Source organism: Rhinolophus hipposideros (assembly GCF_964194185.1).
Source record: "Rhinolophus hipposideros genome assembly, chromosome: 2".
NCBI classification, from domain to species: domain Eukaryota; kingdom Metazoa; phylum Chordata; class Mammalia; order Chiroptera; family Rhinolophidae; genus Rhinolophus; species Rhinolophus hipposideros.
In genome coordinates, this window is record NC_138048.1 from 31,183,175 (window position 1) to 31,305,070 (window position 121,896).

Consider the following 121,896-nt stretch of genomic DNA (forward strand, 5'->3'; position numbering starts at 1 on the left):
AGAGAAAAATCTTACCTATTTGAATAGAATATTGCTTTTGAGGATGGTGAAATAAGTTCTCCAAGCTCCTTCCAGCTACACAGATTTGGGTCATTAAGCTATTTCATTCAGCCCTTCAAGGAGTAAGAAATGTCTCATCTTCAGGAGTCTTTTCTTAGAGGTATTTCTCTCTGTTTTAGAGCAAAGAGTTTGACTGAACTAGTGAGTTCATCATTTCTCAATCAGTATCAATTCTAGGCATTCCAGGAAATCTAGTTTGATTTCTTAAAGAAAGAGAAAATAATTCATTCTTCTTTGAGTGGAGGTAAATAAGAGCAGAGAGGTTTCTCCTTGTCAGGCACACAACTCCTCTATGGACGGTTCTCTGATGATTTGTAATAATCAGAGTAGAAGTAATGGCTTCTCCTCATTTTGTTCCATCACAATTTGGCCACATAGTAATGAATAATTCTACGAAGCTTGAAACAGTCTGGCTCAGTGGTTCTTAAACTTAGCAAGCATCAGAATTACCTGGAGGGCTTGTTAAAACACAGAGTGACTGACCCCATTTTCCTAGTTTCCAGTTCAGGTAGTCTCGGGTGAGAGTCTGAGAATTTGCATTTCTGACATGTTCCTATGCAATATTAATGCTGCTGGGCCAGGGATCACACCTTGAGAATCACTGAGATAGATACAGATTACTCCAATAAAGAAGTGCAGAGACAAACACGAGACAGAGTTGATTTTCCAGAATTCAGATTGAGTTCTCCCCTCTGAAAATCTTTTCAAACAGCATATTGAGGTCGTTTTTCAAAATATTAAACCTAAGCATCAAAATATGGTTCAGAAAGATGGTTTTTCTATGCTTGATTAAATAAACAATTTGCAACTGTGGAGCAGAACATTTGATTTTAACTATAGCCATTTTTCCAGGCTGGTCATTTCTACCAGAGAAAGCCCTGGAAAAATGAACTGTCATCCTCAAATTTAAAGTCGTGTAAAAAAAAAAAAAATTCCCATTTCATCATTTCATGACTGTTTTTGTTGTTGTTATATACTCATAATATATACTTTTGTGCTATATATCTCATAATATATACTTTTGTGCTTAAATCCACTCAGCTTTAAGTAACAATAAAAAAATAATTTGAAATAATATCAAATGAACCTAGGCTTTATATTCAAAATCTGGTTCACCTTGAAAATCGAATGATTCTCTAAATTATCTAAACCTGGCAGTGGCACTTCAGGATTACCAGGGGCCTTGCAACTTTTGGGTGTTCATGTTTTCAAATCTTAATTACCACTGGAATATTTATACAGGCCACTAATGAATATTAAGATGACTGGTATTACCAAGTCAAGCTCTAATTCATGTTTAAGCAATCTTTCTAACATGATATTTGGGACAGGTTATTCAGAACACTGGCCAAGTAGTTCCTGCCAGAAGAACACCCTCCCTCATCCGCCAGCTCCCCTATTCTGACAGAGCTTCAAGACGATGAGATCAAATGGAACACGGTGACGAGCCTGAGCCACATGCCTGGGGAGAGCATAGCCTGTCCTCTCTGATGACCTAACCTCTCATCAGGAGTTGACTGCATGCCGTTGGGAATGTGAGAAAAACTTACGAGGCTGAGGGGTGAAAGAATGCCCCTGGAAACTCTGCTTAGCCACCTGCTTCTTTGGAGTGCATCTACCTAGCTCCTAGCTCTATGGAAATGAAGTATTTCTGACTCCATCTCTTTTAAGGTATGACTTAATCATTGTGTGAATGAACACATTAGGAAAAAAAAGCTGCAAAGAAGATGTGGTTATACATAAATAAATTTAATTAAGGCCCAAAAAGGGGGGAAGAAATTAACCTATGAACTTTATTGACAACAAACTAAGACAGAGCCATAAAAGCAATGTAGCTGCTGCAAAAATGAGTACTTTTCAGGTAAGGAGATGCCATGTCTACTATATTCAGCAGAAGACAGACTACTTCTGGAACACCGTGGTAACTCTGCAGACTCCATTCTAGGACCGTCATCAACACATAGGAGAGCCCCCAGAGGGGACCAGGACAGTAACTGGTCGGAAAAGTGTGTCTTTGGGGAAACATTTGAAAAAATGTGAGTGACTGGAGAAGAGTTGGACATAGGCAAGGAGGGCACAGGGACACATGAATGTTCTCTTGAAATACTTGAAAAGCTGTCACAAGGAAGGGAAATTAAACGTGTTCTTTTTCTCTGCAGATGGAATAAGAACCTATGAAAATATCAGGTAGACCAAGAACACAGTATTGAAGTCATGCTGTGGATTTAAACCTTGATTCCAGCCATTGGTGGATATGTAAACTTGAACAAACTATTTAACCTCTGCGAGCCTCAGCGGTTCATCTAAAAAGTGGGATATTAGAAGGACCTACTCTTGGTAAGGCAAGGATTAAATAAGCAAACAGATATTAAATAAATAAGCAAAGTAAATAAATAAAATAAATAAATAAATAAGCAGGCAGCACAATTCCTGACAAGTATTCACATAAATATTAATTTGAATTAATTAAACAGAGATGCCTGAAAATGCAATGAATTGCCTCTAGAGGGGGGTTTTAGTACAGGCTAAATGACCGCCTGCCAAGGACACTGGTGAGCATCCATATTGTAGAACCAGATAACCGTAAGGACTGTTTCAATGCAAAAATTCTTCACTGCTGTTACCGTGCTTCCCCGAAAATAAGACCTAGCCGGATAATCAGCACTAATGCGTCTTTTTGAAGCAAAAATTAATATAAGACCCAGTCTTATTTTACTATAAGACCCACTTTTATATAATATAATATAATACCTGTTCTTATATTAATTCTTGCTCCAAACGATGCATTAGAGCTGGGTCTTATTTTTGGGGAAACATTAGAGCTAGGTCTTATTTTTGGGGAAACACGGTAGCTAGCACTTAACTTTCTCTCTCCACAGCACTCTGTTCATACCCTTATTGCAGGATTTATCACTATTTCTTGTCACTAATTATGAATATGTATGTCTCCCACCTAGTCTGTGAGCGACTCAAGGTCAGACTATGTTTCGTCCATCTTTGTTCCCAGTGCATCTTTTCCAGAGCCTGGCATATAGCAATATTGCAGGCACTCAGTGAAGATACTTATTGAATGAAGATACTCAGGACTAAACCTGATGTTCGTTCATGGCTGCTTCTCTACCTGTGTGGCAATTCCTTCAGGAAAGGACCCTGCTAATATTTAGTCCAGGAAGTCTGAGAATTCTCGCAAGGAGCTAGAAACATAACTCAGTGGACCTTAATTTTCTGGATGAACAAAGCATTCTAATTGCATGATATTGAGTACATATTGTGAATTTATAAAGTTTGGGCAATATATTCCCAACGTGTGAATGCTCCTCCTAGACTAGACTCATGGGCCACATGTTCCAACTGATAAAGTATTTCAATTTGCACCCAGGGAAATCCTTATGTACAGCTTCGTTTTTCTGTACCAGAAGTTTCTAAAAGTGGCAAGAGGCATAATATTGCAATACAGTCATGGTATGTCAAAACTAATAACATCTGTTCATTTACCAGAAAAGTGTGTTTGCATAATTACAAACTCTGATTTTTCTAGTGCTGAAGCTCTTCTCTGGATAAAACTGAGACATCTTTCAGGTCCCCAGACTTATTAACCTTTAATATGTTTGTCCAAGTACTTACCAAAATATTAGTGTTCCTTTGGTGACCAATAAAAACTTGATGAGTAAATAAATAGTATCCTGATGGCATGACAGAGGTAATAAGACAGACAAATTTGCTTAAAGTAAGCCATGGGGTAGCTTAGGCAATTAGAGAAAGTACTTCAACTATCATTCATTGCAGAAGAAAAGTTTTAATATTTTATACTCTGAGTAAAACCTGTTTTTAAAGAACAAAAATTCTCAAAACTACCTAAAAACTCAGAATGGGATATAAATAAAAGTCTCACAGGAAAAGCCAGTCCTGCTAACCAACAACATACTGCTATGTTACCCTAAACATCCTGACAGTGGTTTGCTTTTAATACCACACACTCTTTCTGCTCTGGAATGCAGTGAAGGGAAAGTCTGAAAGGAAAGCCAATCTTGGCAAAATCTCTTTTGTTCTTTCACATATTCCAAAATGTGAGGCTCAGAGAACACTCAGCTCTCCAACGCTGGGCATGACTAAATTTGACTTTTACAAACTTCAGAACAACAATTTCCCTTCTGCTTCAAACAGTACATGCAGCAATAAGAGCACAGAACCTACCCAAATTACAAAAACAGAAAGCGTATGTTTTCCATCACGACTATTTTCCTCAGTAATAATCTCTTATTTCTTTATGATATTCATATTCTTTTCTATAAATTGTGTATGAGGTTCTTGGTGAGGAGAATAAAGAAAGTTTTTTGCTAGATGCCGTTCGTCTAGATCTCTATGTAACTTTCAAATTCTTTATGTAATTTGTTGTAATTCTTGGCAAGGACATTTATATCCTTGCTGAGGAATTATCTACCCCAGTAGGAGTACCTATATACAGTCTATTACATTTGGCCAATGATGATCAAAAAGACTCTTATACACTTTTCCAACAACTATTGAAAGAATAAGTCAGGAAACGAGACAATGGTACCCACCTGGTACTACTGACTCTGTCGATGTATACTACTTAGTATTACTGTGATGTAAGTTGTGAATCACTAGTAGGCTTAATAGTGTTGTGTTCCTGTGACTCAGTGCAGTGAATTTAGGATTGTGTGGGTTCAGAGTAGTTTTTGCAAAATGAAAAGACTTTCTTAGACAACGCTGTTAAGAGTATCTTGCATGAAGAGGTCATTGGTCAGAACCACTTGGCTAAATCAATTTGACATTTGTAATGACCCCAGAAAAAGCCTGCAAAATCATTACACCTCAAAGAAAATAAAGAAGAAGGAGCTAACATAAACATTGTCTGCAAAAGCCAGTGGGGTGAGCAAAACAGAAGAACTGCAGGATATCTGTAGATCAACTAAGAAACACCAACACTTGTTCAGACTTAGCAAAGTCTACAGTGCTCTGCTGACATATGCAAGAAGTTTAAACCGGGAAGGAAAGGCCACCCTGACAGAGTATGCTTTTTACAGTCATCAGAATAATGTCAAGAATTTTCACAGCCATTCACCTTGCAGTGAGGGCTCTTGCATGTAGCTAAGCAGACTGCCCAGCATAAGCTGAATTTGTAACAGTACTCATAAATGTCCATGAGTCAAGTGGAAGTCATGCCATCAGTGACGGAACCATACTCAATAAAGACAACTTTCACAGTAATTTTTCATAAGAACCTGTATATCAAAGACATTAAGATCACTAGCCATTCTTTTTGTAAGAAGAGATGACAGAGCTCTTAACTGTCCATGTGCCTAAATCTGAGGTGAGATTATACAGTATGGCTCCTCCAGACGGAAGAGACCCCTACCAGAGGTGTTTCCAAAACCCCCTTAAGAAGGAACAATTTCACAATACGAGTAATTAGTGCCACTCTGTGCATATTGGAGAACTAACCTCGCTACAAAAACCGATAAATCCCCAAGGTATTCTAGAAGTAATTCCAAACATACAAAAGAAGGAAATGGTGTCAGCCCATCTGGATCAAGTCTTTCTTCAATTCATTTAATCTTCTCTAAAAAGAAAAACAGGGAAAGGAAAAAAGAAAGATTGAAGCAGAGTCTGGACATCGATTTTATGTACCTAGAGGATCACCCTGGTTACACTATCAACAATACAAGCAAGACTGAGGGGGAGATGAGCCATGCCTTAGGATGAGGCCCTTTACTAGTAGACATTTCCAATGCATTAACTCTGGATTATTTTTGAGATCTTTGCGAAGTCTGACCATGCCCTAGTAGAACAACAAATATAGAACACTATAGTGAACACTAATATTTCTAATTCTGTGAGGAGCATTCCCAGTGAAGCAATGCTTCACTTAGCAATTAATTCTTTTTGCTCCTTATGTATGCCATTGCTTTATAGAGACCTTGCTTTCTAAGATTCCAGATCTGCTAATGATGTAAGCAACAATTATTATTGTTACATAGTATTTGCATTTTGTGATGTAATTTTTCATAAATATTATCTCATTTAATGCCTGTGAGGTTGGTCTTATCATTATTCCCAATTAACAGGTAAGGACATTGAGGCTCAGAGGGGTAAATTATCTTCCCCAGTATCAATCTACAAACAAGTCAGGACTTGAACATGTACCTTTTAAGTATGAATTCTTTGACCTTTTTTCTATATCTTGTTCATGAACAATTACGAGATGATCAAAAGGTTTGAAAATTTAGAAGCAGTCATATAATCATACAATATTTCAAAACACAGGTGAAAGCAAGAGATATATAAAACTGTAACTATGCAACTTGTACTCATCTTTCAAAACAAAACTGGTTTTTAGGCTTCCTGCTACTACTTTATTTCTACCATATTTTCCTTTCACAAAAGGCAGGTACTGCCAAGTCATGATTACTTAATGGGAAAGGCTCTCCTTGGCAGGTGTCTGCCTCAGGATGATTTCCAAAATGACAAGAGCCTTTTAACTTCAAATTCTGGCTAGCATATTAGCATGAATATAAATTTCTGTTTCTTACCACTGACATTTCATCTAATAATGTTGGAACTAGGCTTAGCTACAAAATACCAGCTGTCACGGCATGCTGCTCATAACAACATCCCATACAGAAAAGAACTGCTCTCAAGCTGACAAAGAAGCTTTTGTGGTTATCGTGGAAGGCAAGACTTTCCAAAGTAATCCTAACATCAAGCCTTGACAATTTGTTCTATCATCAAGTTGTTGATAGGCTTTTCTCTTAAAATAAGCCGTTTCTTTCACTTCTGTTACTATGTAGGCTACTGTACAGTTTTTTCCTTAGTGCCCATGACTTCCTGTTTAAATATACAGTAGTCCCTCTTAGCCACAGAGATACATTCCAACACCCCCAATAGATGCCTGAAGCCATGGGTAGTACCAAACCATATATATACTGTTTTTTCCTATATATACATATCAATGATATAGTTTAATTTATAAACTAGGCACAGTAAGAGATTAACAACAATAACTAATAATAAAATAGAACAATTATAACAATATACTATAATACAAGTTATGTGAATGTGGTCTCTATCTCTCTCAAAATACCTTATTGTACTGAACTCATCTTTCCACTTAAAGAAAGCACTTTATGGCTTCTCTTTGGCATATCCAAATTGCCGACATTACTTCTCTTGTGCTTTGGGGCCATTATTAAGTAAAATAAGGGTTACTCGAACACAAGCACTACAATACCAAAACAGTCGATGTGATAACCAAGATGGCAACCCAATAACTAATGGGTGGGGGAACTTATACATGTGGATACACTAGACAATGGGATGATTCACATGCTGAGTGGGATGGAGCAGGACAGGTGAGATTTCATCACCCTAGTCAGAACGCTGCATAATTCAAACATATATTATTTATTTCTGGAATTTTCCATTTAATATTTTCAGACCACAGCAGACAATATGGGTAACTGAAACAGTGGAAAGTGAAACCACAGATAAGAGGGGACTACTGTAAAACTGAAGAGATAGGATTGCTTGCTGATGCCACTGACATTGTCATATTAAGTGCAGCCCTTTGTTGCAAGTTCTTGTGTAAGAAAACCTACCCAACACACATTTGCAAGCTGACCAAATCATTGGCCAATTGTCTCATATCTTAAGCTGGGTGTGGATAGAGGGGTCCAGTAGAAACACTGGTGGAGAAATTTAAATTTTCACAAAAAAACTGAGCAGGAATCACCTGTCCACAAAGCATGCCTCCTATGGGAAATTACATGGTTATCCAAAAGCTGTTGTTTCCAGCCCATTTTGGAAGTGTTCACATGAATATATAAGCTTTAAATTACATCTGGAGACCTGACATTGATTTTTATATGAAAAGACTATAAATCATTGTAAAACATGCCAGGCCATTCAGTATAATGCATGAAATACATATACATTTTCATGTAAATTGACCAAGGAAGCATGATCAAGAATATTGATTTGGAAAAATCACTCCAGGGGAAGAAAATTTTGATTTCCTGTGTAAGACTCCTTCTCAAAACAGCTTGAAACAATCCTGGCTCTGTGTTTTAGAATTACAAAACGAATCACAGAACTTTAGAATAAAAGCAATCATGTTATCTCATTCAACCTCTTCATTTTAGGTGGATGGGAAGAAGGCTGGATGAAACTTTTATTTGTGTTTTTTTTAAAATACATTCCAATTTTTTTTTTTTACTTTTTATTATGAACATTTTTAAACATATGTAAAGGAGACAAGAACAATAAACCCCACTTGTGACTACCAATCACACCAATTAGTCGCTAATCTTTTAACCTCCTTACTTTTCACATGAGGAATTCAAACCCAAAGAAGTAACTGGGCCAAGGTCACTTAGTTATTTTGTGACTAATCCATGACTCTGCAGACTAAAAGTTGTCCTAACCCATTCTCAAAATAGTGCTTTTCCCACTCTGTCTCACAGCTTTTGCCATTTGTTATACATGCATTAGTCAGATACTTTCATTTCTAATAAAAGTCTATATTTATCAACACACACACACACACACACACACACACACTTGTATTAAAAGGATTTGTGACTAGAAAACTGATCTGAATTGTCACTATGTACCTCTGTATCATCAAGATAAGAGCCAGTATGAATGATTGGTGCAGAAGACTAAGGACAACTGGTCTGGTCTGTGAGAATACCCCGGCCAATTAAGCTGTTCAAAATGTCTCTCTATGCTCAGTAACAGAAAGTAGTTCTATTGACTTATAATGAAGTAGTTTCTCAACAGCTGCCTTAACTGTCTTCTTGCAGGTCTGTCTGAGAATGTTTAACACAAACAAAAATACATTGTCCTGTTGGTTTTTGTTGTTTCTTTTTTGCTACATCTATTTACTTGTTTTTAACATAGAAGACCAGAAATGATGGAATCAAATCAAAGTAAAGCAATATTATATGTAAGTTTTCAGTCTTGTGTTTTCCAGCCCATTCTTTAAACCAAAACCAAACTACCCATGCAACATTCAGCAGGCAGCCAATAAAAGTTAAGTCGCGGGCAATTCTGCTCTGTAAACCTAGAAACCCTTTGTTTTGCTCCTAATCTTGCTCTTGGTCCATTCTATCCCAGTTTGGTCCAGTTTTCAACCCATCTGCACTCTATGACCAACTTTGTCTTCACCAATTTGGTATCTTTGCTGCTCTTTAAAGTTTCAATTTACTGCTTGGTTTCTCTTGGCCCTAAGTGCCTAAACTCACCCTTTCTCTTGCCATTCTTTTAGAATCCAAACCCTACAGAGAGGGATTTAGGAATGTCATATGAGGTCAAGGCAGCAAACAGGTCAATGTATGACAATGTCATGTTTATGGGCTTGGAAGTCATTACTCTCTCCCAGGAAAACTTGGCTACCATTGCCAATGGATGATGCTTTTCCACTTAAACCAACCAAGCGTTCATCTCATCCACAAACCTGAAGAAAAAACATATTGTTTTCTGCCTTTTAAAACTGTTGAATGTAATAAAAATACTTGATGTCTCTTTATATTCATCTTGGTAACCTAGGAACAACATTAAAAATAGATTCCAACATGCTTTTTAAAAATTTTATTAATTTCCTTGACAAGGCATTCAAAATTAGTTTTGTTTCTTTTTATTAATTAAAGTTTATTGGGGTGACAATGATAAAAAGAGAACTCACTCTGGATGGTGAACACACAGTGTGATATATAGATGACATACTACAGAATTGTACACCTGAAATCTATGTAACTTTACTAACAATTTTGTTTCTCTTAAGTGTATGTAATCATATGTTATAGTGATTTAAGGTAAAATTACCCAGAGTAATATCTGCAGTAAAGGAAGATCTGCTTACCTCTATCCCTTATTCTATGACCCAAACTAAACATTTAAACATTAAGATACACTAATCTATTCAATATTAGTCATTTTTTATTCCTTCTTTAACATCTATTATTAAAGAGTAAATAAGTCAATAAAAAATATATGGTTGGGGTCAGCCCAGTGGCTCAGGCGATTGGAGCTCCACGCTCCTAACTCTGAAGGCTGCCGGTTCGACTCCTGCAAGGGATGGTGGGCTGCACCCCCTGCAACTAGCAATGGCAACTGGACCTGGAGCTGAGCTGCACCCTCCACAACTAAGACTGAAAGGACAACATCTTGGTTTGGAAAAAAAGGCCTGGAAGTATACACTGTTCCCCCAATAAACTCCTGTTCCCCTTCCCCAATAAAATCTTTTTAAAAAAATTTTTAAAAAAAAATATATATATGGTCAAGGGTTCTAAAAAAATACACTAACCCACTCAATTCCTTTTCTCAAACTCCCAAACTCCCTGGTGCCAACTACATGAATTTGTAGATTGGTGAGTTCATGATTAAGAGCAACATCTGTTGCCAAAGAGCAGAACAAAGTTACTATCCATATGGGGACTAAAGGAAACAAAACTCATGATCTTTATTCTGGTAACATTATGCTAATTAGCTAATTAGGCTGCAACACGAATAGCTCATTAATCTTAGAAGAGAACTTTGCATCTTTAAAGATTAAAATGTTAACCCACCATTCAATTCTCTTCTCACCTTCAAACTCACCATCTAGCATTCAAATATCAACAAAACCAAACCTCAGAGAAGACAGGGCTGATGAGGCAGAAATCATTTCTAGGATGAGCCCGGTGGCTCACACAGTTGTAGCTCCATGCTCCTAATGCTGACAGCTGCCGGTCCCATTCCCACATGGGCCAGTGGTCTCTCAACCACAAGGTTGCCGGTTTGACTCCTCGACTCCCGCAGGAGATGGTGGGCTGCACCCCCTGCAACTAAGATTGAACATGGCACCTTGAGCTGAGCTGCCACTGTGCTCCCAGATGGCTCAGTTGTTTGGAGCATGTCCTCTCAAACCACAAGGTTGCCTGTTCGGCTCCCGCAAGGGATGGTGGACTGTGCCCCCTGCAACTAACAACCGCAACTAGACCTGGAGCTGAGCTGCGCCCTTCACAACTAAGATTGAAAGGACAACAACTTGACTTGGACAAAGTCCTTGAAATACACACTGTTCCCCAATAAAGTCCTGTTCCCCTTCCCCAATAAAATCTTTTTTAAAAAAAATCATTTCTAAAGGTGGACATGTAAGCCTTTCTGTCATAAAGCAATACCCAATATAAACATCTTTGTTTCTATTTAAAGATTCCATAATGTTCCTAGTGCATAGAATTTAAAATTTTAGAGTTATCTGAGTTTTTTCCCTCTATTCAATATCTAACTAGTCTTGAAATCTTGTCAACTTTTCCCATATAAAATTTCTTCAGGTCTGGGTAAGATGGCAAGTAGGCAAACGCTTTACTTGCCTTCTCCCATGACCACATTAAATTTACAACTAAATTATAGAAAAATCAACCTAGAGAACCATCTGAAGACTGACTGAACAGAAGTCCTATAACTAAGAATATAAAGGACAAGCCCTATCAAGAGAAACAAGCTGGCCCCACACCCACATTTGGCAGTTGAAAATTGGGAGGGATATATTGGCCATGTACAAACTCACTTGCTCACAGGCACTCACCCTGTGCTCCTAAAGAGCACTGTGACTTGAGCAGTGCTAGAGACATACAGGGAAAGACTGAGCTGTGGGGCTTCAGAGTGAGGCTTGGAGGGACAGCCCCATTGTCCCTCCTCCTGTGCAGCTGGTGGACAGGCACCATCTTACCCGTGTTGAAGCCTCCTCCCACATGGCCAATCTAAATTTATATTGGCCTGGTGAAATCTGCTTGCTCCACCCTGGTGAAACCCTGGGACCCTGCTCTACCCAACTCAAGGACAACCAGAGGCACTTTCCACAGAGGGAAGCCAGCCCTGACCCATGACACAGTCTTTCTTGGACAATTCTCAGGGGTCTGCAGCCCCCAAGCAGACAGCAGTTGGACTTGGTGTGCTCTGAGCCTTTTGCAGAGTGGCCCTAGGCTCAGTACTGGTGTCACACCTTAAACTGCATTGACCTGGTGAACAACACTCGCCCCACCCTGGTGAATCCCTGAGACCTCACCTTACCCAATTTATGTACCACAAAAGGCATTTTCAGTGGCTGAGACTTATGGGAAGCTAGAAGGCAGCAGCAGGCTTCGGGGTAAACTGGACCTTTTGCTGAGCTACCTCAGGCCTTGTACTAGTGGTAGCTGGCTTTGATTCACAAGGTGGCTCCTCCCATGTGCCTCCAGGTCCAGCATGAGCAGCAACCAATTGTGGATTGCTTTGTAGCTCCTAACAGGTAGCTCTGAACCTGTCACCGGCAGCAGCTGAACTTGGCCTGCATGGAAGCCCCTCCCAAGAGGCCCTAGAACCAACACACCCAAAGGCCAGCTTCAGACCACAACAGAGCATCACATGATTAGGCCCAGAAGCAGCACACCCAAAAGATGGTCTCAGCAGGCACCAGAACCTGCTGAGGTGAATCCCACTCTGTGGAGTGAGCCCCTACACAGCAAATCATATGCTATGGGCATGGTCAGTCATAACATCCAGTCAGTCTGATGGACAATTCACCCAGTGACATGCCAACAGCAATCAAGTTTCAACAACAACAGGAAGGCACACACAACCTACACAAGGAACACTCCTGGAGCACCCAGCTGTGCAGGGAGACTGCACCACTGAGCCTCACAGGGCACCTACTATAGAATGCCACCCTTCCAAGACTAAGAGATATAGCAGGTCTACCTAATACATAGAAAAATAATACAGAGAGGCAGGCAAATGACAAAACAAAGAAACATGTCCTAAAAGAAAGCATAGGAGAAAACTAGAGAAAAAGAATTAAATGAAGTGGAGGCAAGCAACCTACCTGATACAGAGTTCAAAACACTGGTTATAAAGATGCTCAAGGAATTTAGTGAGAACTTCAAAAAAACAGCTAGTAAGCATAAAGAAGGATATAGAAACCATAAAAGAGAACAACTCAGATATGAAGAATACAATAACTGAAATGAAGAATACACTAAAAAGAATCAACATCAGATTAAGTGAATCAGAGAATCAGATCAGCGATTTGGAAAACAAGGTAGAAGAAAACATCCAATCAGAATAGGAAAAAGGAAAAAGATTTAAAATATGAGGATAGATTAAGGGATCTCTGGGGTACCAGAAGGAGAAGAGAGAAGGCAAGAGATTGAGAGCTCATTTGGAAAAATAATGACTGAAAAATTTCCTAACCTGGGGAAGGAAATAGACATTCCAGTTCAGGAAGCTCAGAAAGTCCCAAATAAGATGAACCCAAACAGACCCACACCAAGATATATCATAATTAAAATGCCAAAGGTTAAAGACAAAGAGAGAATCCAAAAAGCAGGAAGAGAAAGACAGCTAGTTACCTACAAGAGAGCTCCCATAAGATTGTCAGCTGATTTCTCAACAGAAATTTCACAGGCCAGAAGGGACTGGCACAAAATCTTCAAAGTGATGAAAAGCAATGAGCTATAACCAAGACTACTCTACCCAACAAGGCTATCATTTAAAATTGAAAGAGACATAAAGAGCTTCACAGACAAGTGCTTCACCACCAAATCAGTATTACAAGAATTGTTAAAAGTACTTCTTTAAGAAGAAGGGGGGGAGGGGAAGAAAATAAATATAAATAACAAAATTGCAATTACTATGTACCTATCAGTAATCACGTTTAATGTAAATGGATTAAATGTTCCAATCAAAAGACACACGGTGGCTGAATGTATGAGAAAACAAAACCCTTACATATGCTGTCTATAAGAGACTCACTTCATATTGAAAGACACACAGACTGAAAGTAAAGGGATGTCTCCTGGGTATCTACCCAAAAAATTTGAAATCATTTATACATAAAGACACGTGTGCTCCAATGTTCATTGCAGCTTTGTTTACGGTGGCCAACACATGGAAACAACCAAAATGTCCTTCGATAGATGAATGGATAAAGAAGTTGTGGTATATATACACAATGGAAAACTATTCGGCGTTAAGGAAAGATGATGTAGGAACATTTGTGACAACATGGATGGATCTTGAGAGTATAATGTTAAGCGAAATAAGTCAGACAGAAAAAGCAGAGAACCCTATGATTTCACTGATATGTGGTATATAAACCAAAAACAACAAAAGAACAAGACAAACAAATGAGAAACAAAAACTCATAGACACAGACAATAATTTAGTGGTTACCAGAGGGTAAGGGAGTTGGGGGGTGGGAGATGAGGGTAAGGGGGATCAAATATATGGTGATGGAAGGAGAACTGACTCTGGGTGGTGAACACACAATGGGATTTATAGATGATGTAATACAGAATTGTACACCTAAAATTATGTAATTTCATTAACAACTCTCACCCCAATAAATTAATTAAAAAAATAAAAATAATGTAAGAAAAAAAAAGAAAGTAAAAGGATGAAAATATATATTTTATGAAAATGGAAATGAAATAAAACTGTGGTAACAATGTTTATATCAGACATAATAGACTTTAAAACAAAGGCTATAACAAGAGGCAAAGGATCCAGTAATCCTGCTTTTGGGTATTTATTCAAAGGAACCCAAAACACTATTTTGAAGGGACAAGAGCATCAATATGTTCACTGCAGCATTGTTTACAATAGCCAAGATATGAAGGCAACCTAGATGTCCATCAATGGATGAATAAAGAAGAGTTGTTACATATTTACAATAGAATATTATTCAGTCATTAAAAAAAGAGTAAAATCATGCCATCCGCAACAATATGGGTGGACCTAGAGGGTACTGTGCTGAGTGTAATAAGTCAAATAGAGAAAGACAAATGCCATATGATTTCATTTATATGTGGAATCTAAAGAACAAAACAAACAAACAAAACAGAAACAAACTCATAGATACAGAGAACATTTTGATGGTTGTCACATGAAGGGGAGTTGAGGGTGGATGAAAGAGGGGAAGAGATTAAGAAGTACAAATTAGTAGTTACAAAACAGTCGTAGGGATGCAAAGTGTAGCACAATACATATAGTCAACAATATTGTAATAAGTATGTATTTTGTCAGATAGTTACTATACTTTTCAGGGTGATTGCTTCATAAGTATGTAAATGTCTAATCAGTATGTTATACACCTGAAACTAATATAATATTGCATGTTAACTGTAATTGAAAAATAAAAATATATATATACTTAAGAAAAAGAAGTTTGCCAAACAAGAAGTGTTCTATTTAAAACAAAACAAAAAATTATATGATCACATGTCCTATCTTCCTAACTAGATTGCAAACTCTTTAAGAGCAAGGATTATGCTTCAAACATCTTTGACTTTTCCACAACAAGATGCTGAGTGTATAGCAGGTATTTAATAAGTAGTTGCTTTTCAAAATATCTTCTTAAAGCAATAAGTTGGAAAAAAATCTCTAAAGAAAGAGCAGTCTTGAGGTGTAAACTAAAGTAATGAAGATGGACTGGGAAAGAGATAAATACAAAGATTTTCTTTTTTAATAAAAGTATCAAGATTAAAATGAGTGTTATTCATCATTATATATTGGCATTTTATATAATAATTATAGTCTTCTTATTTTGTTAGAGTGTTTATGAATCTTAGTCCAATATAGATTTTTATCAAATAAAACAAATATTTTTCTAAATATTATAGTATAGTCATATACTGAAATAACACTCAAAAGTTTATAGCTCTGAATAAAGTCAAGAATATTTTTAAATAAAGTAAAAATTCATTCTTTAACAGTGATCTTATATTCAAATAAAAAGTAAATAAATATCACAAAACTGATTTGCACTAATTCACCTTGATTTAAAAAATAATAAATTGAAAAACACCCTGACCAAATTAACTTGAGCCAAGATCTTAGCCAAGAGGTAAGTGGAAAATCAGGCCTGGACATGCTCTCATGCTGGCCGCTGAGAACCCTCCACACCAGGCCAACAGGAGGTCTTGTCTGGTTAACACCCATGCAGTCCATCCAAAACCCTGTTTTGCAGACATTAGCAAATTGGCCAAATGGAAAGAAGGTTCTGTGTCTTCTTTGCCAAGAAAGTGTGATAAGAAAAACTTTGAAAACTTAATGAAATAAATCTCCTTCTAGAAGTCTTTCTTAAATAGAAAGTCATTCAGAAATACAGAAAATACAGAGGTATTCTTTATGTTATTCATTCTACATTATTCATTGTGCCAATTAAAAATTTCAGAAGTAATCTGAAAATTATCACAATATGGAAATGAATGGCTAATAAAAGTTTTGGTAGAGCCATCCCAGAACTCTCAAAGCACATGCTGAAAGTGACCAGATAGGTCACCTAGACAAGTGAAGTAGTCTAGGTGATGTGAAATTTTCTGACATTAAAATATATTGGCAACTAATTAAAATACTCAGTAATATTACAATAGCCAAACAAAATATGTCTACAGACCAGACTTGGCTGACACAGCACCAGTTTGCTACCTCTGATCTACCTCTGGTATGTTTTTGAAAATTATGTCATTAAAGAATTTTTAATGAAAATGCTCCTTGTATAGTATCAGGTTAAAGGGGGAAAGGGTGTATTGTCCTCATTACCTTTTAAAATTACTCAAAAATGTTCTTCGTGTAGGAAAAAAGACCAGCAGGAAAGTCATTAAAATCATAATCTCTATGTCTAGGGGGAAAGGATGTATGATTTGTTTTCTTTACACTTTTCTGTATTTTCAATATTCTCTCCAAATGAGGATTTATTACTTTAGAATATTTGTAAAACTATCTTGAAGAAGGAAAAATGCATTTACTCAGCCCTTTCTTTGGGTTCAACATTAATGTTGGAACATTAATTGAGAAATGTCCCTAAAAAGGGAAAACTCAGCAAGGTTCACATCTCTTCTTTCTTCCAATCAGTCATGTTAAATTTTGTGTATAAATGGCTGTTTATGAGGTCCAACAATTTTGAATTGCTGTAAAACTTACTAATTTAAGAAGACAGTTATAAAAATAATGCAAAGGAACCCTGTATATGAAGCACTTAGCCCATCGACACACTACATAAATGGTAACTTTAAAAATAAGGCATTCAGGGCGGAAATTTAAGATGGTGGAGTAGATAAATATTTTGCCTGTCTCCTTCCACGAACACATTAAAATTACAGCTAAATTATAGAACAATCAACCTGGAAAACCATCTGAAGTCTAGCTGAACAAAAGTTTTATAACTAAGAATATAAAGAAGAACCACACTGAGACTGGTAGGAAGGATAGAGACGCAAAATGGGCTGACCCCAAAACTCCCTGTGGCTGTTGAGAATCAGGAGGGATATCTTGGCCACAGATGCTCCCCCTGGAAGAGCGACAGCGGGTGTTCACTTTTCAATACTATGCCCAGAAGTTATTACTGTAAGGCAGAATTATGTGCATATATGCAATGTTCTCCATTGCATTACAAAGGCTGCATTTGGTATGATTTTACTTAAACTCATTTATAAGAAGAACCCTTAAACTAAGTCTACACAACTAATTTAAATTTTAGAGTTGAGAAACTAGCTGAGTAACTCAGTGGCCAGCACCGCAGGGCTACTCCTTGGAAATCAGGCACCCCCAGGTCATTCTCACGCTACTATTCCTTGCCCTCACATCCCAGCCTAAACCAGGCTCTTCCAATTGCCTATTCCTGCCACAGAGCTCAGGCAGCACCAGGGGAGAGATTGTTGTCTCCAGGGAGCCATTTAAACCTGGAAGCAAGAATAAGAACTTTCCTCAGGATGAAGGCACCCCTGCTAGAGTGTCCCTTTGTTCTCTGATGTCTTTTCCACTCACTTCCCATGAAGAACTCCATCCTGGACCTTGAGTTGAATCTCAGGGCTCTTGTGTTGGACTTCTGCATTCTGCAGCAGCTTTATGCTCTCACTGACTTGACTTTAGAAATACCTGCCACAGTCTTGCCTGGCCTGCTGTTGACCTCAGTCCACCCTGATTAGTGAAACCAGTGTCTATGGCTTAGATACTAGCTTTTCTGAGCCCTCTCCCTACCTCCTCCTCACCACCACCACCATCTGTATCTCAGCTTCTGATCTGTATGGTTAACCGGAGACCATGTCCCTGATCCCTTCCGGGTCCTCTTTGCCCAAACCCCCAACCCCTGGTTATCATAATCCAGCAACGAAACATGATTGTAACTCTTCTGGGGAAGCTACTTCAAATACTGGCCAGACGTTTTTTGCTTGTTTGTTTGTTGTTTGTTTTTTTTTTTGTTGCTGTTGTTTTAGTTTCAGGTGTAGAAAACAATGCAATAGTTAAACATTTCACCCCTCACGAAGTGATAACCCCCTATCTATTGCCCCTCTGACATCATATATATTACAATTCCATTGACTCTATTCCCTATGCTATACTCCACATCCCATGACTATATAAATTAAATTACAGTTGACATACAATATTATTCAACTTCAGGTGTACAATGCAGTGGTCAAGCATCTACACCATCCATGAAGTGGTCTCCCTAATAAGACATGTGCCCATCTGACACCTTAGAAAATCTTTACATTATTGATAATATTCCCCAAACTGTTTTTCATATCCCCGTGGCAATATTGTAGTTACCAATTTATGCTGACTAATCCCTTCCCTTTCTTCCTCATTTCCACCTTCCTCCCTTCTAGCAACCATCAGTTTTTCCTCTACATCTCTGAGACTATTTCTGTTTACCTTGTTCATTTATTCAGTTCTTTATATTCCACATATAAGTGAGATCATACGATATTTATCTTTCTCTGACTTATTTCACTTAGCATAATGTTCTCTAGGTCCATCCATATCATTGCAAATGGTAAGATTTCCTTCTTCTTTATAGCCAAGTAATACTCCGTTGTATAAATGTACCACAGTTTCCTAATCCAGTCACCTACCGATGGGCATTTCGGTTGTTTCCAAGTTTTGGCTATTGTAAATAGCACTGTAACAAACGTAGGGGTGCATATATTTTTTTCAAATTAGCGTCTTGGATTTCTCTGAGTGGAATTGCTAGGTCATAAGGTAGTTCCATTTCCAGTTTTTTTAGATACCTCCATACTGATTTCCATAGTGGCTGCTGGCCAGATGTTTTTAAAGTATGTGTTCACCATAGCCTGCTTTCTCTTCCTCTCTTTTGCTCCCTATTTAGCCAATGCTTATGACTTATTCCAGTCTTTATCTTCCATCCTGCACCATTCTAGAGTTCTTTGTAGAAAATGTGTTTGGAGACTTAGAAGAGCATGTTATTCATGTCACCATATCCAGGAATCAAAGAAAAGATTATCGCAAGGAAAATCCTGTGATAATCAGGTGACTTTTTATGAAGCAAATTCACCCATATTTACTTTTGTTTTGATGAGTCAAATATGGAAGTTATTTTGCATTTTTCAAACCCAGATTAAATACGAGTGGGAGGAAACCTACCTACTGGTCATGAAGATATAAAATTTTACCATGGGTAAAATGAGAGTTGCCTGTTGGTATATTTTTTAATAATTCTTGAATCACATAAGACATCCAAACAAGTAGCAGACGAAATGCAGGCATATGAAAGAGAACATCTTTATAGAAAAGTTATTCCTTTGGAAATGTAAATTTGATAATATTCATATGTGGACCAGCTGATTGTATTCAGTGTTCATCTTAACAAGAGAGTCTAGTTTGAGGGCTAGGAGGAAAAATGTATTCTTTATCTGTCACTTCTCTACTAGCCACTTTAACAACAGATTGTCCTTGCAGCCTCTGTCCACAGCCACTCAGCCCAACATGCCCTCTCATCCATTCGGCACTCTGTTGCACAGCCTCAGACACAAGCTCTCTGTGAAAATGATGACTCTGAAGCCCAGACACTGAGCTCACATAGTAACCATGAGTACACACAGGTCACTAACGCCAGGGGAAAAGAGGATGCCCGTGCTAGAAGCCATCAGCAACTCAAAACATGCAAAAGGACAAGGAGCCACATCAAGGGAAGGGGCGAGGTAGAGACGTTACATGGACCCAGCAAAACAAAAACACCTCCCTCCCAACCGGTGCCTGAAACAGGAGTGAGGTTGCCAGGCCCATTTGGCTTGTTAGTTCTGTACTACAAGGTCTAGGTTTGAGCAAGTAGATTAACACTACAAAATCAAGTCTCATGACCACCTCTCTTGGCTAGAATTACTGTATTCTCCTAGATAATAAAAGGAAACTTGAAGTGGGAAAGTTCTCAAGATATTTTACTTCCTGTTTCTGCTTCTGAGAAAGTTTTATGACCTGGGAATGGGAACATTATCTCCCTTAAATCAGTATAAAAGTCGAGAGGTTAAAAAAATTGTTTTGCAGTTGTTCGTACATTCTGGCTGTTGTCTGGGTGGCACATTTATATTGAGGAAACATTAGGTTTTGATACAGATGCACCAGAATTGTAGTTCACTTTTATCCTTTTTAAATTACATAATTTTATTAAGTACTCAACTCTTTAAGCCTCAGTTTATCCTCCTACATATAGAGAATAATCACATACCACTTATGGAGCTTTGGCCCAATAAGATTCTGCATACAAATCGCCTAATAGAGATCATAATGTATGGTAGGTCTTCAATAAATATGCTCCCTTAATGGAAAAAAAATTATGTTTTGGTTCACATAATTTGACAATAAAAGAGCCTCAACAGTGAACACTTTTGGGTAATACAGCAAGCCCTTGATTAACATCATTTTGTTATAGTGTTGATAAGATGCTGTGGAAACATAACTCTTGTTTATATCAGTTAGCCTATGGTAAAATTGGTTGCGTTATACATCATTTTGCTTAAAATCACAGAACCTTTCAACAATGTTAAGGACACCGTAATTTTTTAAAATAATTATTTATTTTTCAATTACAGTTGACATACAATATTATAATAGTTTCAGGTGTACAACAGTGATTAGACATTTATGTAACTTACAAAGTAAGCACTCCAATAAATCTAATACCCAGCTGACGCACATAGTTATTAAATACTACTGACTATATTTCCCATGCTATAGTCTACAACCCTGTGACTATTTTGTAACTACAAATTAGTACTTCTTAATCCCTTCCCATTTTTCACTCATCCCCTAACACTCCTCTTATCTGGCAACCATCAAAATATTCTCTGTATCTATGAGTTTGTTTCTGTTTTGTTTATTTTGTTCTTTAGGTTCCACATATAAGTGAAATCATATGGCATTTGTCTTTTTCTACATGACTTATTCTTTTCAGCACAATACCCCCTAGGTCTGTCTATGTTGCAAATGGAAAGATTTCATTCTTTTTTATGGCTCAGTGATATTCCATTGTATATATGTACTACCTCTTCTTTATTCATTTTTCCATTGATGGACATCTAGGTTGCCTCCATATCTTGGCTACTGTAAATAACGCTGCAATGAACATATGAATGCACACGTCCCTTTGAAACACTGTTTTCGGTTTCTTCAGATACATACCCAAAAGTAGGATTACTGAGTCCTTCTTTGTCTCTTGTTATAGCCTTTATTTTGAAGTCTATTTTGTCTTGTATAACTATTACTACCCCAGCTTTTTGTTTTTATTTCCATTTTCATAAAATATCTTTTTCTATCACTTTATTTTCAGTCTGAAGTAAATCTCTTACAGGCAACATATGTAAGGGTCTTGTTTTCTATCCATTCAGCCACTCTATGTCATTTGATTAGAATATTTAATCCATTTAAATGGATTATATTTAAAGTAATTGTTGATAAAAATATAGTTATTGCCATTTTATTATTCATTTTTTTAATCTTTTTTCTTCTTCTTCTTCTTAAAGAAGTCCCTTTAACATGACTTGTAATGCTAGTTTGGTGGTGATCAACTCCTTTAGCTTTTTCTTGTCTGTGAAACTCTTTATCTCTCTTTTAAATGATAGCCTTACTGGGTAGATTAGTCTTGGTTATAGGTCCCAGCTTTTCATCACTTTGAATATTTCATGCGAGTCCCTTCTGGCCTGCAAAGTTAATGTTGAGTAATCAACTGACAGTCTTATGGGTGCTCCCTTGTAGGTAACTACCCACCTTTCTCTTGCTGCTTTTAGGATTCTCTCTTTGTCTTTAACCTTTTGACCTTTTAATTATGATGTGTCTTGGTGTGGGCCCATTTGGGTTCATCTTGTTGGGACTTTCTGTGCTTCCTGGACTTTCATGTCTATTTCCTCCACCAGGTTAGGTAAATTTTCCATCATTATTCTTTCAAATATCTTTTTCCAATTCCTTGCTCTCTCTCTTCTTCTTCTGCTCCACTTATGATGTAAATGTTTTTAGGCTAGATGTCCCAGAGGTTCCTTAATATCCTTTTTTTTATTATTTCTTTTTTCTTTTTGCTGTCTGATTAGGTGTTTTCTGCTACTTTATCTTCCAAATTGCTGATTTGATCCTCTGCCTCATCTACTATTGATTCCCTCTAATGTATTTTTTATTTCAGTTTTTGTATTCTTCATTTCTGACTGGTTCTTTTTTATGTTTTCTATTTCCATTTTTATGTTCCTATCTCTTTGTTAACATTCTCACTGAGATCTTGCTCATCCTTATAATTAGTGTTTTGAACTCTGCATCTAATAGATTGCTAGTCTCCATTTTGTTTAGTTCTATTTCTGGAGCTTTGTTCTATTCTCTTATTGGGGACATATTTCTTTGTCTCCCCATTTTGGCTGCCTCCCTGTGTTTGTTTCTATGTATTAAGTAGAGCTGCGACATCTCCCAGTCTTAGTAGAATGGCTTTATATAGTAGGTGTCCTGTGTGGTCCAGTGGCACAGTCTCTCTGGTCACCTGAGGCAGGTGTTCCAGGTGTATCCTTAGTGTGTGCCCTCTTATCATAGTGGAGCCTTGGTTTCTGTTGGTACATCAATGAGAGGGATTGACCCTCAGGCTGATTTGTTGTAAGCACTGTCCATCACTATAGTGGAGGAGCTATTATGCAGGGGCTATCCCTATGGAGCAGGATTTGATTTAGCAGGGATCTTGTGCCAGCCAAGTTTTCCCTTTTGTGTGCTATTTTTGAAGTTGATTGGGGTTTCTCTAGTGTGGTCTGAAGCTGGCCACTGAGTATGTTCATTCTGGGGCCTCCTGGGAGTGGCTGTGTTGCAGGCTAAGGTCAGCTGCAGCCTGTGCACTGCCCAGGGCCACTTGGTATGAGCTATAAAGTGATCTGCAGATGGCCACTTGTGCTGGGCTTGGAGGTGCTTGGGAGAGGCTAAGCTGTGAATTGAAGCCAGTTACTACTAGTGCTGGGCTTGGGTCTGTTTAACAAGATGTATGGGGCACACTGAGGCCAGATGCTGCTTGTTTGGGGTTTGTGAGCCTTTGAGAGACTTTAGCAAAGTCTTTAGCATGGGCCAAAACAGGCTGTTTGTATAAAAAAAAACACTGGAAGGGGTTTGGGTGGGCCCACAAGTTGAGGGAAGGAGGGGGTCAGGTTCTCAGGGAATCACCACAGCAGGGCAAATTGTGCTAGCCAGGTTGATGAAGACTCAGATATGGTGGCCACCTGTGTGCACACTGGGTAGGGGGAAGGTTCAACAAAGGAGCAATGGTTTCTGCCAGCACTTCTCTTTGGGAAAAAGCTGCCCCTCCAACCCTCATCTTGAAGCCAGACAATACAGTTCCACCCTGTATGTCCCTGGCACCTTTTGAGGTGCTGCCCCAGTGCTGGAGCTCAAAGCAGTGAGTTCCTCAGCAAGTAAGTCTATGTGTGGGTCCTTTAAGAGGAGCATGTGGCACTGCAGCAGCCCTCTGTCTCACTCAACCACAATCTCTGCTGGTTTTCAGCCAGAAGGGGTACTTATGGGGACTTCTCTCCTTGACTATAGAATACTGGGCTGAGTCTGGTGTGGGACTGGGACCCCTCTCTCTTCAGGTGGAATACCCACAGTTGAGATTTCCCTCCTGATTTTTATCTGTTGCATGTGGTTGTGGGATAAGCCCATTTCTTGTCTCTGCCCCTAGTATCCCTCACAGCACGGCTTCTTCTGTATATCCTTAGTGTAGCACTTCAATTAAGCTAGACTTCAGACAATTCTCAATGATGGCTGTTCTATAGTTTAGTTGTAATTTTGATGTGGTCATGAGAGGAGGCAAGCACAGCATTTACCTACTGCACCATCTCGACTGGAAGTTCCAGGACTTACTGTAATTCAATCCAACCCTCTGCTTTAAATTGAACAGTATTAGGGACAAAGTTTTATAAGACAATTAGAAAGAAACCTGGAGCAACTTAATTGCAAGTTAACATGTTTACCTCTGCAGGTTAGGTTGCCATGTAACTCTCATTTTTCCCCAGTGAGTTCTAAAACAAAGAGCAAGGATCTGGCCCTCACTTTGTGCACTGCTGAGCCCTTCCAAGTGAGGGTCACCATGAGGTGCTGATATAAATGTGTACACGAAGAGCAGTAGTCTATCACAGGGCAGGGACAAGAAGAAATGATTAAATGCCATCAATCAATGTGGCTCCCACCTGGGCACTGAAGAAATACTGGCAAAGCCAGTGTTTTTATAACATGTTCACTAACATCAGATTCCTACTCTCTCCATCTTGGTTTAATAAAACTGAAAAGAATCACCTGATTTTATAGATCTTTCCAAACTATCAATTTTATATTTTTAAGTCAAAATTAATTTAAGACTGCCCTCAAAATAGAATCCTGTCTAAACTGGTTCATTAATGGAAAGTCTATTTAAACTTGCAGCTTTGCAATTCCAAGTTAAATTCTGATTTTGAAACATCACTGACAAATCTAAAAGTAAAATAAGAAAAAGTGAAGCAATGGAAAACTCTCCCCTGACTCACAGTGTTGAACAGAAGGTATTTCTAATTCTAAACATGTGTTTTAGAGCTTTCTTTTATGAAGAAGAAAGATCATTCCACTACTGTCATGGAGAGCACTTTATAAGGAAAATAAATTTCTCTAGAAATAAGTTATGTTTATATTTACATTTTTAAAGAAACAGGCAGCATTGTAAGGGGAAATCCAAACTAACATTCTCCTTATCTAGATATTTTGAAGAGTACCACCTGCCCTGGAAATAAGCCGTTAAATCCATTTTCCCAGTGGAAACTGCAACATGAATTATTGGTTGATTATTCATCTCAAGTGAAATTGTCACTAAATGGTAGAAAGAGATCTAGATGCTCATTTTATCTATGGTATTCCAAATCCAAATAGTTTTTTTAAGTTAAAGAATGATTTTTTTCTTAATTTTGATCATTAAACTTCTCTCATTACAGTAAATAAGGTATTAAGTTATCAGAAAGCACAAATTCTTTGAGGAAAAACAATTATTTCATAAAAAAATTTTAAGTGGAAAAGTGGTGTTGTCATGCAGGGTGTCAGACCAGGTCTCTAGTCCCGCTCCATGCATAAGAACGCAGGACATGGTGAAGCCAAAAAGGAACACCCACAGAGCCATAGATAGGAGAGTCATACCACTATAGCCTCACTGGTGGCTGGGTTGGAGACACAGGAAGCAAGAGCCACACGATCTGCAACCCACGGTCCGCTTCTCTGCCAACCAACCAACCCCACTTGCTAACCGCAATCCGCTCTTGCTAGCTCAGCCACCATCTTCTTTCTAGCCCCCATTTTTCTGCTAGCAAAGCCATGGCACTTACATTAGTGGCCAATGGCTCACTGGTTACAGCTGACGGCCAACTAGCCACAGCTGATGGCCATCTACTACCTGAGCCAGCACCCCTCCACGTGAGGCCGAGAGCTGGAAAATGCTCTCTGGGGCTCTGTCCCCACAGCAGGAAAAGAAGTATTTAACATTTGTTTGGGTACCACACATACCTTTGATGGTCTCACAGCAGTAGCAGCAGCAGCAGCAATATCTTCCTTGTTGAGTATTTGCGAATTATCTGACACTGAGCAAAACTAATACCCACCCCCTAAGAGCATGGAGCCAAATAGATGCTTCCAGGTACAAGCATGCCTCATTGCACTCTGCTTTAATGTGGGTCACAGATGTTGTGATTTTTACAAATTGAAGGCAAGGCCCTCTACCAGCAAAAAGATATTAAATCACTTTAGTGTGAGACTTGCTTTATTGCAGTGGTCAGGAAGCCAACCCACAGTATCTCTAAGGTATTCCTATGCCTACATCATGTTAGGGGAAATCTGTCAATTGCAGGGGGTGGCCAGTTAGCTCAGTTGGTTAGAGCGCAGTGCTCTTACAACAAGGTTGCCGGTTCCATCCCCATATGGACCACTGTGAGCTGCGCCCTCCACAACTAGACTGAAACAACTACTTGACTTAGAGCTGATGGGTTCTGGAAAAACACACTTAAAATAAATAAAACCTAAAAAAAAAAAAGACAATTTCAGGAACTTAACTAAAACTGACAGGTTTAACCAACTACTCATCCCTCTTTATGGTAGTTTTTGTTTAAGAAAGGGAAGAACTGGGTGCCTTTATTGTCCTACACAATAAAGAAATAAACAAGGAATAAAATTATTTTTTAAAAAACTGTTTTTTAAATTAAACAATGGCTTCTGTATACATCATACTCCCATCTGTCAACAGAAAGTCAAATTTTTGTTCCTACAAACCCACCTGTTTCCACAAGCTTCCCAATCTTGACCGCTCCCATAGCCATAACACCTGAAATCTGTTTCAACTATCCTAGCACCATCCCCACATTCTTCATCTTTATCTCACCTTCCTCCTTGAGTCTGTGGATAAGAAACTCAGATAGGTTACTACATCTGGATGTAGCAGTCCATATGTTCTCATAGATTTTAGTAAAATGCTTACTATGTTATGATCCCTGAATTACTCAAAGAGAATAAGATAGATAGAAATGTATGGATATCTGATGTCTTGAAACACTTAGGGTTATTTTTTAAATCTCTGTAAACCAGTTCTTTCAAAAACGTTTTTAAACCACTCATAGGTCCACCTAATTTGTTCCAGGAATACGAAATAATCATTTGCTTGCTAGTCATAAAATAGATACGTACATATGACCCATTATCTCCAGCCAAGTAATAATTATTGTAGACAAACTCTGCATCAAGCATCCTTTGGCTTCATTAATAAAAATGAACAAGACATGGCCCCAACATCAAAGAACTCAGCCTAGTGGAACGTCTGTGACATAAATAAAAAATTACAACAAAGCCTTGGTGAAGAACGAAATGGAACTGTGTACATGGTACAGAAAAAGCATGAAAAGAGAAGTTTGTGTGGGTTTTCTGAGGCTCCTTCAAAGGCTCACCTGCCAAAAACACGCACATTCTTCTCCAACCTGCCATGGTGTGTGCAATATTAAAAATGAGAGTTATTCATTTGGAAAAATGAGTTATTTCCAGACAGCCCACACACCATGGTGGTGTTACTTAGAAAAGCATGATTTCTTAACAACTATTATTATATTAGCATAGACTCATTTGTACTTTTAAAACTGGGACACAAAATATTTGTGTGTTTTGGTGAGAAGATAATTTAAAGGTTAGCTCATGAAACACAGCCCATCGAGGATAGCTCAGATGGGACACACATCCAGAAGGACCTAGACAGTGGATCTGCATCATGAGGGCATGACCTAATAGTGACTAGGGCTTGTCCTGAGTAGATTTGCTAAAAACAGTATTATTTACTCACTGTTTCTACTAAAACTAAGGCACTAATTAATCAATCAACAGGTATTTATTAGACACATTTCTCCCACTTTGTGTTTTTATAATACAGTCTTTGGAGTCAAATCAAGACTCTCTCCTCTTTTCGAAGACTGCCTTAGGATTTCCTCACGCCCTGTTGCCAGCAAGATGTCACACAAATGCAGGAAGGGAAAAAACTGAAAGTTGAGGTTTCTGATGCTGATGCTTAGGTAAGTGGCAGCTGATTTTCCTCCTGCCTTTTCCATGCAAGGTTCTTTTTAGATTGCTGTGAGCATATTTATGTCTCCTCTGTTCTCTTTAGACAGTCACCAATTCCTTCTCTCATCAGAGGACAGCTGGTGCTAGCTACCCCACTAACCTTTCTTTAATCAACTCCATCAGTTTTCTTTCCATCCCTGTCTTAAGCAGATGAGGAAAAAAAGAAAGTCTCTAAAAGTTTAAACGAGTAAAGTTCAGGAGAGGCTAAATAATGACTCAGCATCATTAACTATCAACAAAATTTGAGGCAACCATGGGGGCAACAATAGATTTGAGGCAAAGTTTTTGAGGCAACAACAGATTTGTCTCCAATTCCCTTACATCCTCACTACACAAAGATTAATCAAAGCCAAGTAGGAGGGAGGTTGGGGAGCTGGGTGGAAAAGGGAAAGGGTTTAAGCAGTACAAATTGGTAGTTACAAAATAGTCGTGGGGATGTAAAATAAAGCACAGGGAATATAGTCACTAACATGGTAATAACTATGTATAGTGCCAGGTGGATACTAGACTTATAGACGTGATCACTTCGTAAGTTATATAAACGTCAAATCATTATGCTGTACACCTGAAACTAATATGATATTGTATGTCAACTGTAATTTTTTAAATTTTTAAAATTTTTTGAAAATCAAGTAAATAAAATAAAAAATTTAAAAAGGTTAATCAAAGAATGATTTTCATTTCCACATCCCGCTCACACTGTATTTTTGAATGGTAATTACAACTCAACTGTTGCCACAATCTACAGTGTTTTCCTCTAACTGACAAAAAAAGAAAAAACAAGAAGGGGAGGTTCTTGAAAGAGAAGTCTATTAATAATGAAAATGGCACAATTATATATACGAGAAAGACTTTGAAATTTTTATACATAAACACTTAAATTTTTATTTCTAATTAGCTGGCATTGAAACTAGAGCATTTCAAAAACAATACTACAGTAGCATAAACTTATCTGAGCCATACTTTAGGTAAAATGTCATTATAAACAAGGTAAAAAAGAAAAATCTTTCATTATCTACACTCCATATTGAACACCTGGTATGTACACAACCACTTCAGAAACATCACAGTCCTGATACATAAATAATCATACTTTTATTCTCTGATATAATGGTTAATTTTTTTTCCTATTTATGCCTTTCATCTCTACTCTAAAGAAATAACTAAATATTAGTGAGGGGGCAAAAGCCAGGGTGATATAATCTAGTCTTTAGCTTTAATCTAAAGCTAAAATCTAGTTTAATCTAGTCTATAGCTCTAAATTGTGTGGCTGAGGAGAGCTGTTTAACCTGTGTTTTATTAACTCATAGGAGTAGTGTAAGGTTTTACAAAATTCATGAGTCAAGGAAATTTCCAGGCAGATTCTTCACATCATCAATTACTTTCTGGTACCCTCCCACCTTCCCATCTTCAGCCAGATATGTTGTAGAACACAATGCAATTGATTTGAGGATTGTGACTTGTACATCTTTTTTTCTTCATTTATTATATACTTGGGAATAGAATGAGCTAGAATCCATGACTCATTGCAGCTGGATTGTAAATGAGGAAGGTTGGTTCCACCCATTCCTACTGGGAATTGTTAAAAACATTTTAGGAAAAAAAAGATTGACCCATATTTTTCTTGGCTAAAACATCTCAATTTAGTAATGATCAGTTATTCTCCTAAATCAGCTATTTCCTTATGAAACAAATATGTTGCCTTCTCTTCCCACTTCAAAATGAAAATTCAATTCACAAGCGGATAGATGTCAAAATATCTATTACTGAAAACACGGAAATGACACAAAGATACCAGCTGCCTAAAAATCATGAAATGGAAGGCAAACTTATGAAGCAAGCATGCAAATGAATAATTAGATCAGGTTTCATATTTGAGCCAACATAGTTTTAGAGCCAACAAAGAATATTTGTACAGGTTCCATCTCTTTGTCAGAAGTAATATTAAGTCAGGGTTTTTCAACTACATTACAATTGACTATGTTTTTAAAAAGGGGGTGGGGAAGATGGGGGGCAGCCAACCCATTGTGACCAGATACTGCAGAAGAAAAAAGAAGGAGGTGGGAATAAAATCAAGTAAAACATGTACTTGTTTTATTATGTAAAGTCAGTGGGACTGTCATGCAGGGTGTCATGCAGGGTCGCTGGTCCCGCTCCCCACATAAGAATGCAGGATATGGTGAGGCCAAAAAGGAACACCCACAGAGCTATCCATAAGGGGTTCATACCACTATATTCTCACTGGCGACTGGTTTGGAGACACAGGAAGCAGGAGCTACATGATCCGCAATCTGCCTTCCACTTCTCTGCCAACCAACCAACCCCACTTGCTAGCTGCAATCCACGCTTGCTAGCTCAGCCACAGCAGTTATATCAGTGGCCAATGGCTAACTGGTTAGAGCTGATGGCCAACGAGTAACAGCTGATGGCCATTTACTGCCCGAGCCAGCACCTTTCCACGTGAGGCTGAGAGCCTGGAAACTGCTCTCTGGGACTCCACAGGGACTTTAGGGCACAAAATGTGAAAAAATACCCTTCAAACATTGCTATGGTGGAAATGGAGTCCTTTTTACCAAATAGATTCCCCTTTATCTAGCGCCACTATAATTAAGGATCGCGTTTGTACACTCAGTTATAAAGACTATCCATACCTACAAAACTCCAAAGCACCTTATGAATCAAAAAAAAAAAAAAGTCTGAGTTATTTACCACACACTTTTAGGGCAAACTGCATTTTATTATTTTCGAATATGGTGATAGTCTTCTTCGGTGTTATATTGTTAGGTTAATGAGAATGTTCTAATAATCAGAACATTTCATTCCTCAATCACACAGCCTAAAAAGAGAGTTTAGCCAAATACTTTTAAATAACTACATGCCATTAATTACCCTGGGGAAAGCTCTTTTAAAGAGAAGCCTTTTCTGTTTCTATGAATCTGTTTGTTTTGTTTGTTCATTTGTTTTGTTATTTTAGGCTCCATATATAAGTGAAACCACATTGTATTTGACTTTCTCTGTCTGACTTATTTCACTTAGCATCATACCCTCTAAAACAGAACATAGTCAATAATATTTTGATAAATTTGCACAGTGACAAATAATTACTAGAATTAGTGGGCTGATCACACATATGTCAAATCACTAGACTGTACACCTGAAACTAATATAACTAATATTATATTGTACACCAACTATACTTAAATGAAAAAGAAGAAGCTCTTTCTGGGTAATCTGTCCTGTCAGACTAATAGGTCCATTACGCATTTACTTTGAGAATCAGAGGATCTTCAGAGTGGAAACGCATTCTCCGATCTTCCCCGCTGTGGTTCAGCTACACAAAGGTAGTAGGGTGACAGTCTTTTTCCTGCACTGAGACCTCCAGGTCTCTTCCTGAATTTAGGATTTCCTTTACTCTTCCATTTAATAAGTGTGGAGGAGACACGCATGTAGAACTAAGTGATTTGCTCTTGCATGAAAAGGTCACACAAAAGAAAATCAGAGGCAAAGACACGTCAGAATTCTCAAATTCCCACTTCACCGCTTGGCTTCTGGAAAACAACAATCCTCCTTTAGCTCAGTTTGTGCTTCTCCTAAGCGTTTCACAGGGTCACGTGCTCTAGATCCCTTTATGTTTATCTAGAATGCTGCCAGCACACAGATATTCAAAAGGTCACACATTCTAGGGTTGATTTGTGATAAAACAAATTTTCTTTTTCATCTAACACAATAAGCTTAGGAAAAATGTTTAAATGCTAAACAGAAATCTTTGGAGGTTTTACAAGTAAAATTAAGCATTTAGTAGTGACAAATGTCAGTAACATTTATCATATTTTAAAGATAATTATCAATGACCTTTCAAATGGGTCCATTAAAAAATGTCCCAACAGTAGCATGTACCTATGCTGAAGTTATAGAGAATCCATTATGTGAGTAGGGGACGAAAAGAAATACTGAGATAAGGGAACTGCTTTCACACACACACACATACACACACACACACACACACACACAAACACACACACAAGCTGTTACCCATACATGCTTCGCAAAATATCTGGATATCTTCAAAGCTTTCAATAGCTTTACGGTAGCATGTACTCAGCCTAGATTTTAGTTTCTGGTGTCCTCTTAATGAGTGAAATTGGCAGTTATCAAGTTAAGAAAGAAAGAAAAAATGAACCAAGTATTTTATCTTATGGTCACTCTATCCCTGCTCAGAAAGAAATCAAACTATTCCAGATTGTTTTTGGCAAATATGAAGACACGTTAACAGCTTAAAAAATAAGATATTGACATATTTAACAATAATATGATCTTGAAAAATATGCTCAGGAAATCCGAAACTCTCATAGAAGCATCAAGTACAAGCCTAACTCTATACTGAAGCAAAAGGTTCTGCTTCAGTAGTTTGATCCCCCCAAAAAACTTCATGTTTTATTTGGATGGATATCTGACTATAAACTATATTAAAACTACTTCAAAGGCTTCTCATTCCATCTGACAACAACAAACACATGATAAAATAGTCACTTCCTAAGCTTGCCTTCTCCTGTAACAGTCTCACCTTCTCTTCCTCCTGGGAAACCTGAGGCATAGTTATTAATAGACACACTTGGCGAGTCAGAAGCAGATGTAATGCACCCCCAACTCCCAGGCCTGACTGTGTTCCTGTAGAATGCTTTCCAGAACTCATACAGTTTTGAATTTCTTTAAATACAGCTTAGGTATAAACATTTTTTATAAGTATAAACATTGTCACATCTGTTATTACATTCTGAAATTTTAAACTGAAAAAAAAATGTTGTCCCCCAAATTTAATGATTTTTAATAGAATACTCTTCTTCCGACAGACTTCAAAATCCAGGTTAATTATATGATAAAAGTAGCAAGTGATTTCCATCTTCTCTAGGCTTCTAATCAATTCCAAAATAAGAGTTTTGATTAAAGCTCTTCCCTGCCATGAAAAACAAAGCACAATTAATTGAGAAAGGAAAAATGTACTGAAATGCACTGCCAAGCTATGTTCCTAAAATCACTAATACTTTCTGTTTTCTTTCTTTGCAGGAAAGTTGTTCCTGTGCTTTGCTAAGTTTAAAAAAGTTCTGCTCTACAAAGACCATGTAAAGCTCTTAACTGAATCCTAAATCAAGTCCTTTAACATTTTCTGGGGCTACTGGTATATGAAAATGCTGAGATTAAGTGAAACTGAAAATGTTGTATGGATTATGTGCCTAACATGTTTTCAATGCCATCTTCCTCAGTGAACACCACTGTTAAGATTATAGGGTCTGTGTGGACTTCCTTTTGTTTCACTGATCTTCTTGTTTAAATCTTATAGTATGTTACATGGATTTTTTTGTGTGTGTATATTTTAACACGAGACAATTTACTTGAAGAAAGTGAAGCATGTAGTCAATCTGTCTCTCCCTAATTAGGCTCTCCTGAACCCTTTCTTTGGATATCTTAGCCTAGATGAGGTGTTTTTAATTCAGGAAACACATTCAGGCAGGTGAGTCTGAGGGGCTTATAAAAAGTCTTGGGGGAGACAAAAATGTCAGTCATGTTCTTTCTATTGGATACCAGTGGAATGGAGCCATTGGCAATTTTCTGGCTGGAGTTGCCAGGATGAGTGGGCATCCTGGTTTCAAAGGCAGACTCCTGATAATACTGTTCTGGCAAGGTTGGCAGCACCTTCCAGGGACCAAGTCAGATGTTCACAGATTTTTTAAAGGAGTCTCCATCATGCATGCAGAATTAGAAAAGTATCTTCCTCAATTTCATGAGGTGTCAATTTATCTCTTCCTATCAGAGCGGAACCATGAGTAAGGGGCTGCCTATCAGAAAAAAGGGGCAGAAGCTCCAATCAGGGCCATGAGTATTATCCTGACCCTTCATCAATTTCTTCTACATATAAGCATGCATGAATGCTCTGGGTTTTCTCTTTTAAAAGCCAGGTAAAGACATTTGGCCTTTGTGGAAGCCACCCCATGAGGAAGGACCTTTGTGAGGGCAGCAGTAGGACCAAATATCAAAGGCAAATTATAATTCCAAGCACAGTGAAAAAAGTACCTATAGAAATAGAAAAGGATTGGTATGTTAGAAGAATGTGAGGATTTATAGTTACTCAAATTCTTTTCATAGACACTAACTATGAAAAATATTTTATAGCATTAAATCATGGGTGATATCTATGGTAATAAGCGGGAAAAATATGACATAGTCCAGGAAGCTTGAGGCCAAAACACAGTATCTTAGTTTTAAATTTTCTCTGCCACTTGCTGTCATTGTGATCTGGAGTGAGTCCCTTCTGCTCTCTGAAGCTTCCTTTCTTCATTTATAAAACTTAAATAAAAAACATTTGACTTATAAAGCCATTAGGAGAAATAAATGAGGTGATCTGTATGGAAATGTATTAAATGTAGAGAACTCTGCAAATGTCAGTTATCACCAGGACCCCTGTCACATGGACAGGACGCATGCGCCCACACCAGAGCACTTGTTCTGAGGCAAACTGTTAAGAACATGAGTGGGGGCGCTGTTCCTAACGCTTACATTTGATGTTCTCTCACAAATGCTGCGAACTCAGGATCATTGGCATACAGTTCCAAAATTCTCATTCTTTCTTGAATTTCCTTTAAAAAAAAAAAAGAAAGAAAGAAAGAAAAGAAAAGGCCCATACATCGCATTAGAAAAATCTCAGCAGCCTTTTATAAGGAGTTTTAATTTTTATAAGGAATTATGACTTTCTGGGCTCTCCACAGGACCGCTATAGGAAAGAACGGCCTTTTCAGAGAAATGAAAGGTTTGGATACAAAATAAACTTTTCTGAATAACTCAAACATACATTTCTAAGGAAGGGTGGGAGAGAGCATTTGCTAATAATAGAAAAAGGAACCACTGGGAGGGGAAAAAGATACAGTTCAGATTTGTATACACTCTCCATGCCACACCAACTGTGAGGCATTATGAGGTACAAAACTAATTATGGAATACTTCTCATCTTTTCTTGAAGCCCATGCATACACACAGGCACACACGCATGCATGCACGCTCTCACAGGCACACCAGGGGCAGCAGCAGCAGCAATGCAAAGTTTCCTACCTCTCGGGAAAGCCCACTGTTCTCATACATTTGTCTGATTTCTTCTCTGGTCAGACCACCAATCACCTCTCCACCTGCAGAGCTGCAGAAGGGATGCTGAGGACCAAGTCCCTCATATTGCTCAAGTCCAGCCACGTGGGTTTCATACGCAGGGTTGCACTTCACAGCATCCTCAATGAATGAGAGGCTGGCAGGCTGCCTGCTAGACCCACAAAAAGAAACATGGTTGTTTCGGGATCTTCTTCAGATGCTCAACTGCTTGGAAGACTATGTACCTGGAGCAAGATTTCTTGTAAGGAAGAAAGACAGGTGAACTGGGTACAAATGGGGAGAGATGACTGTGAAAAATGTCCAGATCAATCTCAAAAATTGTCGTTCAGGTATTATCATTATTATCTCCTCAACTGCAAGGTAATGCCCTGCAGAAATGTTCCACGTCTCATTCATCTTTGTCTCCCAGTGCCTGGCACTCAACAAATGTTGATGGGGAAATATGCCTGCCAATGGATACTATTTCATTAAATGCACATGGCCCCATCATTCCCAGAGTAGACAAATCAAAAATCAGTGTGTAACCACACAGGTAATCTGATGGAAATATAAATATGGGGGTACTAGGCCTCAATTAAATTCAATTCAGATCCACAAATATTTACTGAGCATTGATTATGTGCCTAAGACTATTCTAGATGCTGATGATACAAAGAATTTGTTGGAATCCCTCTCCAGAATGAGATTAGAGGCTTCTGAAAAGTCAGACTCAATAAAAAGCATAAAAACAATGATGGAAGTATGCCCTAGGTATACCCTAGGAACCTAGGAAAGGTACCTCCTTAGGAAGCCAGAGGGTGAGAAAAGGTAACCTAGACCCAAAGCAGTAGCACTTATAGACTCCAGAAACACAGAAGCAAAGTACTACCAGGGATTGTGATCCCATAACAACCCAAAAGCTCCTTGGATTGCTAATCTAGCAAGTAGAACAGGTTTTATTTTCTCCACTAATGAAGCTATGCTTAACTAAAAGAGAACCAGATTTCATTTCTTGCCAGATTCTTACCTAGATTTAAAATGTGGCTAATCGACACAGGAATGAACCAAAGGGGAACAAAAGTATGGATCTGGTCCTCACACAAGGGCCTCACCTCCTATCTATCACCTTGTCAATTGCCCCCACCACCATGAAACAGGCATTCTGGCCACATTCAATGATGCTTTGAGATTCATGCCTGCATCGCAGACTTGGCTCATGCTCATTCACCCAGCTGGCAAGTGTCCCACCCCACCCACAGCAAACATCTACTCTGCGGTCCAGCTAAATATAACCATCATTCAAACTTCTAAGACTCTCACCCCCAGGAAAAATGAATGTAACCCTCATCTAGGCCCCTTAGTATTTTATTCATATTGCTGCTTATGTTTGTTTTCTTTGGACAGCATTAGAGGACAGGGATCATGTTTTCATTCAACGTGATAGCTTTCTCCCCCCAACCCTGATCCCCATCCAATATTTGGTGCATAGTAAATACAAAATGAATGAATAAAAGGAATATTTGATTCCATCAGAGAGCAATTTTCTTTATTCACCTGAAGGGCTTCTCTCTTTCTCTCCTAACATTCTGAGCTTGAAGAGTCCTGACGAGGAGGAAGATGACAGCAGAAGAGACGAGGAGCAGTCCCAGCACGGCAACGATGGCCACTCCTATCACCAAGGGCTCGGACACGAGCTCCTCACAGTGCTCACCGCGGTACCACCAGTTCTCACCCACCCGGCATCTGGAAGGAGAAGTGACCAAGTTCGAAAACAAAATCTCTGTGCTGAGGATAACCATTAACAACAGAATCTTTGGTGGGACTGGGGAAAGGTAGACAAAACAATCAATAAATGCTGACCACATGAAGCTTCAGTAAGGAGGTGAATACACAGGTTAAATGGTCATACAATTTAAGGCTGTGCAAATGCCTGGCACAGACTCAGCAGGTCCTTGATGACTATTTGTACACGGCAGAATGAAAGATTGACTAGACCTAAAGGAAGTATTCTAGTCAACTTTCTCAGTTATAGACAACAAAAAACAGGCCCAGAAGGAAAGTGACTGGCATGAGATCACACAATTACTCTGCAACAGACCTGGGTCTAGAACCCAGGTCTCCAGACTCTGCAGGTCCTTTCACAGCAGAGATCCTCAAAACACAAGGCTACAAACTTGTGCAAAAATGTCTTCAATTCCCTGAGCATCAGGGAAATGACTGCTTTACAAAATAATATTAATTTCTCTGGAATTTCAATACTACTTTTCCCCTTAGTTTCCTAGCTAAACATTACATTTTTTTTCACATAGTAAATGCTGGATCATTTCTACCTATTTCCTCCGCTTTTGGCATCTATGCCAACATTTGACCTTTCTCACATTCACAAATTGTCCTCTTGTTTGTGTTTCCCTGGCTTCTCTTCAGCATTCTCTCCTTTTATCGTGCCATATGACTATGGTTATGTGTGGTGGGGAGGCTGACTTGCTCTGCTTTGTTTAAGGGGGGAGGATGGTCGAGATACTTGAATCTGCCCATCTGACTGCTGCATTTTCTTTGGTTCTACCTTTTCAAAAAATGGATCTCAGGTACTTAAAATACATTTGTCATAACCTCAAAGACTTTAAATACTTGCTTTTCTTTATCTTTGAATACCCAAACAGCAGCCCAAGGCCATTAAGAACATAATACAAATAGAATAAAAATCCTTTGTTTTCACTTTGAGATATAGTATAAAGTGTTGATCTTATGCCTAAATCTAATTTAAGCACCAATTGCATTACTATCACCACTAAGAACCACAACACAGAGATCTCCAACTACTCCAAGTACTCTCAATAGGACACTGGACAATGTTTTTCTTACAGCAACCTAAGAGAATAAAATAAAACAACCATTTCAACTAGGTATGATTCAGGCCTTTGAAATGACTCAGTCTTCATGAGAACTAGATGGCATTAATCTATTGCCCAGACATAACTTCTATAACAAATACTGCAGTGATTATCCTACAGTCAGGTATAGACCCCTTCCCTTCAGAGGAAGTATCTATCACCTTGTGAAGCCCACACCCCTAGCTGTACCATACCTACAAATGGCCCCATGTCCGGGCATAATGTCGCACTTTCCATCATTCAAGCAGAAGTCAGGCTGTAGGTCACAGAGACTCTGACAGGGCAGTTCTTCCACACTCAGGTACCCAGGGTGGCATCTGCACTCTGCCTCTCCACTCCAGGGACTGACCAAACACTCAGAAAATTCATTGCATGCCTGAAACTTGCATGGGTTGGCTTGATCACCTAAAACATCAAACAAACCAGAGAAGGATGCAAGGAAAGGCGAAACACAGGAGCTGGGGGACATGAAGCTCCTTCACTAAGGCTACCCCCTCCAAAGTACATGGGACAATTCCTTTCCTGAACCATTGAAACGTGATACACCATCACTACCAATACCACAAAAAATTCTGATTCATTCTTGGATTATTTCCTGCAGCCTTCAGAGAAAACATGGCCCTGCCAACACCTGGATTTTGGAGTTCCAGCCTTCAAAACTATGAGAAAATACATTTCTGTTGTTGTAAGCCACCCAGTTTGTGGTCCTTTGTTATAGTAGCCCTAGGAAACTAATACAGGGACCACTGATAAGATGCTCATGTAATAAGGCGAGCATACAAATGTGAGGGCAGATGGGCAGTTTCTACAAGGGGACTACACAGTGGGATTCCACTGTGTATTTCCTAAGTCTTCACAGCCTTATCCCAGTATTCACTTTGTGATGCTGTTATCAGAAAATAATCTAATCCTAGACAAGCAACAAGAGATAGGAGAGTATATAGGGACTGGGAAGGATGACACTGCATGGTTTCCTATGTTGATGGAAGTTCAAGACTTTCTGTGAAAACAAGTTAGGTAAGACACAGGTCAATCTTGAGATAAAATAGTATTTTTATCTGGAGCCTTTCACTAAAAATATACAGGTAGTAGGAAAATTTTTATATAAAAATTTTACCACATTGTGACCATTCTAGAGCTGTGGGTGTGTCTGTGGAAGGAACTAGGATCTATGAAAGGAAAGAGATGTCGCTCCCTTTTGCTTCCAGACCAAGGAGAAAGCGACCAAGACTAATATTTTAATCATGTAAATAAAGAGCTGCAGCTTTAAAGTCATTTTCCAGTCCTTTGTGCAGGTGAAAGGTGAATGGCCAGAATAGATCCTTAATGATTTCTGTAATAAATGGGAAAACAAAGGTAGACCTGGAGCTAAGGCTAGAATAGGAGACAGAGATCTAAACTGTAGAGTGAATTCTGGTTTTCCAGGGGCAGGCTAGGCAAGGGATTGATGGGTACAGAAAAATGAGACTGAAGGAAATATGAAGAGGGTCTGGAAAGATAGCCAGAGTGGTCAAAGGAACATGGCAGTTGGCTTAGTCCAAAAAGTTGGCCGGTAAGAAATGCCTCTGAAAGGGTGACTGAGGAATTTTAGAATATCTACGCCTAACAGTAATATTTTAAGCCATCTGCTGTGCTATGATAAAGTCGCCTCCATCACCGTCATATCATACGCAAATATCTGATAGAATCTGGGAAAGTCAAAAATGGGACTGTGATCTGTGTTGGATTTTTAAAAAGAACAACCACAAGTATCAAGACAAATGTGAGTTTGGAAATTCAGCAGAAGAAACTCAGAGCTGGAGGTAAGTAAGAGATATTTAAGTTCCCTGTTAATTCCTAGAGATATTGGGGGTGGGAAGACCATGGATGCAGGTTTTACACTGCACATGGGAGGGGCTAATGCCAGTTTGACTATTACAGAAAAAGGTGACCCTATAAACCCGGATTACTTGGCATGCAGCTGATACGTGAGTTACATACACAATTGAAGTAAATGCACTTATTTATTGTACTTCCCTTTAAAAAGAAGTGGGTTGGCTCTTGCAAAGATTTTATAAATCATTTGTATGGCTAGTCAAATGCCTTCAAATATGCTATTTGTTTAATCCTTAGAATAGCCCCATGAAATACATACACCAGATAATATTATCCTCATTTAATATATGAGGAATTAAGGCTCAGAGATAAAATAGCTCATCTAGAGTCACACAAATGATAAATGACAGTGCAGAGGCAAGAAATCAGGCCTTCCAAATTACAATTAATTGCTTCTTCCACTACAACACATGGCAAAGAATGTGCAACTGGCCTTACAGAGCTCAAATGGTAAGAGATTTGGATATTGGGGGAATTAGCAAAATCATTTTCCTCACTCTCAGTGAATAATTGTCCTTCCAGGATTTCAAAGGAAAGAAAGTTTGCTTCATTCTCAGTTAAAGAATAGGGCTGGCGTGCAAACCGGTTTGAAAGTAAAAGGCATTGGATAAATACGGACCCAGACATTCCCCTTTACTACTGCTCAAAACCACTGTCCTCTGGTATGTGGAAGGTAAAAAAGGAACAAAGTCTGAAGATTCAACAGTATTTTCTGCATCCAAGTCTTCCAAATAAAAACAATGGTTCCTTTCATGCATTTACAGCATTTGTGAGTACCTTCTATATGCAAGACATTGTGGTTAATAAAACAGACATAGTCTTATTCCTTGTGAATAGCTCAACTGGGGATAATAACCATTAAGCAACTATGTGCATAAATTGGCATTATTACAATAGCTATAAACTCTATAGCAGGAAAAGAACATGATGCTACAAGAAAAACGAATAGAAGAGACCCAATCTAGATAATGGGTGAGTCCGTGAAAGTCTTGAGGAAGAGACATTTGAACTGAGGCAAAAAGGGTGAGCAGAAGTCAGCCAAGAAGGAATGAGTTTCAGGCAAAGGAGACAGTATGTGCAAAAGCTTTAAGGCAAGAAATGTTTTTTTATCTAAGGAACTAAAAACCAGCTGGTTTAACTTAGTGAGCAAAGAAGTTACTTTCACTGGATGATATTGGGGAAGATAGAGACCAGGCCTTGTGGCTATTGAACCAGGCAGCCACTGAAGTATTTCAAGCAGGTAAGTGAGATAATATGATTGATGTGTAACAGAGCCCCCTGGCCGCTGTGTGAAGAATGGCTAGGGGAAGGGAACAAGAGGGGTAGTGCGGAATCAGGTCCAAATGAGAAATGACAATGTTTGGCCCACAGTAGTGGCAGTGGAGACAGAGAAGAGTATATAGATTTGAGATATATTTAGAATTCAAAATCAATCTAAGTTTGGTGAGTGACTAAAAGTTGGGGGTGATGGAAACTGAGATATCAGAATGACTTCCCGGATTTCTGGCTTACACAGCTAAGTGGACACAGCTCCCATTTATCAAGGTGATGAAGCTGAGAGAAATGGATTTAGCTGGAAGGTGGGGAGATATGGAAAATAAGAGCTCAGTCTTCGACAACTTAAATTTGATATACATAGAATACATCCAAGTTGAGGTCATTGAGTATGTAGTTAGATATTAATTCTAGATCTCAGAAGATAAGTCTGACCTGCATGTAAAAATGTGGAGAGTTATTGACATCTATGTTAGATTTACAATAATGGAAATGGATAAAACAACTTAGGAAATTAACATAGAAGGGAAGCGAGTCCAAACCTCTATGGCAACATAGAGGTGTAGCAAGAACAAACAATTCAGTGGATTAGTAAAAGACAGAACCAGATAGAACAGGTAGAAAAGGGAGTGGGAGGTTAACAAGTAAAGATAATATGTGCACACACCTTTTGAAAAGAGAATGATATTGATGTTCTTGGAAGAGATATTTTACTCATTATCAAGATGTGGAAAATTTGCCTGACATACTACTCTTTCACCTACTATTGAATTCAACTTGACTTAGGATAGAAGAAAATATACAAGAATAATCACTGAATTCCACTAAGAAACCACCCTGGGAATCAATAGCATTACCTGATTCCACATCAAGGGAGTATTTATCAATATCCAAGTTCATGGTTTGGTAGGCAGTAGTGCAAAAGTCTTCCAGAACCATGTACACAGCATTGTTGACATCAGGGAGCACAGCCTTGGCAAACTTCATTCTGCTGTTCACCACAATACTGCCATTTCTGAAGTTCAGGATTTCTAAATTCTGGAACCCTGTGAGATTTGACTGTAGATAGGGAACCAGCTACAATATATGAAAAGTGGTCAGTTTATTGGCAAGGTTTTGCATTTTGTTCAACACATGTCAAATTTTTAAAAAACTTAGAGAAACAAACAAGGATCGTTTTCCAAATTGTATGCTATTTACATTATTTAAATAATTCACCAACAAAAGTATAAATTGTGAATAATTTGAGACTCATGAGATTTTCATAGTGGTATTTAGGAACCCCATGCAACTCACAGTTTTAGACACTAGAGAGTTTATTCTCTCTGTCTCACTAAAGAATCACAACAGTGAAGGCATCATAGGCACCTACAAAATACTGGTCTCACCATAAAACGTGAAAACAAACAAACAAACAAACAAACAAAAACCCGTAAACTTGTATAAGTCCTAGAAATCATGAAATACAATCTTCAGTATCTAAGTTGTCACATCACCCTCATGCCACATTTATATTTTGTTTCTTGTATCCACTTATCTTATTGTTTTCCTACCAACTTTAGGCCACGATGTTATATGTAGATGATTAAAAATGAGTGTTCACAGCAAACCCACAGATCATATGTGTTGAGGAGTGGTTAACGCATGATTACTCACTAATGCCCATATTTCACTTCTTGGTCTTACCAATTCTAAAAATCTCTGCTCCAGGGCCTTATACTCCAAAGAGTTTTTATTAAACAGATCTTCTGAAAACATCATGTTAGTCACTCGGAGGCTGAAGAAAACCAGCAAAGCTCCTGCAGTCTGTGTCTGATTTGAGTCACCTTTTATTGTGGGCTGAGCCCCACTAGACATCTCTGTGGAGTGGACTTTTGTAGACATTTCCACATAACTACCAACTTTGCCATTTTCTTCTGGGATTAGCTCAGGCTGATAATAATCTGTGCCTATCCTGTCCAGTTCTAATGAAATATCCTGAACGCCCATAATTACTTCATCCTCCAGCAGGGTGGGGCTTGTGGTTGGAGGCAATTTGGTAGACTGTGTCATGGAAGCTTTCAACCAGAGCTTGTCAATACTCTCTGGTGTACTTGTCAACATGTCTCTGGACAATTTCCCTAGGGAAGAAGTTTTTGCCCAAACTAGATCTGATTCTGGTAATGTGGTCCACAAAGGTTGCATATCTGGATTCACTACTGAAATCTTGCTGTCGAACCATTCACGACTGGATGACTCTATAGTTTGTTCCACATCCTTCTTTAGAAAGGGTTCTACTTGATCATGTTTATCCGTAGGAGCAGAGATTGCTATAGCTGTCAGTAGAGGAGGTACTTTGGTAACTGAGTAATAATCAATGTCAAAAGCCTCTGATGTGTGCTTGGAGAGAATTAGAGATACAGGTTGAGTTGTGGTCTCTGCAAAGATGGGCACAGTAGGTCCATCAAGGTGCTCTTCCTCTGCAAAGTTTGTGGATCTCTCAAAATGCCCATATTTTGAGGACTCAGTACTTTCTTCTATGGATTCCATTTTGTCATCTGTAACTAGTTTCTCATCGACACCCTCAGTTGGCAAAAGTGAATCCTCATTTTCAAGCCATGACTTGGATAGTGGTTCAGTGCTCTTCTCTAATGAAGTCTCACTCCATGGCCAAGTAATCAGACTCACCTTTTGCCCAGACCCTGAACCTAAGCCACTCTCAAACATGAACTCTTTTTCCATGGATGTGTCTGACATCAGAGTGCTCACTTCTAATTGGCCTTTCACTTTGGAGGTCAAAGAGTCCATGCCAAAAGGTATAGTTATTTCTTTAGCAAGAGCTAATGTGACAGAGGAGATCACATACGGGGAGGATGTCAAAGAAACCCCGGCATCTTCTATGGATGGTATTGTTTCTTTTGGCACTAAATGAGTGAGTGGACTTGAAGGCAATGGATCAATTGAAAGAAAATCTTCTGACCCTTCAACTTTGGTTAATCCTAAAAATAAAGTTTTCCATTAATTAATCTGCAAAGTTAGCAAAATATATACCCAGTCCTCCTAATAAAACCAGCTACCTATTTTTTTCCCATTAGATTAAGAAGGATAGTTGCTGACATTTACTTTACTGTATCCAGCAAAAAACAAGACAATATGATAATGTTTTTGTGGTGTAGTACAATCACTCTTGAATATACCCATTTCCCTGAAATAACAAGATATTGGCTATTGAGCGGCCAATTGGCTCAGGGGTTGGAGCACAGTGCTCATAACACCAAGGTGGCCTGCTCAATTTCCACATGGACCAGTGACCTCCACAACTAGATTGAAAACAACGACTTGACATGGAACTGATAGGTCCTGGAAAAACAAACTGTTCCCCAACATTCTCCAATTAAAAAAAAAAAAGTATTAAAAAAAAGATATCGGCTATCGGCTATTGAAATAATTCATCTTCAAACCTTTGATTTTTTTTTAACTCCATGAAAATAAAGAATTGGTGTAAGTTCTAGGAATCTAATGTACAGCATGGTGATTATAGTTAATAATACTGTATTATATACTTGAACATTTGGCTGAGAGTAGATCTTAAATATTCTCATCACACAAAAAGAAATGGCAATTATGTGACATGATGGGGGTGTTAGCTAAGGCTATGGTGGTAATCATTTAGCAACATATAAGTGTATCAAATCAACACAATGTACACCTTAAACTTATACAGTGTTATACATCAATTACATCTCAATAAAGCTGGGGGAAAAAAGAAAAAAAAAAGAAAACAAAGAACTGGTGGTAACCCAATTGACAACAAAGACTAAATCTAATGGAAACTTAGGGAGAAAATTCTCTAGGAAATTTTGTCTTTGAATTTTCATTTCCCTGTTATGCTTATAGTCTATCATTCTTCAGGTTCACCTAATGTTCAAAATCCTGGACTCATTATTTATATCTTTGTTCTTCATCTTCCACTTTCACATGCACTCATATATTCCATGTTTAAGTCACATTGATTTTTCCTTTTCTCTACAACAACAAAATCATCTACTTGACTTTCATTTCTTTTATTTTTCTCCTCCCTCCTTCCAGTTCAAACCATTGTTTCTCAGTCTAGCTGTATAGGACACAGCTCCCTGGCCCATGCTGGTATTATGAGCCCACAGCTAGCCGTTGTTCACAATCTTAGCTATAGAGGGCGCAGCTCCATGGCCCCATGTGGGAATCGAACTGGTGACCTCGCCATTAGGAGCACGGCACTCCAAACACCTGAGTCACTGGGCCCTGATCTTCATTTCTTAATCTCTGCTGTAGCTGCCTTAGCTCAGGTTCTCCCCTTCTGAAGCCTAATGCAAGTGAAAAATCTATACAGTTGGCCCCCACAATTAATCCTATTAAAAACTACTGGAATAATCTCTGAAGCCGTTTGTTTACCACTCCAATATTCAATTAAGTATAGTAGTTCTTTAATAATAATTTAATTATATATTTTTAACAGGACCTTCAAAATACCTATTAATTGATCCCCACTCCAGCTCACCAAGCTCATTTTTTATTATTTACCTACTTGGATTCTCCATTCCAACCAATTAAATCTGGTTGTTCCCTTTCTCACACATCTTTCCCAAGACATTTCCTCCTAATGGATACTACCGTGCTATTCTATTAACCCTAATCTCTTCCTCTCCTCAAAACTCTTGTCACCTAATACACTAAAGTAAAAAAGTTTGAAAAGTGAGTAGAATTCCTTACCATCTTCTAATAAGTGAGATCCAGAATTCCTTTCCTCAGAAGCCACGGGCAAGCCCGTCTGAAGCACTGCTGTAGTGACAGAATGAAGAGTCAAGCCGCTAACCTCTAAAACCTCTGGGGAAGAACTGAGGCCCACCTTCGCGGGAAAGGCTAATGTGGGTGTAGACACTAAATCACCCAAAGGGCTTTCTGACCAGCGTTCCCTGCCAGTGACTGACAGAGGACCAGAGCTGAAATCAAGTGGTGAAATATTGCTGGTGGTGGATTCATCTGCTGAGGGCCATTCAGCTTGAAAGGTGTCCTGCGGGGAGAAATACGGCAAATGATATCACAGATAAAAGAAACATAAAAAAATGATTTTAAATACCACTTATTTATCTACATTCCCAGATTTTCTAGGCACAAGGAGACAATGTAATGGCCAGTGAAACAAGAAATCACTGGGGGAAGGAGGACCTGGGCTCTACAATCAAAAGATCTGGAATAATCAAATCCCAGTTCAACCACTTACTAGTTGCAAAATCTAAGGAAAACCCATGTACCTCTTGGCCCCTGGAAAGTGGGGATAGATGAGATGACATATTTAAAAGATCCCAAATAAAGTGAATTTATGAAAGAAATTATTGTTTTTCTTGCTTTAAATGGATCCTGTCCCTCTGTCTTAGATTAAAAACTTTAAATATACAGAAGTTACTAATATCTGTAATTTGTTTTCAAAGACCTAAGCACATTGCTCACAGCAGACAAGAACAATTAGCAATTTTATTCATCACTCTGAAAAACATTTAATTAATTACGATCTTTTGTTTTGATACGAAATGCCACCATGTCAAAATGTAGTCTGGTTACCTTGAACAAATAGCAATAACTGCGAAATGGCATCACACTTACAAAACACAATTTTCTCTTCCTCGTGACTTTTTTACTAATGTAGTACTAATATTACATTAAAATTCAGATTCAGGAATAGAAAAGTAGACACAAACACAATCCTTGAACATGCTAATTATTTAATACTATGAAGATTAGTCTATGTTAAAAAAGTTGATGCTAAGAGGTAAAATGACCATGACATTTGGTGGGAGTTTGTATATTTTCATCTGTGCTGGGTTATGAATAACCAGAAAACAAGAAGTGTCATATGCATAGAAGGAATTCATAACATATATCCTAGGTGAAAACTGAAAAAGAAAAATAGAAAAGAATAATCATCCTCTACCCTAAAAAGCATTACAATCATAAGGAAGTTTTTATTTTTATTTTTTTAAGTTTTAGAAGAGTTTATTTGAGCCAAATTGATGACATATGCAAGGGAGCAAGATCTCAAATGCTCCCATGGAAGCTTTTTTATTTATTTTTTATTTTTTTTTCTCAGTTGCAGTTGATATTCAATTATTCTGGCAACCCTCAGTTTGTTATCTGTATCTATGAGTCTGTGTCTTTTTTGTTTGTTCATTTATACTATTCTTTAGATTCTACACATACGTGAGATCATATGGTATTTGTTTCTCAGCCTGACTTATTTCACTTAGCATAATATCCTCTAGGTCCATCCATATTGTCGCAAATGGTGAGATTTCATTATTTTTATGGGCCAATAATATTCCATTGTATATATATAGCACATTTTCTTTATCCAATTGTCTCTTGATGGGCACTTGGGTTGCTTCCATTTCTTGGCTATTGTAAATAGTGCTGCAACAAACATAGGGGTGCAAATACCTTTTCGAATTAGTGTTTTGGATTTCTTTGGATAACTACCCAGGAGTGGAATTGTTGGGTCATAAAATAGTTCTATGTTTAGTTTTTTGAGGAGTCTCCCATGGAAGCTTTTTAAAAACACCAATGCCCAGATCCCACCCGCCAGAGATTCTAACTTAATTGAACTACATTCTAGTACATTCTAGTAATTCTAATTACATTCCAGTCTATGGTCATAAAATAAAACAGAACCTACTGACCTATGGAGAGATTCAAATCAGTGTCATGACCTAGTTAGTCTTTTATGCTTTGCCTACACATCTCTTCTTGTCTCTCCATCAAGGGTCTATGTGAGGAAACTTTAGACAGCACACTCTCCCAATCACAAGGGAGGGAATATGAAACAAGAAATCACTGGGCATGTCCCAATTTATCCCTTCTTTCAGTGACTAATGCATTGGAAAGATAACAATAGTCAGTCATTGGCTATATGCAGAAATACCCTCAGTTTCATCTACAACCTATAAACTAAAAGCATTCTGTCAAGTAAACTAATTTTCTTTTGTGGAACTCAGTGACACCCTCACTTCCTACCTTGTTCATGCTATTTTAATTTGGTCCTATTTTAAGTATGCCACAGTGCTGTTTATTCTTTATTTATCACCACCGCAGATCTTCCTCTTTCCTGCTCTCTGAGCTGGGAGGCTAACTGCAGTTAACTTCATCACCTCTACTCCCTCACTGTCTCCTGTTTGAAGACATTTAGAAGCATGAGCAGAGGATCAAAGGACATGCAGTGTGAAAGGTTGTGGTATTTCTTCCTTGGTCCCTCCAAGCCTCAATACTGTGTCTCTTACAGTAGCTGCATCCCTCCACAGTTGCAGCTCCAGCTCTCACTGGACTTGGGTAATAGCCTTTCCTCCCCTTGCCCTATAATCCAATGGTTGGTAATGGCTTCTCACAGTGATTAGTCTCTGTATATACCTCAATATCCCTATTTTACTCCCTTAACCCTACACATACTACCATCTAAGCAATTCTGTAACTATTGAGACCCTGGCTGGACCATGTTCTGTAGTCCAATGCATTTTAAAAATCCATAAAGTTTTCAGTCATTTCTGTCAAAAAGTGACTACAGTTGACCGTTGAACAACACAGGGGTTAGGGGCACCAACCCCGCACCATGAAGTAAAAATTCTACATATAACTTTTGAATCCCCCAAAACTTAACCACTAATAGTCTACTGTTGACCAGATGCCTTACCTATAACATAAACAGTTGATTAACACATACTGTATTTTGCCGTGTACAATGCGTACTTTTTTGCCCAAATTTGTGAGGGAAAATTAAGGATGCGAATTATACATGGGTAGTACTAATTCCGTAGCTACACAAATATATTTTTAATTCTTTTATTTATGCTTATGAGTAAAAAGTGTAACTCTAGAAATCAATAACGATATCCATATGCAAAATAATACTCTGAAATACAATAATCGGTTGTGTTGAATTTACGACCATCTTGCAACAACAAAGAGTTCTTGGCCTTCTATGATGCATAAATATCGTAAATTTGTTACCAGTACATGAAATTTCGTGTATCTTGTATCTGTTCTTGTATTCTATAATTATTTGTTACATCAAATTTCTTGTACCATAATATATTTAAAAAATAAATGCTAAAATTCCTTTATAATACAAAAAACAAGTACCTAAATGTAAACAAATAAAAATCTGAATTAAAAAATTAAAACCAAAGATTTCTTTTCCCTGAAAGTTTGGGCCAAAAATGTGGATGCACATTTTATGTGGGAGCACATTACAAATGGCAAAATATGGTATTTTGTATGTTATATGTATTATATACTGTACTCTTACAATAAGATCAGCTACAGAAAAGAAACTTTATTAAGAAAACCATAAAAAAGAAGAAATACATTTATAGTAATGTACATATTTATTGAAAAAAGTTCATATACAAGTGGACCCACACAGCTCAAACCTGGATTATTCAAGGGTCCACTGTACATAACTTGTAATGAAATACAAATGAACAAAAAAGAAGGAATGAGAATCAATTAAAATAATAACAATAACATGAATGAAAGGTGGTATTCTGGTTAAATTTAAATTAGAAATAAAGAATCTAGAAAGTTAAGAAGGAAATGAAAAAAAATGGATTGTGCAATATTAATTAATACTTTTTGGCAATGTGGTTTTGGTCAAAAAGAGGAATAGAACACATCTGGGCATTAGACTAGAGTATAACAACCTGAGTCTGTTGAAGTGAAATATCTCAGAGAAAAACAAGACATATGTAAAAGAAAGAAGCTGAAGGCCATCCTCAAATGACTAGCTGTAACAGCAAATGATCTATAAATAAGAAAAAAAAACTGTTTCAGATAAGAAATTACCTCTTGGGAATTCTCTGTCAGAAGTAAACCTGAGGGATAGTAAGACTTGATTCATAAGTAAGGCCAAAAAAGATTATCTAATCAGGGAGATTTCTGCTATGTTTCTGGTAGTTTTTAGTATTTTAAGAGTATATAATCATGAGGAACAGAGTTAACCTTAGATAACTCTATGCAAGGAAGGCAGCTTGCGATCACTGACCTCTATACAGGGTGCTCCTATATAATCTATCACCAAATAGACACACAAAGTTGCCTTGCATTTATGCCTAGAGGGTCTAACATTTTCTGTATCCTCAAGAATGGACCAGAGTAATATCAGCAAGAAAGCCAACTAAGACATCCCTCACTCATATGCCCCGCTCAACAAGAATTTGACATCCCTCCATGGACAAAGCACCTCTGTGGGAGCTATGGGATCCAGCACCGTACACGAGGGACCCAGGAGGAGTCTCGTGCACCCATGTACTGGGTAATAAGCACACAAACCTTGGCCCCAGCTGTGGACGCTGTTTGGCCCATGAATTGTCTCCAGCTCCTCTCGGCCACAGTCTGGGAGCCCCTAGAGAACACTGAGTTAGACAAGCACCACAGATGAGACAGCCTTTGTGGAAGTCCAGGAGTCCAGCAAAGGAGTTCCAACACACTGTTGGAAAAAACCTATCTGAGTTCGGACACACTGGAAGAAGTAAGAGGAAATGTTTCACTTTACCGGCATCAACACCTCCCCCAAGGCAGCACAGTTCAGTGCCAAGAGAACACTTTTCGGCAAATGATTTCTCCCACAGGGGAAAATGAGAGCATGTGAGTGAGCACCTGGCCTCCCCAACTGTGCAGAACCTTCCTAAAAAGTCCTATTTCTCTCTCACTCCACACAGAGTACGTAATTGAGTCATAAGCTGCACAACCAGGGGGTGGTAAGTGGTGGGTAGAACAGAAGCCAGGATTCTGAACATATCAAAGGGATGCTGATCCTACTAACCACTTGGTGGACTCCATGAGTAGACCTGACCATGAGTCTCTGAGATACCTCAGCCATGGGTCTTCCCCTACTGTCCCATGAGCAACTCCAGTACTCAGCATGCCTCACTCTTACATACCTTTCCCCCACCCCATGGCCAGCTCCTTATGCACACTCCCCACAGCAGAGAGAGTGCACTCTGGCAGACAGCTAGTGAGCAGGCACAGAAAGCTGGCCCAAATCTGTCGGCCAGGCACAGACCACAAACTTGAACTTTAGCACCACTCTTGGAAAAGCAAAAGGGAGGCTATGAACACTCAGCCTTGTGCATTGCAGGATCAAGAGAGGGCATATAGGCTTAAGCATTCTGCCATAGGTAAAAAGCAAGAAGTGTGGAGGAGGGGAATCTGTAAAAGGTTTGAGAAACACCCTGGAATCCCTAGCAGGACTGATGGAAGGTATTTCCCTCCTAAAGTTAATCAGTAAAGACTGGAGGTAGTAAGTGCTACTTCAAATGTGAAGATAGCAATTTAAGACTTCAAGAAACACACAAAAAATCAAAGAAACATGCCTTCATCAAAAGATAGCAAATAATCGCCCAGTAGCCAACCCCAAAGACATGGATTTCTGCAATTTACCTGGCAAAGAATTAAAAATAGCTGTTTGAAAGAAGTTCAATAAGCTACAAGAAAAACAAGAAAGACAATTCAATGAAATCAGAAAACAATGCAGAAACAAAATAAGAAATTTAACAAAGAGATAGACATCACAAAAAAGACAAATTCTGGAGCTGAACAATACAATGAATGAAATAAAGAATATATTAGAGAGCATCAGCAAAAGAATAGATAGAGCAGAAAAAAAAATCTGTGAAGTAGAAGACAGGATCTTTGAAATTATCCAGTCAGAAGAGAAGAAAAAAAAAGAGTGGGGGTAAAAATCCTACATAAATTATACACCATCAAAAGAAGCAATCTGTGAATTATTGGAGTCCAAGAAAAAGCAAAAGAGAGAAGAGGGCAGAAAGCTTAAAGATAATGGCTGAGAACTTCCCAAACATAGGGAGAGATTTGACCATTCAATTTCACAAAGCTCATAGGCCCCCAAGGAAATTCAATTCAAAATATCTTCTCTAAGACACATTATAATAAAACTGTCAAAATAAAAAAAAATAAAAAAACAAAGAGAATCATACAAGCTGCAAGAGAAAAGTAGCTTGTCACTTATAAGGTAACCCACATTAAACTAGTCTAATTCCCGAGCAGAAACCTTGTAGGCCAGGAGAGATTGCGATGATATATTCAAAGTGCTGAAAATTTTTTAAAACTTCCAACTAAGAATACTTTATCCAGCACAGCTGTCCTTCAGAAATAAAGGAGAGATAAAGATATTCCTAAAGAAACAAAATCTGAGGGAGTTCATCACCACTTGCATTACAAGAAATGCTAAAAGAAGTTCTTCAAACTGCAATGAAAGGACAACAATGCATAACATGAAAATATACAAAACACTGGTAAAGGTAAATATGTAGTCAAATACTGTAATATATAACTCTAGTAAAAAGGTTGAACAAAAGTATTAAAAAATAATAACTATAGCCACAATAATATATTAAAGGATATACAATATAAAAATTGGTAAATTGTGACATCAAAAATATAAAAGGTGGGGGAATGTAAAAGACTAAACTTTATGTATGCCATCTAAATTGTTAACATAAAATAGACTATTTTATGTATAACATGTTTTATGTAAGCCTCATGGTAACCACAAAGAAAACCACAAAGAAAAAACCTCCAGTAGATACACAAAAGATAAAAAAGAAGAAAATCAAGGCATACATCAAATCATCAATTCACAAAGGAAGATGCCAAGAGAAAAAGACAGGAGAAAAGGAAGAACAAAATAGCCACAAAACAATAAGATGGCATTAGTAAGTCCTTACCTATCAATATTACTCCAAATATAAATGGATTAAATTCTCTAGTCAATAGGCAGAGTAGCTAGATGGACTTTTTTTTATATATATATATGCTGCCTACCGGAGACTTACTTCAGCTTTAAGGACCCACATAAACTCAAAGTGAGGGATGGTGTGCACATCAAAGTGCACACCAAAAGAGAACAGGGGTGCCTATACTTATATTAGACAAAATAAACTTAAATTCAAAAGCTGTAACAAGAGACAAAGAGGTCATTATATAGCGGTAAAAAGGTCAATTAATCAAGAGGATGTAACAATCATAAATACTGGCGCTGCCAAAAAATGTATGCACATGACTTGTATTCATCTTTTACTGTTGGTATATTTGAGTATTACAATTTAAATACAGTTTTTTCCTCTCTTAAAATGTGTATACTTTTCTTGGCACCCTCTGTATATATGTACCCAACATTGGAGCACCAATATATATCAAGCAAATACTGACAGATCTTTGGGGAGAAATAGATAACAATACAATAATATTAGGGATTTCAATACCCCACTTTCAACATTGGATAAATCGTCCAGAGAGAAAGTCAATAAGGACATTTGGGACTTGAACTTTATTTTAAACGAAATGAACCTAACAAACATATACAGAACATTCCACCCAATAGCACCAGAATACAGAGTCTCCTCAAGTGCACGTGGAACATTCTCCAGGACAGAACATGTGTTACGTCACAAAACAAGTCTTAACAAATTTCAGAAAACTGAAATCATACCAAGTATCTTCTCTAACTACAGTGGTATGAAACTAGAAATTAGTAACAGGGAGGAAAACAGGAAAATTCATAAATATATGGAAATTAAACAACCAATGAGTCAAAAAAAACCAAAGGGGCAATAAAAACTCTTGAAACAGGGAGTGGACTATGACTCACAGTAGCAGCGGAGATGACAATGATGATTAGTCAGATTTTAAAGATTAAAATTCATATGTTTTGTCATTTTATTTGAAACATTTCATTAATATGTTTTGTATGACATCCATATGCCCATTTTTAGGGAATTAAAATACTTTTTGGTTTAAAATGTCTTTCTACACGTTTCCATAAAGCAAAATAATTGCATTATTTAAACACAGAAACATGTATTTTACATTCACAGTAGGGCATACTATATATTATAGCATTTGCTTGTATATATTTTATAGTTTGTAATACAGAGCTTGTCTTTAAGATTTAAAGTTAGACTTAAAATTTTTGTTAATGTTCACTAGCTTTATCCTATTTTAAATTATCTGCTTATATGTTTAACATGCCATTTTTAATGTTCTCTGTAAATTTTCTGGGTTGTAATATAACGCCATTGTGTTTTTAAAAAAAAGAAATAAAAGAAAAAACATATTAATCACCAATAAATATGTATGTTAGCATTTTAAAAGTATTTTTATAAAGTTTCTTTAATAATAATAAACATATAACTTGAATCAAAATAATGTCTTGAAACAAACAAAAATGGAAACACAACATATCAAAACTTATGGGATGCATAAAAAGCAGTTCTAGGAGAAAAGAATATAACAATGCTACAATAAGAAAGGAAGATCTCAAATAAACAACTAACTTTACATCTTACAGAATTAGAAAAGAAAGAACAAACTAAGCCCAAAGTTATCAGAAAGAAGAAAATATCAAAGATCAGAGTAGAAAGGCAATAGGAAAGATCAATAAAACTAGTAGCTGTTTTTTTTAAAAGATTAAAAAAATTGAAAAACCTTTACTAGACTAAAAGAAAAGAGAAGACTCAAATAAATAAAATCAGAAATGAAAGAGGAGACATTACTACTGATAACACAAAAATACAAAGGAACACAACAGAATGCTGTGAACAACCATACATCAACAAACTGGTTAGCCCATGAGAAATGGATAAATTCCTAGACACATACAACCTACCAAGACTGCATCATAAAGAAATAGAAAATCTAAACAGACCAATTACTAGTAAATAGATTGAATCAGTAATAAAAAGAAAAACCTCTCAACAAAGAAAAGTCCAGACCCAGAAATTTCACCAGTGAGTTCTAACAAACTTTTAAAGAATAATGAATGCCTATCCTTCTTAAACTCTCCCAAAAAACTGAAGAGGAGGGGATATTCCCAAACTTATTTTACAAGGCCAGCATTACCGATACCAAAACCAGACAAAGACACTACAAAAAAAGAAAACTATAAGCCAATATATACATAAAACAATAATAATCTGTTTACCATATGTGCTACATGTTATAATAAAAATACTAAATGTGATATACCACATTAATAGATGAAGGATAAAAATCATATAATCATTTCAATATATGCAGGAAAAGCATTTAACAAAATACAACATCAATGCATGATAAAGAACTCTCGCTTCTTCTTCTGGGTCATCAAAATGGCGGCGTGCGGTGAGCTTCTGTAAAGTTCCCCTGGAATTTAAAACTAATCGAACAACAATAACTCCACAAAGGACTCCCTGCACAGCAGCCAGGCAAGGCGAACAGGCCCACTACTGAATTCACCGAAAGGTGGGAGAATCGCGCAAGCGGGGGTGGAGGGAAGGGAGAAGTGCAGAGACAGAGCCATGCGGGCGCAGGACACAGACCTAGCTCAGTGCGCTGAGCTCGCTGCATCCCGGAACTGCCACAGCTGCGAGAGGGAAGGACTCGGACTGCTAGGGCTCCACTTACGGCCCACAGGGTTGAGGGGGCAGCATACAACACGGCTGAACCCAACGCTCACGGCAGAGACCTCAGAGGAAAGACTGAGGGAAGAAGGCTGAAAACGGTGGTTTAAACCCTCAATGCGGAAAGGAGAATGGAAGCCTTAGGCACTGAGACTAGCCGCCCCTCCCTACCCTCCCAGAGCTCGCCCCGCCCCCACCTGCTCGGTGCTAGAAGAGGTACAGTAGCAGTGTAAGATCAAAAGAACAGAATATTTGCTGTTCTGAGAACTTTGGACCGCAGACACAGATTTGCAGCCCAACTACTTCTGGCAAAGGGGAGGGAGCTGTGGAAGCGGGACCGGCTGTGGTGGTGGTTGCTGCCATTGCTCTGGGCCACCTCTCCCAATTCACCCCACCACTAGCCCCACCTATCTGGGCGGATCCCTGCAGGAGTAAACAGAACTGCTGAAACATACGAGCTCTGAATCTGGTGCAGAGAGAGCTTTGGAACTTCGAAAGCTCTCCGCATCCCCACAGGGACTTGGCGACCTGTGACCCAGGCGAATTGTTAACAGAGGAGAAGCCCATTTCCCAGGGAATCCCCCCATTGTGTGAGAAGCTGGAATACTGCAGAGAAAACATAGCACTACTGTGTGAGAGAGGAAAAAAAGTTGTTAGATGGGGGGGGTAGGGATAAGGGGAAAGGTGAAGGGATTAGGAAGCAGCTGGTAACCACAAGATGGCCTCAGGGTTTTTGAAAATTAATTTGGGAATGTATTCAATAATGTTGTAGGCTCGGGCGAGGTCGGAGGGATAGTGGATAGGGGGAGGGGGTTCACAGTGTGAGGGATATAAATGATGAACATCTAAGTAGTACCTTGTCTTGTACACCTGAAACTAATAAAATAAAATTTAAAAAAGGCTGCAGTTGGAGAGAAAATAAAACCTTCTACTAACAAGTATTGGAAAACAAAAGAAAGACCTCTTCCTATTAACCTGTTGAAGAACCCACTCCTGTAGATGTCTAGGAAGAGAAATAATACATCAGTAATTGCCATGAATAACCAAGGCACCAAGACACCTCAGAAAGAAAGTAAAAAGTCTCCAGAAAAGGAACTTAAAGATATGGAAATATGTGACTTAAATGACAGAGAATTCAAGATTGCAGTTCTGAAAAAACTCAACAGGATGCAAGAAAACACAGAAAGCCAATTTAATGAACTCAGAAACGCAATCAAAGAACAACATGAGCATTTTATGAAAGAGATTGAAATTTTAAAAAAGAACCAAATGGAATTTCTGGACATTAAGAACTCAATAGAAGAAATTAAGACTGAACTAACCAGCTTAGGTAGTAGAGTTGACCAGATGGAGGAAAGAAACAGTAACATCGAAGATAGAAACCTAGAAATTACACAGATGGAAGAAGAAAAAGACTTGAGACTTAAAAGAAATGAAAGAACTCTACAAGAACTTTCTGACTCTATCAGAAAGAGCAATATAAGAATAATGGTCATAACAGAAGGAGAAGAAAGAGAGAAGGGAACAGAGAATATATTCCAAACAATCGTTGATGAGAACTTCCTAAACTTGTGGAAAGAACTGGATCCTCGAATCCAAGAAGCAAATGGAACACCTAATTACCTCAATCCCAAAAGGCCTTCTCAAACGCACCTTGTATTGAAGCTGTCTAAAATCAATGACAAAGAAAGAATCCTCAAGGCAGCCAGGGAAAACAAGACGGTAACCTACAAAGGAAAGCCCATTAAATTATCATCAGATTTTCAGCAGAAACTCTACAAGCCAGGAAGGAGTGGAACCAAATAGTCAAACCATTGAAATAGAGAAATTATGAGCCAAGAATAATATATCCAGCAAAGATATCCTTTAGATATGAAGGAGGAATAAAGACCTTTCCAGACATACAGAAGCTGAGGGAATTTTTAATACACGACCTGCACTACAAGAAATAATAAAGGAGGCTATTCAACCACGATCAACAGGGACAATTTGTGGCAACATAAAAACGGGGAGAGTAAAGGCCCGAACCGGAATATGGCAATGGAGAAAGTAAGCGTGCTGAAGAAAATGGAATACTCTAAATATCAAACTTTCTTTTACATAAACTTAAGGGTAATCACTCAAAAAAAACCCAAAACTGAAATATGTACTGTAATAAAAGAAGAAACAGAGGAAAACATCATAGAATACCACCACACAGAAATAATAGACAACAACAAAAAGGCAAAGAAACAATGGAGACACAGCCTTACCAGAAAACTAAAGATAGAAAGACAGGAAATCCTCATGTATCAATAATCATCTTAAATGTAAATGGACTGAACTCACCAATAAAAAGGCACAGAGTATCAATTAGTTTGGATCAAAAAACTAAACCCAACCATATGCTGTCTCCAAGAGACACATCTCAGCTACAAGGACAAGCATAGACTCAAAGTGAAAGGGTGGAAATTGACATTCCAAGCAAATGGTACCCAGAGAAAATCAGGTGTAGCCATACTGATATCAGATGAAACAGACTTCAGGGTGAAAAAGATAACAAGAGACAAAGATAGACATTTCATAATGGTAAAGGGGACTATACAACAAGAAGACATAACAGTCATCAATATTTATGCCCCCAATCAGGGAGCACCAAAATATACCAAGCAACTACTAACAGAACTAAAGGGAGAAACTCTCCAAAACAGAATTAAACTAGGGTTCTTAAATACATCATTGACAGCTATGGATAGATCATCCAAACAGAAAATAAATAACGAAATAGCAGCCCTAAATGACACATTAGATGAAATGGACATAATTGAAATATATAGAGCACTTCATCCTAAAACATCAGACTCTACATTCTTTTCGAGTGTACATGGAACATTCTCAAGGATAGACCATATATTGGGACATAAAATCAGCCTCAGCAAATTTAAGAAGATTGAAATCATACTAAGCATATTCTCTAATCACAAGGCTTTGAAATTGGATATCAACTGTAATAAGAAAGCAGGATAAAACACAAATACATGGAGATCAAAAAACATACTTTTAAAGAACGACTGGGTCAAAGAAGAAATTAGAGGAGAGATCAAAAAATACATAGAAACAAATGACAATGAAAATACATCCTACCAAAATTTTTGGGATGCAGCAAAAGCAGTTTTAAGAGGGAAATTTATATCATTACAGGCCTATCTCAAGAAACAAGAAAAATCCCAAATAAATAACCTCATGTTACACCTTAAAGAACTAGAAAAAAAAGAACAAGCGAAACCCAAGGTCAGCAGAAGAAAGAGGATAACAAAAATCAGAGCAGAACTAAATGAAATAGAGAACAAAAAGACAATAGAAAAAAATGAATGTGAAAAGAGCTGGTTATTTGAAAAGATTAACAAAATTGACAAACTCTTGGCTAGACTCACTAAGAGATAAAGGGATAAGACACTAACAAAATCAGAAATGAAAAAGGGGAAGTTATCACGGACACCACAGAAATACAAAGATCAGCCAAGAATACTATGAGGACTATATGCCACCTAATTCAATAACCTAGAAGAAATGGACAAGTTCTTAGAAACATATAGCCTTCCAAGGCTGAACCATGATGAACTGGAAAATCTAAACAGACCGATCACCAGTAATGAAATTAAATCAGTTATCAAAAACCTTCCCCAAAGCAAAAGTCCTGGACCGGATGGCTTCACTAGTGAATTCTACCAAGCCTTCAAAAAGGATCTAATACCAATCCTGCTCAAACTCTTCCAAAAAATTGTAAAAGAGACAGTACTCCCGAACTCATTTTATGAGGCCAACATTACCCAGATACCAAAACCTGGTAAGGACAACACAAAAAGAGAAAACTACAGACCAACATCTGTGATGAATACAGATGCAAAAATCCTAAACAAAATTCTAGCAAATCGAATACGACAATGCATTAAAAAAATTATTAATCACAACCAAGAGGGGTTCATCCCAGGGGCACTAGATGGTTCAACATCTGCAAATCCATCAATGTGATACATCACATAAACAAAATAAAGGACAAAAATCATATGATTATATCAATTGATGCAGAAAAAGCATTTGACAAGATACAACACCCATTTATGATTAAAACACTTAATAAAATAGGTATAGAAGGAAAATACCTTAACATAATAAAGGCCATATATGACAAGCCCTCAGCTAATCTCATAATTAATGGTGAAAAACTGAAGCCCTTTGCTCTACGTTCAGGAACACGACAGGGCTGTCTCCTATCACCTCTGCTTTTCAACATAGTGTTGGAAGTCCTTTCCAGAGCAATCAGGAAAGAGAAAGAAATAAAAGGCATCCAAATTGGGAATGAAGAAGTTAAATTGTCACTCTTTGCAGATGACATGATGCTATATATAGAAAACCCTAAAGACTCCACCAAAAAGCTATTAGAAACAATCAACGAATACAGTAAAGTTGCTGGCTATAAAATCAACGTACAAAAGTCCATTGCATTCCTATGTACTAACAATGAAATCTCAAAAGAACAAATACAAAAGACAATTCCTTTTGCAATTGCAGCAAAAAGAATAAAATATCTAGAAATAAACTTAACCAAGGATGTGAAGGACCTATATGCTGAAAACGATAAGACATTTTTGAAAGAAATTGAAGAAGACACAAAGAAATGGAAAGACATTCTGTGCTCATGGATTGGAAGAATCAACATGGTTAAAATGGCCATATAACTCAAAGCAATATACAGATTTAATGCAATCCCCATCAAAATCCCAATAGCATTTTTTAAAGAAATAGAACAAAAATGATCAGGTTTGTTTCGAACCACAAAAGACCCCGAATAGACAAAGCAATCTTAAGACAAAAGAACAATACTGAAGGTATCACACTCCCTGACTTTAGCTTGTACTACAGGGCTACAATAATCAAAACAGCATGGTATTGGCAGAAAAACAGACACATCAACCAATGGAATAGAATTGAGAACCCAGAAATAAAACCACATAAATATGGACAGGTAATTTTTGACAAAGAAGCTAAAAGCATACAATGGAGGAAATACAGCCTCTTCAATAAATGGTGCTGGGAGAATTGGATAGCCACGTGCAAAAGAATGAAACTGGACTGCTATCTGTCACCATGTACCAAAATTAATTCAAAATGGATCAAAGACTTAAGCATAAGACCTGACACAATAAACTGCATAGAAGAAAACATAGGTACTAAACTTATGGACCTTGGGTTCAAAGAGCATTTTATGAATTTGACTCCAAAGGCAATGGAAGTTAAAGCTAAAATAAACAAATGGGACTATATGAAACTTAAAAGCTTCTGCACAGCGAAAGAAACCATCGAAAAAATAAAGAGGCAACCAACTGAATGGAGAAGATTTTTGCAAACAGTGCTTCCAATAAGGGGCTAATATCCATAATATACAAGGAACTCATGAAGCTCAACAACAAAAAAACAAACAACCCAATTGAAAAATGGGCAGAGGACCTGAAGAGACATTTCTCCAAAGAGGACATACAAATGGCAAATAGACACATGAAAAAATGCTCAATATCACTAATCATCAGAGAAATGCAAATAAAACCCACAATGAGATATCACCTCACCCCAGTCAGAATGGCTATCATCAACAAGACAAATCGTAACAAGTGTTGGAGAGGCTGTGGAGAAAAAGGAACCCTCATACACTGTTGGTGGGAATGCAGACTGGTGCAGCTGTTATGGAAGGCAGTGTGGAGGTTCCTCAAAAAATTACAAATAGAATTACCATATATGACCCAGCAATCCCTGTCCTGGGTATCTACCAAAAAAATCTGAAAACATTTATCCATAAAGATAGGTGTGCTCCAATGTTCATTGCAGCTTTGTTTACGGTGGCCAACACATGGAAACAACCAAAATGTCCTTCGATAGATGAATGGATAATGAAGTTGTGGTATATATACACAATGGAATACTATTCGGTGGTAAGAAAAGATGATATAGGAACATTTGTGACAACATGGATGGATCTTGAGAGTATAATGCTAAGTGAAATAAGTCAGACAGAAAAAGCAGAGAACCCTATGATTTCACTGATATGTGGTATGTAAATCAAAAACAACAAAAGAACAAGACAAACAAATGAGAAACAAAAACTCATAGACACAGACAATAGTTTAGTGGTTACCAGAGGGTAAGGGGGAGTGGGGGGTGGAAGATGAGGGTAGGGGGGATCAAATATATGGTGATGGAAGAAGAACTGACTCTGGGTGATGAATACACAATGGGATTTATAGATGATGTAATACAGAATCCTACACCTGAAATCTATGTAATTTTACTAACAAATGTCATCCCAATAAATTTAAAAAAAATACTCTCAACAAGTTGGTCCAAGTGTATGAATTTGTAGTTATAATATGAATAAGTTCTGGGTATCTAACATACAATCTGGTGACTATAGTTAACAATATTGTGCTATATACTACTAAGTGGCCTAAAGAGTAAATCTTAAGTGTTCTCACCACACACACACACACACACACACACACACACACACACACATAATTATGTGAAATAACAGAAACATTAACTAACACTACTGTGGTAAACATTTCATAATACATAAGTATATCAAATCACCACATTGTACACCTTAAATTTATACAACGTCATGTGTCGATTGTCTCAATAAAGCTGAGGGGAGGGAGAGAATGGACCAGGTGGAGAGAGTAAGAATTCAATTTCAGATAAATAAAAAGACAACAGATTGGAGCCCATAATGTGGAAGAAAAAAAAATAAGTAAAAATACCAGCTTTTGTCTTGCCAAAGGTTCAGGTGCTTTATAAGGCCATCCTTGGGCATATAAAAATCTTATGTTGCGGGGCTGGCCCGGTGGCTCAGGTGGTTGGAGCTCTATGCTCCTAACTCCAAAGGCTACCGGTTTGATTCCCACATGGGCCAGTGGGCTCTCAACCACAAGGTTGCTGGTTCAATTCCTCGAATCCCGCAAGGGATGGTGGGCTGTGCCCTCTACAATTAGCAATGGCAACTGGACCTGGAGCTGAGCTGCACCCTCCACAACTAAGACTGAAAGGACAACAACTTGACAAGAGAAAAGGCCTGGAAGTACACACTGTTACCCAATAAAGTCCTGTTCCCCTTCCCCAATAAAATCTTTAAAAAAAAAAAATCTTATGGTGGGAAGGGGGGCTGAGCACGTGCATATGCATGAACATTAAGTATCACATTTTTGAACTAGAAGGACTCAAAAATCATGTAGTCCAACCTTGCCTATTAAAGGTGAGGAACTGAGGTTCACAGAAGTGAAATGTCATTGTCACAAATAATAAAGAAAAAAATCAGACTAGTTTGAGTTTCTAGAGTTCTCAATCCCAGTGCCTTGCCCACGATATCAGATGCTTCATTGAGAGATGTATACAAGTGCATATACCCAGATGGCCAAAGGATTCTCAGAGGAGAAACTAAAGCTAACATACTTCGCAGTCCATTCTCATTCTCATGGCATATGTGCACAGACCTATAGGACCAAGGTGAACACAGTCAGGAGAGACCATTTTCAAATATTTAAATGTCTGCTATGTTGAATATGGAGGCTGTTCATATAGAAAGAAAAGTTTCTTCCTTTCCCATTTCTTCTTCTAGAATCCAAAACCATATATGTATTTAGGAAAAAGTAAGAAGGCCATTTGCTCTATACCAAATTCTGTTCCTCAAAAAAAAATAGTTATGACGATGACAATTATACCATACCAGAGTATTCATTGTTTTTCCTCTTAATTATCTAAAAGCACTTCTAGAGAAATATTAAAGCCACTCGTGCTTCCAGCTGAGTCAGGCATATTCACGCTGTTGCAAATTCTAAATCTTCATTTTTTTTCAAAATTCCAACTGATATGGCTTAAGACCTTTAACCCATATTTAAGAAATTGAGAGCCTATGAGTTGACACACATTAGGAAAGCAACTGAATCCTCAATAAAAAAGAAATATTCAAGCAATATATATGATTTCAATATATCTATAACTAAATGACTTCATTTCATAAAAATTAAAAGTAAAACAACACATAATATCTTTAATAAGTTGAGTACAAATAAGCAACATAAAATGTGGAAGTAAATAACTTGACATTTTAAATAAAGAAGGAAGGCCATCTATTCCAAATAAGTACCCCCTAAAAAACGGCAATGAAGCTTTCTCATACATTTTGAAAGGTGAACACATACACGCCAGGAATAGCACTTCATTTATTTTTATATGGATAAACGTCCCCATAGTAACAAATTCAACTCATGAATTCTTCTTTTAGTTCAGTGTAGTATATTAACAGGTTTAATATTATATTGGCCAGTCTCACTTTTGCTAATGCCAACTGAAAAGCCTGCTAGTGCTATAGAAAGCATACTGTGCAACAAGTGATTTTCCAAGTCAGAATGCCAAAAGGTATTAAATTCAATATTCCAACATTCCTACCTCTAAAATAATTTCTAAAAATCAAATCTGGTTAAAAAAAAATCTCACTTCTATTAAAGTACAAAATCTTGTTAACAGTTTGCCAGAAAGAAAAGAAGAAAATAATAACCAGACACTTCTAGTTAATCATTTTGTTTTTATGTCTCTTTATCATCAGCTAACACTCCAGTGTCTCCACAAATTGTTCATGAATGCCCTACAGTTATCAGTATTCAAAATACTAAGGGGTTGGCTCTAATACAAACAGAACCACAGAACAGGTAACATAAATGAACAAATAAGCCCAGTTAGTGCTTTGCCGTCATTGAAGGGGCAGCCCCTCTCAAGTCAAGCTCTAGCCTCTTACTGCAAGAAGGAAATGTAAACTTAAGAATACTAGATCTTAAATAAAAATTAAAAAAAAGAATACTAGATCTTCCTGGTTTTCAAAAGACTTTGGAAGTCTGCATTTTGATACAAATATCTCCTAATTTTTAAATATTGGCTTTTTTTTTTTTTTAATTTGGGCCCCAAGCACATGCCGATAGCTGGATCCAGCAGCTTGTATCCAGTTTGCAACCCCTGGCTGATATAGAAATTCCTGTCTTTATAATATGTAAAATATCACCACAGATCATCTGTTTAAAGAAGCGTCGACTTAAATGTGATTAGCAGAAATGGAGACGAATGGCACCATATTCACAGTGAATCATCACTCCCCATCACACGTCCTAGATCAGGGGTGTCCAAACTGCAGCCCGCGGGCCAACTGCGGCCCATGATCCATTGTTAATTGGCCCGCAGCAAATTCAAAAAATATATTTAGTTTACTTAAATAAACCAGGTGAGGCAATATGTACTTCACCTCAAGTGAGTGGCCCGGCTGTTTGTGTATTTTACCACATATGGCCCTTGGTGAAAAACGTTGAAAAAGTTTGGAACCCCCTAGATGGACTCCTGAAGCATCACCTTATTTGTGTAGAAGCCTGCCTACTCCTACCTGACTGGAAATGTCTTGTAGGCAAGGCCACATCTTACTCATCTTAGTTTCCCTAACACTTGGCATGAAAAGCACAAAATAAATACATTTGAGTGAATGAATAAGTAAATGAATAAATAAACACCAATGAATGTAATCTCTGATGTCAATCCCTCTCTAACCTTTTTTCTCCAATATAGAACTCAGTAAAAAGAGTTATTTCCAATGATTCCACTTTTCAAAACTGAGTTTCTCTATAATTGAGCAGAAGAAATGGCTCCATATATTAATGGTTAAGTGAATTTTGGACAGGTGCTCTAAATTTTCATTGCTGGATGAAAGCCAAGAAACAAGTATTTCGAATAAGCATTTCTTCAAGCCAAGAAACAGTATTTCAAGAAATTTGCTGAATTAAAGCCAAGAAACAAATATTTCAAATTAATTACTGTTAATTCTTTCTGTCATAGGAGACAGAAAAGAAGTCTCAAGTGGGAGGAGTGGAGAACGTAGAAGGGAGTCCCGCCTCCTGTGCCTGTGTGATGATAAATGATCATGTGTTCATTGTTGACAGGTGAGTCTCTCGTGGGGCTATGGTTGTCGTTTTCACTGCACTCCAGAAAGCCCCTTTCTTTTCTCCTGGGTGCTTCCCTATAGCCAATGTGATAAGTGGAGCTTTGGAGGATTTTTTCACTTGGTAGTTTAACTTTTGAAATGTTCAGAGTATATTTTACTGAAGTGACTGCATAGGAAAACTGCCATGCAGCCAAAGAGGAAAATCCATGAGTGAGAGACAATACCAATAATGATGCATTTTTATAGCTTCTCCAACTCCCATGTATCTTTAAAGGAAAAGAAGCCACCTTTTCAGGCAGCTGGATAGAGGGGGTAGAGGAGTGCCCAGGGGAGCTGAATGGTAAGAAAAAAATGGAAAGTTCACTCCATGCTGTTTCCGTACAAATAGGAGTGTTGTCAGCCCAGATTAAAGAGGGCCTGATTTAGAGTCCCTGTCATTTGTCTGCTAGTCAACATTTTTACTCTTCCTTCTGTCCTTTCCATATACACACTGGAGTATGCTTTGGAGTCTAAACTTTTTCTTCAATACAATCCTTGGAACAAAAATCTGTACTCTGTACCTATGTACATCAATTTGTAATCTTGGCTATAAAAACTACTTATGTGTAACTTTTAGAGACCAACTCAGTGGGCACTTAAAGCTTCATTATCACCAAACAAGTATGAACCATAAATAAGTTTTCTACCATGTGTGGAGTTTGGCAATGCCAAATATGTGGATTTTATTTAACTACTGCGGAAGGCTTAAATTTTCTAACCGAATACTTAGGACCCACGAGCTGAGAGCTATGAATAATGTTCCAGGGATGATGTAAGAGAATATTTGAAGTAGGAACAGCTTCATGATGCCAAAGTAAGTAGCTGAGGGTACAAGGGAGGTAAGCTTGAGGGCTTGGTTCTAGGCATAAAACATAGAAATATACTTACCAGAAGAGATGGTGGGGTTACCTGAAGACTTGAACTTTGGGTGTTCCAAACTAGGTCTTCAGTTAGGGGAAGTAAAACTCCTCTCACTGAAGAAAGAGCAAGATAAAAGAACATTTTTAATTGAGACACTATTGTACTTGAGGTTCAGAGACAACTAAAAACCAAGTTCTTCCTTTTCATAGTTTAGATTTGGGCAGAACAGTGGGGGAGACTTGCTTAGAAAACGCTTGCTACTTTATTCAAAATATTTTACTTATATTATAATAGTAAAATTTGTCTGAATTATAAGACTCCAACATAAACTATTCTTCCCATGATTATATTTAGGATACTTCTATATTATTTCCTTTCCTTTCTCAAGCAGTTTTTATTCTTTTCAAGATTTCTATGAAGCAGTTGTTTTTATTTTATTTTTTTCATTTTAATAAGAAAGTTGAACTGAAATTCCAACTCATTCGGTTGTGCTAACAATGGAGAAAATTAAGCAAAACGATTTCCTTTTTGGTAGAAAGTACCTTTTAAAAATGGGCTAGGACACCAGAGAGTTTATCATTATATTAATAATAAAGAGCAACAAATTTAAGAGAGTAGATTGTATAATTTAATTTAATAAAAAATTACTGAAACCTTGCTAGTTACTATAGACTTTGATGAAGCTGAGGTTATAAACATTAATAAAGCCAAGTTTCTCCTGTAGAAGTACTTCCTAAGTCAGACAGAGGTACAAAGCAAATAGAAAATTTCATGTGCATATTAATTTTTGCTCCAAAAGACGCCTTAGGGCTTAGGTTCAGGGAATGCCATCCTGAAAAATCATACTAGGGCTTATTTCCCGGTTAGATCTTATTTTCGGGGAAACACGGTATATGCCCTGTAAGTAGCCCCCAACTCGTCCATATTAGCCTTGCCAAGAGGACTTCAACAATTTCAGATTACAACAAGCCTCTTCTCTTTTCAATATTTTATCTGACTTACATATTCTAACAAGATTTGACACAGAAAAAGAGGCACATGAGGAAGTAAGCCCAGGGTACCCACACTGCTCTAAAACACAAAGGCTCCCTCCGGTTTTAAAGCTGACAGCTTAATACCGCTTTCACTGAAGAGACAGTTTCTCCACTTTAAAGTCCTACGTAATGCATACAAAGTCCGGGCCACTTTGTGGCTCGGTCTCAGCACACTGTCACATTAAAGGAATATCAGTACAGCAGCCAAAATAACTGAAAAGCAATTCAAAGTTTTAGTTCAGCCCCTCAGAAAAAGATCTTATTTAGGAAGTAAGGAATTATATTATACATAGTAAAATTTTGTTAAAATGATTTTCCCTTTTCTCTCCTTCTCCCTTATGTCTATTTCTGTTTAATTATTTACACACACACACACACACACACACACACACACACATACACACACACACAAGGCCTAGGTGGTAGCTGCCTGAAAAGGTGGCTTCTTTTCCTTTAAAGATTCATGGGAGTTGGAGAAGCTATAAAAATGCATCATTATTGGTATTGTCTCTCACTCATGGATTTTCCTCTTTGGCTGCATGGCAGTTTTCCTATGCAGTCACTTCAGTAAAATACACTCTGAACATTTCAAAAGTTAAACTACCAAGTGAAAAAATCGCGGAAAAGCAAACATGAAGTAACAGGACGCCATGTCCCTGATGAGTTAAGCTCTTGCACACTGGTAACCAAACCCTTGGACAAGCTTTCGTCCCAGGCTGACCAAGCCATGGAGTGGTCAGCCTCTCCTTGATGATTCCCCTGTTGATTTTGGATCATAACTGGATCTCCATAGCTGTCCGAATTCAAACTCAGTCTTGGATTCTCCGGGATTCTGGCCAGCACCCAGTATCACTTCTTGTTTGACCAAGGGCTTCCATCAACTTTCCTAGAGCTACTCTTTCTCTTCTGCTCTCTGGCTTTTAAGCCTTTACAGCTGACTTACCTCTAGAAAGTTAATGTCTTGGTTGCCTGGGCAGCACTACATCCTGCTTCAATTCATGCTTCCAGGCACTACTTCATTTTTTCTTGTGCTTTGCTTCCATTTCTCTAAACTATTTCTAAATATCATGCTATGCTCCACAAAGAGTGGCCTTCTGTCCATAGATATTCCAGAGAGCCCTTCAGTAATCTATCCAAAATAGCTGCGTGACTAAAGCTCCATTCATACCAAGATGACTCCTGTCTCACACAGTCTATAGAATGCTCAGAACTATATATATTTAGGGAAATTCGTTTTCACTAGGGCATACTAGAAAAGCAACTAAAACTATCTAAGGACCTCAGATTGATATCAAACTCACCATTGATAAGCTGAAGGGAGTCAGGATCTGGATTTAAAGAGGAGTTCCCCAGCAAAAAATTCTGATGCAGTGTCTCAGCAATATAATCCCTGAAGTTACTGATGGTATAAACAGCAGTGGGCTTATCGTCCAGTTCCACAAGACCATGGTTTTCCACCTTGTTGGAGTGAAGGCTGATTAGGTCCCAGCTGGTATTACTGATGGCCTCCCCATTGAAGGCAACTGCATAGAGAACATCTATGCCACTATGGACGAAAAGAGAGAGCAGGTTAGGCCCTGCTAAGAAAGCACAAAGCAAGGAGGATGAACCCAGTGAGAAGAAACATTAGACCTGGAAGAGACAGTCTCAAAAAGCATGGTTTCCCTCACCATTCTCTGCAGACCCTGGGCAACCTTTTGCCACCTCCTCCTTCTTCCCAGAGAACAGAGGGCCATAGCTATGAGAACGTGGAAGGACTTTCAAAGAGGCCACAGAGGCAAACTTCTTCCCTCACATTCTCATCACTTCTTTCCTCCTCAAAGACAACTGCTCCACTCCACTATCAGCCTGTTTCCTATTTTCCCTATTAGCATTTCTCCTAAAAAACAAAACCTGCTTATTCCTTCCAACAATGGGTAATCGGGTAATCCTCTCATATCTCTTTATTATTGTTGTTGAAGGAATTATGTACTCCACAAGGAGGAATGAAACAATAAAAAAGCTTAATTACTATGAACTAAAACATATTTTGAAAGGAAAATATGAAATACTTGGAAATAAAGCAAATTGATGATTTGTGATTTCTTTAAATATTATGCTAGAATATGGTGTAATATGACAGTTATCTAAGTCTCTCAGAGACATACTTTTGTTTGATAGCCCAGACAACTTACAGTCCTATAAAGTTTAATACTAAACTGTAAAAAACCACTAAGACATGATTTGTTTTTTGGCATGGTAGGAATGATAATTCCAAAGTTTATGAGTTTACTACCCTTATAAGGCATCAACTAATTTTGCATTTAACCAAGTAATTCTTTCCCAATTAACTGTATAAATTTCTGTTTTTCAAATGCTCTAGAAACTAGCTCTCATTTTCTGCTGGCTCCTCCATTAATGAGTTGAATAAAACCTTGACAAGTACTAACAAATAACTTTGGGAATTGGGCTTTTTCACTCTCTACCTTTCCATGAGCAAACAAAGAGAAGATTTCTTGGAATAAATACAGAGGAAAAATAAATAAGTAGGAATAGACGTGTCATTTGATATTTTCTTAAATAGACATTTTGGGAAAATCACATCAGAATATAAAATTTTAAAATCAAGAGGATTACTCCTAAATTCTAATTCTAATTTCTGTAGCACCTAACAGCTAACATTTTGTAAGTGCTTACAGTGTGACAGGTATTTCACGTACTTTACCTCATTTAATTTTCATAACAATCTTATGGATGTTTAGCATCTTCAGATTTCTATTGAAGAAACTGAGCTTTAAAGAATTTAAAAGACTTGCCTAAAATTCCACAACTTATATGTGGTAGAGTCAAGATTCAAACACAGATGTGCCGGACTCCAGCAGCTGCCTCTGAATGCCTGTGCTACACTCTCTGTAGCTTTACTGAAGCTATTATCAGCAAAGAGTCATTATGAAGACAGCTTTGCTCTAGTCGTCACCTCACCTGGCCTCCAGCCAGTCTGTGAGACGATACCCAGCAAGCTACACCAACACCCTCCCGATGAAAGGAGAATACCATCTTCCCAAAGATTAACCACTCAAGATAGACGTGCGAGGAAAACAAAGTGCCACTTTCAGACATTCTGTAGCAGCAAAATGACTCCCAAATCGAAGCATAAAAAAATAAATTAAGCGCTTCTTTCTCTGAACTTCCTTATATTTTCTTATATATTCCTTGATTACATTTTTGTCTTTGTTGTTTTGTAAAAAGATTTTGTTTACAGAGACTGCCTTTCAGTTTCTCTTTGAGTTTCTATCCCCAATGTTCAGCTTGGTACCTGAAACTGAGGGGTACCTGGTGCCTACTAAATGAACAGAAATTTATATTTATCTGAATATAAAAAGAAAACTGCAGCCTAATCAAGGTATTCACATGTGAAAAGAAAAAGTATCAACATAATGACAATGTTCTTATGAAGTCTAGAAGAAAGGGAAATCGTCAACTAATTTATGATACTATTTAGTGGAATGTTTCTCAGTGTGTATTGTGGCTTCCTTGTAAGAGATTTCTAGACCATAGACAGCTACAACAGGCTAGCCTGGCTTGATGATACTGGCCACTAAAATCATCAATTTCCTTTTTCCTGATTTAAAGTTTGCAAAGGGAACTTTTGATTACAACTCCCTATAGATTTCCTATGAGGAAAGAATGCATGAGCCAGTTAATGTAATAATTGGTCAGCTGGCAGATATATTTCTTGCTTTAAATAGATCCATTGTAGTTTGGTGAGCATGAATTGGTCTTAAGAGATCTCTCCTTCCTGGGAGCATTGGCAGTACCGGACCTGTCCTAGGCCTGCTCACTGTAGATCACATCCTAGACTACAGGGGACACCATGAAGGTGACATCTCTCACTTGCCATTCCAGTAGCCAGGCCTCTTTAATGTTCCTGTCTCACACTGAGTAACTTCAGCAATGTTTTCCTCCCAGATCTGATCATCTGCTAAGCTGCCAATTGTGGTGGTTTAGGGCACCGGAATGCAGTATCTGAGCATTTTGATAACTGATGCTCTACTAAGTGGTAAGACTGGTCGTCTAGAACTTCCCTCGTATTTTTCATATCAGAATACGTTGATTCATGGGTGATTCCCGATCTTTTTTTGGTAAAGAAATAAATTGAGCAAAATATGTTAAAATCACCAAATGACGGCCCCAAAGGAGAATAAAACAGTAAGAGGGACACCTACTGGCCAGAACTCACCACACCGCTTGTGTCCCATGCATCTAGCACAATGCCTGGCTCATAGCAGTTCAATAGATGCTTTTGAATGTACTGAAATGTAAATGATCAATTTTATTCACTAGTGCAGGCAGATAAGACAACTGAATGTGTGCCACTTAAATGACAGGATATGATACTCCTGACCTAATCTGAAGCATGTTTAGTCTCTAAATATAAAAGAGTAATTTTTCACCCTAAAAAGCACGCATGTTACCTTCACACATTGTGTTTTGTGAGTAATCATTTTAGGGGCCTTGCTCCACAGCCATAGCCCGACTCTGTGAGATTATGATTGCTCTTCCCAAGCTCTGTGAGGTGCATCATGCCTACACCTCCAGAAAGGTGAGATTCTCCATGGAGTCTTGGCATCACATATTAACATGTCAACACAGCTCTAAGACAGGAAGCAGTGATGAGGAAAAATGGAAAAGAAGAAAAGGCTGTGCCAATTAGCACTTGAGTTGGCTTCTGGACCATGAGCAAATCAGACAAGGAGAAGCAAGCCTTTACCGGGAGCCTGTGATGTGTCTTGCATGACCATGCAGAGAAGATCAAGAGAAATGTTCCTGGATCAAAAACTCTATGCAAATCAGGCAGTCTGGGCTAGATTACTGGCTTTCCTCCTTATTGGCAAAATAAAATTTGCCTCCCCAACGTTTCCCTTGGACATCTAAAAGTAACACTTGTGTTATAATCGACCTTGTCTAGTGAGGATAAATTCATTAAAGAAGATAAAAATCCTCAGAGAGATGCTGCAATTTATTACTATGTTCTTGTCCTGGAAAGAGAACTCAAGGAAATGCTTGCGGTTATCAGGAAACCATCTGTTCTCAGAACTGAGAACTTTACTCTGACCAGGACAGACTGCATTCTGGCATGGAAAATGGGGCACAGAGACGTCACAAGATGAGGGACGGAACAAAGAAAGCCAAGACGCCAAAGAAGCACGTAAGAAGCAGAACGCGCTGGTAGACAAAACATTATCTGATTAAAGAAATCTGTGCTGGCTCTGCACACTCAGCAACTCCGAGGAAACCAACCACCATGCATCATCATCTTTCATCTTCCAAACTTGCCCGAAACAACTGCTACATTGAGGAAAGTTTCTCTGTCAGCTTTTTCCAGAGATTTCAGTCATGTGGAGGGGAAATTTACCCTTTCTTATTCTCTCTCTTCCAATGCCCTGGTTGGTTGTCTGACATGTGAAAATCTTAAACAGAAAAAGTAATGCTATCGTATCTCATTAAGGTTAACCAAAATAAAGATATTTCAGAGACACTCAGATATCCCTTCTTATATAAAACTTCTATTAGGAATATACTTACAAAGCCTGGAGCTGAATTTTTGAAGTGTGTGTACAGGCAGTATATACTGTTGGTTCACTTCAAATGGTTCCTGCTACTAATTTAAAATGTGTACATCTTGACAGAGGTAAAAAGCAAATAGAAAATTTCATGTGCATATAAATGTTTATGTTTATAGAACATTTTGTTATGTTTATAACATTTATACATTTTTAGAAAGAGTATGTATTATCTAAATAGACTATTTCTGTGCTAAACATTCATTCATACACAGCTCAGAATAAAAGTATACCAAACATTATAAGTAAATTCACCAACTGCTTAATTCCTGACAATACTGACCAGTTTTGGAAACTATACCTAGGCTAACAATTTTATCATAAAACCTAATGGCTTCATATTGAATTGTTGTCTGTGTCCCTACTGAGGACACACTCTCAGCAACTGGATACCATTCTTTTGATCATAGGGTTAACATCAGAATTTGGGTTGTTTTTATATTCTAATCATCCCAAGAGGCTAAAATAATATAAATGAAAATGAGGAAGTCAGAAAGCCCTTTCCCATTATAAGGTATTACAATGAGGGAACATTACTATATCTCTAAACTGTATCCCCATATTTAGCCTATGAATATACTTCATAAGTTCTATATTATACTTACCAATCTTCCAAGAAAAAGTGAATTTTAAATAAATTTAGAATCCAAAGGCAAAAACTGACAAGCAACCTTCATAAGGATTATTGACTATGTTTTTATATTATGTATGCTTCTTCTAACAAATTTCAGAGAGCAACTGTTTTTACAAATAAACTATTCTAGAGATCAGCTTTCTCCCCTTCGTTTACCACTTAAAGTGACAACTGATTACATTATTGCTTGAAAGGGTTTACATTAATGCAAGTTTTTTTTGTTTTTTGTTTTTTGTTTTTTTTCCCTTCTTCCACCTCCTCCCTTCTGCCCCCTACTCCAGTTGAAGCCATTGTTTCTCAGTCTAGTTGTGTGGGACACAGCTCCCTGGCCCATGCTGGTATTTTGAGCCTTGCACTCCCCGGGGCTGAGGCAGTGGGTCGGCTGCTCACAGCGGCTCTTGCTGGCTGCCAGCCGCTCACACCGGCTGTTGTTCACAATCTTAGCTGTAGAGAGTGCAGCTCACTGAGCCATGTGGGAATCGAACCAGTGACCTCGGCGTTAGGAGCATGGCATTCTAACCACCTGAGCCACGAGGCTGGCCCAATTAATGCAAGTTTTTATTCCCATTTTAAATTAAGTGTGACTCAATATTAAAAAGCACTTGTCAGTTAGCAGTCCATAACAGGTCTGTGAACTACAGCTTGTGAGTTAAATCCAGCCACTGTCCTTCAGTTAATAGATTTCATATTTTTAAATGGATGAAAAAAACCTAAAGAAGAACAACATTTTGTGACATGTAAAAATTATGTGAAATTCAGATTTCAGTGTCCATAAATTAAGATGTATTAGAAAACAACCACATTCATTTATTTTCACTGTATTGCCTATATTTACTTTCATTTGATAGTGACAGAGTGGGGTAGCTGCAACAGAGATCATATGGCCTGAAAAGTTTAAAATATTTACGATCTGATCCCTAACAGAAAAAATGTTCAACCCCTGATCTGTAATCAGGAAATAGACAGTGATATTGGAAGTAATAAAAGAATTGAGCCACACTCCCTTGGGCCTAAGTCTGGTAACATATTTTCTAAACTAACTCCTCATTCATTGAATAGTATAGAAAGTTCCAAAAAGTACTCTACCTGCCATTTTCCTTGGGGGACCTGAAAATAAAAATTGAAAGTGTTAAGCAGAGTTTAAGACAGTTATATTTGTAATATCATTCCTCAAAGTGCAAGTTCTCAATATTTTTCCTCTGAAATGCTTCCTTAGATGAAAATGTTTGCAAAGTATCAGAAGCAGACAAATTCCCGTAGATTGAAGTAAATAAAGGTGGAGAAGGTGTTCTATTTTAAAATAGTCTTTACTATCTTTAAATTTTTGAAATACTTTCTAAACAATTCTTAAAGGGTTATCTCTTTATAAATAAACTTTTTTCAGAAAGTCAACAGAGGACTCCAGTAGTTGGCAATCACAAAACTGGGAACACTTTTTGGGAGATACGTGTTATGTAGTATTACCGTGTTTCCCCAAAAATAAGACCTAGCCAGACAATCAGCTCTAGTGCATCTTTTAGAGCAAAAATTAATATAAGACCGGGTCTTATTTTACTATAATATAAGACTGGGTCTTATATAATATAATATGATGTGATATAATAATATAATACTGGGTCTTATATTAATTTTTGCTCCAAAAGACACATTAGAGCTGATTGTCCAGCTAGCTCTTATTTTCAGGAAAACGGGGTAAAATAAATGAAAAGCAAATCAGGTGTTATGCAGTAAGGTTTTAAGGGCAGGGAAAGGTCAGGACTGGCTAACCTATAAGATATTGCATGGCCTTTAATATTTATTTATTTTATGCAGCAGACACTTAATAGAACTTCCCATGAGCCAGGAACTATCCTAAGCATTTTATAAAAATTAATCCATTTAATCCTCGTTAAGACTTTTTAAGGACTATTAGTATCCCCATATTCCACTTAAAGAAAGAAATTGAGGAACAACAATGCTAAATTATCTACCCAAAGTATTTCAAAAGTATTTTTAATAAAGCAGGGATTAATAGGTAAACAAATTGTCTTCTTTATACAAACGAGAAGTTAAGACTTGGTAATTTACCCAAAATCTTCCAGCCAGAAGTGCCAAAGGCAGGATTTTAACTGAGGCAAGTTGGCTCCAAAGGCCACGTTACCTTTCACAGGCAGCCAAGTGTGAAGGGTCTTCAAAGGCCTCACATTCTCTGGTTCTCATAGGAGCTTTAGTCACAAATGGAGGCCGTGTTCTGTGAAAAGTACTGAAGTAGAACTAGCGAGAATGATCACAGTGTCAGCGTGGACGGACTGTGAATTTACCGCGCTTGCCCTCTCCCCTGCACCAATAACTAACTAGCCGAAGGTCCTTGGGTAAATTATTTGAATTCCCTATGCTCTGGTTTCCTTATCGGAAACAATGAGGTGAATAAAAACTACCTCATAGCATGGCTGTTGGGGTCAAATGAGTTACTAGAGATATAAAGCCTGGTACACTGTACATGCTCTGAAAGTGCTTACTGTTATTGCTGATAAACCCAGAAGTTGACAAGAATATGCCAAAGTTAGACAGTGAAACTGTTATGCTGTAAGGTTACATGGTACCCCCCCTCATACTCCCCTGCCTCCAGCCGCCGCACACAGCTATCACCCAAATGTTCCAAACCTTCCGTGGACTGAGGCTAGCGTGGAGGTAGGTAGAGCAAGAGCTATAAAGTCAACCACTCTGTTTCCAATTTACAGTCTCTCTGATTCTGGGCTACAAGTGTATCCCTTTAAATCTGTTTGCTCCTCTGTAAAATGAGTATTAATCATATTTATTCTGAGAGGGTTGAAGTGAGCTCAGGAATGTGAAGTGTCTAATACAGTACTCAAGCAAAAAATGTTCACAAGTATTATGCAGCGAGTCTTACGCGGGGGAGAAATGTCTTCAAAAGAGGTCTCTTACTTACTCAGAACTATTATGTTTAAAAAGAAGATGGATGCATTGCCTCCAGAGTGACCTTACACCAACACGGTCAACTCACCTCATTGGAATATTGATGAGCGTTAGCAGGACCCTGAGGTCACATCTAACCTAACTCGGGTTCCCACCAGTGACAAATGAAAGCAGTGTGGCATGTCAGCAGCAAGCTGGGGACAAGAATTCCTATGTTCTTACCCTGGCCCTACTACAGATCTATTAATAGTATGTCTCCTTGAATGTATTATTTTGCCTTTTTCTAACTCAGTTTCTTCACCTAAAAAAACTAGCATTGGGAATATGAACTTACCAGAAATAGCATTGAATTACAGCATTTGAATCATCTTGAATCATTGGTGTAGACATAAAAATACACAAAAGGATATTCCTTTTGAAATAAGAAATGCTACTGAATATAGGCATTTTGAGTGTAAATCTGTTTACCTAAAGTCAAGTACACGAATGTCCTTATAGCCTGGTAACCCAGTAAATGCATTTTCAGCCTGTTAAAAATAAAAATAAAATTTATAACTATGTAGAAATGTGAAAAAGGGCATAGAAAATAATGCTTTTAAGAGTTGAACATAACGTGCACTGTTTATAACTATTAGAAGCTTGTATACATACATAGATACACATGGATCAAAAACTTACTAAGAAAAGTATAATAGGTACAATGTTAAAAAATAGTTTTTACCACAACGCTGACAAATTTTTCGTTTTCATTTTGCCTTTTAAGGTTTTAATGTGCTTTAATATTAACTTTTTTCAAATTATAAAAAACATACTTCTTATTGGCAAACCACTGTTTTTTTCCCTTCTGTGATGAAATGTAAAAAAAAGTATTAGTTTCAAAAGAAGCAGTAATAGCATTTTTAAATGTAATTGTTTGGATTAGAAATCTGGCTGCAGCGCACACTGTGACAGTCAGGTGCTCGTTCCCAGAATGTGTCTGGTGGTGTCTGTTTCTTGTTCCTACAATACAAGAGAACTGGGAACACAGTCGGCCTGAGAAAGAAATTTGTAGGCCACTAAGAGAGATGCCTTGTTGACTGGCTGTCACAAAAGAGATTATGAAACAGTGACTGGGTAACTGAATTGGTCAAAAGATCAATTTATGAGCATCACTCTGTAGGAACTAGATTATTACTGAGTCTTTAAAATGCAGCCATGTAAATCAGTTTGAGCTTAGTGACTGGAGCGGGTGAAACAGAACTGTAGACTACACTAAATATCTAAAAAATCAAAATCAACAGGTTATGCACAAATATCTGATGTTTGCACACAAATATCAAATGTTTTACAAAACTGAACATTTAACCCACATTTCAGAAGGTGCATCTTACCAGATAAGGCACGCGGGGCCAACACCAGAACAGGGAAAGTAAGTTGTTAGTGGACTTTGGGAACTCTATTAGTGGATCTTGGGGCATCTGCTTTTAAAACCAAGTCCTCATGTAATCAGGAGCGTGAGATATTTTAAAAACCCTGGTTCACTGAAGATCTTGCCTTAAGGATAAAGAATCCAGACCCATGAAAGCCGTGAATGACTATAATAACTTTCCTTGTTTTATCCTCTGAAAGGAAAGAGAGAAGTGCTATAACTCTTGGAGGATGGGGATAGGGATGGGACCCACAGGACTAGGAATCTGAAGACTAAGAGTTAAGTTCCAGCTGCTTTGCTGGCAGAGTGGACAGTCTTTTAAGAACTAACAATGCCCTGCCCACCAACCACAGCAGTTTTTGTAAGAGTAAAATGAATGTAGCTGAACGTGCTCCATTAACTGCAAAATACTATGTAACTGCATGTTAATATTATTACTAAACCTCATCTCATTTGGGGCTTTGCCATCTCTTGAGTCTAAACACATACAGGTATTCTAATTCATCACATCTAGTTAGCTACTCTATAGGTGTCCAGTTGTAAGAAGTCATTCTACTTTATTAACATCAAAAATAATAATAGGTACAATTTAATGAGTGACTGCTATGCACCTGATGCTTCATAATATTACTTCTAATCCTTGCAACAATACTAAGAGATACATATTTTTCCAATTTTATAGATGAGAAAACTGAGACTGAGATGTCAACTAACTTATCCAAGGTCATCATTTGGTGAGTGACTGAATCAGAATTTATTCAACCCCAAATCTCTCTAAGACTGAATCCCATATTCTTCCCATTAAATTGTATGACTCTTCTTCTTTCCCCTGACTCATAATAAATATAGTTTAGAAATGAGATTATTATGCTATAAGTCAGACAGAAAAAGTCGAGAACCATATGATTTCACTAATATGTGGGATATAAAACTGAAAACAACAAAGGAATAAGACAAACAAATGAAGAAACAAAAACTCACAGACCCAGACAACAGTTTAGTGGTTACCAGAGGGTAAGGGGGAAGGGGTGGTAGATGAGAGTAAAGGGGATGAAATATATGGTGATAGAAGGAGAACTGACTCTGGGTAGTGAACACACAGTGTGATATATAGATGATGTATTACAGAATTGTACACTTGAAACCTATGTAACTTTACTAACAATTGTCACCCTAATAAATTTTAATTAAAAGAAAGAAAAGAGGAAGGAAAAAAAAGGAAGGAAGGAAGGAAGGAAGGAAGGAAGGAAGGAAGGAAGGAAGGAAGGAAGGAAGGAAGGAAGGAAAGAAGGAACAGGACCAGGATTGGGAAAACTGTGAAGCTCACCACTTCTTACCCGAGTTAAAATGAAGGAAAATCTGTATGATATAAAGGAAGGAAGACTTTGAAAAGAAGGAAGAGACCTGATTTTCCCTTCTACTCCTAGGGGCTGAAACGGCCATGAACAAGTGACTTGCCCTCCTGGGCCTCACGTGTAAGATGGAGATGCTTACCCACAAGGCTGCTGTTAGCAAACAGACATACGAGTAAAGCCCTAAGCAAGCACAGTGTTGGCACTGTGGCTATCGTCAGGGACCAACACTCCCACGCCTGACCTTTCCCTCTCTGATGTCATACTTGGTAGTGTCCCAAGCTCATCTTACTCTTACTCTTCTTCTCATTAAAAAGAGTAATATCTCCTCACCCTCAACCCCAAGCAGGCATTCTTTTTCCCTGTGTGTCTTCCAATATTACCTAAAAAATAATACAGAAGAAACAATCCCTGTGACTGTGTCCTGAAGGGAGAGAGCTGGAGGCCTGCTTCAGTTTGCAGTAAACATGGTGAAAGGACCTTTCAGAGACAGGACCCCAGACTCTGCTGCTCCACACAAAGATGGACCACGTGTGGCTATTGGTAGACTGTTTGTTCCAAGTAAAGGGACAGGGATGTAGAGACAAGCCAGAGAAGGAAGTGTTTCATGGTAGGCCCAGACCCTTCATCACCTTCAAATCACCTCAAGCTAGCAGCTACCTACCTCATAAAATCCCTGCTGGAAATGTTTTTCAGTGTGTTTATTAGACTTTCTCTAAATATGCAGTCATTCAGTACAATTGTTTACCCAAACACTGAGACTTATTAAAGGTTCCTTAATCCAAAGGCAGAGAGAACCAGACAGCTGATCCAAGACATTATCTGATGCCAGGTGGCCACTGGCCTGGCTGACATTTCTTTCACATACCATACAGCCTCACGACTTGGCCACACAGCTAGGAAAATTAATCGTCTGGCCTACCCTCCCCCTGTCTGATGGCTGCAATGATGCTGTTTGGCTGAGATGCATATTTTTATTTCTCATCTAGACACAGTGTCTAGAGAAGGAAATTAGTCCAAGGTAATGGAATTGAAAAACTTGGCTAAGGAGAACTCCATCAAGAGGGAATGGAAAATAAATAAACAGGAAGGAATGATGTGCCTTCTAATTAGACAGAGAGGGGAGATGGGCACTCAGTGCCTTCCTACACAAAGCAAAGGCACACAAGAAGGGGGACAAGTATGGGTCATTTTTGACTGAAAGAATCTTGAGTTCAAGTCCTATATAGAATTCTTCAGAAAGTAAAGTTATGGGATAATCTATTGCAGGATTCTTTAAAGAAACCCCTTTTTAAAAATACCTCCACCCAAGGAACAGAGATAGAAGGGGAATTTACTTGTCACTGGATGTCAACTAAAACTAAGTATGAAATTAAAGGAAATTAAATGTAATATTTCCTAAAGAAAAACAATACATTGTATGTAGCTTTTCAAAGATGCTTATATCTCCAAATATTGTCAAGTTAAAACCATGCCATAGAATACATTCTTCCTTGACTATGCACCAAAAGTTGGAAATGGCACTTATTTGTTAGCAGATGGCAAATGTGTGCAAGATTTTGTCTCAATGAAATAACTCATCTGTCTTTCTGTGAACTTTTCACAGAGCCTTCTGAAGAAATGGCTAAGTCACCACCCACAAACCAAGCAGCTAGACAGCTTGAATCCTAAACCTACCTTTGCTTCAAGTGTTATAAATGTGGGAAATTTAGACAGCTCCAGAAAGCTGTCTCGTTTAACAAAAAAATGAATAAAAACAAACAAAAATCACCCACCTGGGAAACGAACTCTTCTACAAGGCGCTGGTGGTGGAAGCTGGATGGATCCTGTAGTTCCTCCCTATATTGCTCCCCCAAAAGGTGAATACTGAATTCTGCAATCTGCTCAGCTGCTGGTTTTGTGGATTCTTCTATGACATTCTCAATTTCATTGCTAATCTGTATTTTTAGAGAAAGAACAATAAATGTCAATACTTACTCATTCAGTCAACAAATATATATTGTTTACCTACTATATGCCAGATGCTATGCCAAAGGCAACTTCTGATAATGACTCTTTATACAGGATTTGACTTTGGAACTAATTGGATAAATTTTAAAATATCAGTTAATATTAAAATTACTGTGCATTTGTACATTCCTTTAAACAAACACATAACAACCAGTTCAGGGACAGATAGAAAATTTTCCAAAGATAGCCACCAAAGTTGACCATTTGTGAGTTAAAAAAGAGTTGACTAATTTATTCCAGCATTACAGGAAATGTTAAAAGGGCTTTTTTAAACAGAAGAAAGGGGGAAACAAACTAACAAAGGAAGACCAGAAAAACAAATAACAAAATGGCAATAAATACGTACCTATCAATAATCACTGTAAATGTGATTATTGGGCTAAATGCTCAAATCAGAAGACATAGAGTGGCTGAGTAGATAAGAAAACAGCATGCATATGCTATTTACAAGACCCATGCATATGCTATTTACAAGACCCATGCATATGCTATTTACAAGACCCATGCATATGCTATTTACAAGAGATTCATCTCAGATCAAAATACACACACAGACTGAAAGTAAGGGGATGGAATAAGATATTTCACAAAAATGGAAATGAGAAAAAATCTCGGCAATACTTATTTCATAAAAAATAGACATTAAAATGAAGACTACGATACAAGACAAAGAAGAACACTACATAACAATAAAGAGATTGATCCAACAAGAGGACGTAACCCTAGTAAACATCTATACACCCAACATAGGAGCTCCTAAATATATAAAACAGCTTATGACCAGTATAAAATCAGAGATCAACAGAAGCACTATCGTAGTAGGGGACTTCAACACCCCATTGTCACCAATGGACAGATCCTTCAGACAGAAAATCAACACAGAAACAGTGGCCTTAAATGACACTTTAGACCAGTTGGATTTAATCAATAGTTTTAGAGCATTTCACCTTAAAGCATCAGAATATACATTCTTCTCAAGTGCACATGGAACATTTTCCAAGATAGATCACATGCTAGACCACAAAAAAAGTCTCAGTGAATTTAATAAGATTGAAATCATATCAAGCGTCTTCTCTGACCACAATGCTATGAAACTAGAAATCAATTATAAGAAGAAATCTGGAAAACACACAAATACACGGAGGCTGAATAACATGTTACTAAATAGCGAGTGGGTCAATAATGGGATCAAAGAAGAAATCAAAACCTTGAGACAAACAAAAATGAAAACACAACAACCCAAAATCTATGGGATGCAGCGAAAGCATCCTAAGAGGGGAATTCATAGCAATGCAGGCCTATCTGAAGAAACAAGCAAAATCTCAAATCAACAGGCTGTCTTTACACCTAACGGAACTGGGAAAAGAACAGCAAAACAAGCCCAAAAGGAGTACAAGGAAGGAAATAATAAAGATCAGACCAGAAATATATGAAATAGAGACCAAAAAAAAAAAAAAAAAAAGATCAATGAAACCAAGAGCTGGTTTTTTGAAAAGACAAACAAAATTGACAAACCCTTAGCCAGACTCACCAAGGAAAAGGGAAAAGAGAGAGAGGAAATAAATTAATAAAATCAGAAATGAAAGAGGAGAAGTGACAATAGATATCACAGAAATAAAGACAATTTTAAGAAAATACTACAAGCAACTATATGCCAACAAATTAGACAATCTGAAAGAAATGGATAAATTTCTAGAAGCATATAATCTTCCAAAACTGAATCAAGAAGAAACAGAAACTCTGAACAGACTGATTACTACCAAAGAAATTTAATCAGTAATCAAGCTCCCAACAAACAAAAGCCCTGGACCAGATGGCTTCACAGGCGAATTTTACAAAACACTCATAAAAGAATTAACACCTATTCTCCTCAAACTATTCCAAAAAATCCAGAAGAGGGAAGGCTCCCAAGCACATTTTACGAGGCCACTATTACTCTGATCCCAAAATGAGCCAAAGACATTATGAAAAAAAGAAACCAAAGGCCAATATCCATAAAGAACATAGAGGCAAAAATCCTCAACAAAATACTAGCAAACTGGGTTGAGTAACACATTAAAAAGATTGTACACCACGATCAAGTGGGTTCATTCCTGGTATGCAAGGTTGGTTCAATATCCGCAAATCAATTAACGTGATACACCACATTAACAAAATGAAAAATAAAAATCATATGATCATATCGATAGATACAGAAAAAGCATTTGACAAAATTCAGCAATCATTTATGATAAAAACTCTTAGCAAAGTGGGAACAGAGGGATCATATCTCAACATAATAAAGGCCATATATGCTAAATCCACAGCTAACATCATACTCAACAAGGAAAGGGTAAAACCTTTCCCCTTAAGATCAGGAACAAGACAAGGCTGCCCACTTTCACCACTTTTATTCAACATAGTTCTGGAAGTTCTAGCCACTGCAATCAGACAAGAAAAAGAAACAAAAAGAATCCAAATTGGAAAGGATGAAGTAAAATTGTTATTATATGCAGATGACATGATACTGTATAGAGAGAACCCCAAACATTCCACCAAAAAACTATTAGAACTGATAAATTTAGTAAAGTAGCAGGATACAAAATTAATATTCAGAAATCAGTTGCATTTGTACACACCAATAATAAACTATCAGAAGGAGAAATCAAGAAATCAATCCCATTACAATTGCTTCAAAAACAATAAAATACCTAGGAATAAATTTAACCAAAGAAGTAAACGACCTGTACTCGGAAAATTACAAGACACTAAAGAGAGAAGTCAAAGAAGATACAAATAAATGGAAACAGATACCATGTTCATGGATAGGAATAATTCATATAGTGAAAATATATAGTATAGACATACTATCTAAGGCAATATATAGATTCAACGCAATTCCTATTAAACTACCAATGACATTTTTCTCAGAAATAGAACATATAATCCTAAAATTTATATGGAACCATAAAAAGACCCCGAATAGCCACAACAATCTTGAGAAATAAAAACAAAGTACAAGGTATCATGCTACCCACCATCAAATCATACTACAAGTATACAGTAATCAAAACAGTATGGTACTGGCATAAAAATAGACACTTAGATCAATGGAACAGAATAGAGAGCCCAGAAATAAATCCATTCATATATGGTCATTTAATCTATGACAATGGAAGCAATAATTTACATTGGAGCAAAGAAAATCTATTTCATAAATGGTGCTGGGAACACTGGACTGACACATGCAAAAAAATGAAACTGGACCCTCTCCTTATGCCATATACGAGAACAAATTCAAGATGGATTAAAGACTTAAATGTAAAATCCAAAACCATAAAACTCCTAGAAGAAAATACAGGGAGTAAATTTGCAGACATTACCCTGAGTAATATTTTTACTGGTATGTGCCCTCAGGCAAGGGACATAAAAGAAAAAATAAACATATGGGATTACATCAAACTTAATAGTTTTTTCACAGCAAAGAAAACTAACACTAAAAAAAGGCATCCTACTGAATGGCAGAAGATATTTGCCAATAATACATCTGACAAGGAGGTAATATCCAAAATTTATAAAATACTCATTCAACTCAACACCAAGAAAAACAAACCACCCAATTTAAAAACGGGCAGAGGACATGAAGAGACATTCTTCTAAAGAGGACATACAGATGGCCAACAGACATACGAAAAAATGGTCAACCTCACTAATCATTAGAGAAATGAAAATGAAAATTACAATGAGATACCACCTCACTCCAGTCAGAATGACTATCATCAATACATCAACAAACAACAAGTGCTGGCGAGGTTGTGGAGAAAAGGGAAGCCTGGTGCACTGTTCGTGGGATTGCAGATTGGTGCAGTATGGAGGAAAACAGTATGGAGGTATCTCAAAAAACTGGAAATGGAACTACCTTATAACCCAGCAATTCCACTCTTAGGTATCTATCCAGAAAAATCTAAGACACTAATTTAAAAAAATATAGGCACCCCTCTGTTTATTGCAGCACTATTTACAATAGCCAAGACTTTGAAACAACCGAAATGGCCATTGGTAAACGACTAGATTAAGAAACTGTGGCACATTTATACAATACAGTATTACTTGGCTATAAAGAAGAAGGAAATCTTACCATTTGCAACAATATGGATGGACCTAGAGAACATTATGCTAAATGAAATAAGTCAGTCGAAGAAAGACAAATATCATATGATCTCACTTATATGTGGAATCAGAATAAATGAGCAAAGTAAACAGAAATAGTCTCAGAGATAATAGAGGAAAAACTGATGGTTCCTAGATGTGAAGGTGGTGAGGGAGAAGGGGAAGGGATTAGACAGCATAAATTGGTAACTACAATATTGCCATGGGGATATGAAGGACAGTTTGGGGAATATAATCAATAATGTCGAAAAGATTTTGTAGGGTATCAGATGGGCACATGTCTCATTAGGGAGGCCACTTCATGAACAATGTAGATGCTTGACCACTGCACTGTACACCTGAAGTTGAAGAGGAATAATATTGTATGTCAACTATAATTTAGTATATATATATATATATATATATATATATATATATATATATATATGATCACGAGATATGGAGTACAACATAGGGAATAGAGTCAATGGAATTGTAATAGATATATATGATTCCAGAGGGGCAATAGATTGGGGGAGAGAGGTTATCACTTTATGAGGGGTGACATGTCTATTACATTGTTTTGTACACCTGAAACTAATTTAAAAAAGAGGTGACTATGCTAAAATTATCATCTAAAAATAGCTTAGAAGGGTAGTTCTCACTCAACTTGTTTATATTTTTACAAATCCTTTAATGTCTGGCTTAATGGATGACAGCTGGATTAACAAATCTGCTTCTGCATGCATTCAGTCAGTTCCAATATGTTGTTTTAGTATAAGTAAGTGAAGAAAATCCATCCACACAGACATGTATTGGGAAAGGGGGGAATATATTAGTAGCCTTTTCATATAATTACAGATATTTTTTTAATTTTTCATATAATTACAGATAATTTTTTTAAATGCTACACCAAGTTCAATAAGTGGTAGTTTCTTAAGGGTTAGTTGCTATGTGGAATCTGAAACCATATCAACAAATGTTTTGTACTCAGTAACATTTAAATCCAGTTCTTCCAGTGGCCAAACCTGGAATAATTGAGCAACAAAATGAAAATTGAATTATAATCCAAAGAATAAAATAAATATCCATGAGCCTGTCCTAATATGGTTTAATAAATAAACGTGAGAGAAGCGATAAAAGTTTCTTACTGAAGAATTCCAGTTAATAAATGTAGAAGAAATGAGGGAAATATAATATTACCATGAGAACATTTCATAATAATTGCTGCATGCAAGACACTCTTGAGGTCATCTAATCCAAGCCCCTCCATTTTGATACACAAGAAAACCAGAGATTGGATTAGAACAATGGCTAGCCCAAGGGCTCACAGAAAGCCAATCACAGAGTCAGCAATCACAAGGGGTTTTTTCACTGTATCATTTTTCATCCCTGATGGATCATACAATCAGCAATCTTCAAAATTTCAGAATGAGAAAGAATCTCAAAGATCCCACCATCGCTTCTGATGCTTGAATTCTCTCTATGATATCCCTAAAAAATGGTTACTCATCCTCAATTTAAATGGCTCTAATGAGAAAGAGTCATGACTTTCAAAGGCAGACCATTACATTTCCAAAAATCTCTCATGGTTGGGAAGTTTTTAATATTAAACCCAAATATAGTATTTACCTGTAAGTGTTACCCTTGATCTCAGTTCTGTAACCTGGAACACCTTTAAAACCTGTACTTACCAGAGAGCCCTTAAAATAACTATAGGCAGCTATCATGTCTTCCCTGACTTTTCACTAGTTCCTATCCTCTAGACACTTCCTTAGAGTGTGGTATATACAAATGAGGTCTGATCAACTAAAATATGGTAGGACTACTACCTCCCTTATGGTAGATTCTATATTTGTATTAGTGCAACCCAAAAGTACTCTTGCTTGTACTAGGTAACTGAAGCATACTGCTGATTCATACTGAGACTAAAATCAACAAAAATTATTAGTCTTAAATAGAATTTTGTTGCACAGTTAATACCCAAGTGTGCTTTATATTTCCCTTGGCTTTGACTCTGTGCTAGAGCAATGTCTGTTCTTCTCCTCTGCGTTGAAAGGACTATTTATCCTTTTAAATGTATTCAGAAAGTCAGCACATTATAAAAAAAATTGAATTTTGTATAAGACTTTGCATTTTTCCATATTAAATTATACCTCACTAATTTGGACAGAAACGTCCATTTCCAGGATTATTTTAAAAGAAATATGCTTAGTAACCTTACTGCTACAGAATGCCTAAAATGCTGAATAAATTTTTTTAATGCATAGCTGCTTTGCAAGAAAGTAAAGAAAACTCCAAGGGATCAAGAAATATTAGAAGAATCCAGAGAGATGATTCAATATTGTATTAATACATGACATATCTGCTAATCTAGGCTTTAGTTTTAAATATCACGAAGGGATAGGATACAAAGTGAAAAGTCCATGCATGTTCAAATCAGATCAAAGACTGTCACATAAAGCAAGGATTCTAAAAACTGAATAGACAGTTTGAACAACAAATCAGACTAAGCTGAAAGGAGAATTAATAAACTATAAAACATACTTGAATGTAACACAGAGAGACAAGGAAATTATTAAAGAATGATTAACATACATGAGGGATAAAATGAGGTCAGACATATACCTTATCATAAGCAATAACAACTGAGAACTTCTCCTATAACCATTGTTTTGACACAGCTAAATCCCAAATACTGTGTAGTATTTTACATATACCGTGTTTCCCCCAAAATAAGACATAGCCGGACCATCAGCTCTAATGTGTCTTTTGGAGCAAAAATTAACGTAAGATCTGGTCTTATTTTAACATAATATAAGACCAGGTCTATAATATAATATAATATAATATAATATAATATAATATAATATAATATAATATAATATAATATAATTAATATAATATAATAAATGTAATGTAATGTAATATAATATGATATAATATATAATACCGGGTCTTACATTAATTTTTGCTCCAAAAGACTCATTAAAGCTGATGGTCTGGCTAAGTCTTATTTTCAGGGAAACACGGTATACAGTACATGGAATATACAGTATTTGGGATTCTGTTTCACAAAAATGGGTATAGGAGTATGTTTATTTGTTTTGCTTTGGATTTGTTCTATTTCCTCAATGTGAGGCTTTATGTCTATCATGAATTCTGAGAAATTCTCAGCTATCATCTGTCATAAGATAGATAGATAGATAGATAGATAGATAGATAGATAGATAGACAGACAGACAGATACAGATATATCTTAAAAGTAGACAAGGAATACTTTTAAAAGGGGGGGTCCCTTTTAAAGGAGTCCCAATGACTGAAACAAAATAATCCCCATGCAGTTAATTTTTTTTATTATTTGTATTCATTGTGTGTGTGTGTGTGTGTGCGCGTATGCTTAAGTTCACTGCATCAGAAACTGCATATAGTTAATTCCATTAATGCATATTTTGCTTTTTCAAATAATCCTTTTTGTTGTCTTCATAGAGTTCCAAGTTAAAGAATCCTTTGTGGGGAAGAATAGGAATTGTATGCACCTTTAAGAAGTCTGGAATAATTCACAAGAACACGACAAAAGCAGTTCATGATGGGGTGTGGGGAAAGGGTGGTATAGAGAGTGGAAACTGAGGAGTTGGCAGGGTTGGGTATGTGATTTTTCACCGATTATCTCTTATATTCGTTATTTTTTGACCTATATGAATGTGATATCTCTGAAAAAATTAGCAAAAAGCAATAAAAGGACTTTTCAAAAAGTAGACAAAGAAAACAGCCAGATTACCCACAAGGGAATAACAACTGAACTGATAGTTGAGTTTTCAGTAACAACAATAAAAGTTAGAAAATAGTGAAATAAAACCTTAACAAAAAAACCACCTCAATCTAGAGTTTAATACAGATTTAAATTTTTCTAGAAAAAGGGGATAATAAATACATTTTCAGGTGATCCAAAACTGAGATTCAATCAGGGCGGCCGCATGGCTCAAGTTGGTTAGAGCGCAAGCTCTGAATAACAGGGTGGCTGGTTCGATTCCCACATGAGCCAGTGAGCTGCACCCTGCACAACTAGATTGAAGACAATCAGCTGCCACTGAGCTTTCAGAGGGGCGGCCAGATGGCTCAGCTGGTTAGAGCACGAGCTCTCAACAACAAGATTGCCACCAATTCAATTCCTACCTGGGATGGTGGGCTGCGACCCCTGAAACTAAAGATTGGAAATGGCGACTGAACTTGGAGCTGAGCTGCGCCCTCCACAACTAGAATCAAGGACAATGACTTGGAGCTGATGGGCCCTGGGAAAACACACTGTTTCCCAATATTCCCCAATAAAAAATTTTTTTTAAATAAATAAAAATAAAATTTGTATAATGGTCACTAAAATAATAATAATAATATTTTTAAAAAACTGAAACTGAATCAGTGAGAGATTCTCACTAAAGTAATATCAGAAGCATGTATTTCAGAATGAAAGTGAGCCTCGAGTAGAGGTCTAAATTGAAAAAAAGTATTTTAAGAAAATAAAATTAGAAACATCTGGGTCAATGTAAAAAAACTTTAACTGAATAAAACAAACATAATACAGTCTAATTTGTGGGAGTAAAAAGAAAGAGAACTAAATGTGAAAAAAGAACAAAAATACTGAAAAATAGACAATAAATCAGTAGGATGATAATTTGAATTACAGTATTCTAATGTTCTAGCATTATCCTATTGCTCAGAATAAGATAAAGATTTTGAAACACTTTGATTTTGCTAGATTAAACATCCATTATACTAACAAAACAAAAATAAAGTATATAATTTCTAAAGGAAAAATGTATTAAGAAAAAACTGAACTGTAAAACTGTACGTTGGGCTTTACTTTGAACTAATTCTTAATTTTGAACCTGGCAACCTAATTCTTGTCAGGTATCTCCATAGTGTTTTGCTCTATAAATTGGCTTCAAATCATCATTTCTGTGTTCAATATTAATGCTCCAATTAATTACACACAATTCCTTCATTTCTATTCTAGTGAATTCTATCACATTCCATAAATATTTCGAGACCTAAATCATACTAATTTTGCCTCAAGTTTAGGACTACAGTATCACTTTTATTCATTCATTCATTCACAAATATTGTATTTATCAAATGGCAATATTTTCTAACATCATCTACTTTGAGCACAGTTTTACTGAAGGTAAATGTATTGATTCGGGCATCCACTCAGGGATCCCAAGCTACCACCAGCCTTGTTCACTTACAGGAAGGGTGGTGGGCAGAGTGGGTGACTTGTTCTGATTTCATATAAGTTAAAATGTCCAAGTTTGGGAAGAAAAGGTGCAAGGTAACTAAATTGCACCTTTCTAGTAAATATGTTCAGTCAGAGATTTTTCTATGTATTAAGTAATCTAGGGTTTATGAACCCCCTAATTAAAAATGAAAGAAACATTTAACAAAATTTCTAACAAAATATTTCTATCTTCCTGGGCAGTGTGTACTTTTTTTAAAATCTGAATGTGCTAGAGAGTCAACTTAATGTTGTACGGTAGACAGGTTCCTATTTAATAATGATGTATTTGAAAAGCATGGTGCTTCTTGATTTTTAAACTATAAAAATAGATATACCATATGATTCAGCAATTCCACTCATGGGTATTTATTCAAAGAAAACTAAAACACTAATTCGAAAAGATACATGCACCCCTTGTTCATCGAAGCATTATTTACAATAAGCAAGATATGGAAGCAAACTAGGTGTTCACTGATAGATGAATAAATAAATAATATGTGAGATATCTATATCTATCTATATCTATATTTATATCTATATCTGTATAGATATTAATATCTATACAGATATAGATATATATAAAATACAGCAATAAAAAATGAAATCTTGTCATTTGCAACAACATGGATGGACCTAGAAAGTATTATGCTAAGTGAAATAAGCCAGGTAGAGAAAGAAACATACTATATAGTTTCACTTATATGTGGAATCCAAAAACAAAACAAAACAAAAACAGACTCATAGAAACAGAAGGGAGAGGGAAAGGGGGTGGCTGAAAAAAGGAAGGGGAATATAGTCAATAATATTGTGATGTTCACACGGTGACAGATGATTACTAGAATTAGTGGGGCAATCACATTGGAAGGTATAAAAATGTTGAATTACTATATAGTACACATAAAACTTGTATACCTAATGTAAGATTGTATATAACCATACTTAAATCAAATTTTTAAAAATCCACATCCTTTCCCTCTGAAGAAGAGAAAGCTAAGACCTGATCCATTTAGAGACGAATGTAGGCAAAAATATCCCCATTATAAAGTATGCCATGCAGCCCACAAGAGACAGTGGGCCTGCTGTAATGACAGTTCCCCAAGCCACGAGTCATTGCATCTACAATTTGAAGCCCTCTCTCACCAAAAGCAGTTTTATTCGGCTCTCCATAGAATCTCAGATTCTTTTTAATGTGCTGGTTTTATAATCTACAATATTTCCATAAAGGGATGTCCTATGTAGTCTGGCAATGGATTATAAATCTCCTTAACCCCGGTTCTCCACGTTCGAAACCAAATAACAGAACAGAGCATCACTCACACTGTCCTCTGGCCTCCCCAACCTGCTCTGTGAGGTATCTTCATAGGAACTCACCCCTGGATATGGAACACTGAGAACAGCATCTAAGTAGAAAAAGAAAAACATATCTATGAATTCAGTCCCTGACTAAGTCAGAATTCACATCAGGAAATAAGGAATTGACGTCAAAAACATTCCTATAAGTCATTTGCTTTTTTATTCTGGAAATTCTGTGCATTCTAACCTCAAGATACATTTACATAAAGTCTTCCCAGGATGAGAAATAATAATGACTCATTCATTCGTTCAACAAGCATTTACTGAGCCCCGACTATATGCCAGGTTGTATGCAAGATGCTAGGGACGCAGACAAAGTTCCTCTCCTTAAGGAGCTATCTAATAAAGGGGACAGGTACTGAAAGAAGTAACACGACCAGGAAGGGGAAGTGGGTGAAGGTTGGAGACTGCCCATAAATTGATAATTGTTGAAGCTGTCTAATTTTTGTATATGTTTGAAATTTCCAATAAAGAGAAGATTTTTTTAAAAATTAAAATAAAGAAAGCAACTACCAATTTACAGGAAATATAGAGGTCAAAGGAATATGCTAAAGTACACCATAGAATACAATCAGACACTCTAGAAGACAAAGGACAAATGGTGAAATTAGAAAGATTCTACCTGTTGACATAAATAATGGTTGCAGAGTGTTTGCTTTAAAATAATTCGTTAGCTCGTGCACTTGTTCAAAGCAGTTTTTGATTTGTATCATACTCAATAATTAAAGATTTTTAAGTACCCACAACATAATGCCAAAAAATAAATAAATAAAATAATTACTTTTTCTTGAGAACAACATACATGGAGAGAGAAACACAATATTTTTTTAAATGCGAGCTAAAAAATGTGCTTGCTTGCAAGATTGTGTTAAAGCACAAATTATTTAAAAAGAAAAGTGAGTAAAGGCACAAAAGCATACCTCCCAATGTTGAGGTATCATCGACAGGAACCAAAGATGACAATTCAAAGCTAGGGGGAAAAAAACGTATGGAGTTAATAAAACAATAGAAATGTGACGATTTATTTTTGTTTACAAAAAGGAATTCAGTACCTCTTCAAACAAAGATTCCCAAACCAAAGAACTAAGTAGTCGAGTTTAAAAAAACAGTCTTCATAATTCATTTATTTTACATTTATTGATTCCAACTCAACTAGAATCACCCTATTTAAAGCACTCCCCTACTTACTGTATCACCCCCATTTAATTCTTCTCAGTTCTTATCACTATGTGAAATTATTTTGTTCATTTATTTATCTATTTCTTTATCTCAGTCTCCAACCCCTTAAACCTCTAGAATGGCATTCTCTAATATGATAGTCACTGGACATATATGGCAATTTAAATGAACTAAAATTAAAGTTTAAAATTCAGTTTCTCATTCACACTAGTCACATGTATCTAATGGCTACCTAATTGGACAGCACAGTAAATTTCCATTATCACAGAAAGTTCATTTGACTAGGACTTCCCTTAGAATCTAAACTCCACAAGATCAGGGACTTTGCCTGCCATATTCTTTCTATATCTCCAGCCTAAACAGTACCTGCTATCTAGTATGCATTACATAGATGTTTTTGGAATGAATAAATAAGTAAATACTACTGGCAAAGTGGTATAGAAGACACTTGGCACATAGTTGTGAACAAAACCTGTGGTCTATGAAAGGTACAGTCTTACAGAAAATAGACACCAAATAAATGATTACAAATGCAGTAAGTAGTACAGCCTGGAAAGTACGGGTGCTAAGGGGAACAAAGAAGCACAAATCTCATCGCATTTGAGAGATCATAGAACTCATACAATATTTTATATAAAGACAGGCAAGCTTAGAGAACTGACTTAGGCAACAGTACTAGCAAGCTTCAGGTCTGCGAGCTATCCTTTAGCCATGCCATCCAGGAACTGCAATCAGAGATCCAAAGGCCCTGAGAAAGCCCCTGCTTTAAAGGAAAGAAAGTGGGTTTCTCCAAGTCCAAATTTCCATATTCTCCAAAAATATAAAATTTAAAGTATAGTGATTTGGAGAAGTTTTAGAACTGTAAAGTTTGTGTACATGTCCTAAGGAAAAAGGACTGTACCCCAAAACGGCACTTTTTCAAAGGAGCTGGATAGTGATTACACCAATTTTCAATTCATAGCAATTGAAAACTCTTCAGCTTGACACAAGTCAACTTCCTAAGGTGATTCAATCACAAAAATGTCTCCCTCAGACTTGTCAATGTGCCAGTGAGGCCCATCTTTAGAACCCCTCCTTTAGTTTGCCCTGCTGCTGTAAATTTAAGGTCACGGTAGTGGGGCCGGGGATGGGGGATATGGAAAGCCACCAGATAAACATGGCACACATCTTGAAGCATCAATTTTACTTGAAGCATAGGCAGTTGGGGAGCTAAGTCACAACTCACAGTAATTTAAAATATTTTAATATTTTTTAAAATGTGGCTCTATTATGGATAGATTACAAAGTTTAAATAAATATTAAGATAAAATATGATAATTCCAAGACATTTCATGCCTGGAACTGGAGTGGGGGAGTCAAATAGGGCTATGTTCCCTAAACCTACAGGCTTTGGCAGAAAGTTTGAGAAACACATGTTTTAGAAAACATATCTTATCATAAAGAGTCTTCTGGTTTTTAAAAATACTATCTAGAAAGAATAATATATTAAACCATTACACCAAACCTATCACTATTGGTTATGTATAGTGCATTTGTAGGAAATTGCCTATTAAGTGAGCTGTCATCTAGAGAAACCTAAAGGAATATGATATCTGATTAAGTCATTACAATGTGTGATGAGCAGAGGAAGGTTTGGGTGATGAAGAAACATCAAGAGGCTTCTTGGGTTGCAGGAAGTGGAGCTACAAAGTGGGATTCAGATGCATTTGAAACAGACATTACCATAATCAGGCCTGGAAGGTCTATCAGTTGTCCACAGGGCAAGACCTTTCCCTAATACCCTCATTTGACAGATGAAAAAATGAGAGTCCAAATGTTCAAAGCCATTTTCCCAGTGTCACACAATAATTCAATATGGCCTAAGGCCATACCTAAAATTCCTAACTGTATCCAGTTCCTTTTTCAATAATAATAACAGAAAGAATGATTACAACTAAATTTACTAAGTCCTCTTTCCATGCCAAGCACTGTGCTAAGTAGTTTATCTTATTTAATTCGCAACAATCTTAAGAGGAAGATTCTATTATCTGCATTTATACAGATGAGGAAACTAAGGCTAGAAGTGGTTACAAATTTGCTCAAGGTCCCATAGCTAGCCAATGGAGGAGCTGGATGTAAAACAGGCCCATTTGATTCCAGAAACGGGCCTCTTACCCACATTAATTCCTTACAACATGGCCTTTGTGTCACCCATATTGTCTAGAAAAGCAACCAAGATGGTGTCACCTTACCTTAACAATAGTGACCTACATAAACTAAACCACCTAAAAGTCTAAGTGTCCCTTATGGTCCCAGAAAGAGGGCTAAAATCCAGTCAGAGTGGGAAAGTTATGAAGAGCAACCAAGTATACAAGTGGTCAAAGTAAGACAAAGGAGACAAAGCATTAACTGTAATCAGACCAGGAAGTTGGGATGACAACAGAGAAACCAGACTTCACCTGGAGTTGGGCCAATTGTCCTCTACCTCAGAATCAAATGTAAGCTAATTCTCTAAGTAAGCAATCAGAATGGAGAAGTTGGCTTACTTCAATAAAATTAGATTTTACTTACTGAATTCAAAATAACATTATTTTAATGATAGTAAAAAGGCAACTCTCAGTAATTCAAATTACTTGTCTAATACTCCAACATTTCATCCCTCCCCCTCCTTTCAAACGACAGTAAAGAACACTTAACAACAAGAATCCTTTCACATATTCTCATCAGGCAGGCCTCCTGCAGGGATCCCCTAAAATGTCACTCACAACAGAACTAGAACACAGAGTTGTGTTGATTTTGGAGACAGAAATGCTACTTCATTTCTAAGCCAAACCACAAATTTGAAGTTGTTCAGTTCAGACCTTTAGCTTAATAAAATTAAGCTGAAAAAAGCAGGACACAACCCCCTGTGGCCTCATTTCCTCTGCTCATCCAGCACATAATTTATTTGTCACTACTGCTGCCTAATCGTGTCAGCGGAATTCAGGTGGGATTATGCCAAAAAATATCATAGGTTTTAAAACACAGTGAAACAAGACAAGTGTAGTGCCCTATCTAGATTAGTTGTCCCAATGATAACTTTCTGTACTTTGCTTTGCTCTTGAATCTGTTAACTGTACTCAACATGAGACAAGAAAAGAACTCAAGGCATGGAGCCAGGAACCCTGGGTGCTACTCCCAGGTGTATCGTTAATGTTGTGTACGACTTGGGAAAATACCTCAGTTGCTCTGGGCCTCAAGAACCTAATCTCCAAAACAGGAACACCTCCTCACCCTACCTAGGTCACAAAGGTACTGACGAAAACTAAATAAAATATTATGTACAGAAGTATTATGAAAAGTATGGAATGATAAACAAATATAAGAGAAAATGGGTTAATGAAGCAGTGGCATGTGTCATCCCACGCAGAATAAAACATTAGCTAAATATATATATATATGCTTTATGATCTATGATAGGCATCCTCAACTACAAATGTAATTGAGATACAAAAAAAAATTAAAAATTCCCAAAGAAGAGTCCTTACACTGAGACTATCACCAGAGACCTAATAATAGACATGGGTGATTGAGCAGGAATTCAGGTACTCATTTAACAAACATTTATGAGCACATATCCTACACTGTACCTTGTACTGGTGGTTGAGGCTACAACAGTAAGAGCATATAGCAGGGGGCTAAGCAGCGACGGCAGCGAAGTGGAGATGTTTTCAAGATGTCTGCCTGTAATGGAGACAAGTGCTAGAGGAGGAGCTTTTGTAAAACAGGTTATATGGGAGAGACTTGAGCATGTTGAAATGCGAATTGAAATGAGTTAGTAATGGGACAACTGGAGGACTCAGGAGAAAGACAGAAACAATAACAGTCAGAAATTTCTAAGAGGTAAGATGGGATGTGAAGTCCTGAGTAAGGTGGAAAACACCTTTTTTCAAGAAACTTGGCAGATGACAGTAGAGGAAGCTTACAATGGCACGTAGAGTATTTGGCACAAGGCATATGTCAGCAAATGAGTTAGAGTTCGCATAGAAGCAGCAATTTAAATTACAGGGGAGAACTGGTAGGCAGAATAGTGGTCCACCAAAGACAAGCACTTCCTAACCCCTGGGATTTGAGAATATGCTCTTCACAGGGGAATTAAGGCGGCAGATGGAATTAATTTGGCCCTAAAGTAGGGAGCATATCCTGGTTTATCCAGGTGAGCCCAATGTAATCATAAGAACCCCTAAATGCAGAAGCGGGAGGCAGAAGAGTTTCAGACTGATGGAATGTGAAAACAACTCAACCAGCCATTCCAGCTTTAAGATGGAAGGGGGTCATGAGCCAACCATGTAGGCAGTCTCAGGAAGCTGGAAAAAGTGAGAAAACAGATTCTCCAGGAAGGAACGCAGATCTGCCAACACCTTGGGGCCCAATTCAGACTTTTGACTTCTAAACTATGGATGTGTAAGATAAATTGATGTTTTAAGCTACCAAAGTTTGTGGTAATTTGTTACAGCAGCAATAGAAAACTAATACGAGAGTCTCTTAACAAACAGAATACAAGAACAATCTCAAACAAATCATAAAAATAAATCTGAATATGGAAAAATAATAGGTGAATTAAAGGTTTTAACAGATCACTATAGTACTCAAGTTAAAGAAAAGTGTGTTCCGTGAATTCTTAGACCACTCTCATGGTGTCCCTTCCAGTGTTAACCTAACTCCAGGTCACCCATTTTAGCAACTACCACAGTTGACAGTTTTCACCCAACCCAACCTGATCTGCTCTAGTTTCATGGGAAGGGTACAAACTTTTAAATTCTCAAAATTCAATTATTTATGTATATTTTTAATCATATGACATACAGTCTTTTGCATCTGTTATCTGATGCCTTTCACTTAGCATAATGCTTTTGAGGTTTACTGTGTTGTATGTTATCAATCCATTATCAGTCATACACCGTGCATGTATCAGTCATTCAGTCCTTCTTTATTGTTGAAGAGTATTCCTTTGTATGAAAAAATTCAGTTACATTTTAGTTCATATGTATTGTTACTTTTATACATGCCTTATTTCCTAAGGATAATGAATAATATTTTGAGTTCCCTCTTATCCCTAATATAGACAGTGACTTATCAATAAAAATATATGATACAGTTTTGCAATGATGCTTATTTGTGAATGTATTCCAATGTGATTAATATATTAGGAAACAACGGAGCATAATACAAATTTCTTCTTTACATATACACAACTTCACTGCAAGAAACAATAGTGAACACAGAAAACTGTACCCAACTGAAGTAAGCCACATAGGAATACACAAAACACACATGCGTGCTACATCCCAAATATTTCCCAGCTACCTCAGTTTACCCCATGTGTGACGAGCCACACATATCCTCCTATGGTGTTACAACTTTCCATCCTATTTCAGATAACCCTCCTTCCACCACTTTACAATAACTCACAAACTACAGTCTTTCCAACGGCCACTTCCACAAGCAAATTTCAGGGCTTCTTGCAGGTTAAGAGCCGTATCTGTTTAGTATTCATGTACTTCTTAACCATATAAGATGTACAAAATATGCTATCATTTTTATTAGGTACAACCAAGAAGACTACCGGCACTCACCAGGTTATTTAGTCCACTTCCTGTGTGTTGTAACGGCAACCACAAGGAAACTCCTAGCCCTGCCTCTCAATGGTAAGGAGCCAACACTCAAGAAACCACATGGCCCCACATCTAAGTAGGGGCTCAACCCCAGACCCCAACGTACACTCAGTGGTAATATTAGCTGTATAGATAAGTGAGACCACAGAGTCCTACTTCCCTCCTGTTTATTCGTGTTTGATCTGAAACTTACATGCACTTCATTACCACCCACATATATGCATATACCCCAACTATGCATTTGCCTGGACACTACTCACTTAGTTGGTTTTTCAATCTGCCCTTTCTGTAATTTGAGGCAAACTTCTGGACTCTCCTGGATTGCGTGCCCTAGTGGTGTGTTTCTAAATAATCATCCACATGCTGGCATAATCTAGATATTCTGAGTATGGATAGAATTGGAAACCTTTAGCCCCTGAAAGCTCAGAATCCCTCACCTTCCATGATCTGATTTTCCTGCCACTGCTCAGGAGCCAGAACTGACCTTAACCCTAAGCCTAAAGGCCAATGAAGCCAAGACTCATAACCCTGGAGGATACATCAAGGTCGTGCTATTATATTATTATACTTCACGGTCATAGCCATTATTCCTCAGTAAAGTGATCCACGCCACCACCCATCATCTAATAAACTATTCTCCACTAAGGTGTACCATTTCAGAGTAATTTCATCATTAGCCTGTAAGCTGCAACAACAGTATATCATTCCATATTCCATTTCCAGAAATCTATTTCCACACCAAGAGAGAGGAACAAGTCTGCCCCCTGGTAAGGTCAGACAGTAAACAAGCACAGTGGCTATGGTGGTGGTCTGGAAAGGCAAGTGGCCTCACGATGAGAAAAGCATTTGTCACTTACCCACAGGCCTGGTCATTGCAGGAACTGGCAAGAAAATAGAAAGGGACCATTAAATTTGGGGTGAGTCTTGGAGTAGGTAGGATACATCTAAGTTGCCAAACATGAATTTAGGGGAAAAAAGACACTCACCCGCTTACAGTTTCCTTTGTGTACGCCAGTTTCTAAGGAAAACAAAGATTTTTTTTAAATGAATGTTTGAGTTCAAGACAGTTAATACATATAAACTGTAAATAAAACTTATTGCATGGAGAACAGAATGCCCTACCATTATAGAATTGACATCATTACTCTTTATGGTTAGACAAATAGTTAAAGCAAGGTACCAACAATGCCAAGTTTGTTTTGTGACTGTGAGACCATCCCTACATTCAGTCTCTATTTATGGGTCCCAAAGCTCCTGCGCTCTCTTTTAATGGGCACAGATTAATAAACTTTACCTGTAATCATTCCAAATAGTCTACAAGTTAGAGATTGGTACAGTTTTACATTAACCTTTCCTAGGCTTAGAATTAAAGTATTTTGCGATCTAATATATTTATAGTAACTCTCATCCTAGAATAATATAAACATGTAGATTAAAATAACTGATAAATCTGCCTTTCCAGAATTCAGAAAAAAGACAAATTATGTCAATCATTGGATTATTCCTCTGGGGCATTCCAAATCAAATTGTCCTCAAGTTTCCTCTAACTTAGTGGTTTTATTTTGAGACTAATATGATAAAAAGAACACTAACTTGGAGTCAGAAACCTAGTTCCAAGTCCTGTTTTTCTCCCACTCTTGTGTTAGGCCTCAATTTCCTCATCTGTACAATGGAGAGACTATGACTCTAAATTCATATTTATAAATAACACACTGCTCTTCTTACTCTACAGACTCTCCTAGAACAATCTCAGCAACTCTCATGGTTTTAATTACCACCTCAAGACTGGTGATTCCTGTAGCTGTATTTATAACCCTGAGCACTCTCCTGCCTTCAGACCTAAATATCAATCAATTCACATTTCACAGGTGGCTCAAATCAACACTTCAAAAGTGAACTCATTCTCCGTCCACCCATCATCTATAAACCTGTTTCTTGGCCTGAGTTCTGGGTCTTAGTCATTGGAGCTAGAAACTGGGAGGCTTCCTGGACCATTCCTTCATTCTACCCAACTCCCACCAATCCATGACTTTAATCCAAACAAGATTAGGCAGGACTAATCTTGTCTCCCCATTTATGTCCCTCGTGCTCCCTTTCTCTATCTCATGGTTTAGATGGGGCCCTCAGCCCCTTGGGCCTGGAGTACTGAAGCAGCATCCAATCTGGTCTCTGCTCCTATGGTGTCTAAAAACCATAGTAACCATTTTAAAATTAAAAACTATCAAGTCAGCCCCTGTGACTCACCTACTTACAACCCTTCAATGGTTTCCTATCACCTAGAGAGTTAAATACAAAAGTGTTAAGTTATCCACTTTGCCAGCCTGATCGCCTGTCACTTCTGGTACATCAGCCCAAGTCATTCCCTAGAAACTCCTGGCCCACGTTGTCCCCTCTGCCTAGAATGTCTACTCCAAGCTCCTTCCTCCTCATTTAGCTAACTTGTACTTGTGATGTAAGACTCAATCCAGGTTACACATTATCCCCTTTGTTCGCTTGTTCTACTAAATAATTATTGAAAGTATATTTCCTATGCCTTGAAAACTAGACTTACTAAAATTTCCACTTGTAAGAGACACCTTCCAATGCAACATCCCAAGAGGCTCCTGTTAGGGCAATGCTAACTACGTCACATATATTTCCTGCTCTACCAGTTGATCCTATATCACGGACACAACTGAGATGGACAAGGCTGATATAAATATAAATATGTATATGTGTGTGTTTCTTTTTTCATTGAACAGCTATTCCACGTTATCCACTGCAATGTGTGAAACTGGTAATGATTCAGGAGGGAGGCCCAGTGGTATGGGGGAAAGAATATGGATTTTGGAAAAGAAAACTGCGTCTGGATTTAAGTTCCAGCCCATCTGGTTTTATGATCTAGGATCAGGAATTTAGTAACTCTGTTGTATGATGTTCTTATCTATATAATGGAGCCATTACTACCTCTTTGTAGGGTTGCTGTTTATTAGATACACGTAATGTTTATAATACATGGCCTGGTACATGGTAGATACTGCATAAATGGTAGCTATTCTTATAATTATTGATACTGAGCAGTTAAAAAAATGTGACAGAAGAAAAATATATGGAATACCTTTGTTTAAAATGTGAGGTACCATGACTAAATGATGAGTTCATTTTAAAACACACAAAAATCTGCACACCTTCAAAATGTTCATAACCCTGCAAAACTTGTCTTGTTTCCACCCATGTTTATCAGACCATCCTTCTCTCCCCCAACTTGCCTCCACTTAATGAGATCATTTCTCTGTAGGACCAAATGTTAAAAGAAATTAATAGTATGAGTCTGCTAGACATAAAATAATAAAAGTAGAAAGACTAGGAAACTATACTATGCTACTTTAAGATGTACTAATCTAAGTAAAAATATCTCAGAGTTATGTCATCAATAACGCTTTCCTCAGTCTTGCTAAGGTACATGATATTTAAAATCAATATTTAAAATATTTATAAAATTTATAAATTGCAGCAAACAGGAAAAATATGTAGGTATTGCTTAGTTTTATTTCAACAAATATTTATTGTACATTTACTTTATCGTGGAATGAAAAATGAATAATAATGACATAATCCTTGCCCTTCAGCTTATAGTCTACTAGAGAAATTAATCACATGTAAACGAATAATAATAAAATGTAAGAAGTACAACATTAAAGAATGAATAAAGAATTATGGAAGTTCAAAGAATTCTGAGAGCTAAATTTGCTACATTGGGAGTTGGTTCCTCACAAGAAAAATTATACCAGAGCTGAGGATGTGTAAGACTTGAAGAGACGGACAGGGAGATAGACACAGGGTATATCAGACAGTATGAAAAATTTGCCACATATATCTAAACAGTTTTGTTTTCTTTTCATAAATACATGCATGCTCCATGAAAAGGAGAAGGTGGTCAAATAATTTGTCTATGTGCATGCTTACTTATCCTTTGCTAAGAATAAACTAATGTCTAAACCAAGGAAAACAAGTAAGCAAATTCATTAATTACGATCATATTTATACTTTACACAACATTTATTCAACGAACTATATCCTCTATCTTAATTAGAATCATTGGTATTCACTGGTATCCAATCTGAATGGATAATGTGTAAAACTTTGGCAAAAATGTTTGACTCTCACAGATTTATATTCTTAGCCGAAATCTTTGCTTAGTACTATTTCCAAATATTTACATTTATTTATAAACAAAGGTTCTCAGTGGATTAACGATGTTTATATAATGGCCAGAGCCAGGGATACAAAGGCCAGGCCACGTATCCTATGTGGCAGCTCACTCAAACAGCCTAATTCAACAAAAAGAGCAAAGCAGGGATTTGCCACTCATTCTTTCTTCCTCAGGCCCTAGCTGTGGATACTCGCTCCATCCGTGGTCCAGCAATTCCTTCCTTTGTTATTACACTTACCTTCATAATTAAGCTTCTGTGTTCCACAGACTGACTAAAATTTGTGGCCATTTCAAATATAGTTGTGATTCCATCCTCACACAAATTCATCCAGTAACTATATTCCTCATGCCCAGGAAGGCGATCCCAAAAAGTCCTAAAGGCTTCCCAGACAGCTTCTTGACACACTGAAAAACAGAAGTATTTTTTATGAAAAGTTAACACACTTTAGAGTTCTCACGATGATCATGGACCTGTTTATTCAGATTCCTGAGACACACTTGCCCACAGCGTCTTTTCTGGAGGGACATGGGAATGATTCTCAATCAAAGCCCTTCTGTTTCTTATGTCCTGTTTCAACTTTTCAGATCTGAAGAGAATTTTTACTTCCCACTTCTTTCCTTTGCAAAGGGGATTGACTCACCTCCTCAGAGGTAGGGGTTTTCTCCCCATCTCTTTAAAATAAAACAAAAAAATCCATGTTTATATGTTTATGCTTTATAAAAGTGGAGCTGATGTTAAGCATGCTTCAACTGGTGAATGGATAAACTGTGGTACATCCATATGATGAAATATGATTCATCAATAAAAAAATGAGCTTTCCAGGGTCTTGAACATGTATTTGTACACCCATGTTCACAGCAGCATTATTCACAACAGCCAAAATGTGGAAGCAACCCCAAGTGTTGATCCAGAGATGGATGGATAAATAAATGCAGTCTATTAAGCATAAGACCTGACACAATAAACTGCATTGAAGAAAACATAGATACTAAACTTATGGACCTTGGGTTCAAAGAGCATTTTATGAATTTGACTCCAAAGGCAATGGAAGTAAAAACTAAAATAAACAAATGGGATTATATGAAACTGAAAAGCTTCTGCACAGCAAAAGAAACTATTGACAAAATAATGAGGCAACCAACTGAATGGGAGAAGATTTTCGCAAACAGTTCCTCTGATAAGGGGCTAATATCCAAAATATACAAGGAACTCATGAAACTCAACAACAAAAAAACAAACAACCCAATTGAAAAATGGACAGAGGACCTGAAGAGACATTTCTCCAAAGAGGATATACAAATGGCAAATAGACATATGAAAAAATGCTCAACATCGCTAATCATCAGAGAAATGCAAATGAAAACCACAATGAGATATCACCTCACCCCAGTCAGAATGGCTTTCATCAACAAAACAAATAGTAACAAGTGTTGGAGAGGCTGTGGAGAAAAAGGAACTCTCATACACTGTTGGTGGGAATGCAGACTGGTGCAGCCGCTATGGAAGGCAGTGTGGAGGTTCCTCAAGAAATTACGAATAGAATTACCATATGACCCAGCAATCGCTCTCCTGGGTATCTACCCCAAAAATATAAAAGCATTTCTCTATAGAGACACGTGTACTCCAATGTTCATTGCAGCTTTGTTTACGGTGGCCAAGACATGGAAACAACCAAAATGTCCTTCGACAGATGAATGGATAAAGAAGTTGTGGTACATATACACAATGGAATACTATTCGGCGTTACGGAAAGATGATATAGGAACATTTGTGACAACATGGATGGATCTCGAGAGAATAATGCTAAGTGAAACAAGTCAGACAGAAAAAGCAGAGAACCCTATGATTTCACTGATATGTGGTATATAGACCAAAAAGAACAAGACAAACAAATGAGAAACAAAAACTCATAGACACAGACAATAATTTAGTGGTTACCAGAGGGTAAGGGGGTGGGGGGTGGGTGATGAGGGTAAAGGGGATCAAATATATGGTGATGGAAGGAGAACTGACTCTGGGTGGTGAACACACAATGGATTTATAGACGATGTAATACAGAATTGTACACCTGAAATCTATGTAAATTTACTAACAATTGTCACCCCAATAAAATTAATTAAAAAAAAATAAATAAATAAAATAAATAAATGCAGTCTATACATACAATGGAATATTATTCATCCTTAAAAAGGAGGAAAATTCTAACACAGGCTCAACATGGATGAACCTTGAGAAGAGTATGCTAAGTGAAATAAGTCAGTCACAAAGGACAAATATCTGTATGATTCTCCCGAAAAGAAATACTTAGTTTTGTCAAATCAATAAAGACAAAAAGTATAATAGAATGGTGGTTGCTAGGGGCTAGGGAGAAGAACAAATTAGAAGTTATTGTTTAATAGGTACAAACTTTCAGTTTGGGAAGATGAAAAAGTTCTGGAAAGGGATGGAGGTGAAGGTTGCACAGCAGTGTGAATGTACTTAATGCCATTGAACTGTACACTTAAAATGGCTAAAAAAAAATAACAAACGAGCTGCAAGCCATGAGAAGATATGGAGAAGACTTAAGTGCATATGGCTAAGTATAAGAAGCCAATCTGTAAAAGCTATATACTGTATAATTTCACCTATATGACATTCTAGAAAAGGCAGAACTATGAAAATTGTAAAAAGATCAGTGGTTTCCAGAGGTTCGGGGTAAGAAGAGATGAATAGATGAAGCACAATGGATTTTTAGGGCAGGAAAACGACTTTAGTAGTGTAATAGGGAATACGTGTCATCATACATTTGTCAAAACTCACAGAATGTAAAACACAAAGAGTAAACCCAAATGTAAATTAAGAACTTTAGTTAAGAATAATGTGTCAATACGGGCTCATCAATTACAACCAATGTGACATACTAATACAGGATGTTAATAAGAGGGGGAATCAGTGGGGGGACAGTGACAGTATAGGTAACTCTCTGGATTTTCTGCAGTTTGTATAAACCTAAAACTTCCCTAAAAAATAACATCTAATAATTTTAAAAAGATATGAGAATTTCACAGAACAGAAAATGATATTTAGGAGAAATACAAGAATACTGCTGTATTAAAATAAAAACTAATTCAATCTATCTGCTAAATAATCCCATAGCATCAAATCTGAAAGGATGCGAAACAGGCTGTCTGCCCTGCGTGTAACCACTTTACTGGCCAGATGCAGGACATGACAATAAATAGACTGAGATGGGAGCAAAGAGGTGAGTGGTGAGGGAGAAAGAAGGATATAAATGGACAGAGATCAAGGAAATTACTTTTCATCTCAAGAAGATTGAACACTTATCAGGCAGCACATTGAGGTGGAGCCCCTGAACTCACAGAGTCAGAAGATCTGAATTCCAGCCCTAGCATTCGGAGTACTAGCTTGATAAATGTGGGTAACGTACATAGCCATTCAATGCTTCAGTGTAGTCATCTTTCTTTCTTAATGGTATGAATAATTACTTCCTTGCTTACCTTGCTGGGAAAGTAATTTATAAACAGCATAGTGCTACATGAGTATCAGATGTTATTATCACATTGGATTCTATTTGTCTGACAGTTGTGTGATAGAAGACACTATAAGCCAAAGATCAACTCCTAACCTTTAACAGAGTGAACTATTGAAGGTTTCTCTATCAGTTGGTTTTTCAGGGTTGAACTGAACCTTGGGTTGCACACTTAGTTTCTCTTTCAGTGAACTAACTGCATCCTGATTACTGTTCTTTAAAACTTTTGATCCTACAACATAGAGTCCAGCAGTGACTGGCTGAGGCAGAGCTGAAGATAATGCAAAGGTGAAAGTCAGGATTGGTAAACAAAAACAAAAAGTGAATGTACGTAAGGTCTGGTTATGAGGTAAGAGAAAGTATAAAAACTATTGCGAGTTACCACGTAAACTACCAACGGAGACAGTGGGGGGTGGGGGGGCAGGGAGGCGGTGGCAGCATTAAGTGAGAAAGGAAAAAGGACAACGAGGGGCAGGGGGTCTCGGGGTTGGGCGATACGGTGACACCGGAGGCCTGGTGGCGGCAGGACATCGGGGCAATCAAGGCTGAAGCAGCCAGGGAACGGTGGCGGTGGTGGACAAACAGACTGACCCAGCCGGGCGGTGGTGGGAGCAGTGGGAGCAGCGGGAGGAGCGGGAAGGATGGGCGCCGTAAGCCATCTGCCCAAGGAGAACGCGCTATTCAAGCGGATCTTGAGATGTTATGTACATAAACAGTATAGAAATGGATTGAAGTTCTGTAAACAAATCCTCTCTTACCCTAAATTTGAAGAGCATGGAGAAGCCCTGGCTATGAAAGGCAACAGTAACACTATCATAGTAGGGGACTTCAACACACCTCTGACAACAAGGGACAGGTCTTCCAGATAGAAAATCAATATGGAAACAACAGCCTTAAATGACACATTGGACCACTTGGATCTAATCAATATTTTCAGAGCATTTCACCCCAAAGCTGCAGAAAACATGTTCTTCTCAAGAGCACATGGAACATTTTCCAAGATAGACAATATATTAGGCCACAAAACAAGTCTTGATAAATTTAAGAAAATTGAAATCATACCAATTGTCTTCTCTGACCACAGTGCTATGAAATTAGAAATGAACTACAGGAAAAAAAAAAAAAACTGGAAGACACACCAATTCATGGAGGCTGAATAACATTACTAAATAATGAATAGGTCAACCAGGAGATCAAGGAAGAAATCAAAAGATATCTCGAGACAAATGAAAATGAAAACACAACGACCCAAAATCTATGGGATGCTGCGAAAGCAGTCCTAAGAGGGAAGTTCATAGCACTGCAGGCCTACCTAAAGAAACAAGAAACATCACTAATCAACAGTTTATCTTCACACTTAAGGGATGTGGAAAAAGAACAGCAATAAGCCCAAAGGGAGTACAAAGAAGGAGATAATAAAGACCAGAGCGGAAATAAATGAAATAGAAACCAGAAAAAAATACAAAAGATGAATGAATCCAAGAGTTGGTTCTTAAAGAAGATAAACAAAATCGACAAACCTTTAGCCAGACTCATTAAAAAAGAGAGAGGACCCAAATTAGTAAAATCAGAAATGAAAGAGAAGTGACAACAGACACCACAGAAATACAAAAAATTTTAAGAAATTATTATGAGCAACTATATGCCAACAAATTTGACAATATGGAAGAAATGGACAATTTTCTAGAGGCGTACAACCTTCCAAGGCTAACTCAAAAAGAAACAGAAAACCTGAATAGATTGATTACCACCAAGGAAATTGAATCAGTAATCAACAATCTCCCAACAAACAAAAGCCCTGGACCAGGTGGCTTTACAGGTAAATTCTACAACACATTCAAAAAAGAATTATCACCTATTCTCCTCAAGCTCTTCCAAAAAATCCAGAAGGAGGGAAGACTCCCAAACACTTTTTACGAAGTTACTATCACCCTGATCCCAAAATCAGACAAAGACACAACAAAAACAGAAAACTACAGGACGATATCTCTAATGAACATAGATGCAAAAATCCTCAACAAAATATTAGTGAACAGAATTCAGCAATACATTAAAAAGATCATACACTAAAATGATCAAATGGGATTCATCCCTGGTATGCAGGGGTGGTTCAACATCCGCAAATCAATTAATATAATACACCACATTAACAAAATGAAAAATAAAAATCACATGATCATATCAATAGATGCAGAAAAAGCATTTGATAAAATCCAGCAGCCATTTATGATAAAAACCCTTAAGAAAGTGGGAATAGAGGGATCACATCTTAACATAATAAAGGCCTTATATGATAAACCCACAGCTAACATCATACTCAATGGGGAAAAGCTAAAACCATTCCCCCTAAGATCAGGAACAAAGCAAGGTTGCCGACTTTCTCCACTTCTATTCAACATAGTGCTGGAAGTTCTAGCCACAGCAATCAGACAAGAAAAAGAAATAAAAGGCATCCAAATCGGTAAGGAGGAAGTAAAATTATCATTATATGCAGATGACATGATACTATATAGAGAGGACCCTAAAGACTCCACCAAGAAACTATTAGAGCTGATAGATGAATTTAGTAAGTAACAGGATATAAAATTAATATTCAGAAATCAGTTGCATTTGTATATACCAATAATAAAACATCAGAAGGAGAAATTTAAAAAACAATCCTATTTACAATTGTTTCAAAGACTATAAAATACCTGGGAATAAATTTAACCAAAAAAGTACTCAGAAAATTATAAGACACTGAAGAAAGAAATGAAAGAAGATACAAATAGATGGAAACACATACCATGTTCACGGATAGGAAGAATTAATATAGTTAAAATGTCCATATTGCCTAAGGCAATATACATATTCAACGCAATTCCTATCAAACTACCAATGATGCTTTTCACAGAAATAGAACATATAATCCTAAAATTTATATGGGACCATAAAAGACCCTGGATAGCCTCAGCAATCTTGAGAAATAAGAACAAAGTTGGAGGTATAACAATACCTGACATCAAATTATACTACAAGGCTACAGTAATCAAAACAGCATGGTACTGGCATAAAAACAGACACATACATCAATGGAACAGAATAGAGAGTCCAGAAATAAATCCATGCCTATATGGCCATTTAATCTACAACAATGGAAGTAAGAATGTACAGTGGGGTAAAGACAGTCTATTCAATAAATGGTGCTGGGAAACCTGAAAGACACACGCAAAAAAATGAAGCTGGACCACCTCCTTATACCATATACAAAAATAAATTCAAAATGGCTTAAAGACTTAAATGTAAGATCTGAAACCATAAAATTCCTAGAAGACAATATAGGAAGAAACTTCACAGATACTACCCGGAGTAAGATTTCTACTAAACTTTGATAAGAAAAAAATAAGAAAAGTAAGAATCAGGGCTGGCCCGGTGGCTCAGACGGTTAGAGCTCCATGCTCCTAACTCCGCGGGCTGCCAGTTCGATTCCCTAATGGGTCAGTGGGCTCTCAACCACAAGGTTGCTGGTTCGACCCCTCAAGTCCCACAAGGGAAGGTGGGACTCTGACCCCTGCAACTAAGATTGAACACGGCATCTTGAGCTGAGCTGCCACTGAGCTCCCGGATGGCTCAGTTGGTTGGAGCGTGGGCTCTCAACCACAAGGTTGCTGGTTGAACTCCTCAAGTCCCGCAAGGGACGATGGGCAGCACCCCCTGAAACTAAGATTGAACAGGCACCTTGAACTAAGCTGCCGCTGAGCTCCCAGATGGCTCAGTTGGTTGGAGCACGTCCTCTCAACCACAAGGTTGCCAGTCTGACTCCCTCAAGGGATGGTGGGTTGCGCCCCCTGCAACTAACAATGGCAACTGGACCTGGAGCTGAGCTGTGCCCTCCACAACTAAGATTGAAAGGACAGCAACTTGACTTGGAAAAAAAGTCCTGGAAGTACACACTGTTCCCCAGTAAAGTCCTGTTCCCCTTCCCCAATAAAAATCTTAATAAAAAAAGAAAAGAAAAGAAAAGTGAGAATCAGTGCTGAAGATAACTTCCCATTTTCATGGGTTGGAAGACTTACCATTGTTAAATGGCAGTATCTCCAAACTGATCTACAGTTTGAATGCAATCCCATCAGAACACTGGCTGACTTATTTTGAAATTGACAAATTATAAAATTCAAATGGAACTGCAAAAGACCCAGAACAACCAAAACAATTTTGAAAAAGAAGAATAAATAAATTGGACTTCCTCAAAATCAAAAACTTTTGTTCATGAAAGATAGTCAAGAAAGTGAAATGACAACACACGGAATGAGAGAAAATACTTTCAAATCATTTACCTGATAATGGATTTATAAAGAACCCTTATAACTCAATAATAGAAAGACAAGTAACCCCATTTAAAAAGGGGCAAAGGATCTGAAGACATTCTTCAAAAGAAGATATTCAACTAATCAAAAAGTATATAAAAAGAGGCTCAACATTTTAGTTATTAGAGAAATCCAAATTAAAACCAAGCGATACCACTTCACACTCCCTATGACGGTTATAATAATTTTTTTTTCAAAGGAAAATCATAGAGCTGGCAGTGATGTGGAGAAATCAGAACCCTCATATTCTGCTGGTAGCAATGTAAAACGGTGTCCGTACTTTGGAAAACAATCTGACAGTTCCTCATATAACTGAAACATTCTACTATATATAGTAGGATATGTATTTAGGAGATTTAGAATCTTCTAAATATATACGCAAGAGAAATGAAAACAACTCAAATGACCATCAAATAATGAATGAATAAACTAAATGTGTATCTCTACACATTTATCTCTACAATATCTGGTGTATCTCTACAATATTATTATTTGACACCAAAATAGAATAAAGTACTGATACATGATCTATCATGGATGAACTTCAAAAACATTATACTAAGTGAAAGAAGCCTGTCACAAAAGACCACATATTATATTATCTTATTCATATGACATATGACAATAGACAATTCTTACAGTGACAGAAAGCAGATAAATAGTTGAGTAGGCCTGAGGCGAGAGGTAGGGAAGACAGAGGGATAAGAGAGTGATAGCTACTAGAAGGTGTGGGATTTCTTTTTGAGATGGTGAAATATTCTTAAACCAAGTATGGTCATAGTTGCTCATTTCTCTGAGTATACTAGAAATCCATTGAATTATATACTTTAAACGGGTCAACTGTATGGTATGTAAATTATATCTTAACAAAACTGTAAAACAATTGCAATTCCCTCTGGAACGCTAATTTATTTATCCAATGAATTTTCAACTGGGAGCTATCTGACAAGGAGTTCCAATTAACTAACCTGAAATGATAGAATTCAGAATATTTATTTTACATTTCAACAGAGGAGAACTGGGTGGGGTTGGAAATATCTGGAGCATTCATGCAGCTCAGACAGGGAAAACCTAGATAGGACACTGCAGACAGTAGAGAGAAGAGCAAAATCAGCATGATTCCAAGGAAAGATGTACTAAGGAAAGAAAAACTCTACCAGAGACAAATGCCACACACGTCACTACTTGACCTAGAAGGGGACCTACCTGTTCAGAAGTCACATCCTTGCGAAATAATTTTCATGTAGCCTTTAGTTACTGCTGAAGATAACTTTCTATTTGTGAGGAGATAAGTAATCTACAAATACCTTTCTTCTAGCAGAGAAAAGCTGTTCTGCAAACTGGAAGAAGGAAAAATGTGATGACAATGTTCTGAGGAAGGAAATGACAGCGTTTAATCTGTCTTTAATCCTGGTCCTAGGGGTCAGGTGGTGCATCTTATCCAGGACATAGAAAGCCAGGACGGAACAGTCTTTTTTTAGGGTAATATATTTTCCTTTCATACTCGTGGCACAAAGAAAAATCCATTTGGTGCAATATGGCAAGAAAAAGAAATAAAAGGTATACAAATTGGAAGATAAGAAGTGAAACTATCTTCGTTTGCAGATGAAATAATCATCTATGTAGAAAACCCTAAAAAAGCTACTAGAACTAATAAATGAATTTTGCAAAGTTGCAGGATAAAAGGTCAATATAGAAAAATCAGTTGTATGTCTATATGCTAGCAAGGAACAATCGGAAATTTATCTTTTTTGAAATACCACTAACAATAGCATGAAAAAAAGTGAAATCAATAAATCTGATTTTAAAAAGGTGTGTAGACCTATACACTGAAATTATAAAACATTGCTGAGAAGAATTGAAGAAGATCATAATAAATGGAGGTATATGTCATATTCATAGATCAGAAGACTCAATATTATTAAGATGACAATTCTTAAATTGATTGATAGACTCAAGCCAATCCCAGTCACAATCCCAGCAGTCTTTTTTTGTAGAAATTGACAAGCTGATTCTAATATTTATATGGAGGACAAAGGACCTTGCATAACGAAACAAATCTGAAAAAGAACAAAGTTGAAAAACTTACACTGTGTGATTCAAGACTTATTATAAAGGTTATAGTAATCAAGACAGTATGATGTTGGCATAAAAGGCAAGAAAGGTTAATCTTTTTAATAAACGGTGCTCGAATAATGACTATCCATATGCAAAAAAATTTACTTTGATGCATATACAAAAATTAACTCAAAGATCACAAACCTAGATGTAATACCTGAAAACTATAAGACTTCTACAGGAAAACATAGAAGAAAATTTTTGTGATTTTGGGTTGTGCAAACTTAGAGTTGATGCCAAAAGCATGATCAAAAAAATGTTAAATTGGGTAGATACCCAAGAGAGGGATTCCTGGGTCATATGGTAATTCTATTCGTAATTTTTTGAGGAACCTCCACACCACCTTCCATAGCGGCTGTACCAGTCTGCATTCCCACCAACAGTGTATGAGGGTTCCTTTTTCTCCACAGCCTCTCCAACACTTGTTGCTATTTGTCTTGTTGATGATAGCCATTCTGACTGGGGTGAGGTGATATCTCATTGCGGTTTTTATTTGCATTTCTCTGATGATTAGGGATGTTGAGCCATTTGTGACAAAATGTGTGACTTATTTCACTTAGCATAATAATCTCATTATGCTAAGCGAAATAAGTCACGCAGAAAAAGTTGAGAACCATATGATTTCACTGATATGTGGAATATAAAACTGAAAGCATCAAAGAAACAAGACAAACAAACAAAAACTCATAGACACAGTCAATAGTTTAGTGGTTACCAGAGGGTAAGGGGAGAGGGGAGTGGTAGCTGAGAGTAAATGCAATCAAATGCTGACTATGGGTATGAACACACAATGTTATATATGGATGATGTATTACAGAATTGTACACTTGAAACCTATGTAATTTTACTAAACATAGTCACCCCAATAAATTTTAACTTAAAAAATGTTAAATTGGACTTTATCAAAATTTAAAACTTCTGCTCCTCAAAAGACATCAAGAAAATAAAAAGACAAGCCACACGTTGGGAGAAAAAGGTATGCAAAACTCCAACAAAGAATCTGTATCTAGACTATATTAAGAATTCTTATAACTCAAAATAAGACAAACAACCTAATGATTTTTTAAATGGTCAATATATTTGCATAGACCAAATGCAAAAAGATATACCAATGGCAAATGTGAAAAACGATGCTCAACATCATTTATTATTAAGAAAATGCAAATTAAAACCACAGAACATCACTTTATATCCACTAGAATGGTTACAGTTATAAAAGACTGACTATAGCACGTGTTGCAAGAATGTAGAGAAACTGGAACCCTAATTCACTGCTGGTGATACAACCATCTTGGAAAACAGTTTGGCAGTTTCTTAGAAAGTTAAACATACACCTATCATATGGCCCAGCCATTCCACTCCTATTACCCAATAGAAATGAAAGCATATGTTCACACAAAAACTTGTACAAAAATGTTCATGACAGCTTTCTTTGTAATCACCAATAACTGACAACAACCGGAATATCCCATAAAATGGAATACTACCCCACAATAGGAGGTAACAAAGTAATGATACACAAAAAGGTCACACATGAGTCTCAAAATAATTATACTGAGTAAAAGAAGAGAGTACATTGTTTGATTACACTTACATATAAAGGTGCAGAAATGCAAATTAATACACAGTGATAGAAAGCAGGTTAGTTTGAAAGAAATGGATTTAAGTAAAGCAGCATTACTAACAAACTGAGCGCTATAAAAAGTTATTCAAAGATGATTATCACATCATAGGAAAAATCTGTATTTGCATTTTGAGGAAGCAAACAATAAAATATCTTGAAGGATGTATAGGAGTTTACCAGGTGTATAATCAGGAAGAATATTGGGTGAACAAGAGATAAGTTATTGTTTAACATAATATTCACAACATCTATACTTAACACTTTGAGGTCAGAGATATGCCAAGGGAGATTTCTTATAACTGTGTAGCTCTAAGGTAACAATAGAATCGTAAACCATTGATATCAATGGTGAGGTAAGTATTTTTCATTATCCACTATATATAATGGGGGATTTAGCAGAGGAAATTACAAAGTGTGCATAAGGGTAAGATATGAATGCTTCAGCAATCACATAATTCAGTTATGGAGGTAAAACCACTATTGGAAACTACAGTCAGAATTCTGAAACGCACACCAACAGTCTCTACATAGAGATGCATACACATGTTCAAACCTCATGTTCTAAGTGGAGATGCTAGTGATGATGTTTACAAGCTAAAAGAAACTAAGATAGGCTGTACTTGTCCAGAGTGACTTCAAGTAGAGAATGGGATCTGAACTAGAAGTCAGACATTGAAAAAAATAGAGAGAAGAAAAATATCAGGAATATAACAGCAAAAATATCCCAGAACTGAATGGCATAGGAATTAAAATAGAAAAGATTACAATGTCCAACAGAATCAATGAAAAAATGTTCACCTTTGAAGAAATCTTTTAGTTATATAAAAAATATGTTGGTACCCCAAGTAAAACAATACAAATCTAACTATTCTAGACAGTTGAAAACAACAAATAAAAAGACATAATAGTCCAATGGAACAAGAATTAGACTGCTGAGTTATAAAACAGTCATGGGGATGTAAAGTACAGCATAGGGAATATAGGCAATAATATTGTAATAACTATGTATGGTGCCAGGTGGGTACTAGACTTATTGAGGTGATCACTTCCTAAGTAACAAAATATGTCTAATCTCTATGTTGTACACCTGAAACTAATATAATATTGTGTGTCAACTGAAATTGAAAATTTTTAAAAGGGAGAAGAATATCTTAAAAAGCATTAGATAGCTAAGAAATTTCTTCAACTAGCTATTAAAAAGATAATGGGGAAACCACTTCAAAGTTTAAGGGAAAATAATTTTGAACTAACAATTCTATTCCCACTTATCTTTTTTTTTTTTTTTTTAATCAAATCTTAGGATTTTGTTTCCCCCCCAGTGGAACTAAGGAATAAAACAAGAACAAAGACTGAAGGAAAGAGTGATTCCAACTCAGGCCGGTATTAAAGGAAATCCCTGTGCTCGCTTCGGCAGCACATATACTAAAATCCCATAACATCTGGTGCTCCATCCAATTTGGGTTTTTTTTCCCCCCCAGTAAATTCAGACTTTTTGTAGTCTGTACTCAAAAACAAAAGAAATATTTGGTTAGTTCTGGTCAAAAACTTAAATAACATATTCATAGCCATAATCATCAATCCTTGGCTGTTAGAGTAAAGCTATGTTATTTTATTTTATTTTATGTTTTATTATATCATAATATTATGATATTGTATCTCTACCTAAATAAAATGCTTTAAAATTTAAAAAAATAATGAAATACCAGTTTCTGCATTAATTAGGATATAGGTTAATTGTTATAACAATAAAACCTCAAAATTCAGACCCTTAAATGTCTCCCAGAAACTATCTCCCAGAACAGTCCACTGTAGATGGACGGTTAGGTCACACGAGGGTTACCTTCCATAAGGATCTCCAGGCACCCAAGCTTGTTTATTTTCACTGCTTTGCGCTCCTCCCAGGTATCTTCCTTACCTGCTTAATAGAAGCTGGCTCACTAAACCACATTTGTTTTCTTTGGCAATGAAGAAAGAAGGGAAACAGATGACCATCATTTTCATTTTTAAAATTTGCGATTTTAAGCTGCTCGGACACCACTGGCTTGAATTTAGTCACGTGGCCTTATCTACCAGTAAGAGAGGCTGGAGAGGGAAATTTCTAGCTTTGCATAGGGTTCTATGGCTAGATGGAATAAGGGCAGAATGGTAATGGAGGAAAATTAGAAATCTGTCATAGGAGCAAACCAGTAAATACTTAAAAACAGAAAAAAGTAAAGTGGTTTCTGGAGGGGTGAAGGGTTAGAGAAAGAATGAAGGGTAAAAGGAGCTCTTGATTTTCAGAATTAAACTGTTCTCTGGTATTTTATATTTAAAATCATGTTGTATGTAATAATTTTGTTATATTTAGAAATTAAACCACAAAACAATTTGTAACATTAGGAAACATGGGGGAAAATAGAAGGAGAGTGAGCAAAGACATACAGTCAAGGTAAAATCATTTACGTTTAAAAATATATAGTGTTGGGCGGTTGGATGGCTGAGTTGGTTAGAGCTTGAGCTCTGAGCAGTGGGGGTTGCCAGTTCAATTCCCACATGGGCCAGTGAGCTGCGCCCTCCACAACTAGATTGAAGACAATGAGCTGCCACTGAGTTTCAGGAGAGGCAGCCAGATGGCTCAGTTGGTTAGAGCTCAAGCTCTTGACAAGGTTACCAGTTCAGTTCCCAAATGGGATAGTAGGCTGCGCCCCCTGCAACTAAGATTGAGGATGGCGACTGGATTTGGAGCTGAGCTGCGCTCTCCACAACTAGATTGAGGGACAACGACTTGGAGTTGATGAGCCCTGGAGAAACACACTGTTCCCCAATATTCCCAAATTAAAAATCTTTTACATATATATATTTCTTTTATATACATATGTATATATATATATTTCTTTTATATATAAGATACGTATATATATCATATATATAGTGTTGTAGGAGTTTCTGATACAAACATTGACATTCAGAGCTTTGGATAGTGTTTATAGAAAGAAATAGAGAGATTCCTAATTTTCCTGAGATTATAGTAAAAGAAAAGTGCTCCTTTTTCTCCAACACCTACAGCATGGTCACTTAACATTTTTAAATCTTGAAGAGCTATGAGAGAAAAAGAAAAAAATCAAAAGAAAATACCTTTCAGCTTTTACAATTCAGAGTTCTTTCCCTAGTCCCCCCAAAAAAATTGACCGTGGGAGATAGGCTTCGAAGTTGTGTTATGTGAGGGCACATGTTTATGTGCACGTGATGAGAGGAAGACACGGCATGGAAACTCTTTTAAATAATATAAATGCATGTTTGGCTTTTGTTTCTTAAAATAAGTTACTATTGTCAACTAATTTCCTCTTATTTGTGTTAGACACATTGAGTGTTTAAATAGTAATATGAAATTTCAAAATAAAATGAGAAACTAGAAAAAAAATAGTAACAACAATTAGAAGCCAGACAAAAAAAGAGTATATAGTATAATTATATTTATATATAGCAGTGTAGAAAATGCAAACTAACACATGGTGATAGAAAGCAGATTAGCGGTTGCCTCCGTACTGGGGTAAAGGGAGGCGGTAAGGAAAAGGGGAATTAATTACAAAGACACATGAGAAAATGTTTGGGGTGATTGATAAATTAATTATCTTAATTGCAGTGATAATTTCAAGGGTAAATACATTTGTCAAAACTTATCAAATGCATGCTTTAGATATGTGCAGTTTAAAATCCATCAAAGTAAACCTTAACGAAGGTCTATTTTAAAAGGCCCAACTACAAACATGACTTTTTTAAAATGAGAGAGAATATACTATTAATTACATTCTATTCCAAGCACCCTAAGCATCTGTTTAATTTTAGAAATCATTAGGTTTAATGTAGTTGCTCAGATGAACAAGACAAAAACTCATAGACACAGACAACAGTTTAGTGGTTACCAGAGGGTAAGCGGGGAAGGAGGTGGTAGATAAGGGTAAAAGGGTCAAATATATGGTGATGGAAGGAGAACTGACTCTGGGTGGTGAACACTCAGTACAATATATAGATGACGTATTATAGAAATGTACAGTTGAAACCTATATAATTATATAAACCAATGTCTCCCCAATTAATTAAAAAATATTAAATAAAATAAATGTAGTTGCTTCTTGCTTAAATGGAAATATTTTTCAAATCTGTTAAACCAACTAGCAACATACACTAAATTCTCTATAAGCAAAAACGGGGCAAACCATTAGATTGAATTAGTTTGGTGTAAAGAGCTAAGATCCTTCGTTGGACATTAAGTGTATCTCTCACTCCAATTTCCAATTATTTGGTTCTAAGGGTAAAATCCAATTATTTCTTCAAAATCTCTTCAAAATCAAGACCTATGTTGAAATACTCATTTTACCTAATTTTCAAAAATATAACAAATGAAATATGTACTTTTTACCATAACAGTAACAGTTACATCAACATTGTTGCAATCTCAATGTGCTGTCCAGCCCTTTTAACTTTATGAGGTCCCTTTCCAATAATACTACTCATAGCACCTGGATTTTAAAGTCAATTATTCTAGGAATGCTTTATTTTTGTTTTGTTAAGTCATATTCAATAGTATCTCTTGAATTTATAAACACAAAAGCAAAGCAATGAAAAGGCATAATCAATCTAAATGACTGGCTATGATTGATTGTTTCCTCTTTGCTATTTAAGCAGCAGCCATCTTGATATTCTAATCTATTTAAAAATAAATGTCAAGTAAAAATCCAGGTAGTAGAAATCATATTTTGATAAGTTATAAACTGTCATGCTTATTCATCTTCAGTTCCTTTTCTCTTTGAAATTTGCCACTCCTAGCATATGCCCTATACACAAAAGGCCAGGTCAATGGATTTCCATTTAGAAAGTAAAAAGAGAACTTATTGCTTAATAGGGTTTGATAGCCTCCAAATACAATCAAGAGATATAAATGGAGTCCAAAATTTGTTTTAATTAAAAGGTGCTAATACATTGTGCCACCTTAAGAAATTTTTTTAAAAGTCAAATATATAAATATATGTAATATTTGATATTAAATTTTTCATTTTAAAAACACTTGCTTTGGTAAGGAGGGAAGAGGGGAAGAACAAAATAAAGGAAAATAAAGAAGATAAAGTAGCTGCTCCAACTGACAGTTGATATAGCCCATTGCCTGAAACATAGTAAGTACTAACTAAATAGTAAGTGCTAAATAAACACTAGCTGAATGAAAAGCCTGATTTCACTATCATTTCATCATCTATCTCCACTTTAGTTTACCAGCATCACATCCATATTATGGCTTTTTATTGGCTCTTGAGCAGCAGAAACCAAAGTTTGGGAGTCCTTCAAATATCTAAGGGATATATTATGGTCAATTAAGCAATTCTGGTTAGTAAATACAAGAAATAGAGCATGAATTCACATAAAAGGCACGATATACAAAATAATACCATTTGATTAAAAAGAAAATACTAGTTTTGTTGCCTTAGGGTCCATTCCACCATGAGAAGTGCCATCAGTTTTAGACGTAAAAAGTTTTATGTGTACCAACTAGAGAGTAATCAGCATGAGTCTACAGAATGTCTACTCTATAAAATACTGAAATTGATTTTATTTTCATGCATAAAATAACTAATCAATCAAGTAAGTAAATATAGCTTGGTAAATATATTTTGTGGGCATACTTAGGCAAATTACTGTAATGAAGAAGTAAAAATTGTATTTATCCAGTAACATAAACTGGTATCTTTGAAGTGCTTAAAAAGACTTGAACTGTTTCCTCTCAAAATAGTGTAAACTTTCCTCTGATGCTGTATAAATACTATATTCTTGGCAAGTTATGTTTCCAGTTAGTAGAAAGATATTTGGCTCAGTTCCTGTCTAACATCACAAATTTTGAATTCTGAGATACAACAAATGTGATACAACTATGTTTGAAATTCCTTCCAGAGCCCAAGAATTTGGATGTTCACTTACCTCGTACTTGAAAATACTTCACATGGCTTGCCAGCGCCTCTGTAACACTTTCATCTGGGCAGATTTTCACTCCATTAGAAAACAGAGTAGATCGTCTTCTTCGGAGCAACCGCTGTCTCTCAGCTTCTCTGTGGTCCAGAGGTTGTTTCTTTTGCATAGACAGAGAAGGGTCTGTGGATTCTGAGTCAGTCAGGAGAAAAGAAACTGCGCTCTTGGGTTCTTGGATTTCTTCTAAAGATAAGTAGGTTTGTGCAACAGAGTGAAAGCATAAACAAGGCTTCTGATAATAAGTGAAGATACAGTATGAAAGGTAACAAAGAAAAACTGGCATTTGTGCCACATTTGGATTTGAAGTCAATCTCGGATTACAGACATGCATGCCTAAGGAGGAGTGAAGCATTGAATCTTTTTTCCTTTTAATTTTTACTCCTTTATTTCAAGATTGTTAGTTATTGAAATCAAGTGTATATCTACTTTCAATACAAGAAATAAAAGGAAGTAACATTTGATCCAGGAATTACTAATGAAGAGAAGAACCAAAATCATTGGAGAGATTCTAACAATTTAAATGAAGCAATATCAAAGATTAATAGAGTAAGTAGTATTTAATTCAATTTCTTACAGCAGTCACATCAAATAAAACTATTTTTAGAGAGAATATAATACAGATATAAAGATAAAAACCATGTAGATTTTTAAATACCTGTTGATGAAAGATTTTCTTCTATCAGGACGAACATCAAAATACCCAAAGAAATCTTTCCAAAATGTGGAAACATAATCATTAGGCCAAAACCAAAGAAATGAGAGGCCAAAATCTTTGAGCCCCAATGCCCCGAAACTTCTAATAACAAATTGTTACAGGAAAAGTCTACCATTTAAAAGTTTATGTTTGAGAACTGACAAATATTCCAAAACCATTATAAATGAGCTTAAATAAAAACGGTGTGCTTTCAAAGTACCTCTCGCTTTTCTGAAATAACCAGCATGCTATGAAAGCAGGAGAGATAAGCTAATTGGAACAGATGGGGAGAGACAATTTCTTTATTCTAATCTGGCCAGCTAAGCTCTTTACTAACACTCTCCTTGCCTTAAACAAGCAGTTCATTTAA

At 37.1% G+C, this 121,896-nt stretch overlaps 1 protein-coding gene across 1 annotated transcript; it reads right to left on the reverse strand.

The window, feature by feature from the left end:
- Window positions 1-32,800: 32,800 nt before the first annotated feature.
- Window positions 32,801-121,569, reverse strand: IMPG2 (interphotoreceptor matrix proteoglycan 2; the record flags this gene model as incomplete). The annotated part of the gene is made up of 20 exons (XM_081026618.1): window positions 32,801-32,917; window positions 34,516-34,595; window positions 35,065-35,302; window positions 36,649-36,837; window positions 38,180-38,390; window positions 41,993-42,212; window positions 42,822-44,113; window positions 45,864-46,164; window positions 66,531-66,616; window positions 68,839-69,083; window positions 74,861-74,881; window positions 77,159-77,217; window positions 81,226-81,387; window positions 92,181-92,263; window positions 93,137-93,186; window positions 99,886-99,909; window positions 100,015-100,046; window positions 103,459-103,625; window positions 120,785-121,039; window positions 121,488-121,569. 20 exons carry the CDS (start codon window positions 121,567-121,569, stop codon window positions 32,905-32,907), a joined length of 3,810 nt encoding a protein of 1,269 aa, XP_080882744.1. The 3' UTR covers window positions 32,801-32,904.
- Between the last annotated feature and the right edge of the window lie 327 nt (window positions 121,570-121,896).